The 122364-nt window shown below is 34.4% G+C and overlaps 2 protein-coding genes across 2 annotated transcripts; one reads left to right on the forward strand and one right to left on the reverse strand.

The window, feature by feature from the left end:
* Positions 1–18985: 18985 nt before the first annotated feature.
* On the reverse strand, positions 18986–112548 carry LOC106718282. Its single transcript, XM_014512333.2, has 3 exons — positions 112419–112548; positions 87627–88109; positions 18986–19036 (listed from the first exon to the last, which is right to left on the reverse strand). Exons 2-3 carry the CDS (start codon positions 88038–88040, stop codon positions 18986–18988), a joined length of 465 nt encoding a protein of 154 aa, XP_014367819.1. The 5' UTR covers positions 88041–88109; positions 112419–112548.
* On the forward strand, positions 27778–33293 carry LOC123721747. Its single transcript, XM_045681409.1, has 2 exons — positions 27778–28218; positions 32824–33293. The coding sequence occupies exons 1-2, from the start codon at positions 27852–27854 to the stop codon at positions 33096–33098; spliced, it is 642 nt and encodes a 213-aa protein (XP_045537365.1). The 5' UTR covers positions 27778–27851; the 3' UTR covers positions 33099–33293.
* Positions 112549–122364: the final 9816 nt, after the last annotated feature.

Genomic DNA, 122364 nt, shown 5'->3' on the forward strand with positions numbered 1-122364 from the left:
AAACAAAATAATATTAGGTTACGAATAATTAGTAATTCATCATCATCAGCTCATTATACGTCCCCACCAAGGGGCTCGGAGCCAACCCCAAGTTAGGGGTGACTAGGCCATAGTCAACCACGCTGGCCCAGTGCGGGTTGGTTGACTTCACACATATCATTGAATTTATTCTCAGATATGTGCAGGTTGCATCACGATGTTTTCCTTCACCGTAAGAACGTCGGACAAATGTACATATGTAAATCGAAAATCGAAAAACACATTGGTACATGGCCGGATTCGAACCCAGGACCTGCAGATTGTAAGTCAAGTGCTTAACCCCTGAGCCACCGACGCTCTTTTAATTAGTAATTATTTCTTTTATATTATCTTTAAATATTTGAAGAATATATTTTACCGAATAGAAGTAGTACTTAGATAAATCTAATTATAGGGCAAATTATGAAATTATGTAACTAAAATATCAGCTGATTATAAGGATTTGAAATATTATATTACTCGTAGGTTACTAAACGAAAAAATAACAAAGCTTATCTTTTATTTCTTTTTACATTAATATTCTTTTTTTTTTTCTTTCAACAACTTTGTTGGCGCAAACGACGCGTGATCCCCTCTTACTCAACTCATTCTGTACAATTCCATAATTTGGGTTTCTACGAAAAATGGTTTCTTGATCGAAAGAAAAATAATAAACAGTTATTCTTCTCTTTTTACTCGTATTTAGTTGTGGAGTACCAGTAAAATATTTGGTTGTTAAAACTTAAATAGTAAAAAAATACTTACAATCATTATTTTTCTTTTATTTAATAAAAAATATATTATTTTGTTTTACATTTTATTATTTGCGGACACTTTTCTTATAAAGGAAAGGATGGGAAAGTGATGGAGATATGGCGGAGGAGGGGACGCATAGTAAGAGAAAATATTCTCTTTCTGTGCATCCCCTCCTCCGTCCTACCGTATTATAGGTAGGCAACGCGTCTGCAATTGCCGATGTCGTTTGCTTGTGTGCCACCTTATGATATAAAAATAAATAAATACTTAAATGAAAGATAAATCGTAAAATAATTGTTACTTTTCTTTTGCATCTCCCCAGTTATGTATGTAAGTACAAAGCGAGATTTGCATCGTTTTAACATCAAAAGAGTTCACACACTGCGCTCAGACACCCCTCGATACAATGTGTTCAAAGTTTTCTTTAGGCGCCGTTTAGTTGGGGAACCTTTTTATAGGAATAAGAGATTATTATTGTTATGTTAATATGTTATTTGTGTAATGTTAATAAGTTATTTCGTGCTTATTCAGATTTTTAAAAAGTCACTTTCAAGATTAGATGTTAAAGAAATATTTCTTAGCGTTGGTTTCTGAGATGAAGATCTCTTTATAAAATATATTGACATCCCTGACAATATCTTTATCAAAATAGAGATACTCGTAACGATATGTTTTAAACGGGGGATTTGATTTCAGTAACCCACGGTAAGGCTTTCCATATTATAAAAATCGAGTTGATATTAAAATCCCTTAAATGTTTTTAAAGTATATTCAGACTTAACAGTTGTTAAATTCTACTAATCCTTTAAAACTCTACAGTCTAATGTATTGCAATTAAAAGACAAATTGGCGCGAAGCAATTTGCTTGGAGTTGATACTTCCCGAAACTTCCGCGGCCGCTAATTGTTTAATTGCGAACAACGAGGCAACTGCTCGAGATGTCTCAATTATACGAATTAAATTTAATTATCTAATGTGTTTTACGTGGATCGTATTACAAGAGTAATTTGCCATTTTGATAATCCCTTCGCTTGAGTTAAATGCTTATTGACAGAAATTGTTCAATTTGTTGCAAAAGTTAATAAATATTCTGATATGTTTGTTTTTTTTCTCCAATTTGTTTGTCTTTACAAAATCAAATATCATCTAAAGGCTTGCAAAAGTTTAATTTCTTTTAAGGGGAAGAAAATTATTAGGAAAAGGTGAATTTGAGAAAAGTTTTTTCATTTTGCATTTGCGACCTCCGAGCACTTCGAATGGCGTCTCGCAACTTTTCTTTCGTGTTTCGATTTTATTAAAAAGTTCGCCAGTGTGTTGTCGAGAAGAAACAGTACATTCAATAAAAAAACCTACCGCTGTATTGAAATTATTATACAAACAGGAAATCAAAAAAATCAAGAAAAAAAAAAGAAAACGTAGAACAATGAATTATTTAACTGGGAATTTCAAAATTTCTTACATTTTAGTGCCCATATGATAACATGTCTAAATTTTGTTGTTTGACTTTAAATATTACATTTATTGTTGTAAATACATAATGCTAAATTGCAAATGGCGAAGACAATTCATTTCAAATATTTCTTTGGGCACCCTCGCGACCAACCAGACCCCACGTAATCTCGCTCTCTTAACTTGTAACCGACCCGCAAGCCGCCATTACTCATTTCTTTTGTTCTAATGTACGGCGCAGACAAATTAGAAATGAAAATTGACGATGAAAAAATTTAAATAACTTTACTTAACGTTATATTTATTATTAAATACAAAAACTCAATTTTTATTTAATGACTCGTATAAACGCAACACAATAGTGGTCGCAAATTGTTTATACACCCTTTTACACTTCTGCAGCTTCCCATCATAGAACCAACTGCTTAAAGATGTTCTTAAATGTGTCAGACAACATTGGGGGCGTACTATCAACACAACCGCAGGCTGTTTGCTTCGTACACTATTTGCAATATTTCAAGAGAGGAATATATATTTTTTTGTTCAACAAATATTAATGCTGTTAGCACATTCACTACTTTATAAATTATAAATTGTACATCTCTCATGTCTAATAGCATTGGTAATGGTCACCAACTTATTATGTAAACACATACATCAAGAGCCTCATTCATCAACGAAAAGTGTAACATGTTTTAAAAGGTCTTATGAGAGATGTAACTTTTTCATCCGATTGATAAAGTTATTGGAAATCTGGTAATAATTGTAATACGTGCGCTAACAAATAATTTAATTCTAGTAATTCCGCTTTCGTTTTGCTCCACTTATATTAATTTAATAAGCTTTTTGCCCATCGACAATGCGATAACAAATCCGCTCGTTGTAATTACATTAGGCGGGCGCGAGGCTAACGAAGTTTGTTACAATAAATAAAGAATTCCGGCTTTGCGTAATTCGAGAAATACTCTTTTTGTATTATATTAACTTGACTTACAGTATTTGCCTTTGACATGAGGAATTCAAACGGAAAATTCTTCATACTTCTTGTAATTTCTAAAAGGAACTGTCGCCCAAGACTATGTTTTTATGTTATGTTCTACATCGGTGCCAAATTTTATCAACATCTGTTGAGTCGTTCCGGAGATACTCGTACTTTCAAACAAACATCCATTTATCCATCCATCTAAACATTCGCATTTATAATATTAGTAACATATAATTAACCTTTGACTAATTACTGTCGCGGTATTTACGCGGTAGTTCAATGAACCAATTACTAATTGTTTTCATGGACGCAAATCTGTCATCATACAGCAGTTTACTTTGTCAAATGTTACCGAAAAAGGTTAATGTAGTTATAATAGACTTGGCATTTGTATTAAGGGTATTATATTGTATTACCTAAACGAAAATGGTAGTTACGAAACTATCATTTAACCGAAGACCCAATGTCATATGAAATGGAATATTAATGTATTGTTTTAGATCTAATTTCTTAATAAAACCGAAATTAAACCGAATTGTTAACACATGATTAGAACTTTAAAAAAAAATATTTAAAAAGATGTCCAGAATTCGATAAGTTAAAAATATGTTTCATATCAGACAATATCTTATTAATATTATAAATACGATTGATTAGATGAAAGGATGGATGTATGGATGGATGTTTGAAGGTATCTCCGGATCAACTCAACGGATGTTGATGAAATTTGGCACAGATGTAGAACATAATCTGGAAGAATACATAGGCTACTATTACTTTTTTTTATAATTCTGCGCGGACGAAGTCACGAGCGACAGCTAGTTATGCCATAATTTTAATTATCAATGTCTATTTCATGTGGCAATAAATCAGATTAGAATTAAACATAAGTGTATATACAAGTGACAGGCAATTAGCTCTAAACACGCGTCATGATTTGCGCGTAACATTAGCTAAATGTAACTGTCATCTAGTTAGCGTGTTAGAGAATTATGTTATGAGCGTCGGTAGCTCAGGAGTTAAGCACTTCACTTGTAATCTGCAGGTACTGAATTCGAATTCCGCTATATACGCTTTTTGATTTACATATGTACATTTATTCGGTGAATGAAATCATCGTGAGGAAAGCAACACATATCTGCGAAGAAATTCGAAGATATCCGTGACTATGGAGTAGTCAAACCTAGGGTTATGCTCCGAGCCTCTCAGTGGGGACGTATAGTGAGCTGATGATGATGAATTAGGTTTGATTTAAATACAATCTTACGAGTATAAGTAAACCGTTGATAAAATAAACTAATTTCGAAACAAAAATAAAACAACGTTTTCTTACATAAAACATATTTAAGATCAACAACTTCTCGGTTTACGTACGAAAAACAAATGTTGTATGTAAACGAACGGTTTCTATTACGTCATTAAATTTTACAAGATTTTACATGAGTTAGAGCAAACGTTTGATCGTATTATGAAAGCGAGAATATTTAAACTTTACTTCAAAATATTAATATTTTCAATCGTATTCATTCAACATCTATGATATTGTTTAATGTGCGAATTAATTAATGTTAGTAAAAGGTTGTTAAACTTAGGTCTGATGACCTGATAAACACCGTGAAGCCGTACCACTGAGAGCTTAGGGAATTGGATTGGCGGAAACTGACAGAAAACTTTACATAACAAAGGACATCCATTAGTTTAATGTCGGTTATTTTACATTATGTTGATTCATTTTCATCTACTTCTGTATTATAATTTATAGAATAGGAACGAATTTACAATAGACATAGTACTTGTCGACTAAGAGATACGTAAAGCGTTTATGCCGCGCCGTAATAATTTTACGTTGGCGACTATAATTTAAAAAGTTTCCTGTGCGGCGCTCGTTTCACGACCCATAAAGCCGGATGCGTTCCGTTCGCCATTTGTGCTGCATACAAAGTGCATTCTTCTCGCGATACGTGGTGCGACGTTTACATGTCGCCGGCAAATTTTGTAAACCTCCCATTTGTAAAATGTCCCAGCAGATAGTAACAACTCTACAATTAGAATATCGAAAGAATTTATCAGCAAATTAACGACAATATTTCAACAATTTGCAAAAGTGACACCGTTTGGGTGTCATTTTCTTTGCAGCCAATAAGAAAGCACAGACTGGCGCAGGTACTAAAACTGTACTCTATTGAAATGTCACCTTTTTGTAAATGTTTGTACAATTTCCTAGACGAATTACAGATGGTCGGAGAACATGATTTGCCGGTGACACAGATACATCACACAGAAGGTCTTTCATTATGCACGCAAATTTGATTACAATACAATACATTAGAGCTGATGACACCGCGACTTGTTTATGACTACTTCATAGCGAAGTCTGCGTACCGCCGCTACTTAAAAAGACTGAAACAGGTCTAAAAAGAAGAATAATTTACAGAGATTTCAATCATAATTTGAAACCTTTTAATAGTACAATAGATTATATTTAATATTACAAAAACTTTGTGGAAAATTAATCTAAAACACAACCGACTCTAGCGTAACCCACAAGTACAAGGTAAATAAATTAACACAACATTTGTGGTTATTCCTGTCGTATAATTACGAAATGTTATCTAATTGTAGAGCAAAGTATGTTAATAATTTATAAGATAAATGTATGTTTGTGGAGTGAGTAGAGTACAGTCGTGTTCGAGTGAATTATTGAAGACGCCAGTGTGACGCGGACAGCGAGCGCTGGCTGCGTACTTCTGTATACAGCCCACTTACAACAGGAACCAGTACACGCGATCATAAGTGTACTGGTTCATACTTTGTACTAGTCACTGTCGCCGGTGACTTCTTTCGCTTGGAATTAAAAAAAAACATCCTATGCTGAGTATCTATGCGTAATATATATCTGTCCGAAATTTTATCCGTACATATATTGGACATTTATGCGCTGATAAACATCATACAGGCGATAAGTGAGAGTCTAAGAGATTGCGATGTTTTTCTATTTTATAGAGGTTTCTTTCTAACCAGAATTTCTCGCTTATGGAGGTAGTACAAAGTAGATTGAGACCAATTAATGTTTAACTAAGACTTGTATAAGTAATACCTAAGTGTAACTAAACCTGAGCCAGCACAGGCTAACTGAATTGAAAACAGTTAGAATCCATTCAGACCGGCACTATCTTGCAGTTCAAACTAGCATATGCGTTGATTAACTAAACTTTGATAATCTGCATTTAGTTCTATTCAAAGTGTAAATACATTTTCCTTCTCATTTCTTTAGTTACTGCAATTTAGTTTACTCTACGTAAATTTCATTGCTTTATATTTACCGCATATTGTAGTAATATTTAATTTATATTGACTTGAATTTGCGATTAAAATGTAAGTATATTGAGCTTTAACTTGGCATATAAGATAAAGATTGTCTGTGATAAGAGTTGTAACAAAACTTTGTCGGTTTATTATTAGTACGTCAAAAATTTATTAAAGGGCGGGTATATTCCATACAACCTAAGTTAAGCTATTCTTTAAAACTAATACTATATGCTTTAGTTCTCAGAAACGATAAATCGCTTAAACTCTTGACCTAAATTTATATTTATATATCTTTAATTTCGAAAATAGCGCACATCATAAACTATGTAGACAGGTAGAGGTCGCTGCCGACAGCTGTCCTCTCCCACGTTTCTGTATTTAAGTTACTTATAATTAAACGACTATCGTATACCGAAGTTTGAATGTTTCGCTGGAACAATTTCGACGTAGCGCTTAGGCGCTGTTTACACGACCATCAATGCTCTGATACAATTAGCAGCTTGATTTCGTATCAAGTAGTGGGTTCCCACAGAGTTCATAAAATGAGAATGCAGTGCGTTTTTGTATGGGTGTTCCAACAATGGTTACCTAAGTTCATTATGTTGTATATTATACAAGTCATATTTATCTCTCGTTGATCTGAAGTTAACGGTCTATAAATTCTGAGATCCTAGTAACAACCTCGCCGTATATTTGGTCATTAAATGTTTATAACAGACTGAAAACCAGCTCCGCTTGGCTTAGACCATGAAGTTCAAGCTGATTCCGCAGCCAATTTTTGTCTATTTATGTTTAACTTTAGTGCATAATAAAATATAATTTCATTTTTGTACTTGCATTTAGTAACTCCGCAATCATCCATACGTGCAACGTGTCGTACTACAGACGACCAATTGTTAAGACCTTGATGTTATTTGGTTCTTTATACATTAGAAGTGCTTTGGCTAAGCTAAAAATTGTCGATCTTGCTGCCACATGGACATAGAGAAGGCGTAATAAAATCGAACCCCTATCATAATATTTTATAGCGGCCGAACATATTCTCGTTACGTTCGGACACGGGTAGAATTAATGACGTCACGAACCATATTTATTGAATGCATTTATTATAACTGAAGATATACATAATATAATATGTTTAACGAAAGAAAAAATACAAAGGAATAGAAAACATTGAACTTACGTATCGTAATTGTTGTAAAAAAATAATAAGATATGACGCAAATTAAAATAATTTTATTACATACTTCTTTTTTAAATTTATACGAACTTTATCTTCATACGTATTACTTTGAACCTACTTAGCACTTTATACTTTGTAAAAATTATTCATGGTATCTATTCTGTGAAAAAAAACAGTTGTTAAAGTTTAAAACTGTAGACTCTACAGAAGTACAACATGGCAAGTTTGAAAGAAACATTATAATATAATCCGAGTTGCCGCGTAGTTGCGCTCTATCTCGCTGTTACAGCCTGGCGATACAAACTTTGTTTCCTTTCGATTCTTCGCCGCTTTGAAATGATAATGAAAGATTTGTGCGCTTTCTTTCATGATAAAAATAATATTAAAATAGACGGATGAACTTATGAAAATATTTGTAATTTTGTTCCTATAATAATATTTTTTATAACTAGAAGTCGAGTAGATAAGGGTTTTGGTGCTTTTGTTTCTGTAAATTGACAATAGTTTTAAAATAAACAATGATGCAGTTTCAAATCATTGTAATAATGAGGTGTGAGTGATTAAGTGCTGACAAGTAATGAAATTAGAAGATAATAATTACTACATGGGACTGAGATGGATCGCACCGCGCAACAAATTAAGTGATTAGCGACTAAGCGGAGGCTGAGGAATAATTCTCTAACATCGCTTGTAATTCTAATTGTAATTGTATAATTTTGATACAAATTACTCTAAAAGCTTACCTCGTTTTGATATAATTTCTGTTTAATATTCCATTAAAATTCCTTTAAGAAAATGTTTAATGTATGTGTTAACATTAAACAGAATTTACTCAGTAGTTTATATAATACTTGTAGATTATAATATTTTTTTACACTGGTAAGAAATACAAACGTATTAATATTTAAAGAAGGGGTAGCCGGTATCGTAGCACAAAGAAAATGATTAAATTAAATTTGATTAAATTGTAAATAAAAGATGATAGCTCGCGGCTATTTCGATAGAACCCCTTCGTGTTGTCCGGCGCGAGGCTTTTAAGGCCGTCGATTCACGGGGCGCCTGGGTACATGATGGGTACACGGCGGGTACATGATGGGTACACGGCGGGTACATGACGGGTACACAGGGATTGTATCTTTATGTCCATAATGCCATGCAAATTTCATCTTGAACCAACCCTATTGACATTAAACTGTATACGATAGGAAAGGGTGCCCTTTTGAAATTATTGTCTTTGACCAATTTGTAGTAAAACACTATTAAATATTTATTTATTATTATTTTTTTTATTATTATTACGTGTTAATCGAGTACTTTAATTATGTAAAATGTAATTGGAATTTACTTGTATAAATATCAAAAAATTACCGTAGTTTTATAACTTTAATATACAACAAATAATTATACGAAGCTCTTAGAGCTATCTGAATTTTAACCACGTATCAAAAATGTTTGTTATACCAAGCGCACCTTAGTTTGTCGAATCTATTGCATAGCGCAGCTGTCAAAATAAGGCGGTAGAAGAAAGTAAAAGTCCCCTTCATCCCTAGCAATGTCAACAAACAAACCGCACGCCGCCGCCGCCGCCGCGACGTCTTCAAGAAAATGAAGTCTAATGCATTTATTTACATCATTGCACTTGAATTTGTAGCGAAGTCTCGATGGATACAATTTATGACAAGCGAATCATAAAGCTAGAAAATTGAGAGGGGAGTAGACATAGTACTTGGTAGGTATCTTAAACCTATACAGTACGCTTGGCGGGTTCTGATAATATCAATATAGATGATAAGATCAAACAAATAAGAAAATGTTACTAAAAGATAAAGTTGATAGGAGAAATCAGTCAAAATAAGTCATAGGTTTATATAAGTTTTGATATTATTGTATGACTTTAATGGTAAATTGTGGAGCGAAATAAAGAGAGCTAACGAGCGTGGATTACGCTACGCTGTACCAGAAATTTTAATAAAGGGGGGCAAACGGACCAACGACGCTTATGAACATCCCCAACACTAGAAAAACTACAGATGAGCCATGTAAATTCGATAACGATTACAGTACATATTACACCGTATCGTTGTACAATCAAAAACAAAAGTGCGTGACTATACACGCCACGTTGTCGGCGATTGTACACTGCTGTGTACATGTTGTACACTGCGCGCCGCTCAATCAAATAATTAGTAAATATTTAAACGAGGATAATTAACTCGAGGGACGCAGGCATTGCCGTGGAAAGATTTTTTCTGTTGAAAAAATAATTAAGTTAATGTTAAGTCGATTATGTATTTTGAAATAGGGAATTTTTTCTTATTTTTTTGAAGCAAAATATAATCATTATATAAAACGTTTTATATACATTCTAGTGTTGTGTATGTGTAGTTAGCCTGCGCTCATTTTCTTTTTCTCGCTATTTTCTCCGTGACATTGCGAAGCTTTGTCTAGATATTAGACCTCAACAAGTGTCTTAAACATTTTAAAAGCATTTTCAGCTCGGGACATGTTTCTTCATAATTGCATTAGTCTTTTCATTAAAAGAACATAAGAGGAAAACTACCACAGCTTTTTTTTCTTTCTTTATTGTGCTTGTTTGGACAAAGTTTAAGTAAAAAAGTATGAAAGTGTTAAATGAAACAGATTGGTTTTGTAAATTGTAAAAGAAAGATCTAAAATTCTTATATATTTTGTTGTTTATATAAAACGTCAACAAACTTCGGGCTAGGAAATTCAGTGTTACAGACAAAGAAACATAAAAGAAAATTACGTTCCCCACTTGTTCTGGCGAGCCTGCAGGGTATGTTGGGGTGTGCATTGTTAATAGATTGCCAACGTGTTGCAACATTTATAAATGTCAATTTTTAAAACATTGACATTTACAAACCGAAGAACTGTACTGTTTTCGCTTAATAATTTATTAACTAGATGTCACCCGCGACTCAGTCCGCGCAGATTAAAAAATCATAAATAATAGCCTATGTGTTCTTCCAGACTACGATCTACATCTAAGCCAAATTTCATCGAGATTCGTTGAGCCGTTATGGAGATACCTTCAAACAAACATCTATCCGTCCATACATCTAAATATCATCATCTATCTATATCTATATATATAAAAGAAAGTTGTGTTAGTTACACCATTTATAACTCAAGAACGGCTGAATCGATTTGACTGAAATTTGGTGGGCAAGTAGCTTAGAACCAGGAAAAGGACATAGGATAACTTTTACCCCGTTTTCTATTTTTTTTTATTCCGCGCGGACGGAGTCGCGGGTAAAAGCTAGTTTATAATATTAGTAAGATTAACAGCGTAGCAGTAAAGCTAGTTATTTAAAAAAATATATTCCCCTTTCTTATAAACATGCTTAGTTCATTTTTTAAATGAAAATGTTTCCACGGTGTATGTTAACAATAACGAGGCAGGATAAACATAAAGCGGTATAAATTAACTGAATACTCCGGTAGCTGTAACCTCTGACAATGTATACATTAGCAGCCAGCGACTCCGCGCTACAAGTCAGACAACATTATACGGACCAAAGTACGTAAATAGGCTTATCCGAGCACAATAGTGCATTGTGCCCCCACGTCCTCGCCCCGCCGCCCCGCCGCCCCGCCGCCCCGCAGCAGCCCGCACGCCAGCCTACGCTCAGATATTAATGAAAATGTTCGTTTCCTCCCCACATTTAAATATTTTATATCGCCACTTGCAAGATGTTCGTGAGCTGGGAAACATGACATCTGTTATTGCCACTGAAAAGCGTAACAAACATTTTTTATCTTTTTTACAGGTGAATTTTCAAAATTGTGAAAATTACATTACTTTTGTATGTCACCCATACTTTATATACATTTTTTTATATAAAAATACATACCGATAGGAAAATTCTTGACTGTTGGCGGGATTTATTCAGATGAGAAGTTTTCTTATACCTCATGAGTCGCTGCCATCACAAGCGCGATGGATACGAGATTACAGTCGCACAGCGCCCGCGGCAAACAAGGGATAAGGCGAGTAATAAAGTTACAACATATTTGTAGTAGAGGCAAGGCAGAGATAAGAGCCGCTGCCTCGGCTGTAAGCCATCCGTCCTTTGACAGAGGATTTGTGGCACGCTCTTGACTTTTAGTGCCGCGAGCGAATGCAGCGCCAAATATGAACTACGTACAAACGATAAAGAACAATATAGAAATGTAACACTTATTTTATTATAACCAAAATATAATATTAATACTCAATGGTATTTAACTGAATAATAGCATTTTTTATCGAGCAGTTTCTTTAAGTTAAATTTAGTTGAAAGTGTGTCATATGTTCTTTATATTAAAATACTGAAATGACTTATATACACGTCGCATATATGTTTAGGGAGAACGTCATACAAACAAAATGTAAGATTGTGGAAGTTTAAACGGCATGTTAGCAAGAGCGATGTAATTATGTTGTAAGTCATGTGTTCGCCGCGAGGCCCGGCTGGGAGACTGCACCGGCTACGGGCATAAGAGATGAGTGTAACTTACCTTAATTTATTCAACTTATCTTGGCTTTGTTACAACTCTAGTCTGGCCTATTTACGGCCTCTTTAAGCCAACTTATTTCACGGTGAGAGGGAACGTAAAGAAATTTTAATATTTTTTACATGGTCGTGGTGGTTTTCTTCTTTTAACGGCGTTTAAATTTTTTAATTGAATTTAGTGCTTATAAGCTTAGTCAACAATAAAGGTTTTTTTTTTTTTTCTTTCTTTTCAGCTTTGTAACGCCCACTGCTGGGGTTACTTCAATGAAACTTTTAAATAATTTAATATCCTAATAATTTAATATTTAATAGTAGCCGTTAAACTGTGTTCCATAGTATAAGGACCTTTATTGAAATATGATTTAATAATAAAAACGAAATTTATTAGTATATAAATAATATCTATATTTGATTTAAATTAAATTAAAGACAAGTGTGTGCTTATTCGACATTTAATTTAATATTTGCTAAAATTATAAATGCGAAACTAACTCTATCTGTGGGTCTAACGCGCTTTTGCGGCATAGTTACTGAACCGATTTAAATTAAATTTGGCTCTTTTTTCGCATTATAAATGCATTGTAAAGGATTGAAAGGGGGCATGAATATTTAAAAATGCTACTAAAATACAGTATTTCACGCTTACAAAGTCACGGGCACAGCTAATATTTAATATAGAAACGACGACAAAATTTACAAATGTCCGCACAACAAATCCTGATGAACAGTCGCCGGTCGAGGCGAGGCGAGGCGAGGCGAGGCGACTCAAGACAAAGATTATTGCGCCATTAGTCAGTGGGCCGCTGCCGGCAGACGGCTGGGACCGGATAAAACCGGATCCGCGCCTCGTGGCTTCAGCAATGCCTCTGCATAATTCGCAGTTTAAACGTTTGTTTAAGTCAGGGCAAATTGTTTAAAAATGTTAAAAATGTTTACCGCGCCGGCTGCAGATCCTGGTTTATTTCTTTTGTGTAATAGTAGTTTGTATTTAAAATTACGCATATGAAAGAGTTACAATAACTTTCACGGACATTTATAAAATTCTGGATGTCGTTTACGAAGGGAATACTAATGATGATGAATATTCAGATCTAAGTGAAACTTTAAACTTTTCTTGGTGTGATTCTAAGAATGGGCTCTTAGAAATGTACTAATTTTATGTAAATTTTATATAATTTTGTGGGACATAGTTCTATTTTAGGTTTTTATTGTATTGTAAATAAATAAATAAACAAATAAATACTAAATACTATTATTAGAAAATAAAATGATCGATTATTTACATCATATATTTACCATTGAAATAGGAAGAGAAAAAAAATATATGTAATTAAAATTACCAAAATCATCTCTATGGATATTTGCAATATTTCATGTTTTCAGTTTAGTCAACAACTGAGGCGATAAGTTTACCTCAAACATGGGTATAATCAAACAGCCATCTGGCATTCTTAAGGCGGGGCGAGGCCCGGGGCAATAAAACGCAGGCGTTTAAATTTGCATGAACTTAACATGGCGGCAGATAGTGCGACGATATCGCGGCTGCTCAGAATACTTGAATAAAACAGTCGCTCAATGCCCTAAGATACGGACAGCTTGTACTGAGTAAGTAAGAATTAAATGAAGCAATTACAATAGTTAATTGGTCGCTAAGGGATTGCCTAAATATAGATTTTTTAAACTAAATCCACACTTGTTCATAGCTTAATCTCCCTAATTTAAATTGCACAAGCAAGTCTAAAGAATAAATCAACTAAACTAGAGGTAAAGGATAGATAGATCATTTGCGAATTACATAAGGAATAAAACATTTTATTTAATTGTATGACTGTAAAATTTTACACATTATATGTGTATTGTTTGCAGTGCTTTAGTTAGACTTTTAACTGGCAATTTCCCTCAACAAACATTTAAAACCGCACGGCTTTTCATTTTATTTTAGAACTCATTGCGGGATAATTAAAATTTTATATTTTATTATTAGATTTATGACATTTCATTTTTGGCCGCCGTCGGTTAATTTAATCGGTTGATAGGATTTCAAACTATTCATAATTAATGATATATTAACGTTGATATTTTAGTATTCGAATTTACCCTTCGTCGATTGATCCTTGTCATTTGATCGTGATTTGTTTTGAATTGGTTTGTTTTGTATAATCCAAACATAACATAATTCACGAATTCATAACTTTAAAGCATTTGAAACAAATTTAAATAAATTATGTCAATATTCTTATAAGTTGATTTCGTGTATGATATTATTTTAAACCTTTTAAATGTTTTCTTTCCTACATTGATCTATGTGTTATTCGTTATTAGTTATTGATCTGAAATACGTCAATATTATGAATGTTTATATATTTTTTTCATCAACAAAAAATATCTATAACAATTTAATTGCTAGCACAACTTAACATAATAGTGGTAGACTCCAGCAACAACAACATCTGTTGCACGGATGTGCCGCATGGCACGGTGCAATACCACGACCACACAGAAAACAAGTGTAAAGTGGAAGCAATTCCACTTTTCGTCTGAATGTGCGTGTCGGAGGTCTAATTTTAGTCCTCTTTTCCTTTCCACTATTTTCTTATAAGGGTAGGAAGGGGAACTGGATTTGACAGAAGAGTGGACGTATAGGAAGGAAAAATATTCCCTTTCTATGCGTCCAGCGATTAAAGGTCGGCAATTGCGGATGTCTATGGGCAGCGTTCGCTTCGCTATTTCGGCGAATTCAGGTGGCCGCTTATCTAAAAACCTTTACAAATTGATGTAAAACAAGAAAATTTACGATCATAGACAAGAGGGCTTTTCCCTAATATCACGTCTTCGAAAATAAATTACCCCAAATTGGAAAAACAAGATAGGCATGAAAATAATTCGCATTGTCAGGGGAATCAAGTTATTGAGGGAAACCAATTTATAATATAAATTACCATTTTTTTTATTTACGCGCCTCGCGAGAACGCTTATTTTCTTGGCAAAGTATTATTGAGGTTGAGTCGAAATATTTTCTCTTCAGAGATCTTTATAATTTCATTAAGGCTTTACTCTCGTTGTTCATTTGTATTTCAATCTCGTTTGTGTTTAATTTTTGTTTTCTTAAATTTTCTTGTAACATTCTTTTCAATAAGACCCTAATTGATTTGCAACAAACAGCTGGTCAAAATTGAGTTTCATAAAGTTCTGAATTTAGTGTTCGCTTTTTATTTATATTTATGAAACGTACCAATTTTTACCTTTGGTTTCATACCGAGTTTATGTTTAATCTGGCTGCACTAAATTTAAGGCGGAAACTTCCCGGGCAGTCGCAAAATCATGTAAAATATGAACGGAATTTAATAATAATGAGGAAGTTGTTAAAATAAATGCACTTTCTTCCCCTCGCAACAGACAGACATTAAACAGATTTTGCCGTACATAAAATCAGTAATTTGAATTCCTTAAGACTCTCACGAGGGGAGTTTTGTCGTCTATTGCTCATATAAGCCGGCGTTAGAAGGGACGCTGAGACGGATTTTATGTTTTTCGCAACGATTTATAGTTTAGCATATACAACATTTTATAAGGCAAGTAGATTTAAGAGCGACAAAGCATATTGTTATCTAGGAATTTATGATTCTATTATATTCTACTATTAGACTACTATTACCACACAGTGGGTCTAGTACGAACATTTACGACAAACGGTATATTATCGTCATCGGTCATCGGGCGTAAAGTACTCCAAAAATATGATACTAAATTTGATATGCATAATTGACAATGACGGTACGAATACGCTTGTCGCAAATATTATGAATTAAAATTTCATTACAGCAAAAATGTCCTTAATGTTTAAATTATATATGTTATATTTCTTTCCATTTAACTAAAGGAAATATATCTGCAGTATAATCGGGTAGAAGTAGAAACAGTGCTACGTTCATCTAATATTCGCGGACCCCTTGGCATTCGTGCAGCGTGTAGAGTGACCATGAGTTTTTAATTATTGATTAGTCTCGGAATCACTGGGATAAATTTATTGTAAAAAATTAGGATGTAATACAATATCTGGGATATTAAAATTATAACTAGTACCGACTGATATTACTCATGAACTGGATACTTTTTTTTAATATAAATAATATATTTGTGTATCAAATCTCATTCGTAATTACGTCAACGTAATCTGGTTAACTATACTGAACCAGAATACGAGATTTTCGTGGGTACAAAAATCGAATAAAAAACAATATGAATCCCACCAAATGAGAATACGTGGTAAAGCTAAGTCTGCAATAACATCCGCTGCGACTTTTTAATTTGTTCACGTTATTTATTGGTGTGAGGTAGCCGGGGACTCCCCGACGACTCCCCGCCGTCCTGGAATTAGACTCCGCATTGAATATATCTCATTACTGAATACATTTTACTGCATTTACCATGGATATGCAAAGCGTCCGCACAACCGAGGTATTTGTTTCTAGTGGACTGTAAAACATTTTTACCACATCCCTTTTTCTTTTTATGTTTGTTATCTATAAAGTAGAAAAGCTTTAACTTTTAGCCAAAAAAATCTTATTTGATTTTAACAATTAATAATTAAATAAATAAATGTTTTTCGTGCGCGTTCTAGTTTAAAATTAATGAAAATTTTTAAAACAAAATGATTCTTATTTTTTCGAGTTATAAGTGTAAGAATTAACATTGTAAAATGTTGCATAGAAAACTTTGTAATTTTAAACACTTTAAATTGGTTTGGGCTATCTCAATGTTATGAATCATTGTTTGTTGTTATTCTATCTATATATTCTAATGTTATTCTATTTTTTTTTTCTTTTTTTATTATTACTATTATTTTATAAAGGTACTAGCTGAAAACCAGCGCAGGGGCAGTTTAGTCTGTCCATGCATCGCTGAGCTGGCTCCCTTTTGTCACACTTTGTGCCTTGTATGTGTGTTTTTTTTTTTTCATTTTTTTGTATAAATGTTTTTTTTTATTTCTTTCTTTCTTTCATTCATATTGACGGTGGATATAATCCATATCGTTCGCACAAATAAATGAAAAATTACCTTGAACAATTTGATGAAAATTAAGTTTATAAAAGCAATTTGTTCTGTCAACTGTAGCTTGTATTGCAGACGTGGCAATTTATCAGCTGTACTTTCTCAGGCTATGAGAACCGATTAGATGTACTGAAAGGCGTTTCCGCTATTTCTTGAACAACCCTTTAGTTACTAGTCAGTGAGAATAGATACGAAAATATTTTAAATTTATATTTTATTAAAATATTCGGTGACTTATGTAGTTTACGATTAATTTGACTCAGACGTACACTATTAGCATTTTGTAAAAACTACTTCATTCGAACTCAGTCAAGACTAAGCTATTCAGCTAAACGTTCAGTGATACACATTTAGATGAATTGCAGATAAAAACTAGATTTACCAGCGCTAGAACAGAATGAGTAATTATTATTTTACAGTCTTTTTGGTTGCAACTGTTTAGCAGTAAGAAAAATGGCAGTCAAAAGGCATTTTAGTTATAGCTTATAATCGTATAATCTAAGCATATTGGTGGTACCAATGATAACTCACACCGGCTTAATGTCTACACAATTCCTTTAATGGAGGTTAATATATCACACAGAAAGCCTGAAGACATTTTGGCGGGAAAAGTTGAAGAACTGTTTAAGTTGAGACAGTAGCAAGGGATAAGCGACAGCGGTTATGATGTTCAATTTTAACATATTATAATTTTTAGGTAGTAGTATGTTTAAAAATGTTTAACACTATTTTTTAGAACAATGACATGAAAAAAATATATATGAATTAAAACTTACGTATGACTTTGAGATGTGGACAAACATTACATAATAATTTTTTTTTACTTTTATAACTTGTACCACACACAATAACATAGCCAGGACTCCTATCTACCCCACAATCTTAACTGTTCCACACGGTACACTTAATGTTGTTCGAACTCAGGTCGCGCCATTAAAGATTTGTACAAACTTTTATCGCATAAAAATAGTTTTACTGGAATAATTAATTAAACGAGGAATTAATGTGGTTGTAATGGCGTGTTGAGCGTCAACTTGAACGCACGTGTCGTGTTTCCTTAATTGTTTTTTTCTTTTATTTATGTTGACTCTACATTACAAGTGACGTGTGATCTTAACACCCTTATTATTTTTCTTTTGTACACCACTTTTCGATCACATCCTCTATAGGATGAACCTAAATTGAGTATTAATGTTTAAGGTATTAATGTCACTAAAACTTTTGAGGCTTTGATAGATAATAAACCAACTAAACAATTAGAAATTACTATAAACGACAGTGTGTACAAGTTAATTGTCACTTTCACATTTACCTCTTCAAAAACACCAACTTAACAGTTAGAGGGTAATTAACTGGGTTAAACGAGTCATGTCAACTTTTGCCATAGTTAAGTAGCGCAAGCTATTCTAGACAAGATTTTATCTTTGAAAAAGCGAAAGCGTAACGTTTTAAAAAATTTTTGCAATGCATAGTACGTAAATTGCTCACTTTTATGGGAACTATTACAATACGATAAAATATGATACGAGGTTAAATTTAGAAACTCAATTTAAAGTTTATTAAAAACAGAAAACATCAACAAACATTTGTATTGTTGTGCTCTCTAGGTTATGAGAAACTACATGATGTAAGGGAATGTGTTCTAAAAAAAAAACTAGGTTCATTAATAATTATTTTTAAAAATTACTCGTATGATATATTATATGTAATCTGAGACTAACCTGCGGCTGGCGACAATTTCGTGACGACTCCCCACCGGGACTTCCACTGAAACAAAACAAATACAAATGTTAAAAAACAGCTCCATCACTGATAATAATCTAATACTATAACAACATAAATTTTATATGTCTCTGAAAATAACTCAATGTCCACATATAAAAGGCATAAAATGCAATTAATTTTGTGAAGCAATCAACGAGCTTCATTTCAGTTTTATCGAATTGAGTTTCAATATTTTTGCTCACAATTGTTTAACTCAGCGGTCCAAGTCTGTGTCGACTTTGTTATGTGTTGTTGCGACTTTATTTTAGGAATTACAATTTATAAAATAGAATCTTAATTTAAAATATTAGAAACAAAATATTGTTTGTGTTTTAATACGTATTATTATTTTTTTAAATTAGTTGTTATATCAGCCCAATAAGTAAAACTCGCTACCTCTTATGGCGTGGACCGCGTGCGAGAACATTCGGACACGGCTCGCGGGCCTGCAAATATCTGCGCGTTCCGGGTGTAAATTGCAACATTTTACCGCCCGAAAACACGACTGGCGGCCATTCGCGGCTATTGCAATATATAATTTAATATTATATACACACGTGTGTATAATATGTAATACTGTTTTTTTTAATTACACATAGCTGATCCCCGGCTTTCTTAATAAGATCGCAATATCATTGTTCACACCAATATGATGAAGCATAAAAAAATAAAAAAAGATCATCAGAGATTATTCAAGTACAAGTAGGGTCAATATTAACTTTTTTGTGTGACCATACATTATTATAATAATACCCTTATTTTTGCTTAGAGGTATTTTGACATCAAAGACTAATACAAAGGGCTTTGCTTCAGATTTTATGTGAAATGCGTCACAATGTGTGCCTTCGCAACAAATGGCTCGCACGATATAAATATCTTAGTTTACACTCGGATGGAAGGGGTTGGAAATGTGAAATTTATGTCATTGAAATTTAAACTTTATATCTTATAAATAACTCACAATTTCCCTCCACCTAATTGAACGTTAGATTATCATTTCAATGAAGTTTCATAAAAACTTTACATGTTTTTTTCGAAATAATGTCATATTGTATGCATATTACTTCGCTCTGTGTTCGGTTTAATGTGATGTAAATAACTTGCAGAAAATGTTAAAAGATAGCAAGATATTAAAAAATTAGTCACAAAATCTATGATTCATTTATTTATGAAATAGTTAAGAACAAGGAATCCGCGTTGTTAGAAATCGTTTCACGTGTAAGTGTAAAAATTCTAATATAAATATTAAGTAACCATGAGCAAATATAAAAATGAAGGCTAATCTATTAAAGACCAAGTACGCATTTATTAATACATAATACTGAAAGCCGGCATCATTAACATCAACTTTAAAAAGTCCCGTCAAGTAAAGCCAAAGATTCATAAAATGAGGAAAAATATTCTAAATGACAATAACGGCGTGTCGTTGACATCTTTATAGATACTGTTCACCCTCAAACCGGCGGCGCGACTTGAATTCACAATGAGCAGCAACAATAGCCTGACCCGTAGCCTTTGCCGCTCCCCGAAAATCTCTTTTGAACACCGGCTTATTATAAAACGCAATGTTTGTTTACGTCCCCTCTATTTTCCGCTACTAGTAACTTAATTCCTTTTGTATGGAATCACCTAGCGTTGATCAGACAATTATCTAAATACTTTACAAAAGTACTTTACTTTTTCTACCGTTTCACTTTTGCCCAGTTAACTTAACTTACATTGGTAATAAAGAGTTTAAAATAATTGATGTTTCAAAAGAAAAAAATGGTTATTGTGAGAAAACTATAAAAGATAGATATATATTTTTTTTTTATAAGAGAAGGGGGCACACGAGCAGCGGGAACACCAAGGTGTTCATCGACGCCCATGGACAACTGCAATACCAGAGGAATCGCAGATGCGTTGCCGGCCTTTGAGATGGTGATACGCTCGCTTCTTGAAGGACCCTAAGTCGTACTGGTTTGGAAATACCGCCGAGGACAGACCATTCCACAACGCGGCCGTGCGCGGCAAGAAATTGATAACTTTCTTCTTTTTGAAGTCGGCTAAAAATTAAGTTGAATCTTCATTATATTTATGTTTTGACTGGTATAGAGTAACTTTAAAAGTCAGATTTAAGTTTTAGTTTTTAATAAGAAAATACTTCTACAAGTGTATTCGTTTGATAGTATCAATGTAGACTTGAATCAGATATAGTTATGGTTCATCGAATACGAAGGCGCGTCGTTGTCCGGGCGGACTGGCTCCTGCCCGCGCAATAACACGCTCCACTGCAGCAAAAAATCTTCACATGCGCTGAAATGCTATTTCTAAGCTGTTTCTTATTTGTTTTAATCATTGTACTTGGAATATTTGGAAACAGGTCGCGATTATTTATTAAATATATTCTTGTGATTTATATTCGTCATTTTTATTACTGTCTCCTTGGTATTTGTCTATTAAAATATTATTAATCTCGATTATATTGTACAGAATATATGGAATCATGATTCAATATAATACTAACTATATGAGTTAAGTAATTTTTGTAAAACTCTCTCCTCCGTCTGTACCTGTTCTTATATAAATTGAGAGATATTAAGAAAGAGAACGTTTACTCTCTAATGTTAACAATAATTTCCTCCGTCCTTGTACAGTGGAAACATCTTAACAATACAGTGGAGGGCTTCTGTCCCGAGCAGCTCAGTGGAAACGCTCTTCGACAAGACAACAGATAGACAAACAACTTACTCCTATATTGTTGATGTTGCGCCGCTACACGACTTATTGTTTTGAACTATTTATTTAGGACTTGCGCACTTCAGTAAATCCCGTTTGTTTTGCTAAGAAATCTTCTTGTAACTTTAATCGTCTATCGATTCAAATATACATTCGCTTATTTAAGACTTATTGAGATAATTGTTGTAATGCATTTCAAACAAAATTGTGTTAAGAATATAGAAGATTATGAGTATAACTTAACAACAACTTAGTAATAACTTGAGTATATTTTTGTGTAATTACAGAAGACTGAACAAGGAAATTGACGGCGAAATAAGTCTTCAAGATTTGCAACTTTACCATTGGTTTGTTTTCAATCTTACGGCAGATGTACAAACTCTGATCTAGAAAGAATTTATATAGTCTAAAGTCTAGACGTTAATGTATATAGTTTTTATACACAGTCAAAAAATGGCACTTCTATTCGAATAGTACTTGCAATGCTTATAGTCAACCTAAGTGTTCCAGGTTGAGGTATCCTGTGGTCGTGGCAAGCGAGAATTCTCTATAGGATGAATGTATTCAAACTTAAAGTCGTTACCTAAAAGCCAGCAGTACGACAACGGCTCGCCGCTTCGCAGTACAATGTTACAAATGCGGTCCGCACATTCACAATTGTCACAATTAAGTCGCACTCCCCCCACTCTGCGAGGAATGCCGGGATAAGTGCGGGCTAATCCTATCCGATCCCTCCCGGTCGGAATTGTTCGCCTCTTAGGGCCCCTACAGACGAGGCGACCTTTGTACTTAAGGATCTCACACACTTAGACGTTAGGGAACAATGAGTTGCGGAACCTCTCATGATTTAGTGGCTTGTTACTACTTTTCTTTTTTTAATTTTGATGCAGTTTTTTATGTCTACATATGTTGAGTTATGCAAAAGTCTAACATTCCATATATCTCCAAGTCTTAAGAAATTCTAAAAGAGTAATACTCATGCTATTTACTCATGGCAATATATAGCAATAACTAACCTCTGATAGCCGGCAACATATTTTAAGAAGAAGAAGGCAATGAAAAGAATATTTTTATTGCTTTACTCGTTCGTGTTGGGATGTCGATCCGTCTGTAATATCCCTTAGTCCAACGTCGTGTTAATATTTTATTAAAAAACCTTCTTACCGTCGGATTGTAGAGGCCGCATCTTGTGAGTCTGGGCGCTGGGGCCGCGGTAATCCAAAGGAGTGGTTTAATTGAATGTATGGGTTGCCTTTAAGGCGATTATAGAAAGCTGTTTTATTTGTGCATTGTCGGGATTCCCGGAGCTCGGCCGCTAAGCGCCGGTATTAGGGAGTGCGTGATTATGTACTTTGAACAAAGTAGGTTGGGTTCTGAAGGTGTTTGGTCCGCGAGGAAACTTGCTTGACTGTAGATTATTGGATTGATAGTTTTAGGTACTTACTTGATTTATGTATGAGAGTTGAACATAACATTGAGAAATTAAGTGAAGCTTCACATATCTAGCTACGGATTGAGACAAATTAGTACAATGCTCATTGGCCTAAGTTAGGCATGCTGTGTCGTAAAGTACCCCCTAATCACCCATTAAACACGTGTGATCTCTCAGAACTATACAAACTTGACAAATCATTTTATTATAATTCATTTTAACGTTTGTTTTTTTTATTTAACCTTGTAAAAGTTACTTTAAAAAAATCGTCTAAAACTGACTACTATTACTGTACTTGGTCCTGTACTATAACTGTGACTGTAACAACAACTGGGACTCAACAAATCAGCAGCCGCATCCCACATTAAAACATAAATAACACAGCGGAACGATCTCGAACATCTTCCAGTTTCATAAATCCCGCGCCGAGTGACGACCGGCCGGCGTTCAGATAACAACTTATCGTTCCGCCCGAAGACTCCAACGAAATAAAACTTGTCACCTGGCGCGAGCTCGAATTTACTACATAGGGGAGGGGATGTGGGTAGATAACGAACTCACAAACGTTCCAACATGTGACTATCGTGATATTTATGATGATGTGTGCGTTGAATGTACGCTAGTTGATTTATGTACTGAGATGATGAATGCTTCTGTATCTTGATTGTTTTCTTCCTTGCTGTTAGTTGTATTGTTTTCTCAGATATACCCCGAAAGTTAAATCGCTTTCTTGGTTGGCTAATATCGAGTTTTCATTAATGAATTGAACTATATGTAACATAATATTTAGATATAGCACTGATTTTAACACGTTATCATATATCATAACTATGACGTTGATTTCCGTTATTTCAGTAAATAATTCCGTTTGTGGCAAATCAAGTGACCAGATAAACCATAAACTTTTCCACTCTGCAAAATCAAATCTCACATTGAAGTACCCTCCAACTACTCTCACCCCTACCGCAGTGTGGAGCAATTTAGTGGCTCCGAGCGCCGCCTTGCGAGCTGCGACTCGCCCTACAATTTATTGAACCCGTCTATCTTTGGCCCTAAAAAAGGACGTTAAGATGCTGTCAAATCTCAAGATGGAATTAAAAGAGCTGACACTTTCTATAAATTTGTAGGAATATATTTTTTTGAATGTATGATTACTGTTTATAATTGTAACTTGATATTTCTTTTAATAACGGAACCGACGGAAAGTGATCATTATCTTCCTGCCCTCCTCCTTACAGAAAGTCGACGAGTACTACATCCACATCTCTTCATCCAGCCTTTATATCTGAATTCACTCCCTTCTTATGCATATCCAGATCTTTCACACAATCTATCCATACTTTCTTCGGTTTTCCTCTACCTTTGTAGCCAACAACTTTGAATGTCAGCATTTTATTGTTAAATAAAATCCTTATTACAATTTCCGTTGCAAAATATACAGCTCTATGAAGATTATTTCTAAGTCCGAAAATAAGACAATCGTCTCTCCGACATCCGGCGGACTTACTTAAGACTTTACTTTTATTTGCTACCAACTAAAACAAAGAAAAGATCGCGATAAAAAGGTTTGAAAGGAACCCATTATGAGTACATACATTATCTGTTTGCAAAACATATCAATTGATTTAGATCTTAATGCTTTTCTAAATCAGCAAAACATAAAAATATCTCTTGGATAATATTTTATTATGGGGTAATATTAATTGGCATTTTGCAATATGCACTATTCTCGAAAGTTGTTACAATTTCGGACCCTTTATTTGTCAGACTTTGCCAAAATAAATTTTGAGTAAAATTAGTCCGCCTGAAGCACATGGTGGGTATTGGTCGAATACGTCGGGGCCGAACCTAGGCGCATTAGTCTTCCCTGACACACCAGCTCCGCCCCACACCATACGACGACTCCGAATTTCTGCATTGCAAGTTGATTTAATCTCGCGAACAACTTACATGGATTGTTAATTAAAATGAAAATATATCGTATAAATATTTAACTTCACGATTTCATTTAAATCAAAACAAAAGCAAAGCTTTGACAAAACATTTAAATCCATGTCGAAGCGCCCATTGTGTCTAACACCCAATTTGCTCTCGTCAAATCTATTGCCCACATCTCTCGATTATTATTTCTTATTCGCACAAAGATGGCCCACAATTTCCCGCGCACTCCGCGTCCGCGTCTATGCCACGTCACAAACAAGATGTTCCGTTATTCATTCCAATGTCGGTGGTAATTTTCCGAAGCGTTCGCTTGTTGTTCCGTTATTATGGTATTCTTTTGTTGGACACGTTTTTGTATTTTAGGAGATGAATATATCACTTTTTATTGTTAAGAGTTTAGACGATCGTGTGAATTTACTTAAGAAGTTTGTAAGAATTACTTTATTTTACTTTATGTTTATGATTCAGAAATATATATTTTATACACTGAACATCACGTGATCAATCGTTATCTTCTGCATATTCAAACATGTTGTATTCACCTTGTATGGGCAAAAGAAAGAGTGTTGTGTGTATGGTTGAATGGTTATTTTATCTGAACATTAACTGAATTTATAAACAATGTAAAAGAGTATAAAAGATAATCCTAATCACATGAAAGGCTTGTAAATAAAAATATGACCATAATTTACACGTAACAAAACCTAGCAACATTAAAGCGACGTACGAAACAATGGAGCGGCGGCACTTGATTTTACGTAACACGTTTTGCACCTCAAAGCCGTAACTCATTCGGCCGATGAACAAAGTCCAATACAATCAAAGCACAAAAACAAACATTAGGGCGAGTGCAGAATGCGGGTCGAGGCGGTAATCCACCGCACCGAGCCCGCCGCGTCGCCTCTCGCCGACCGGCGACCGGCAAACGGTGATAACGTTTTTATTTACCGATTTAATGGCGGTAAATGGAGCGCTTGATTCCATTGAGACGGATAATAAGCATTTGTAAGGTGAAGCCATCGGGTAAATGTGTTTTATTTAACCGTATTAATCAATTACATTCACTAAAAAAATAAAAATTGTACTAGAAATTGTACTAATTTAGTCTGAGTAAAAAATAGCTTTCAAGTAATTTCAGCTACCAGACAATATGTTATACGTTACCAGCTGGTAAAGTTTAAACATGATGTATGAAAAGCAGAATAAAATCAAGTCCGTGCGCATCGGGCTCAATTCTATTCCGATGTACTCCGGTCCCACTGCTAGCGTACTGTAGTGTAGCGCACTTCGGCTGGCGCTCTGCCAGTGCCTAGATAATGCATGTATTGTTAATTAACGATATCGGCTTAGGCGCCAATAACTCGTAAATTAAACGCATCTTTATAATATAACTAGCTGTCGTCCGCGACTCCGTTCGTGCGGGAAACATCCATCCATCCATCATTATGAGTAGTAAGATTTATATCTTAGTGCTAACGTCACAAAAAAATTGTCAGCAAAATTTAGAAGACCTTTTGTGATGTACTGTGATTAATTAAAAACCTTAGTTAAATAACAAGTAAATGTTATAATCATGCTAGATGCATATGCCATTTTTAATTACAGTTCAATAAGGCAGCGGCGCAGCAATAAATCTTCCTTTGCCGTTACTCCCGCGGTCGCGAGGGTGTGAATTGCTGCAAAAACCTATAGTAGGTGTCTACGCCATATTTAAAAAGTGGCAACATTGCCACAGAGCAGCGACAGTGCACTGTCATCGCTGCTCTCGCGCCGACGGCCGACCGGCCGGCGGTCGTCGGCGCCATCTTTTACTTCACTTCAATTTCAACATTCAACCTTACAACAAGCACGCGATCAAGTAAGATCTTTCAATGATTCTTCACGAACCTGCATCGACATAGTTTCGAGCCGGATTCGAATAATTTCTATTGGAACTCAACAATCAAAAGGGGCCAAGAAGAAAAATTTCGAAGCGGTGCGGTCGAAAAAAGAAGATTGATCGACATGGACGCGTGCTGAATATCAAATCTTCAATTCATCAAGCCAATATATACCTAGAGAGGTTTGCGGAGATGAGTGAGTTCGTTCCAATTATTTTCCAACTATTTACGTAAATCTCACTATTGCAATTTTCAATCTATTTGTTCAATCATACCAACTATCTAAAGGTGTGTTATTCAATTTCTTTGTTATTAATCATTTCAAAAATCATTATTCCAAATTCAAAAAAAAACTATAATTTATTTCGTTTCAACAAATTAAAAATTGTCGCGTCATCCCACTTACCTTCACTAACTTAAAAAAAAAAAAAATCAACAATTGTACATTTCTAAAGGGTCTAGAACGGTGTATTGCCTCTATTTGTACTAATGCAGCATAATTTTAACCATTTGCTAACTTAAATTTCGAACATTACAGAAATCCATGTGGGGTCATTGTTCCCGCTTAAGCCGGTTGGTAGCCGAGTGAACCCTCATGAGCCTTCGGTTGTTCTGCCATCTGCTTGCTTGAATATAACCTAACGTTCTGCCTGCTTTTTTCAAGTTTTTTTACAAAATTTAAGTATTTTTTTTTTATTTTTTTACTTACCCTCAATTTAACTCTTTTTATTTGCATATGTAACTTTGTTTAATTTTCTTTACAACAGCAGGGATTTATAATTTATTTCATTTTCATTAACATTTAATTAACTTTGCATCATTAATTTACTTTCAATTAACAATCAAAATGGACATCCAAACTTTGAAAAAATCTAGAGCAAGCTTCAAATCGAAATTAACAGTGTTTAAAAAATTTCTAGATACATTATTACCTAGCAAAACTATAAATAGTGTACAGGCCCATGAATTAACCATAAGAAATGGGAAAATGCAAGAAATGTACAATGATTTTGACTCGGTACAGAATGATATAGAAGGATTAACCGACATTCCAGATGACGAGTATGCAGAACGAGCTGCCTTCGAGAACAGCTACTTCAGCGCCATGGCTGTTGCGCAGGATTTGCTCAGCAGGCATGCCGCTGTTAATGCTGCTACTGCTGCGGGCAATGACAGTGCATCGGTGTCGGGCTCAGGTGTTATTGGATATTCAGGTGGGCCGAGCATCAAATTACCAACAATACATTTACCCACCTTTTCTGGTCGCTATCAAGATTGGTTAGAATATCATGACACCTACAAATCATTAATACACGACAATCACACAATTCCAAAAATACATAAATTTCACTATTTAAGAAATTCATTAAAGGATACAGCGGCTTTAATTATCAAATCTATAGAATTTTCAACGGAGAACTATGATGTTGCCTGGGACTTACTTTGTGACAGATTCAATAACAATCGAATTTTAATTAACAACCATATTCAAGCTCTATTTAACATACAGCCTGTCACGCAAGAGTCTTCCAAGGCTCTGCGGAACTTAATAGATTGGGTAAATAAAAACCTACGGGCTCTAAATACATTAAAACTTCCAACAGAACATTGGGATGTGTTAATTATTCACATGATGTCAAGCAAACTTGATTTAGTTTCAATACGCGATTGGGAAACTGAGCGTAATCGGATTCAGCATGTACCATCTTTGCAAGAGTTCATGCAATTTTTAAAAAACCGTGCAGATCTTTTAGAAACCATCGAAGAAGCTCAGGGACAACCTAAGTCACGACGTTATAGTGATGTAACTCACAACCGTCCCAAGACATTTATTGTTAATGAAACATCTAAACAAAAACAATTTAAGTGCCCCGTTTGCAAACATTTTCATTCCATATATCAATGTCCTAAGTTCAAGGCAATGTCCATAGAATCTCGGCTAACAAAAATAAAAGATCTGAATCTTTGCACAAATTGCTTGCGGTCTGGGCACAATGAACAACATTGTAGACTCAGTTCCTGCCGCTTATGCACAAAGCGACACAATACTATGTTGCATCCATCTAAACAATTTAATGAACCTCCGGTTAATCAATCTTCTAAAAGTGACTGTGTTGTTCTACCAAATATACAGGAACCATCTAAACCTGTTACACTATCATCAATACACAATAGCCAGGTTTTATTATCAACAGCAATGATCACCATAGAAGATCATGCTGGGCAATTACACAAAGTACGTGCTCTATTGGACAATGGTAGCACTAGCAGTTTCATAACACAATCTTTGCAAAGGCAATTAGGGATACCCAGTTATTCCACATGTGTATCAGTCCAAGGACTAAATCAACAATCGTCCAACATCTCACAAAGATGTGACGTCACAATTTCATCTCTATATCAAAATCATTATAAAACAGAAGTCAACTGTTTTATCGTTCCCAATATCACTCAGCTGATACCCACGGTTCCCATTAATACCAATTCATTTGAGATTCCTTCCCAAGTTCAACTTGCTGACCCAACATTTGCTGTGCCGTCAGAGGTACACATGTTGCTTGGTGCTGATCTATTCTGGAATGTTCTTTCTTCAAATCAAATATCTCTGGGTAAACACAAACCAATCCTCGTTGAAACAAAACTTGGTTGGCTAGTTTCTGGTTCAATTCAATTACCATACAAAAGAAAATCAAAACAATTTTATTCACATACAGTCCATTGCCATTTCACAAACGATATCGAGCTTGATGAAAAATTAAACTATTTTTTTGAATCTGAAGCCGCTCCAGTCACTCAACAATTGCACGATCTTAAAGCTGAGAGTGAGTGCGAACGGATCTTCACTACCACAACAAAACGCCACCCAGATGGCAAGTTTATTGTTACAATTCCATTTAAAGAGTCCCCGGACTGTCTGGGTGACTCGAGCCAACAAGCTTTGGTTAGATTTAATTCTTTAGAACGCAAATTTAAAAGAAATCCTAGTTTCAAAAGGGAATATATCAATTTCATGAATGAATACATAGAGTTAGGACACATGTCTGAAAATACAAATACACAATTAACTACAAATTCATATTTTTTACCACATCACGGTGTCTTGCGCGAGGGCAGCATCAGCACACGCTTGCGTGCGGTGTTTGATGGATCCGCAGTGACCAGTACAGGTGTCTCACTAAATGATATTCAACACATTGGCCCTGTAGTGCAAGACGACCTATTAAGCATACTAATTAGATTTCGACAGCATAAATACATTGTTACTTCCGATATAGAAAAAATGTACAGACAAATCTATGTAACAGAAAGTCAACGCTCTTTACAACAAATTTATTGGCGTTCAGATCCTTCACAACCTATCAAACAATATACACTCAACACAGTAACATATGTCACAGCCTCAGCACCATTCTTGGCTACCAGATGCTTAAAACAATTAGGTAAAGAGTGTTCCAATCAATTAGTGAGTCAATCTATCTTACACGACTTTTATGTAGATGATTTTATAACTGGAAATGATGACAAAAACACACTAGTTGAAACCTGTAAGGGTGTTATTAGTGAACTTAAAGGTGCTCATTTCCATTTACGAAAGTGGCGTTCAAATAAAACGTCCATTTTAAATGAAATTGTTGATGAAACCAACAATAATGACACATTGAACTTAAATAAAGATGATTGTGCACGGACCTTAGGCGTAGCCTGGGCCAGCAAAACTGACACATTGTTGTTTCCATCAATACCTATAGATGATACCTCAATAACAAAACGCACTATTTTGTCCACAATAGCACACATCTTTGACCCCATGGGTTTAGTAAACCCATGCATGCTACAAGCAAAGCTTATCCTTCAGGCTCTATGGGCTCACAATATACCTTGGGACGGACCAGTACCAACTGATATTGAGTCGCAATGGAAACAATTCATAGAATACTTTCCATACATTTCTCAAATAACAATACCTCGAAAAGTGTTATGTGAAAAGTATATAACAGTCCAAATTCATGCCTTCAGCGATGCTTCAATTAAGGCATTTTCAGGTTGTGTTTATATTCGCACAATATCGAGCAGTGGTCAAGTAACTGTACGCTTACTAGTTGCAAAGAGTAAGGTGGCACCTTTAAAAAATAAACTAACAATGCCAAGGCTCGAACTCTGTGGTGCTTTACTTGTAACACAATTGACAAAAAAGGTAGTAAGTGCGTTGCGATTAAACATCGACTCAATACAGTTCTGGTGTGACTCAACTATAGTGCTGGGCTGGATAAAAACTTACAAAAAACAATTAAAACAATTTGTATACAATAGAGTAACAGAAATTACTAATACATTTGATCCAGCAGCATGGAATTATGTCCCAACCAATCTCAATCCGTCTGATATAGGTTCCAGAGGTTTGAATCCTTTACAACTCAAAAATTCAAATTTGTGGTGGGAAGGTCCGCACTTCTTGCGGCATCAAAACATACGAGTAGATTGGCCAGCCCAACCTCAAAACTTAGATATTTCAAATTTACCAGAAATAAAATCTAACTTTCATATTTCTGCGACTGCAGTCTTACAAGATATTGATGAACATTTCACAACCAAATATTCAAATTTTAACAAAATGCAACATATCGTAGCTTATTTATTAAGATTCAAACACAATTGTCAAAATAAAAATAATAAACATATTGGTCCACTTAGACTTTCAGAATTAAAACTAGCATTATTAGTGTTGTGCAAAAGAGTGCAACTAGATATGTTTAATAAACAATATTTTTTACTCATGAAAGGTGAACTTTCACCAAAAGATAAACTGATTAAATTGAACCCTTTTATTGATAATGACCATCTTATTAGAGTTGGAGGTCGATTGTCAAACTCCAACTACGACTATGACACAAAACATCCAATATTGTTACATGCATCACATCACATAACAAAAACATTAGTACAACATTACCACACATTATTATTACATGCAGGACCACAATTACTTTTATCTACACTACGGCACAAATTTTGGATCGTTGGAGGACGCAACCTCTGCCGAAAAATAACACATCAATGTACAACTTGTCTCAGATTTGCAGGCAAAACTTACCAACCAATCATGAGTACACTTCCTGCGGAGAGGTTGCAGTCTGAATTCGCATTCTTAAACACAGCTACAGACTATGCCGGTCCAATCATGATATTGAACAGAAAGGGTCGTGGTGCACAACTTATCAAATCCTATATAGTTGTGTTTGTATGTTTGGCAGTAAAGGCAATACACCTTGAGCTCGTCACCGATCTCACTTCGCAAGGTTTTATTGACGCGTTAAACAGGTTTATTGCCCGCAGAGGTAAGCCAGCAACTCTTTATTCTGACAATGGAACTCAGTATAAAGGGGCGTGTAATGAATTGTCAAAATTTTTAAAGGATAACTGCAACAATATAGTTTCATATTCAGCTGAAAATGATATAAATTTTAAATTTTGTCCTGCTTATAGTCCCAATTTTAACGGTTTGGCAGAGGGTTCAGTAAAATCGGTAAAGCACCATCTAAAACGAGCCCTATCTATGACTCATTTAGACTACGAACATATGAATTCTCTTTTAGTACAAATAGAGGGGATACTAAATTCTAGACCGCTCACTCCTCTTTCGTCCGATCCTACGGATCTCATTCCCTTAACACCGGCCCATTTTCTAATTGGACGAACAATAACTATGTCGCCTGCACCTCAGGTGGAAAATCACCAATTATCAACTTTAAGCAAATTCAAGAGAATTCAACAATTAAAATGTCATTTTTGGACCAGATATTATAAGGAATATCTTTCAGAACTCCAATCCCGCAGCAAGTGGCGCACGCGAGGAACGCAACCGCAATTAGGAGAAATGGTCGTCGTGAAGGATGATCGCCTTCCACCAAACCGATGGCTGATTGGAAGGATCACTGGCGTCCACCCTGGCAGCGACGGTGTCAACCGCGTCGCTGACGTCCTCACCACAACCGGGACGCTGCGCAGAGCCTACAACCGCCTCTGCCCACTACCTGCTGCGTTGGACCAGGATGCTCCTGACCCAAGGGGGGCAGCCTGTCTACGCCATATTTAAAAAGTGGCAACATTGCCACAGAGCAGCGACAGTGCACTGTCATCGCTGCTCTCGCGCCGACGGCCGACCGGCCGGCGGTCGTCGGCGCCATCTTTTACTTCACTTCAATTTCAACATTCAACCTTACAACAAGCACGCGATCAAGTAAGATCTTTCAATGATTCTTCACGAACCTGCATCGACAGTAGGCGCTGTGACGTGCGGGAAATGAAGGACTCTACGAGATACGCCTTGTTACACACTCAATGCTGCACGATGTGTTGAGTACGTGATATCACTTAAATTTTTTCCAAAGAAAACTTCTTAAGATAATGTAAAATGTTATACAACGACAAGGTCCTTTATAAAACAGCATCACAATATTACAACGACGTAAAAAAGGAACACAGAAAAAGAAATAATAAACAGACAAAAAAATTCTTTACGTTGAAAATTTTACAGGTAAAAATTTCGCATTTGAAATGTAATAAAAGAAATCGCTCTTATTTACCAGTAACATATATAAGGAATAAAATGCGTAACGATTTCAATGGAGCTTTATTAGGAGCTAAATAAATTTAATACAAAGATGATGTTTTTATTTACTCACATACGTACGCTTTTAATCATGAATCTAAAAACATTTCAATCATCTAAAAGCTATCTTTTAGAAGGCTTTAAAACGAGGCTGAATTTACGTTTGTACAGTGAATTCACATTTACTGCCCCTGCCTGCCGTGCGGCGGCGCTACTGAGCCCCTGCGCCGCCCTAAGTACCTCTATTAAAAGCATTTGCTCGTTTACATTGCGGTGTATGTTCTCACGATCGACGTAACTCTATATAGTGGATCGGACATGTACTTTGTTTTTAAAATTTACATTACATTTGTCGATCACATTTTCAAATTGAGTGCGATACTCGATGCTCGGTTGGAATCATTGAGACTTTATAATAAATCAAAAGATATCTGGTTTCAAAAGTACATTTACATTCCGTTATTTATGAAACTCCTCAGATAATGTTAGAAATTTCACAATTTTTACCAAACCTTTGCAACAATCAACCAAACATTTATTGTCTATGGAATAGTTAATTGCTAATAGAATAATATTTGATTTTAGACGTAGATGAAGTCGATCTTTTTAAACAAACCTGTGGGTCAGCCATGAGGGGGAGGAGATGGCAATCGATCGAGGAATCTAATCAAATGCGACACGCTTGAGGCCGTCCCGACTACATTTGTCAGGCAAATGGCGGTTCGTACGAACATATCCATTACCCTGAGATGTAGTAACTCGAGATTTGATTTACTCAGTCCCTATCTATCAATAGCACTAATAGCTTAGCAAATGTTTACTGATGTGGCTTGCGACACGAATTGATACAAGTATTTATTGCTATTAAAGTTTTTTTCCATATTAAAAGGTGTTAATCAAGTAAGCGGTCACCTGAATTCGCCGAAATAGCGAAGCAAACGCTGCCCATAGACAACTGCAATTGCAAATGTATTGCCTATCATTATTCAACGGAGGAGGGGTCGCACAGATAGCGAATATTTCTCCTTCCTATGCCAGTTTCCTCTATCAAATCACCATCCGCTACCCATCCTTTCCTTGTATGAAAAGAGTGGGAGGGGAAAGAGGAGTAAAATTAGGCCTCCGACACCTCACTAGTCGGACGAAACGCGGAATTTCTGCCACTTCACGCCTGTCTTCTGAGTGTTCGTGGTATTGCACCGCGCGAGCCGGCCAATTCGTGCAACAGATGTTGTTGTTGCTTGCGTCTACTAGTGTTAAACTGTAACACTGTTTTTTCAATACTTTATGTGTATGTTAACATATTATCAACTATAATATTATTATCACCACTACAAATGCGGACAAAAAGTTAAAAAGGCTTCACTTCGTGGGACGTCTATAATATTTTTAATGCTCTTAACGATATGAATTACAATTTGTCTAATGAAAATGAACTCTATGATATGTAAAGATAGGATCTGTTGTCTCGTGAGATACGCATTTTTTGTTATTAACACGGCTCAGAACAAGCAGAGTTCAGATCAAAGTGAAGAGGGAAGTTGGGTAACGTAGTTAGAGAGTTTTTGCTCGATTTTGGGCGCACCGCTACGAACTGGACGGACGTAATTTATTTAGCCGGGTGTTTTGTGGTGGAGTTTTATGCTCCAGGGTTTTAATGCACTATTATATCTCGTTTTTCTGCGAAAATGCAAATGAACTTCGAAACTCGTAAACAAATACTCGCGAGGATAATTTTCTTTTTTTTTTTGGCAAATAGATTTTTTAGAAAATTTTTGACGTCGCGTCGGTGTTAATGTTTTATGTGTCTGTCAAAAAGTTTGTTCTGTTTATTTTTTTGAAATTGACTGTATTTTTTTAAAAAGCGTTTTTCATTCTGGGTTAAAGCTAAGGTAAAAATTGTCGTAACATAACGTCAACAACAATCATTACGTTTTGAAGAGTTAGAATTTTAGATCTCGAAAGTGATAAGTTGCTAAAGAAATTAGTTCGCTCGTTTTCTGCTTTTCTCTTTTGATTCATAAAAAGTTAATACAAGTTTTAACATATAATACATTCATTCAGTAAATAATACTGAGCTCAAATGGAAATCGACATCTTACTTGCACAATAGAGAATTCCTTAAATTTACGTAACCTTTAAATGTTGCAGTCACTGTGTGCGGTCAAGTCATTAGCATTTTATACATTGGGCATGTGCTTGTGAGGCCAAAAGAGTGCTTCTTTATCGATATTAGGTGAGTCTATCCGAGTTTGACAGTTGAAGTCAAATTGACATGTACTAAAGTAGATATAAACTATAGAAAAGTTATTTCATAGGTGCTTAACACCTGTATTTGTACAACTTGTAAAATCATAAGCTATGTTAATTTTATAAATTTCCTCAGTAAGACTTAAGATGTTTTATATTTCAAGGTAAAGAGGATAATTTCGCTCAAGTAAATATACATTTTTTAAATTAATTTTGAGCTTGTCGATAGGTGCCACGGACATCTCTAACTGGGCCCCATGCAGGCTTTAATTGCGCGGCCACATTTCGGGGCCCGGCCACATAAATTACACCTTTTATTCGTTCCCGATTGCGAGCGTTATTGCCGTCATTAACCTCCCCCCTCCCCCTTACCCCCTACTCGAACCCCGTTACCTATTGAAACATTTACGTTTCACTTTATTAAAACACTAACTTACAAACCCCCTTATGTTGTCATCGACCTGCCATTTAACGCGACATATTAATACTTTCTAATGTTCCATTTACATACAAAATATAGATGTCCAGCTGGAGGAGATCTTATTTGTGTATTTCTTAGTTTGCGTTTTAAGTTACATTTTACTAAAATATCCAATCATCGGAAGGTGACAAAAACGTTCACTGATTACCCGTTATTCTTAGTTGTAGTTTATTATTTAAAAACTCTTTAATTCAATATGTATAAATTCGAATATATCCTGTGTGGTCTTAATAACGCGGTACCTAACTGTAGGAACGAATGGATTCAAATTCATTTACATAGGTAGTAGTTTCCTTTGTGTACGGTAGACGGTCACGCCTTCCACCTTGTTACACTTCCCAACAATAGTTCCCAAAGTGTTATTTCAGCTTTCTATACAGTTGCCATCTATAGAGAAACTTTATCGTCGATTTGCATACTAGCAATGGTCCCTGTCTTCCCACGAGTCATGATATACTCGTATGTAGCAAAGTTAACATTAAGGATATTCAAAGGTGAATTTGTAATGTAACTAAAATGTCTAATAACTAGAATACATCAACTTTTGAATTTTTAAAAACATGAACAAACATTTAGTAATCAATCATAAAAGCATTGTACCCAATAATAAAATTGTATACGTTACCAATCCTATAACGCGAGTATAATCTGTTCACCGTAATTGAATACAGCGTGTTTTCCAATGAGACCTTATATTTATTGTTAAATTAGTATCACGGCAGTGAAATAAGGTAAATAGGCAAGATAAACATATTCTAGACCGTCCCACCTACGCCAACGAATTCTTTTTTTAAATTATTTCACAAGGTGACAAACGAGCAAGCGGCTACATTAATTCGCCGAAATGGCGAAGCGACCGCTGCCCTAGACATTCGCAATTGCAGATGCGTTGCCTACCCCCAATCAACGAAGGAGGAGACGCAAAAAAAAAGAGAATATTTAACCTTCCTATGCATCTCCGCCATCAAATCCATCCCCCCTTCCCATCCTTTCCTTATAAGAAAAGGGCGGGAAGGGAAATAGGACTAAAATTAGGCCTCCGGCACCACACTCATCAGACGAAACGCGGAAAAACCTTTCCTTTTAACCTTTTATTCGTGTAAGTTAACTGTGGTATTCAATAAATGAATAGCTACATTAGCGTTTTTAAGAACTCGTATCAGCGTAATTAAATTTGTTGCATATTACGTATACGTAAATAGCTTAATATGTGGAGTTGTAGCAAGCTCGAACAAGACACGGCTCGTTAGTTTCCAAACGCTCGGTGTGCCTATAGCTTGAGTTTCCCTCCGCCTTCGCGCGTGCTATTTCGCTCAGGACGTAACCATCTTTGTATTTATGTTTGTCTGGTACAGTCTTTGTAATATGGAAGTCAGAGGTTATAAGGACTAAACAGTAAGGCAAAATTTTGATGTAAATAATTTCATGACGATCTTTTAAAGGTAAAAAGATTTCTCTTTTATTTATTAATAATCGAAGTTACCATTTGTAAAAAAAAACAACGAACTTTTTATTGGTGGATTGTAAGAAACTTGTGATAGAGTACTTTACTTTAGGTTACTTACGTAATTAATAGTCGAAGTGTCTATTAAACTTATGTCTCATCATGACCTTATGACCATACACGTATATCATACAAACTGTACAGTAATGGTGTTTTCGTGATGTACGTTTCGAGCTATTATTGAATCATGCGGCCTGTCTCCGGCGGCAAGCGTCACTAACCCTTTGACACCGCCCGGAGCAGAGACAAATTCTTGTATAACCCATAAACTCGCAAATAAAATTTGTTAGTCGGCAGATAAATAAATCAGATAAGAACGGATGCAGAAATCTCTGTTAAGTAATGAAGAATAAAATTCTAATTTATATTTAATAGTTTCAGATCCCGGAACCACAATATTTGTTGGATGCACGAATGGGCCGGCTTGCCCGATGAAATAGCACGGCCACACAGAGGACAGGCGTCAAGAGGAAGCAATTCCTCGTTTCGTCTGACGAGTGTGCTTGCCGGAGGCCTAACTTTAGTCCACGTTCCTTTCCTACTCTTTTCTTATAAGGAAATCATAGGAAGGGTAAGTGTACTTGGCGCAGTAAATGAAGTATTCTCTTTCAGTGCGTCTTCTCCTCCGTTGATTAAAGATAGGCAACACATATGCAATTGCAGATTTTTATGGACAGAAGTCGCTTCGCTATTTCGGCGAATTCAGGTGACCGCTTGCTCGTTTGTCACCTTATAATATAAAAAATCTAAGCACTCATTTGTTAGCCCGAACGTAGATGTCTAGACTATAAATGGTGGAATAACAAATATTTATGCGTACTGTTTCATTCAAAATTTAGTTTTCATTAGACAAGTAAACATTCATTTCACATCTGGATACGTTCGAGTTGAAATCAGTCGGCAAACAATCCGGCAGAGGGCGCGTTGCGTGCAGTTATTTCAGCAAAATAATATGTTGGTGCAATTTGTGTGTCTATAATTTTCATGTATGTGTCGTAGATTTATTGTAAACCTAGCATAATACCTATAGCACTTAGGAAAAATGAATTGTAGCTCTGTCTGGGCTAATATTACACTTATTTACATTTCAGTATTATTTTTGATGTCATTACTTCTTAAAAGTGGTTACAAATTTATGAATACCGCAAATTTCTAACTGCGATAAAGTTTATAAAATCGACTTAATTCATACTGCAATGAAATAAAAGTAATTTAGAAGAACATTTAGAATTATGTTACACAATAAATATGACGATATCTTGTATAATATTTGAGAGGTTGAATGGGGCAGAGGCAATCAGGCCGCGGCGGTTGCCAATTTGCGGCGACAGCCGATGTGCCGTGCGCGCCATTGTCCGCTGCCAGAACACTGCTGATTATTATCGGCACAACGCAGCGTTCATCGCAATAAACTCATGCCATTGTCGTCCTCTGACACTCTAATTAATTTCTAACTAAGAACTTTTCATACTGTTGCACCGTGTCTGGAAGTGGGCTTGTGATTGCTGATTGCATCGCCGTTTTAAGTCGAAAATAGTCAATAAACCATTCATTTTTATTTTTTACTCCTTTAAACGGATGCCCGTCAGCTAGTTGAAATCAAAATGTATACTGTCTGTGTATAATCCTTTACGTCATAATAAGTGGTTGAAGTGTTTGACGCGATTATATCCTGGGACAATGCATGTCACAAAGTCTAGCTCCTCAACTTCATGCATCGCTACGCATCGTAAGTACACCACAGCAGTAAGCTAATATCAACACTAAGCCTCATAAACTGAAGTTCAAATTAGATTAATAAATTCCCCATCTATTTTACTGGGACATCATTCCGCAAATTATGACTGTATTAAAGAGCTTACACAATGACGGACTGTATCAACATTCAGAATAGAATTCAAATTGCAATGCAACTCGTTCAATTATAGGTTGATTTATAGATGAATACGCGGTAAATGGCAAAGACAATAAGGGGAGAAGTGTGAGACATGATTGTACGAAATGTATGAGCGCGGCGCACGCGGCTGGCAATTATACGGGAAGCTGAATTGATTTATGCTCCGATATTATGTTTCCACCAGATGCGACTCCTGGATAATTTAACAGAATGACCTACAGCAAACAATTTGCAAATACCAAAGTATGTTAGACATTGAAGTATAACAGCTGTCAAAAGCTGATTCTTCATCAATGTTTATTAATCACCATCAACGAAATGAAAAGACTTAAAATTTTCATCACTTTATAATACAAATAAAAATATTAAAAGAAATATCTCGTTTTTTGCAATGGTTAATGATCTCTTAGATCGTCGAAAACATCTGTAACTGAAATACTAAACACAACAATATCACGTCTCAGATGTGAGAGGGGGGGTTAGGTGACGTGTACAGGGGAGGGAGCTCCTTGGCAACAATACGCCAATCAAAGCGCCAATTTGTGAACATATTGCTTACGTATGCGTTCCCACTGTTATTGGACTCGCACAATTTGGTCAACACAAATCTTACAGCGTATATATATGTGTATATACAAACTACCACTGTGACTATAGTCGCTTATTTTATTTTAATATACTGTATATTATCATCTGTCATTTATCCTAAAAAAGTCTTTCTCAGGTTTTTTTTTCGAAAAAATATAAACAGTGTCCATGTTTAAATTTTCCAGTCTCTATTCTTTTGGTTTCATTGTTTTCACGCATCGCTAGATAATTTTCAAATAAATTTACGAAATAGTTTTAGTATACATAAGAATTTAAATGAACATAAGAAGTCAAAGATGTATTTTCCAATGCAAAAACTCTATATGCTGGTAGTTCAAGCAATTACAACTTCAAACTACTGTTATATTAACAACAATTCAATTGGACAGACTATTACGACTTCAGTGAATACATCTTTTATTTTGTAACTAACAATAGATCAGAAAGTTTTACGCACAAAAAGAATTTAATTCAATTGAATGTTTTTTTTTCTTTGTATATTAAAGTCACCCCATTCAACATCCCCTACGCTAATTCGATTCGTGAGCTCGCAGCGCTGCCGTCGCTCTGCGGCGGAATCGCGCGTTAATTGATGATGTGACGTCACAAAAGCAGAGTAATCTAATCACACGATTATCGAGTTATTTTTGTGCGGTTGGTGGTTACAGGGACCTTTTATTAAAAGAGTACTGAGAAGGGTTGTGATTGCGTTTGTCAAGGGGTACAAATATAAATGTATGGCTGGTATTAGATTATGTCGTCATCTAATATTATTCTGAAATTTGTACTTCATATATTGCATGTTAAGATATTTCCTTTTTACTTAATTTTTTCTTCAACCTGAATCTTTTATTTTACTCTTTTTCTAAAACGTATCTAATATACAATTTAAATTAAAAAAAAGAATGGTGTACAATTAACATATTAAATGGATCTAGTAAATAACACAACCAAATAAGGCTTTACGGACGAGGTAGATGCAAAGTTTAATTCATGACGATCACAAAAAAGGGTTTAGACGAAAAAATGGGTGGCTGGAGGGATGTTCTTCTTCGTTTTTCTACCGGGTTTTTTTGCTACATCTCGGCCGCTCATCCGGTTATCCGGCCCTTTTTATTTAGCCCGTGACGGTTGAAACGTAACACCGGCCGTAACCGCCTCGACCGGCTCGTCCGGGAGAAAGCTGTAACTTTATGAGGAACTTATTTAAAATGATTAATTGATTCGGGTTGAAAGTTGGACCATTTAGATTTAAAGCGCGTCTGACCTTTTAGTATCAAAGTTCACCATGAATTTTAATGTAATAAATTGTACAAGTAGCAAATAAAGAATCTCACAATGCGTAAGATGTAGAACATCAGTTTATCTGAACAAATTTTGCTTAAAAGCTTTGCACAATTCCTAACTTATTACGCTGAAAATTAAAACAAAAAAAGTTTCAAAACAATATCTCATAGGAAATAAACTACTTTCATAAGTTCAAAGTTACCTCATTTTTATTTAAAATTACCTTATGCTCGACGAATAAAGTTAACGAATAAAAAATAAAACATTGAATAGAGCTTTATGGACTTTAAACATTTTATATTCAGCGGTGGCTTCAAAAACTTAATGATAATTTATAGTGCACTCTGTTTTCATTGCCCGTGTTGCGGCACAGGCGTTGTTTATCGTTTGCATCACACGTCTTTACGACCCTATCTGCACTCTGATTTGCAGCTCAATTGGTACTTTTATCCCATTACGGGCGACGACTAATTTAGGTAGTACATCTAAGTTCTAGCCGGTATTATCATCAATTTCAGATTTATCTTTTTTTTTTGGGGCCTTTGTTTTGTACCTGTTTATAAAAACTCAAGAATAAATGCTGAAGCTTTGTGAAATTTTGCAGACATTTTTTGTCAGATCACATTTTTTATCAGTGACTAGCTTTTACCCGCGACTCCGTCCGCGCGGAATAAAAAATAGAAAACGGGGCAAAATTTATCCTATGTCCTTTTCCTGGTTCTAAGCTACCTGCCCACCAATTTTCAGTCAAATCGATTCAGCCGTTCTTGAGTTATAAATAGTGTAACTAACACGACTTTCTTTTATATATATATAGAGACTAGCTTTTACCCGCGACTCCGTCCGCGCGGAATAAAAAATAGAAAACGGGGTAAAATTTATCCTATGTCCTTTTCCTGGTTCTAAGCTACCTGCCCACCAATTTTCAGTCAAATCGATTCAGCCGTTCTTGAGTTATAAATAGTGTAACTAACACGACTTTCTTTTATATATATATAGACTAGCTTTTACCCGCGACTCCGTCCGCGCGGAATAAAAAATAGAAAACGGGGTAAAATTTATCCTATGTCCTTTTCCTGGTTCTAAGCTACCTGCCCACCAATTTTCAGTCAAATCGATTCAGCCGTTCTTGAGTTATAAATAGTGTAACTAACACGACTTTCTTTTATATATATATAGACTAGCTTTTACCCGCGACTCCGTCCGCGCGGAATAAAAATAGAAAACGGGGTAAAAATTATCCTATATCCGTTTCCTGGTTCTAAGCTACCTGCTCACCAATTTTCAGTCAAATCGATTCAGCGGTTCTTGAGTTATAAATAGTGTAACTAACACGACTTTCTTTTATATATATAGATAAGTTGTTGGCTTTTTATTTTGAATATCTTCAAATTGAAAGTAAATTTCACAGCCTTAGTTAAATGCAGTAAAAGTTTATCTGTACAAGTTAACGCTAACGACTCAGCGTTTGTTTCGTAAATTAGTCAAGTGGGCAGTGAACACAGAGTGATGCAAACTGAGTTAAAACTTCGTAACTGAGAGATGTTTTCAATGCCGGATGCTTCCTTCACGTCACTAAACATCTAAAATTTAGCCGATAAGTGAGACATAGCCAAATAAAATGCTTTAAAAATAAACAGAAGAATTACTATTCTTCAAAGTTTATTTATAAATAAATCAAAATGCCTTAAGTGCTTTATAATATTTCAGTGACTTTAACCGCAGTTTATTCCAGCAGCAGCAATTAGTTCATATACATATGTTTTTTTTCTTTTTTTATGTTTTGTGTGAATTTGTATGGCTGCGTTCCGTTGTATACAGAATGTCGTAGGAGCGCAGTACCTCCTCTATTATGAAACCGCAACCTCCGAGTGGAATTCAACTGCAAATCCATTCCGGAGATGTGCTATTGTTTTAATCCCGTACCTAACTTCACTTCGCTTTGTTTATCAATGAGATAAAAGTAAGATGGTTTTAATAAAAACATTTCACATGTAAGAGGGATTGTTAATTGAAAAATATGTCATTTCTTTTAATGGATTGCTTTTCTTCAAGAAAAAAGAGTAACAAAGGATAGAGCAATTTTTACTCACGAACTGACTGAATGACTATCCTTTTGTACCGAATTTTAAGTGAAAGCAATGTATAAAAATGAGTGAAGCAATTGTTAAAACCTAATAATTTGCAAAAATTAAAAATATTGTAAAAAAGAAACGAAGCATACAGTATGATTACATTAGAACGTGTTCCAAACTAAAATTGCGGTGCTTCTGCCAAAAACGTTGATTTATATACGTTTTGGCTCGGAAATAAAAAGTGTAGTAAATCATAGCGGAGACCGTCCGCAGCAAAACCGCGGAGTCCCGCAGCGAATCCGCAACGTGTACGCCAACGATACGTTCCATGGGTAATTAGTTTTTTCTACCTCACCGCATATGTTTTATAATTTAACGCAATATTTTACAATTACACTATATTGTGTTAGAGTACTTGTAGGTATTTTGAAAAATTGTGCTTGAACAGAGCTTTTGTTATAGTTTTTATGTATCATAAATTTACCTATATATTTTTTTGTACATTTTTTATCTTATTTTCAAGAGTTTAGAACAAAATTTAAAATATCACAATTGCAATGTAGTAGAAAATAGCCCACTATACGTTTTATTAACGGACAAGCTTAATAAAGTCTAAATATTTTTAATCTAAATATTTTTAATAAAAATAACTACAAGCAATTGTTGCCAAAAATCTATTGCATCGGATTCATAAATGCAACGGCTTGTCTCCGATAAACACAAGCAAGTAAATCGGATTGCGTTCCCCAATTCTTGCCTCCTACAGGCCAGTGCCGTGTGTCCAACTGCGGAGGGTAGCAATAAACGACGCAGGATTAGGCAGGTTTAATCCCACGGCCCGCTCGGTGACTTACCTAGCCGGGGGAATGGTAGAAATACGAATGCATTTTAGGAAATTCTAATCCAAAATTAAACTGGTGAGCGATGCAATCTAAAAATAAATAAATAAATAAAAATGTTTTGTAAATAACCTTACTGATTTTAAATTTGTGGATAGAAAAGTGGATACGTCCAAAAAAAAACTTAGAGGTGTCAAGAGACACCCGGATGGAACGAAGTTCCTTTCTATTAATCAGTAAAGGAACCAATGTTTATTCTATGAATAAAAAACTTAAGTTTTCACAAGAAGTACATTTTATTTCTATGAATTTTCGTTATATATTGTCACGTCGTTGCCATGGTGAAGTAGCGCTCATTCGTCGTTAACATACTTACTATAGCAAAAAGTGTCGTGACAACTTTTCGTAAGAATTTTTTCCGTCTAGCCCCCTTTCACAACGCGCGATAAGGAACTTCGTTCCAAAATTTTAACTTAATAATTTTGTTGCTGCATGTAATTATGATAGTAAAATTACAGAGTACATATAAAATAACTTATTTGTTACCTTAGGTAATAAAGTTGTAAATGTTTTTTCTTTCTTTCTAAAGTAAAATTACTTGTATTTGGGAAAAAAATATTGTGAAAATAAAACCGCGATCGGGAGCACCTTTTTAATTGAATGCGACAAGAAAGCTCATAACAAATCCCACCTGTCGGCAAATATCAGAGCGAGCATAAATAAAATTTATTCTCAGTAGAACTGAGCTGTGCAATTAATATTCTGTCTCAATCAATTTCTCTTTCTATTCATCTCAGCTATTTATTACGTAAGAAATTATGAAACTAAATTAATTAAATTTATTGCTTTGGTTACTTTCTTATGTTTCTATTTTCAGTTTTTTACATGGACGAATTTTAATTGGAGCTCAAAAAATACACTCAGTACAAAATTGATATTTTAATACGCCGCATTTAATATTGAAAGGCGACATATGACTATGCATACTTAAGCGTTTCCTTTGCTGATAAACCTTTACATCCCGGTAAGAATATATAAAACAAGAAAAACTACAAATAGTATATGACAAATTATTTGAAACGTGTCGAAGTAAACGTATGCTCACGGTGGACGTCATTTGCAGGCGTGACCGCAACCGCAAGAGCCACGACACTACCGCAACTGCTCTCTACATTATTAGCTTAAATGTAACGCTTTTAACTGGACATTCTAACGCTGATCTACCTGCACAATGCTAATTTCACATGAGGTCAGAACACATACACACAGAGACTGTAAAATATTACTGTTTCGCCTAAATGTTCTGCTCTCGTGTGAAGCTAGCACGACGTCACCAACACAAACAACAACATGTGTTGAAATAAGTAATAAACAATGTATATTTTCTTGTCCTTTCAATATTCATGTTAGTGGATTTTTTTTTTCTGATAAGAGACATTACTATGTACGAAATAAAAGAACATCAACTTATTTTTTTTATAAACAATGACTATAAAAGATTAGGCATCTATCAAGTTTTACAGGTACAGTTTACTTGGAGGGATTATCTCGTAAGTCCTTGAGCCGGTCTGTACTTTATACATACAATTTAAAGTAACTAAGTAGTTCATTGATCTTGTTTTTTATGACTACGGGAAAACGTAGAAGTATTTTTAATAGCTACCTAAAAATTATATAGATTAGTATGTGAACGTAGTTGCGTAGCAATGTAGCATCCTAGCAGCGTAGCACACCCCTATTGGCTTATAAGTTCAAGGAACGTTTTTTTTGAGCTTCGATGAATAAATAAGTACTTTTTTAAAATCCATGGACAGCGAGTATCCTAGAGTTTAGATTTCCTTATAAAAACTTAAGAGGCAAAACTTGTTTCATAAAATAACTTTACGCTACTACAAGTTTCTATTAAAAAATCGCTCGCTACGTACATTTTAATCGGTTTTAAATGGCTCCGACAGGACTTTCGCATAAGGCTTCTGCGATTGTGAACCTTGTTTCCAAGCAATAAAATGTAATATCGTACGCTCCGTTCTATAATTTGAACCTGAATTTTCAATTTAACGCCTACGGTGACAGATAATGGCTTCGTAGTTATTCAAATGAGGAATTCGGTAGGATTTAGTGGAATTCTAAGTACGTTATAAAATTATTCGGTAAGGAAATGTCATTTCTTTCAAACTGAGTTATTTTCACCAATGTTGTGTGATACAATTTTCCTATTCATTTTCAGTGAATTGCGATTCTTTCAATATATAAATTGTTTAGAATAAAATTAATACTAATTTAAATAGAGTAAAACTAAACTACTGTAAACAATTGCGTTGTAGAAAAATACAAAAATTATTTTAACATTCAATGATCTTTTAATTCAAAACAGCATTTGCTAAATAAAATCTTAAAACTTGATGTATTTGGCTACGTATTATAATACTAAGTGCGAAAAACATGATTTTACGTCTTTGCTATAAGAAATAATCTTTAATATTAATTAATTCAATGCCAAGTCCAGGTGTTAAATACACAGACGGGGTCTTAACTTTGATCACAACTCCAAATCCCAAGACAGTAATTTCTTTTATTTTTCACAAAGAACTTTGTTTTCAGGTAAAAGAAATCAATCAATGAGTGCTTGAAAACGTCGCGTTAGTAATATATCGAGATAAAACGTTTTTCTTTCCGGAATTTGCCGCCTGCGGGCATTGGGAGCTCAATAAACGGCAGTGGGATTAGACAGTGGTAATCCGACGCCATTACTGTGGCTCGCAGGGCTCGTTTAGGGTTCCTTGAGACATTGAAAATGAATCACATAAATAACGTGAATCGAACTTTACAGATTTACTTGAAAATAATACTTAGGTACTCTTTTAAGCTCGACCATGTATTCTGTTATTTCAGCTTATTTCATAAACCACTGTTAAGTTAATTATCATGGATATTCATAATTCTTTGTATTTAGCATTTTGTTTATATTAGCATTAAAAGTAAACTTAATTTATTCCAATAATCCAGGCTTATTCCTATATCTTTTTTTAGAATTGCTAGTTAAAGTTTTCCAACTTATCCAGTCCTCTCTTAAAAACAATCAATTCCAAACGAATTCCAATTGAATTTCCGTATCTGAAGAAGAGATATTTTTACTTCAACACTTTACTTTTAAAGTAACAGTGATATCTATTTTAAGAGTAGTTTTAAAAGAGGAAACGTGGCCAATGCCTCACACGTCGCTGTAAAGTGGGAGCGCAGCCGCGGTAGTAAATTAGTTTGCCAGAGAAAAACAATCGGTGGCGAGGTAATTCCTGCTGACTGAGAAAAAGTAGCGCAAAGAAATAACGGCTAAGTCGAACTTTTTATTGCTAAAGTTTCGCAGTTTTATTCCCTGTCAGAAATCTAGAGACAAGACGTAGATAGCCTTTCCTTTAATCTGTTTGCATTCATAATAAGGTGAAGGAAAATTATATTATAATTTTTCTTAAATTATCTGACAGTATGTTATAAAGAGTTTTTATATGTATTGAATAGTTGTCGATCAAATTATATTTTAACTTTTTCGGCACACTCGAATCGGAATCAACTCAATCTAGGTAACCATTCGAACTGACCGCACTGGAAGTATGCCAGGTAACATGGTAACCAATATTGAACTGATGTTATATGAACTCGACCGCTTTCTAATCCAGTTAAATAACCAACGAAGTCTCGAAGCAAATTTTCTTGAAGAGATTTAAGCTGATCACTCTAGCCCGGTACGCCTTAAAACCTGCAGATATAGTAATTTTTAAGACGAATATGTTCAGAATTTAAATAAATATTTTATGACGCATAACTTATTACATTTAATTAAATAAATTAATACTAGTACTGCTACTGATCTTTATCATGTGAACAAAACTAAATTTGTCATAAAATTAAACGCCGATTTCAATAAATTGTTTTTTAAAAAAAACATATATTTTGGACTTTATAAACGTTTATTTAATTCTTCTCATATTAAAAACGAAGGATAATTTAAATACAAAACAAAGTAGCTACTTTGATAGTTGCCTTACGTTTTGTCGGGAAAGTATTTTCTTTTAGACGGATAATCCTGTCTAGGCTGGGCCGCTCTCCATTGTCACAACAAATGGGATTATTCAAGAACGCCTTTGTTTCTAGGTGAAGCTACTTTTGTTTTTGCTTGAGAGCTATCGCAGAAATTTACAACTGTGTGGTTTAGTGGCAAAGGAACAAATACAATGACGTCAATAAAATGCTTTGTGTGCGATCCGCAGAATAAACTGCGCAATAGACCGAGAATTAAGTAAAAAAACGTTAAAAATCAACAGAATGATTTGTGAGGTTCTGATGACGTTCATTCTCAAGTTTACATACTATAAAATAACTATAAAACGTTTAAAATATACAATAAATTATGATAATACCGTTCTTTGCACATATTAAACTCTTCACTTATGTAAATCTATATTATATATATATAAAAGAAAGTCGCGGCTGAATCGATTTGACTGAAAATTGGTGGGTAGGTAGCTTAGAACCAGGAAAAGGACATAGGATAATTTTTACCCCGTTTTCTATTTTTTATTCCGTGCGAACGGAGTCGCGGGTAAAAGCTAGTTATTACTATATGTAACTTAAAGCATCATAGAGATACATAATTTTTAAGTTACATTTCCAGTAATAAATTAACATATGTATAAAAAAAATCGCATTTGCATTTTAAATAACTGTATGCATTTAGAAAAAAGTGATTTGATTGATTTGAGTGAATAAATCAAGCTTTTGAAATAGTACAAGAAGAAGCTAAGAAAACGTGGAAACGACGGATCGAAAGCTTTCCGTCGAAGCTTTGAATATTGTATAAAGTTTTTCGTATAGAAAAGTCTTTTTACATTTTAAAAATTGATTGCCATTATCATAATTCTTCATGTATTTGTAACTTCAATTTCAATCTTATAAATCTTATATGTGTCGCTTACATACAATAAAATACTTTCTTGCAAATTTATTAATATGATTTTTACCTTTTTATTTTATTTATATTTATTGAGTTTATATCGAGCCGAATGGGAAATTATCTTATGTTGAACTTCGAACAAAATGTTTTGTTTAGAGATTTTTGCGTATAATTATATAATTCACTGCATTTTTTTATTAAAGGATAAAACCTCAATTCGAATAATAAACGAGTTTTTTTTTGTTATATCTATAATTTGAAATCGGTATATACAATTGTAAGCTTCATTATAAACGTACTTCATCCCTCAATAAAAAAAAAAACTTTCCGTATCACATTATTCTTTGTTAGCGACAAGACAAATTACACGTCGCTGTCGTAATCACCTCCTAATTTTCGTTTTTAGGCGCGACAAGATTTATAGCCCGCACTAGATTGTATCACTGCTCACTGTATTTTACAAGAATAAAAGATTTTGCAGTGTCCGATGTAAGCAAAAATGCTTACAGATGATAAAAAAATATATTTTCTTAAGTCCTCTTATTCTTAATATAACACTGGTTATGAAAACATCTTTTTAATTTTTATTATGTAACCGTTTATCTGGCATCGGCATCTCGTAAGCATTATTTGTATGAAAATTTATTATTATTTTTGGTAACCGTTCCAACTAAGCTGGGGCTCCACTTGTACTAGCATGTTGACGACGTGTGACGGAAATCGAACTTACGACAATATGATTTGTAGTCCGTGCCATTAACCATTAACCTAAGTATACTAGAGTATACTAAAATCCAAAGTATACTAAATCTATTTCAATTTATTCTTGTTAAATTTGAAAAATCGAAAATCATTAAATCATGCTCAGAAATGTATGTAATATTGTTGAAAAAATATTGTTTGGGGTACACTAGTTTTCTGGCAGTGAATTAGCTTGTTGTAAGACAATAGTACGCGAGGCCATCTCTCCTCCGCGACTGAGACAAGTCAACGGAACAAATACACAACAAAAATAAAACAACTTTTTATTGAAAAACTTTTCCAGTTTCTCTTTTTGTCTCTGATTTTTTAAAGTTATAAAGATTTACATTTAAAAAGACGGAAAATCAAGAATTTGTTGTATTACACATTGTCTACGCAATATTTTTACATTTAATAACATAAATAGAAAAATTACTAGCCATCGCCTACGACTTCGTCCGCTTGGAATTAATACAAACTATTAAAAACTTCCATATCTGTTTAACAGTTCTGGAATTACGTGAAAACAAACAAAACATTGTAAGAAAATTAATTTGTCAATAAAAGCTTCAGTAAAAACTGATATTAAGGCAATAGAACAGTTTTCAAGTAAAAATTTAACGTAAAGGCATCATTAATATAAGTCGGGGTGCTGTTGTATGGAACGTAGCGCCCTCTCTCGGATTTTATTAATAGTTACGTTTGAATGGATTTAATATTGTAGTCATTTCAGGATCTGCGTTCAGCTGACTCACAATATCCGTTCAGCTTCCTAGACGGATACGTCTGAAACGATAAGATTAAAGAATGGATTGAATGGATAAAAATAACTTTGGTTTCGATACAATATTTTATTTGTTACTGTGAAATTCTAAAGTATGGAAATTTCATCAAGCGATTGAAAAAAAATATGTTGTGAGATAATTTTGTCTATTATTCAGTGAAAATTAAAATAAATTTATATTATCTGTTATTGTTTACAATTAAAAAAAATAATTAATATATATTTCAAAACCTCTTTGGCCTTTAAATTACATTTGTAATGAGACGATATTTTATAAATATACAATTATACAAAATACAGTATAAAAAATACATTAAAATAATTTTTATTTAAGACTTTTATTGTACAAGTAAAATTATTATAGAAGCTACAAAGTATTTAAATCATTCGCAATTTCTAAGCTAAGCTACTAACGAGTGATTACCAGTTATGTGCCACTTATATTTAAGACGGTTAACCTTTAGCAGCGCCATCTGTCATCCTTCAGATGAAAGTCTAATTTTGCTTTTTAGTTAAGTTTACTGAAGTATTGAGTATTCGTTCTATTTCATCTTAATGCAAATTACTTTATATTTCGTAATTTATAATATAAGTAGGGGTGAATTTATCATACAAATGAGAAAGAAAATTTTCACTATATATATTTTTGATTTTGTAAAAGAAATCTTCAATCCCTGAAAGTTTTTCACGTAACAGTAAAAAGCACAAACTAAACACTCCAACGTGGTTGCATTTATTTTAAATCGCAGTAAACAGTATCGATATTTCCCCAAGTGGTTACTTTGCTTTGCTCTGTACAGGAATGAAACAAAATCAGTTCACAATAGCTGAATGGAGGCAAACTGCGTCCGTGAATAGCGCGTCTACATAAAGAGATGATTTACGTCAGTAGGAAGGAGCACGGAATGCGAATTCTCATATTTTATTAATAGTTTCACTTCCAACTGAATATTGTAGTGATTTTAAAAATCTGCATTCTGTTACAACTGCATCTATTTCTTGCTGAGTAATAGTTTCGTCTATTTATACACATCAAATAAAATGATTTTTCATTTTGTTTAAAATAAACTACATTTTCTTTATTGTGTAATAGTAAACATAGACGTTATAAGAGTTGATTTTTGATGCTGCAATAAGAATTTAAAAAAAATATTTGTAAATATGTAATACCAAGACTAAATTAATCATGAAATCAATAGATAGGGTAAATGCCAACATGTCATAAATAGGTGGATACATTTTGTGTACATAATTAGATGAATCTCGCCGTCTGTCTAGAGGGGAAATTGGCAAAGTTCCCCCATAGTAGGGTAACGAATGTAGAGTATTGTCAATTGTCAGAGCTGATTAAATTTAAACACAGGCAGGGTGGGGAGGGGGGGTAGTAATGAATTTGTTTTATCTTTATCATAATGTACACGATATTTAGTAAGTAAAATGTACAATTTATTTAATTTTTTTTTTATTTCAACATTAATAATGAAGAATATTTTTATCCACTTACTAAATAAATAACATTGCCTTCAACCATATCAGAAATCTTAACTGTTTAGTTAGTGTTATTACTTGCACGAGGCAAATAATAGAGCTGTGAAATTTTTACAACGTAAGCTCAATTACAGAATGTGCTGTAAAAATTTAACATAACCAAAAAAGCTCAGTCCGAAATCTTTTCACGAACAAGCATGTCCAATTAACAAAGCTAAGCTTTTTATTTTTTAATGGCTTAGAATGGCAAAGCGGCGCCGGGTCAGTCCCGCACAAGTTTTAGCCCTTTGAGAACACGTTAAAGGGCACCGCTGTATACTGTGGTACAAGTCACGAGAGAATTTAACTTAATTATTTGACACAATTCACTGTTTCAAAAAATATGTATTGTGTAATTTCTTATTTAAATAATACGAATAATTTGAACATTAAAGATAGCTTACTAAGATTACATAAATGGAACAGAACATGTGAAACATGAATCTAGGCATATTAAGTAAATTTCTTACAGGAAACTGTTGTTTAAAACTCAAAGTTAATCTGATTAAACAACTTCTTTTAGCATTTTCTCCTTGATAATTGTGAGTATTGTCTAAGCAAAATAATAACACTATAATATTAAAATATTATATTCAACATTGCTAACGTCTGTGACTTGTACCACGCGTAATAGCTTTACAGTACTTTATATTTTCCTTTGCCATTGAAGCTTACGTCTTGAACATATTCTTAAATACGCTCTCACAAAACCGACGTCTATGTTTATGTCTGATCTCATTCCATAATGCCTACGTTCATTTTAGGGTTGAAAAATTATTCAACTTGCTTCTATTCAATTTTTTATTCAATTTTTGGACATGCAGAAACATGCAATAATAGCAAATTAAATCTTACTAATATTATGAATGCGAATGTTTAGATGTTTGTGTGAAGGTATCTCCGGAACCGCTCATCGGATCTTGATGAAATTTGAAATAGATGTAGAATACAGTCTGTTTTTTTAATTCCATGTGGACGGAATCGCGCGCGATAGCTAGTTGATAAATAAAACAAACTCATTCATAAGTAAACTTTCAGCTTTTCACATAGTTTTGCATACGTCTGTGTTATGTATATCAAAATACTGAAGATGTGTTTCATTTGCATCTGAGAGAGCATTGTTATTCGAGCGGAGTGAAGTCGGCGTAAGAAAGTGCTGTTAGACAAAGCAAATAGCGAACGGAGAAGGCGTTAACGCACTCGCTTGCTCGTCACGCGCTCGCTCTATTTTCATTATACTAACAAACTTCTACGAGTCATCATCATCATCAACCTGCCCTTATCCCTATGGAGGGTCGGCACAGTATGTACTACTCCTCCATACATCTCTATCAGCCAAACGAAACAAACTTCTACGAGTAATATTAAGTAATCTTAATTTTTCGCTCGTTTGCTTATCAATTGTTTTTTTAGTGTCCACACTATAAATGCAGTTATCAGAAATAGCAGTTACTTAGTATTACTTTAACTAGTAAACTAGAAAAAAAAAGTTTTTTTACGTATATCTTTTTAAACTTCCTTTTCTTCGCTTTAACTTGTTTATAACCCTAGAATGTCGATTTCTAAACAAAAATTATTTAACATTTTACTCTCCATTGTGCGTTGACCTTTACTCCATATAAGAAGTATCATCGTAATGACGGGACAAGCGAGGTATGCAGACAGATTGAGCTGAGCGCACTATTTCATTTTCGTCCATCTTCTGAAGTAAACAAACTCATACGACTTAATGGAACAAGGTTTAGTATCTCTAGGTACTTTAGTATGCTTCGAACTTGAGTTCAAATTTAGAATTCATCATTTAATTAATGAGTATAAAGGCCATGTACAAATGAGTAGGTACAAGCTATCTATTAAGCTGTTACTTGAAAAAATAAAAATGACGTCATCGTCACATTAGCGGTGTGCACCCGGCGTGAGGCAAGCCGGTGCATGCTTGAGACCCCGGCTCAGGCGTATGCTTGGACAATGCCCCTCGGCTTGCACACTCAAGTTAACACCAGGCTGAGCTAATGAAATGTTTTGTAAATTGTTATTGTTATGAATTAATTTTAACTCTAAGTAAGTATGTAATCTATTTCTTTTGATTTAAGAAGCTAGGTTTAGTAACATTTCATACTTCTCATAAAAACAGATTATTCTACTGAGTTCTGGTAATATTAACACAATATAGATGATCAATTTCAATTAAGCTTTGAAAAGGAGTTGGTTTCCAAATAAGATAAATGTTGAGTTGTAAAGTAAGGCGGTGTCGGCATACGTTCTGATATCGTGATTTGTTTATTGTTCGCAAGGCTCTGTGGAGTTGTCGACTTATTTATTCAGACATCGTAAAGTTACTAATTAAAATTAATATCTTCACTCAAAAGGATTTGGTGAAATTGAATAAACAAAATCTGAAAGATTACCCCAAAAACATGTTGCGTGCAAATTTAAATTAATTACTCATTGTTTCTGATTAAAAACAGCGCTAACATATTCTTTATCGGCACGTATTCTAACGTAAGGTTTTAAATAATTATAAATATAACAGTTATTATTTTCGCATATATCTTAAAAAATTAAATCTGAAAATTCAACTTTATTACATTTTCAAATAACCAACATAGCATGTATAGATTACATAAGTTACTAAGGAATAGAAATTGATGAATAGAACAAGTTTTAGTTGTAAGTACAAGCGTCTTTGTTTCCGATACATAATTAATTACACCGGGTAAGCCTTCTTTGTTCCTGTCAATAGCCGAGTTGCGCAGGAAATTCATAACTACTGTACTAATCAGTACCACAAGCGAAGTGATATAGTATACGGTAAAATACGAAGGTTTAAAATCAAATCAGCATCACTAATACGTTGTACCTACGAGTATACCTAACTTACAACACCTTAAGAATACAGGAAAGATAGAAATATTTGTAGGATATTAATATCTTTTGATAACTAATGAACAAAATTTACAGTGATCCACGGTAAAATTCAAAATTCATTTATTTGCTATAACATAGGGTACAGTTATTAAGGTGTTACAGAATCGTTGAGTCATCATCATCAGCTCACTATACGTCCCCACCGAGGGGCTCGGAGCCTACCCCAAGTTAGGGGTGACTAGGCCATAGTCAACCACGCTGGCCAAGTGCGGGTTGGTTGACTTCACACATATCATTGAATTTCTTCTCAGATATGTGGAGGTTGCATCACGATGTTTTCCTTCACCGTAAGAACGTCGGATAAATGTACATATGTAAATCGAAAATCGAAAAACACATTGGTACATGGCGATTGCAGATTGCAAATCAAGTGCTTAACCCCTGAGCCACCGACGCTCATCGATCGCAATCGTTGAGTGCGACCTATTTATTAATTTAAACATTAAACATTAACATGCAAAAATTTATAATTATAATTTTTTTTATTTTTAGGTACAGAAAAAATAGTGAATACATAAAGACGTAAATAAGTATTAGTCCAAGTTTATTTTAAGACGGAAGATATGTGTTGTAATAAGATAGCAATATCCTCGTCCCCTGCGGCCGTTGTCCGCTGCCTTTTGCATTGAGATCGATCACCGGCAATAGCGGACAAGCAGCCGAATGACTGCCACATCCTAATTGATATACATTAGCAGGGCATCGATTACCATTCGCTTCGATGTCTCTCACAAATACACACACGTACGTAAAAACTTCAAACAACCCAAGTAGAAAAACTCAGTGAATTATTCTCAGAAAACTTGTTAACTTTTAAAAGAAAATGTCTAATACACATTAGTCTGTATACTAGCTTTTACGTAAATACTTAAGAGGATTCGTCTAACATATATTTTTATAAACTACACAAGTTTTATGACCTTGAAATAAAACGCGACGTTTACTTTACTTCAACAATTTTATTGTCGACTATTTGTACATTTTAGTTAAAGCCGACTAGAAACCGTAGGAAACTATAAAAGTAAAATAGTAGGGAAGTAGACATTTACGACACAAAGCCGAAGGAATTTCACACCGCCTAGAGAATACTCCACATAGATCCCGTAAGCCAATACGATTGGCAATTGTCTGAAAATCAGTTTCAGGGATACGAGGCTTTACCGCGCCTCGCGAAGCGCTTGCAAGTTAACGACCTCCGCGCTTCGTCTACGGGGGGGTGATTAGTACTAATATTGCTTTAGCGTGTTCCCGCGTACATAATATTTCATTATATTACACAATTTGAATGGTAGCTCTAAAAAATCATAGGCTCAAGTACTATTAAACATATAGGATACGTGCACATAAACCCGATGATACAGTCAAAAAGAATAAATAGTAATATAAAATTATAACTGACATGATATTACGCATCAATTACCACAATCATATATGAAGTCTACAAACAATTGCTACATAGTGAAATCAATTAATTAGATGTAAGATTAATGAGTAAGCAATGGGAGATAAATAGAGATACGTTTCGCGGCTGACACAGACGTCCGTCGTCTCTTACTAATGACGTCACAGCGCACCTACATTAAGAAAATGGTTGCGATCTGCGACTAACATAATACTAAATGATACAATTAAATGTTCTCTCGCTTAAGTAAACCACGAAAGTCTCCAACTAGAATCACGAGCATCACCTTCGAAGCAATTATTAAAGATATTAGAGTCCTGAATATAACTTTTGCAATTTTATTAATCATTGTATGTGTTGCTTTCGAATTTTATTATTGTGTGACACATTAATGTCTCTAGATCGACATAATATTTATGTTACATTGAAAGCCAATTGTACTCTATTGTGCATAAGTTCTTTAATTCTGTAAGGTCCAAGTTATTTGGTGATGATGGTTTCTCCAGAGATTATAGTTTATTAAGATTACAGAGCACGGTACATTAATTCGGTCGTAAACGTGAACCGGGCACGCGATATTGGGCCCGATGTCGGCCGCTCCGATCGCACATAAATAATTTTTATGAAAGCACGTGGACGCGGCTTCAGGAGTTAATTTTAGTAACAAAAGCTATTAGCTGGTTATTACCGCGCCATAACTCGCTCGATCAAGATCTACGTAACTCGATCGAGATCGTAATCAGTACGCACTACGATAATGTAACTTCCAATGGACTATATTAAGTGCTTCATAATTTCTTTATAACTTTATGTTTTCATTAATAACATAATAGCATTTATTATATTTAGGAGTAGAAGCAAAATTATTAATAAACAACAACAATTTTTCTCAACTGGTTGTCTATGAAGTTGAAGCCGAAAGCTCTCTTCATGTCATTATATTTATTTAATCCATTGCTATTAAAGTTGAATTTTGTTTTATGAATTAAAAGAGCTCTTAAATCACTCAATATAGAGATTTTTTTCTTTGAGTACTAAATGTATTTAAGCGGAGAAAACTATAAACGCTTTGGAGTCGATCAACTATCTGGCTGTAGAGAGTGCCTCCGTTGAAGTTAACCCGTTTCAAGCTGACAGCGGACTGATTGCGCCAGGTGCGCCCGGGACCTCGTGACGTCACCGCCCGCTGTCGACGACACACAAATAAATGAATCTCCCTTCTTTTTCGACAGTTCTAGCGTTTATCTAATACAAAAGTACACGACAAACTGAAATGTCGAGGGAATTGTTTTGTAAACTACAGCCTTTGTTAGTTTGAAATGGATACAAAACTAATTGGAACGGACAAGAATGATTGATTGTAGAATCTCTCAGTTGACCATACACCAGAATCCTTAGGGATATTTCAAGTTTGTTTTTGGAACTTAGTTCCTTATCGCGCGTTGTGAAAGGGGGCTAGACGGAAAAAATTCTTACGAAAAGTTGTCACGACACTTTTTGCTATAGACAAATGAGCGCTACTTCAGCATGGCAACGACGTGACAATATATAACGAAAATTCATAGAAATAAAATGTACTTCTTGTGAAGACTTAAGTTTTTATTCATAGAATAAACATTGGTTCCTTCAATAATTAATTGAAAGGAACTTCGTTCCATCCGGGTGTCCCTTGACACCTCTCAAGTTTTTTTCTCGTACATCGTTATGTTGATTACTTTGAAATAATAGTAACCGTTTAAACTACGGTTTAAAAAGTATGTAATTTTACTATGATTTTTAATGTAATTTTTCGAATCGATCCCACTTCATACATATGCATTTCAAAGCAAAGCCTTTCCAGAGCAAAGCCTCGCAAATTGAAGTCACGAAAAAACACGCACTTACGCCTGCCAATGGAGTAGATAAACCGGCCCATTTGCCTACCGAATATCCAACTGTTTATTGTGAAAATACTGCGCTTCGTCGGCCTTCAGCTCCATTCGCTTTGTCGTCGAGTGCTCAGTCAATATTTGGTCGGCCTCCGTCAAGGCGTCTTCCGTGGATACACTTGACGATTAGAATTTGCTATGCGCTTTTGGAAGGTTTGAACTTCAACTGGGAACTAGACTGGGAATTGTTTCAAGAGATGTTTTATGAAATAGTGTATTAATCCTAATAGATAATATTGATATAAAAATAAATACAGGGATCGCGTTTGTTTTGTCGTTGGTGTAAAAGTGTTCTGTAATAAAGTTCTATTCCAGATAGCACCTTGTCTACAAAAGCTTTATTTTAACATTTGGAAAATGATGGTTAATCAGAATAACAGCAGTTAGATCTGCCACGTCATTTACAATCTTGTTATTTAATTTACGAGCACGAGAAAATAAAGTCATTTAAACAAAATCATATGATTAAAATAGCAGCCTTTTGAAGGAACATTGTAAGATTCTATAGGTATATTATCTTTCGACGTGAACGGCCACAATTTTTGGGGAAGGCGCGTATTGTATTATAACAAGCTGAAGAGATCAGTCGCCTGTGAACAGATATCGTCTTAGAACTTTCCAAGAACACTGTCACTTATCATACTTGCGAGGTTTAATTTTATTGAAGAGTACCATTTATAACAGTTCAATAGGGTTCTACTTTATCCGTGTAATAAATATAATAATAGGTTAAGCGGGTAATTATTTCTAGTCAAAAATGTAGAATATTATGTATAGATGTTAAAAATAACTTCATACTTTATCAGGCAATTCTCTAAGTATCTATTTAAAAGAAGCATAAGACTTACTATATAAATCTGCTGATTAAATTTGACTGGATAATTAGTTTAATGAAGCGAGTTGTCTGCAAGCTTCCGCACGTCCATAAATTGTGTTGATCCCTTTAGTAGGAGCTCCTCGAAGTGCGTCCATTTGCCTTCAAGATCAACCCTCGCGCAGCCGCTCCATGAATATTAAACAATATAATAACAATGTTGATTATTGTCTCGAACATTTAAAACGAGGGAAATTGCACCCGTGCCCGTCATACTGATAGGGAGAAGGTGTTTCACTACAAACTTCAATGAGATTTTTCCTTGCGAACAACGCTGTGAATTTTAATTGACACGCTACATTATAATGTAAGAACTTGAGATATTTTAAATTGCATTTTTAAAAATGTGTAGCCTTTATTCCATAAAATAAATTTTAAAAGAAAACTTACTGAAACAGGTCTAGGAAAACAACAATTTCTTAAATAATCCAAACGTGTGACTTCTTGACTCAACCAATCAATTTAAATCAGTTATCTTCCAAGAAAATAGTCCTATTACAATAAAATTCAAACTAAAACCAGAAGAGTAACAATCAACTAGTTAAATGTTACATTATTCAAAAAAAAGAAATCAGTTGAAACAACAAACAACAGAAAGCCAAACGCCAAGACAACAGACAAACACTCTGCGGCTGCAAAACACTTGACCGAAGGGTTCGAGACCGCAATTACTGCCGACGCTGACCCAAATTAATACCAAATCAAATTTGTATAGTATGTAAACTTGAGCGGTCGTTATACGCCTCCTAGACAAAAGCCGCAGCAGAGGACGAATTGATAACTAGTCGTAAAATTGAAATGGAGACGAAATTTGCAAGCGTAAAGTAAATTTTAAATTAAATTAAGAATCAGTTTTCTGTACAGAATTAGAGAAATTAGGAGAGAACCGCAAAAGAGTGAGAGCAAAAATATGAATGACTACAAATTGTTTTGAATATTCAAAACAAATTAAATATTCTCTGAAAATCTAGATTATTTGGCAAAGAGTCTACAAAATAACCCAAAAATAATTGACAAGAGCATTGCTAAGAATTCTTGTAATACAGAGTTTCGGATGAAACTCATATCGTTTCGTAGTGAAATAAGACATCGTACCTTGTCCTGCCAAAAAGTGCAGCCGTCAGCCCTAAGCATTAGCGCTAACGAAGCGAAGGGTCCCGCCGCGGCCCTGCCTCTCTAAAGGGGATCTGCTCTCAGTCCAGCGAACTGCAATAAGAGGATTCCACACCCTTCTATTAAGAAGGCCCAAGTTATAAACAACAACGATATTTTATTAACATTTTAAATTCAGTGAAACTCGCTTCCTATTTATACTTGTAAAAGTTATATTTTATATTAAAGGAATTTTTAGAGCACGGTTATTATTATGGAATGGTCGACTTTTCTAAAATCTGATGTTAAACAAGGGTATTTCATCAACTCAACTATTACTAAATCAGTTGGATAAGCATTATTAACATTATTACATTAACGCTCCCTCTTTTTGAACCTGGTTGGTTATAATCGCTACAGCTTGTGACTTGTGCTGCAAAATAAAAGCGGAAATTGCATTAAATTATAAGTCGAGGAGCAATCACGTTTTGTTTCCCGCCGCTCGCCGGTTTAACGGTTTGAATAAATCCCAGCCCTTAATTAGTAAATCTAAAAGCTTATTTCTATAAATGTCAAGTATCTGATTGCTATATCCCGACTGCTCATCAGTTGTTATAAAATATAATAAAAGAAGGACTCTTTTACTACTTCGAAAAAAAATTGTAAAGAAATTAGCAACTTTAATAGTATTTACTTGAAATAACTTTAAACTACATGTCAAGTTCATAAGAATTTTTTTATTTTTTATTTCATTGTATAAAGTTGCTCAGTACAATTATAAGCTCGATTTTTTTCTTGAATCGTTAAAAAATACAAATTGCCATCAAATAATTCGCTGACCAAACTCGTTGATGGAATCACTGAATTTACGTTAATGCTGTGGATAAAATCCAATTTTGAAATTTAATAAAAACTTTCGAACCTTCGGAGCTTTCATCCCGCGTACTTCATCAACATAAAATCTATTTAAATTGTTTACCCGCGACGTCGGAGCATGTTGACACGAAAGTTAACCTTTAAAAATGTCACGATCCTGATTACATTTAAAGAATTATATTGAGTCTACTAAAACAACATGGGCTTTCTTAATGTTTTTATTTCTTATCAACGATAAAAATAATAAATTAGTATGTTATCAGGAACTTCTCATAGCTTTTTTACTATATTTTCTTTAAAAATTTATTTAATATCTCTTCATAATTAGTCAAGAACAATAGGTCTAATCAAATCAGAGTGTTGTGTGTTTGTGTATGTGGAGTAATGACATAGTTATATGAAACCGCATAAACCGCACACGTCGTCTGGCTTGCAATTTAATTTCTGTCTTAGCACCTGGATGTATGCTGAGCAATTAAGGTACGGCAAATACTAGCGGCAGATTTCAGAAAGAAGCCATTACCTTGTTCAAAATATTTTATATAAAATTTTGAATGCAATACAAAGTCTGGCAATATTTTAACTCAAAAAAGAGCCCGGAAACTTCTTAGTTTCTGTTCACTAGAGCAACAAAATATTTTACATAAACATTTCTTCATGACGAACATAAGCAATATTAACTTCACAAAACAATTGAACGAGTATTCTCTTTGTGATATCAAAAGGTACAACTCGATTGGTGATGTAGCAAAGTACCAGTGAACTTAGAAATAACCTTAATCTAGGATCTGGCTGAGTTCCAGGCCCAATTCCTGACTGGAAAAGGCTCTGCCAGTCCTCCCTAACAATAAGATAACAAATGTGTTTCTATCTTATGTTCTTGTGAAGTAATAAAATCACTATAGCAATTCCTTTGAAAAATCTTCTTTGAATTTTGCTATATTTATATTTGAAATATGTTCGTAAATAAATTTAACGATTTATTATCTTTTTAAAAAGATTTCTTTTTGTTGTTGGTGTTGTTTGTTTCTTAAAGCATTATGTTTTATACGCGATACTGGATATAATGAACGTAAACAATATAACGAATCGAGATATCTCGACGTTATTTATGTAATTTAGAGAAAATTCTGCTGACAAAATAGCACTTTATAAATGATAATAATGTACAAAATATTCGAGTTAAAATCGTTTTATAGATTAAAATGATTCAACAATTAAACAAATCAAGTCAGCAGCATTTTAACGTCAATTACGTATTGTAGCGGTATTTAAACAATTTCCTTTACAGTTTATAGCCATTGGCAAGGCGCTTAGAGCGCGCCCGCGCTATTACCTCGCCTTAACTCTGACTTGCGGCTGCTTTATGTAATAACGATACTTATACATTCGCTCGCATTTTAAATATAACACCATTTTATAGCCAATTAATAAACCTACATCCAGTTAACAACGTATAGTATAAATCTAATAACTATAAGATGAATTAATATGTACATTTATAAAGCTAACACGATCAGAAATACAGACGTTTACTGAACGACCCTAATTTAGTAGATACCTTGTTAATTTTCTTCGTTACATAGCCGTGTAAAAGTTATTTCTTCACAAACTTAATTTGTGAGGAAACGTGGAATGTATCGAAGTTTTTCATTTAACTTTAGGCTGAATATCTAACCTTATGTAAGAAATTCTACACGTGACTAACCAACAAGTTAACTTGTATTGACTTAATTAAGTTAAGCGATAACACTTGATTGCTTTAACTATATTTGTCATGTTGCGTGCATCTTACTTAGGATTAATTTTAATAATGTATAGATATGTTTTGTTTACATACATAAATATTATAATATTGCTTTTATACATATTAGCTTTAATTAAAAAAAAACATAATATGTTGCACACAACATCCAGCACTGGATGAAGTTTCGCCCAACACAAGTTAGTCTATAAATTTGAAACCTCACACCGCGGACAAAAGTTTCCACAGTTATGGCATCAATATGAAGATATAGTGAACATAGTAAGTCGTTAAATATATTAATATCTTAGTACGTAGTCTTTAGTTTGTATGTTCCTTTGTAACTTCCTTATGATGGTTTATGTTTTTTTATTAGAGCTTAATAAAAATTAAACAATAAACACTAGCGAAACTATCATGAAATGTATGCACAGTGAAAAAAAAATAACTTTACAATAGTAAAATAAATTCACTGATTAACTGCGATTCACGCGACAGAGTTATTCTTACCACTTTGACACAGTGTTTTTACAACGTAGGGCTACGCAATCCAGTGCTTCTTACTGCCGTGCTACTATACCCAATTCTTCGAGATAAATTGCTACGCAGCGCTACGCTATGCGAGTTGCTACACAGAGCTACGATGTCGAGACGTAGTACGAGGACGGTGGCATCGCGCGGCGGCCGGTAATCAGCTCTGGCGCCAACAATACCCCTAGACGCCGGATTAAAAACTTTCATTGCACAATAGATAGCTTCCAAGCGGTTTTTCTTCCTTTTTTATTATTTTCTTTTATGGCAATCTAAAATAAATATGAAGGTATAGAAGTATAGTGTAATAAATTAGAAATATTATAAAAAGGAAATCTTAACATTCTAGTAAGTTGGTTGCGAATAAACAAAAAAATAACTGGACAGATTTCAAATTTCTTTCACCGTCAGAATTCTACAATATCCCTTAGTAACTCAATAAATGTCCACCCGTCCGAAGCCAGAACTAATCATTAAAATATTATTTATATCATAATAAGATCTTTATTTAAAACCAAAATATTTACAACACTCATTATATCTACAATTATCGCTTGTGAATTAAAACGGACTGAACAAAGGCAGTCGTATTATTTCAGTTTCAGAATTGTATATACATAACAACTTGTCAGAAACGGATTTATGACTACTGAAAGTTGCAAAATTCTACAAATATTAACGCTTACGTTGGATTTTTTGACAGTGTAATGGTTATGGATTATTATTTAACGTATGAAAAATGATTCATTAAAATAGTGACATGAAAATTATGTAGCTTTAATATAAAATAACGGAGTCATAGTTATTATTACGAATATAATTTTCGTTTATTATTTGGAACATTTGTTAAATCGTAAACTTGCATCAAAAACTTAAATGTGGTCCGTGGTTCGACACGTATTTGAATTATGTTTTATTATTTAACAAGCTTTTGACCGCGACTTCGACTGCTAGGAATTAAAACAATTAGTAGTATAGTTCTCCCAAATTATGTTCTACAACAATGGCAAATTTTACTGAGATTCTTTAAGCCATTTTGGAGATAGTTTCTAACAAACATCCACCCTTTCATCCATCCAATAATAATTCAGATTTATTATTCAATCAATAGACTATTTCGTATCTTCCCTTTTGAATGTGTATTTTTATAAAAAAAGAAAAGTAATCAGACGTCGACGGTTTTAATTTTCCCTGCACTGTACAAGTATGCGGATGTTTTGCCCCTCCCCCTCCTCGTTCTCCCTGCCTTACCCTGGCCCAGGAGAGTCGCGGTAAGTAAAACGGAACGGACCCTAACACTGGCATTATAATAAAGAGCATCCACAGTTTTAATTAAAAAAATATGTAGTGTATAAGCTCATTGATATTCTAGACTATAATTAGAGCACATTTAATTTATTCACTGTCAGTTATTGTAGAGAGTGTCGAGTGAAGAATTATGTATCCCATCTCTTTGACAGACAAGCAGTTTACGTTCTGCCAAAGAGGTAGCATACTGGCCATCAAGACCTTTGCCTTTCGTATTAAAAGGAAAAGTAAAAATATAGACGAGATGGTAGAGAACAATAGCGCGCGGGAAGTTAACAACGGAATGTAGTTATTATTAGAGTTTTATGGAATTGTATTGTAAATATGTATATAGTTTTAGTATAAGTATTTAATAACGAAATAAAAACATTTTTGGCTGCCGAGCTGGTGTTATCAATATATACAGAAAGTCACAGTTTGTTCGTAGTTTATAAAACTTTTACTTAACCAATACATTTGACGTTGCTGTAGTAGTAGTTCTCTACAGAATACAAAGACGGAATATAAAAAAAAGAATTAAATTTATTTGTATATCTCTCCCGACAACAAAACACAGAGAGGGGAAGTAAAAGTTTTTGTTTAATAACATTAAAAGTCCAGTTTATAAAGTCTCAGATTCTGAAGCGGACCCTATCTCTATTGTTTATCAGTGAGATATTTTTAATTAAGAAAATCAGAGGAGCATTGTTAGTAGGGGGGGCCCTTTCGTCAATGATTTCTTTGACTGCCTTTGTTTTAGCTATTGGTAAACTTTGTCTTTATTTGCGGATGGTGCATTAAGAGATGAGCTCGGTCACAAAGGGTATTGTGAACTTCGAAGTGCCTCTAGACATTTATTTCACAATTTAGATGCGTAATTGGCTGAATTAAAAAATGTTTTGACAGATTTCATTAATTTTTTAATCTTAAGCTACATAACAAGATTACTGTTTCCAGCTTTTTTTATGATAAATGATACAGTATGCCATTGAAACTGGATTTCTTAATTCAAACTTAATATTAAAAAGTAAAAGAAGTTAAGCTCTTTGATATGAGTTATAAAATCGTCGATTTAGTTGAAAGGACTAATACAAAAGAAATCATTACAGACGCTCCGACACCCAGCGGATGTTGCAGCAAGAATCCTAAATTGGAAAATTCCCGAACTGGCCGGCGCCCCATCGATTGTGCCGCGACAATGGCAGCTGAGAGCGCACTAATCTTTTCATTAAAAAGCGATTATTCGCTGCACGAGCCGTTGCACTAATAGGAATAAAGATCAGCAAAGTTTTCATTCGCACCGACACTATACCTTATCCCCACCTATTAAGATCCAATATTAAATGATAGGTAAGAAGCTGTAAATTTGCGAAAAATAGCCCCCCGCAATATGCCACGTCGCCAACTCTGACGCTCCGTGATGACATTTCAATTTGAATTCTTGTTGCGAAATCGAGAACTTTTGGACAAAATTGTTTTCTTTTTTCTGTTGAAGAATAAATCGCTCAAAAATCAAAGTAAGGAACCGTCCCGTAATTCCCCCTCCCCGCGCCTGTCACAAGCCTCATCCAAACTTCAGTTCAGTGGCGTGATGTTATTTTAACTTAAAGAAAACCTTCATTTTCAAGGATTTTCGCAACTCTTACATTTTCGTCCAATTTTAAGGACCGCGATGACCTCATTACAGGAAGAATTCTTAGGATTTTTATCTTTTAAATTTATGAATCATATCAGCCTCCGACGAATACCGCAATTTAATCTTCGACTTTGGTAATAATATTTCTTACTTTACTGTTGGCAGTGATAAATACATAGAACTTTAAGTTAAAGTTCAGCTATGTAGCCATGCATGGTAACGTAATTGGCAAATTAAAATACTCTGGTTTAATACATAATAAAGTATTGCCTATATAACTGAAGTGAACACGAATTTTGATATTGAGTATTGAACAAATGAGTGCTCTTCAATTATTTACAGCGGCCGGCCAACTGCGGCCACATACTAACTGCGTGATCCTTTATTTATGAACATTTTACATACGCACTCAATCACATCTGCTGCCAATACACCAACACCATTCGATTCATAATAAATTTGAATGAAATAAAAAACTTGAGTCTTTAATCTTCGTTGTTGATCTACTCATTATTAAACCAAATATCGATTGAAGTTAATCGGACATTATTAAAACTATTGTAATAAAAAATAAATAAATAAAAAAATGTTTTATTGTAGAAACGTAACATAAAAAAAGTTATATTTTTCTTTGCCGTTACGTAGCTCAAAAAGTATCTAATCACAAATTAAAAGTGTCAGGCAATGCTACACCCTGTGCACATACTCGTCTCCCCTTCTGTTGGATACAATCAGGAGTGGCGTGAAGTTGTATCGCTTCGGTTTGTACCCTCCCGCCCCCGTTACCCGCTGCAGTCGTGAAGCGCCGAGCACACTCGACGGATAGAATGTGCTTAATGCAAGACTAACGTATACACGAACAATTAGTTTTCTCTTCTGCAGACTTATACGTAATTTGTTGCGGTTATGATTTAAATTTATTGCACATACAACTTTATTTCTTGGTACTAAGGAACATATTACAATGGAGCGATTAATCAATTTTAAACAATGCTGCAACAATTTAAAATGTCACTCAACTATGACAGTTTAGTATTTGCATTAAACGTATACGTACAAAAATTAAGCTCGCATGGATTAAATAAAAGCGCGAAAATGAAAATTGTATTTTTCGCAATCGAATCATTTCTCTCTCGAAATCGATTTTCACACAAAAGGTGTTATACAACGCGCGAAATGAAATTGGTTCTTAAACGGATAAAAAAAAATTCGCTAACGTCGAAATCAAAATAACTAAATTCTCGATCGTTAACGCTCTTAAAACAACAACCCAATCCGAGTCAACGCCGAGCAAAAAATATTCATTCAATAATCGACAAACAGAAACGAACCACTGGTTTCATAACGAGTGTCGTTTAACTTTGATTGTCTGAACGCCGCTCGAATTACCGATGTTTCACCTGCAGGGGGGATGCAACGGGGGTGTAACTAATGGGGGTTGGAACCCTTAAATTGGTTCAATATGTTACCTGACACAAGACCGAACCGATGATTTAGAATTAGTTGTTTAATTCCTTCAACAAGGTATTAACTAATGATGTCGACTTTAGCTAACGTTTAGTAGACTAGGGGAGAATGGTAGTGATGTACAACGATTATACATTGTTTTTGTATGTAGGGTTAGACATCTCAGCATTTATTTATTTTTAACAATGGTTAAAAATAATTTTAATTAAAAGATTTAAAAAAAACTTTTCGTCTAACGAGTTCAAACTCGGTGGGTTTATTGCGAAATTCCTATAGTCATCTTCCAGGTCCATCATCGATTAACAAATGTATGCAAAGTTACAGCTCAATCAGTAACCGGGAAGTGGTTTAAAATTAAATTTGAAAAACTATGACAAACATCGGAACAGGTGGAACAAAAATACTTGTCAAAATATCTTTCCTTTTATCACTTTAATAAACCATATCTTATAAGCGGTAGAAATTATGAGGTCAAGTAACAATTTGGCAACCTATAGTAATTAACAGCACTAAATCAAATCAGACTAATTCGAACGTGGTTAAACATAGCTGTATTTACGTTACATTGACCAAAATAAGCGAAGTAATGAGGCCGCTAAAATCGAGTGGCGTCACTCCAGAGATACATCCGTGTAGGGTACTGTGTGAGACAAACGAGCGTTTCAACTTTACAAACATTTAAATTTTTGATAGATATTTCAAACAATTAACACATAACTCTGTATGGGATAAAGACAATTTATGTGATAAAAAAAATTGCTCGCAATACCAAAGTATGCAGTAATAATGGATTCGATAATCATTGATTTCTAATTATTCTAAGGTTTATTTAGGTCTCTTAATTTGCAGTCTTATCGAATAGACGAATTAGTTTCATACCAAATATGGAAAACAAACTATAGAAGTTTTTTCATATTATTAATCGTGACGGCTTTTAAACGCGGCGTCTTTTAGTCGCTTCGTTTTAAAACCGGTATGTATTTTTGCGTGTGTACAAGTGCGCCTCCCTGTGTGTTACCACTCGCAATTAAGTCGGCTGAGTGGTTGGGATTAGTGATGCAACGGAAGTGTCTTACCGGAACCAGAAACGGAAACAGATGTCAAAAATAAATTTTAGCAGAAACGGAAACGGAAACGGATGCGGAAACAGAAGTGTAAAAAATAAAAAAAACATTTATAAAATTTTTTTTTTGTAAAATCAGTTTGTATTCGTTTATAATTTTTTAAGGCATTGGATATCGGTGTCCTTTAGCCTTCAATGTATGTATTTTTACTGTTCTGCAATAAGTTAAAATACGTGTTTTTTTATTTATTTTCAGGAAACAAAATTACACTATTTAAAAATTAATGTTCGCCAACCACTCGTGTTGACAAACAACAAATACATTTTTTTATTAATACATTCACTGCTGACCACTGTTAAATACCTCCTGAAACCCATTTTGCTCTCCCTTCATTGCCGCCTTCAGAGCTACGTTAGGGATGCGATCCATACCCGGCGCCTTCTTATTCTTTATTGCGTTGTATGCGCCTACGAATTCCTCGTTCGTGATTGCAGGGACTTCGGCAGCGTTTGCGGGTATTTCGTAGTCCAGCTCTTCTTGTTGTGGGAATAATGTAGTGACAATGCTATGACACATGTGTGTATGTGTGGGTGTGTATGAAATGTTACAAGATCTTGAACCGAGAAGATAAAAGCTGGTTTTGATTAGTATCCTTACATGTTTTACTCAATATTCTGGAATTTGATGAAAAACTTGACTTTGTCAAAATCTTGTAACATATTAGTACATAGAAATGCATGCAATAGTGGAACAAATATCTACATATTAGTGAACTAAACCATTGTCATCCCTAGCGCTCAAAATGATGATCCCTAGTGCTCAAATGCAAAAAATGTGTTTTTTTTTAAATAATTATAATAACATTATTAATTTATCTATATGTTCAAACATTCCCAGATACTAAATAAAAATTCACCATAAAAAGTTTTGGCTCCCAGCTGTTACCTTTTTTATTTTGTAAACAGTGAATGTGCTAAGTATCAAATACACCAAATCTAGATTAGAAAAAGATATAATTATTAGGCGTCGGTGGCTCGTGGCACTTGACTTGCAATCTGCAGGTCCTGGGTTCGAATACCGCCATGTACCAATGTGTTTTTCGATTTAGATATGTACATTTATCCGACGTTCTTACGATGAAGGAAAACATAGTGATGCTGCCTGCACATATCTGAGAAAAAATTCAATGATAATATGTGAAGTCAACCCGCTCTGGGCCTGTGTGGTTGACTATGGCCTAATCACCCCTAATTTGGGGTAGGCTTCGAGCCCCTCAGTGGGGATGTATAGTGAGCTGATGATAATAATGATGATGATATATTGCATGGTTATCACTTATTCAAAAGCACATTTAATAACTCGTAAGTATGAAATAGTCACATTTTGCCAGTTGCCAAATTTTATATGGACAACAACTAGACAGTCAACTCCAGCAAGAGAAGCTGATCGTTTCAAACAGCAGCAGAAAATATTACGCGCTTAAATTCACGAAAAAGTACGTAAACAAACAAATGCGACAAGTGCCGAAAGGCCGCGCGCGGACTGCGCGTCTCGCGCCGCGCATTTTGATCTCTCAGGTGTCGTAAAGTTCCGTTTTATCTCCGTTATAAAAGTTGCGGAAACAGAAACAGAAACGGATGTTGAAAAGGGTGCGGAACTTCCGCACTTGCGGAAACGGAAACAGACATCCGTTGCATCACTAGTTGGGATTGTCGCCGCGTTGAAACTCGAAAGTGTTTTTTTTTTCTTCTTTTGTTTGAAAAAGACTTCCTTTCCGCATTACCTAGTCTGCAAGGGATGTACTGTACGACTTCTAAAGTTCTTACAATTATGTTCGTGTGTAAAATATAACATTTTGTACTTTAAAGCCGTATTACTGTTTCTATATTTAAGAGTTCGTCACACGATAACAATTATAGTAGAAGCATATTGCTCCTTTACTTATATGCAAAAGTTTATTTACAAAAAATAACCTACATATTAAGAAATTAAATCTTTCACCTTTCATATTTTACTATCGTCCTGTATAAACTTTAATTCTTTAATGCTGCACTGCATTAATTTTTACCTAGATATATTTTGTTTATACTAGATAACATGTTCGTCACATTTAGTAAGCAACAATAACTCAGCAGCAGCAAGCGGTCGCCGGCCGCAGGACGCGCGCTGCCATGGGCGCGTCTAAACTTTAAATGGGAATAGTTTGACTTTAGACTTGCCACTCGATTAACCAAATAATCGATTAAATGTCCGATTCGCTGACGTTAACTATTATCCTATGCAAAACGCCGCAATCAATATATTTGTAAAATTATTTGTAATGCAAAGATTTTATATATATCTAATCTCTTTCCTTATTTTACTTTTGTTCTTACTAATATTATAATTGCGCAAGTTTGGATGGATGGATGTTTGTTAATACTTTACAGATCTCGATGTATTTTGTCCCAGATGTAGAACACAGTCTGGAAGAATACATAGGTTACCTATTATCCCGGAAATGTGTACGATTCTCTTTTGATACGTTTGATTCATATATTAACTCGATAACTGCAATTGTTCTACATATCTTTTTAAAATTTGGCACAGATAAAGAACACAGTCTCAAATTACTCATTTTCCTGTTTTTTTTTTTTTAATTCTATGCGAACGAAGTCACAGGCAAAAGCTATAAAATAAATAAAACACTAAAGTCTTTTGTACAGTCACCGTAACAAGTTTTCATTCAAAGCGTTCTATTCATTGACAAGTCTCTAATCTCGTCGATAGAAAGAAGCTGCTCTCCTCTGACAGCCTTTAATTATGTCATCGTCAGTGGCACTTGTTCAAGTAACGACTTTATAATGAACTTTACATCCAGTCTAACTTTGAACAAAGAGTTTAATACATTGAAATTATTAAGAAACTTTCTAAAGTTATGTCAACAGAATGTTAATGCAAGTTTTTTAGTTCTTCCTTTAAACGTGTTAATTGCACATACACTGTATTTAAAAATAATCACTATTTTTATGATGTCACTTTATATCTATGGTGTATATTATGGTTTTTTTAATAGTGTTAATATTATATTACCTCATAATAGTGAGAAATAAAACTATTTTATAATTTAGAAACAGTATAATTTTAAAAATTTTTTGTTTACAAATATTATTTAACTAAACATTCGTAGAATTTATTTCATTCGAATTCCAAAATGTATCATAAAAATATTTGGATTCAATTCGCATCCTACAAAAAAATTGTTACAACTCAATTCGGTATAGTGATATCATAGAGGTGATTGTTGTTCTTGAATGCATCGAATGTGAATCACTATTTTATAATACCGCGCGCGCGCACCCAGCGTACGGACGTACTAAATTTTATAGAAAATACATTAATCGTTTATTCGTTTAAGAGGTGTTCGACGAGAATGGTTCAGTGCAAAAAGTGCAAATTATTCCTTTCCTTAACGAAAGATGACGTGATTAAGTGCAAGGGTTTGTGTGACTCTGTTTACCATAAAAAATGTGTCTCAAAGGAGTTCCAAAAAACCCAGCTGTGCGAAGCATGTCTCCATCAAGTATCTAGTGTGCAAGCACCTAAAATAAATATAGATACGGGAAAAGCCACTGTCGAATCGTTGTTGGCTGAGGTGAACAGCAAACTCGAAATTATTTATGAAACAAAAAAGAAAATTGATGAACTAACTGAAGCTGTCGACTTCTACGCTGAACAGTATCAAATGATGCTGAACTTTAAGGAAACTGCTGAAAGGAAGATGAATTCACTGGAAAATACAAATAAGTATTTACAAAAGTGTAATGAGTCGCTGCAGGAACGAATTTTTACTTTGGAACAAAAAGAAGTTGAAAAAAATATTGAAATAGCATGCCTAGACGAGTCGGAGAACGAAAATACGAAAAAAATAGTTGAAAAGATTGCACAGAAATTAAATCTAAACATGAACCAAATAGAAGAAGCAAAGAGGGTAGGACGAGAAAAGAAAGATGAAGGTCGGCCGAGGCCGATCGTCGTGACCTTACGCTCCAAATCAGCAAGAGATGAATGGATTGCTTGTAGAAAAACTCTCATTATAAACAAAGATATTATCGGAAACAATAATACCAAGAGGGTATATATAAACGAAAATCTTCCTAAAAATACGCGACAATTATTATGGAATGCGAAAAAAATGCTAAAAGATGTATACAAACATATATGGCCACAAAATCTTAAAATTTTGGCAAAAAAAGACGACAACTCTAAAATCTGCTGGATCCGCTCAGACGCCGATATCAATAGTATGTGTTTCAATAACACACACGGCGGCACCACAAAATAAATAAATTATAACTTGTTGTTTGAACTCTCAAAACGATAATATGGAAGATATTTTGTCACATATTGAGGATACATATAATTATAAAAAATTTATAGATATCAATGAATGGAGTAAAAACCTAAAAACATCATCAACATACTTTAAAATAATACATTTGAATATTCGTTCCTTAAGAAAAAAGTTTGATGAGCTACTTGTATTGTTGCAGAGCACTGATTTCAGCATAGACATTTTAATTTTAAGTGAAATTAACATTAAACAAGCAGAATTATCGCTGTATCACATTGACGGTTACGATATGAGCGCATTTACGAGAGAAAACCGCCGCGGAGGAGGCCTGTTAGTGTATTCGAAGAATGAGTTGCGCTTGCAAACAGTAAACACGAAAAGTGTCGCATCGGAAGTATTACATAGTTATCTATACAGCTCAGGATACACCCTTCATATAATCTCCGTATACAAGCCACCTAATACGAACAATCTACGTTTTATACAAGAATTACTTTCATTGCTTAAGAAGATCCCTGAAAGAGAGGACGTTATCATTATAGGTGATATGAACATTAATTTATTCGTAGCAAACGCAACGAGCGAGAAATATAAAAACGTATTGTATAGCTGCGGAATGCGAAGCGTCATCAATGAATGTACGCGGGAGGAAGTGCGGGGCGGCCGGCTCGCGACGTCATGCATAGATCATGTATGGGTGCGAGTGCGCTGTCGTCGTCTTGCGTCTCACATGTTCACCTGCAAACTGTCGGATCACTATGTGGTGGGGGTGAGTATTGCTAAGCAACCGAACGGCTCGGACGATGTAAGTTTACCAATCAGCAATAATAAATCTTTCTCATTGAATAATAAAATAATTAAGCGCGAATTGGAACTGGTCGACTGGGACTCTTTCTTAACATTGGAATGTCCTTTGTTAATATACGAACAGTTAAGTAATGTTTTTAAAGTTATTTATGATAAAGCAAAAATTTTGAAGAATTCTATTCCAAAAAAACGGGTAATGCAGCCGTGGATAAATAAAAAGATCAAAATTATGATAGATAGGAGGGATGAATTATTCAGAAGGTGGAAATCTAATCCCAAAAAAAGTACTTATAGATTAGAGTATACAAAACATAGAAATCAGACTAATAAACTAATAAATAAAGCTAAAAATAAATATAGGAAACAGGAATTAAAAGACTGTAATGGGGATATAAGGAAGGTATGGGAGGTTATTAATTGCTGGTTGGGAAATAAACAAACGAGTCTTGACGATGTTGTTACTAAATATTTGGGCAAGACAAATAGCTTAAATGACATTTGTACAAAATTTTCAGAAACTTTTACGAAAGAAATTGTAAACATAAAACACCAATGTAATGTTAAGTTACTCAATCGTGAGTCCTATGTAATACCAAGTGATACGACTTTTTATTTTAGAAATGTTACCGCAAACGAAATTAAAACGATTATCGCGCGCCTTAGCAGTAAAAAGTCGCCTGGCTTGGATGGAATAAGACCTCAAGACCTATTACTTATTAAAGATAAATTAAGTCCAATATTGGCAAAATTTGTAAATTTAAGTATCAGAACAGGCTTATATCCAGACATTCTAAAAAAGGCTATTATCCGCCCAATTTATAAACAAGGAGATCATTGTGACTATTCCAACTACAGACCGATTGCAATATTGCCAGCTATAAATAAGATTGTTGAGAAGGCGATAGTGCTAAGATTAAGTAATTTTCTTGAAAAAAATAGCATAATTACAGACAAACAACACGGATTTCGAAAATCGCGTAGCACGTCCTCGGTCCTCGCGCGTTTTACAGACGACATTAATGAAAGCCTAGATAGTAGAATGTATGTAGTCCTTTTATTTATAGATTTTAAGAAAGCTTTCGACACTCTGGATCATGAGCAGCTGCTCACTGCTATGGACGAGTGCGGAATTCGAGGGCCAGTTAGTCAATGGTTCAAACAGTATCTGAGCAATAGAACATTATGTACAAAGATAAAAGATACTATCGGGGAGGAGGAAATTATAAGCTCTGGAGTTCCTACTGGATCGGTGTTTGCCCCCATAGGCTACATTATGCACGTAAACAGCATGGTGAATGTAATTAAACACTGCAAGACCTATATGTACGCTGATGATACGTGCATGATGTACGCAGACCGGGATATTACAGTTATTGAGAGTAAAATGCAATCGGACTTGGTTAATGTCATTAAATGGTCTCACGATAACGGAATTATAATAAATATACAAAAGACAAAATGTATGTTGCTCCAATCACCATATTTAAATAAGCCGAGGGCGTCCATAAACATTATAGGTCATTCGTACGAGTGTTTGCACAAAACAGAAAGCATAATATGTAATTATAACTGCAAACCAATTGAATTGCAAGGAGGGCCGACTCTGAAATCAAATTAAAAGAAAAAATTAAGATCGACAACTTATGCAGTCTAATAAGAAATAAAGAGAAAAGAGAAACGTTTTTAGAATATTGTAAGGAGTCGGCCCTCACGGCCATAAAAAGGAATAGGGTGTAGGTGAAATAATTTATTGATTTTAACTATTTATTGATATTTATTGTTTTTATTGCTTTTTAACTTTTTATCCTTTTAAATTTATTTTTAATTATATTTGAAATTTGAAAATTATTATTGTAATTTTAAACTAGTTTTAATTGTAATTGTTTTTATTGTCCAATTGTACATAGTTTTAATATTTTATTTAATGTATTATTTTTTTAACCTAGACATAGCAATAATATTGTGATATTAGATTTAAGATTTTATGAAAGTGTATAACCGCACCCCAGGTCCCTGACCCAAAAATATGTTAGGGGGAACGAGAGGTCGGCATGGCGCCGCCCATAAAAAAAAAAAAAAAAAAAAAAAAAAAAAACCAATTGAATTTGTTGATAAATATAAATATTTAGGGTTAACTATTGATACTACATTTAATTGGAAGTTGCATACAGAATTAGTGTGTAATAAATTAAGATGTATTTTATATAAATTCGTATATCTTAAAAATGTAGTTGATAAATGCACTTTACGTATGCTGTACCATGCTCTTGCCGACTCAGTAATTAGCTACGGTCTATCTGCTTATGGACGCACATTCCGAACCTACATAGATAGAATAGAACATCTACAACTAAGATTTATTAAACTATTAGTTGATAAAGAAAGTAAAAAGAAATGTAAACAGAGAGGTGATTACAAGTTATTGTTTAAGCTCAGTGGTATTCTACCAGTTATAGAAAAAATCAAATATTTGTTGGCAACTGAGCAATGTAGTAAAAATTACTTTCTCGATAAAAAGTATGTGTATGGTAGTCTAAGAAAGTCAGCCCGTAATGTGTTTGATGAACCATGTGCGCAAAACTATTATGGAGAACGGACGCGTAGATATCTGGTGCCGCGATTATTTAATGCATATGAACTTCAAGAAGATAGCCTGAAAAAAGGCAGCGATAAGAAAAAATTCAAAGCGCTGTTACTAGATACCTACGCTACCGAGTAGGTAATTGTTTCATTTGTAGCTTAATTTATATTTATATTTTAAATTTTAGCGTCTCATTTGTAGTAATAAGTATTAGTGTATTGTAAGGATTTTGGGTGCAGTTTTTCGCCAATAAACTGCTCTTGCAGTTTGGCGAAATTATTTTTTTGTTATCAAATTTTATGTACTGCTTAAATAAATAAAAAAATAAAAAATAAGATACTAGCTTTTACCCGCGACTCCATCCGCGCGGAATAAAAAAAATGCACACAAGATAAAAAAGTTCCTATGTCCGTTTCCTAGTTCTAAGCTACCTCCCCATCAATTTTCAGTCAAATCGATTCAGCCGTTCTTGAGTTATAAATAGTGTAACTAACACGACTTTCTTTTATATATATAGATATAGATTACATAATATATGCGGTATATAAGGATTAGAGTAATATACATTTCGATTTATATGATTCCATTGAACTAAACATATATCAATAATATTCACAAAGGCACATAATAACAATGGATTCGTTGTTATCTAATTTTGTTTATAATTTAAAATTCATTTAAATTTACAAAAAGCCGCTATTTCGAGGCTCACAGAAAAGTAATTTACCAAAGTAATATCGGACCCTATGCTTTCTAAATTGTCATTAGGAGTCGAAGAAGGGGACGGATTATTCCTATTCGGGGTTGGATAGTGGAAATAATCGCCGCTTGATTGAAATTACTAGTTTTTAATAAGAGTCTTTGAATGGATCTGACGAGGCTATTACCACTTAGAGGCCTTTGTTGTAGCCACAATGTCACCCTCTATATTTTGGTCACAACTGTTACGTGACAGTCATTTTAATGTCAAACAAATGAAGCAATAATTCCCTATGTCTATAAAAAGATATGTCTGTAAAAAGATCAAAAAATGACATCTACTTAGTAACCAATTTAATTCAAATCCTTATGACATCGTAGTACTAACTTGAGGTCGATTCTATAAGAAGTCAGAGCTTGATTATGTTGCCGTGTGTTCGGAATGGCCGGCAATTTGAATACATTAGGCGGCGCTGCTTCGGAAATTTGGCGAAAATTACACTCTCCCCCCCACTCGCCTGTAACACTCCGTGGGCTCAATATTCATGAGAAAATATTAAATTATCGTTTAAACATGTTTTCTAAGCACGCGAACGCACAAATTATACACTCATCATCAGCTCACTATACGTCCCCACCGAGGGGCTCGGAGCCTACCCCAAGTTAGGGGTGACTAGGCCATAGTCAACCACGCTGGCCAAGTGCGGGTTGGTTGACTTCACACATATCATTGAATTTCTTCTCAGATATGTGCAGGTTGCATCACGATGTTTTCCTTCACCGTAAGAACGTCGGATAAATGTACATATGTAAATCGAAAATCGAAAAACACATTGGTACATGGCGGGATTCGAACCCAGGACCTGCAGATTGCAAGTCAAGTGCTTAACCCCTGAGCCACCGACGCTCAAATTATACACACGCCGAAATTATACACTCGTTTCGTTTTAACTGTCGGATTATATTTTCATTGTGTTTGTTTGAACGTTTGATGACGAACAATTGAATAGTCATTCACAACTTGGTGCAATCGTTAGTAAATTATTAGGTATCCTACATACGAAGCGGCTGAGGCGATTCGCTTATCACAAATTAGCTTTAACTTGTAAACTGTCATAAAAATTAAGCATACGGTTTTACATAATTTACGCCAGAACTGGTTAGATTGGTTTTGGTTTTTTTTTATATTTTTGCAAGGCTTACTTTTATGTTTTAACCCAGTTGGGCTTGATAGTTATACACTAACTGTAAAAAAACTGTGTTGTGAGACGGTTAATATAAAAATTCATAAACGACTCACTACGCTATTAAGATTTTAATCTACCAATACAATCTACAAATCCTATTCCAACACAAAATCTACGTAATTAAAAAAATAGAAGGATTAATTCGTGCATAGAAATGTCTCCGCATACGAAGGAAACAGCAAATGAATTACGAATGCACAATCGATGGCATCAGATAAAAAGACGATAAAAATTCCTCTTTTCTCTCCCGCAGCGTTGAAATCAAAGAGCATTGTGATTCCGTTCGTAATTCCACACCCCGTAGTGTAGCATTTACATTTATATGAAGAAATCGCTCCGCGCCCATCTAATGGAATCTATCTTGTAAATCACATAAATCTTTCACTCAATGAAATTCTAAGCAAGATTCATATAACAACGTTGGAAAACAAATTCTAAAATAATAACTTAGTCAACGCATTGACAGCCGCCGCTGATCTGCTAGTGATCTTACCTGAGCCTTGAGTAATAGCTACCAGTAGAGGGACAAACCACCAGCTGAGACAGTTAATGTGAGCGTCAATTTCTTTTCTAATTCCCTTAATTGCTGCTAAATAGTTCGGGGAATTTTTCCTTATTTCTTTTGTGGTGAAAATAGCGTAATTCGTTGTGAAAACATCGTAGACAAATGACCTTGACTGTGTGAAACTATCTCAGACCCATAAGTTCAAAGAATAAACTGGATAGTTTCGATAGCTGTCTTTTTTTTAATTAAAATTAAAACCGTTAATGGTATACTTTAACGTTTTATTAGTTGATTGCCGTTTAAAAAAAGTTGTACAGAATTTAAGTTCAAAAATATAGCCAAAATAACTTTAATATTCACATATTCTCCTAACGCAGGTTATAGTATGTTATATGTAGTATGTCAAACATCGATCAAACTTATTTAACAAGCGTTCAAAAATCACATCAATCTGTGCCCAAACAAACAATCGCCGGGATTTATTGTAAAGGTAATTACACACGGGCGGCACAGAGCAGTGCGCCGCGGTGCGGTACGGTGCGGTGTGGTGCGGTGCGGTGTGGCACAGTGCCGTGAGTTATGCCTTCGCTACACGCCGGATATCGGATATTATTTTACGTGGCGAGGCCGTCACCTCCCCGAACACGTGACGTAGGTTATATTAATGACCTGATGGATTACTTTATCTAATAAAGAAAGTTAATTTAGAGCGAAAACGAACTAAGAATTAAGTAATGTTATTTATAAAAATAATAATTGTAAATATTTACATTTAATATGTCCGTTAAAATAACGATTTACAATCTCTTTTAAATAATACGTGACATGTTTTTTGAAGAAACCTTTGATCAAACATTTGCTTTAGTTAAACGGGTCATGACTATGTATGTACATGTATACAAATTTACAAGTATATGATACTTCAAAGCAATCACAAAAACAGAAAACCCTGGTAGCCAAAATGTACACAATTTACACTCTAGAGAGTGGAGAGTAATGACATACAAAAGGAGTACAGAGCGTGTTAAGAAGGATCTCACAGACAACAGCAAATTTCAATTTGTGCAAACCGCAGAGAGAGCGCGGGATTACCACCCTGTGCAGCCGCTACGGGAGCTACGAATATCTACGAGGCTACGATTGTAGTACTTAACTTCAAACGTTGTATCACTAGAATTTTTTTCAAGGCTTTACAAGGTGTACAAGGGTTTTGTTAGAATCTTTAGTCATTTATTTTATTACATTAGTACATTAAAGTACTCCATTCCCGTTCCTTTTTCAAAAACTTGTACAAAATACCTTCTCCTATTAGACCAGAGTTAGAAGATTCGGTTTGACGCTAACTGTATAAACTTGATATGTTAATTCCTTTCCTGAATAAATAATTCATTTGTTAAGTTGTATCATTCACCGACATTGTTATATTATTTAACTGCCATTTTAAACTTTATCAATACGCCATAGAGTACAATTTGTAATGAACCTAGTTATTCCTCTTCTATAAATGACGAAGCTTACGATTCTCTGTTAAAAGCGTTTTGGTTTTGAAACGTAATGTTACGATAAGTGTATATCGATGTCGTAATAAATAATGAAATCTCGATGTATAAGTAATCGTAAACTTTAAACAAAAATAGAGATTCAAAGAAAACTAACAAGGTACCAAATTCTTTGATTTCCTTTATTTTATAGATCAAAACCTAAAATAGGTTAACAAAATTTCTGTGTCAGAGTGTGTCATCAGAGTGTCTGTATGTAATATCGAAAAAAATATATTATATTTGTACACATTATGTTTTCGCGTAGCTGATTATGAAAAACCTACTTTTTTATTTTTCTCCGTCTGTCTGTATATCTGTCTTCATAGCTGCTTCTGTTCCGGGTAATCTCCGGTATGATTGCAACGATTTTGACGGTACTTGGAGGGGAAGGTGATGTATGCGGGGGTATTATAGGCTAGTGTTTTGTTTTATAGAATCTGTGTTGACGAAACGTCGCCGCTCGTTTGCGAATTAAATGAATCAAAATCAATTTATCATTGGGATCCTTGAATAGAAATAAAAAATATATTTTTTTATCAAAAAACATTGACAAAGCTATTCGCGAGCTGTCAACAAGTAGTCAATATCCATTGTAAAATAAAAGAATGAAACACAAATGACACGATCCTGGCAACTGTATAGCGGAGCTCTTTGAGCTCTACCGTGCCCAATGATACACTAAAAAGTGAAATGCCAGACCAATTTTCACTTTGCACTTCAATTTAGCATTAGGGCTATCAAAAAATATAGTTCAATTTTTATTATTTAATTTTTTTAATCTATAAACTTTACAAGACTTTTTGTACTAATATTAAACTTTTTAATTTAGTTATATAATGTATAATACTCTTTCCCTTTTTCGAACTTTATTTTGTAGCCCTCACACGTAAAGCCTCACCTTCAGTGAAATGACTAATCTTGAGTATCGAGCTTAACAATAAGTATAGAATTACGCATGTACTTATAACTTACGTCTATTTAAATTTTAAGAGAATTTAATCGTATTAGATCTCCGGCTTTTCAAAAAAATAATGAAGTATTTAAAATACAATACATATTATCGTTCAACCCTAATCCAAGATGGCGGCCGTAGATATATTGAGTGGAGTTGAGAGACGACGTTGACAGAGCGCGGGGCTACGCGCGCTACATTCTCTCTGATTTAAAACAATCACCAAAGAATTGCCTTGAATCCTAATTAAATTTAAAAAAAAAATTGAAATAGTTAGCATCTGATTTATTTACACATTTTTTACAAAAAGTTAACAATGACAAAATGGAGTTAACGATTAAAATTAATTTTTATAACTAAAAAAAAAGTTACCACTTCACTTTTTATTTGATCATAGGTCATTACATTGTGTAAATTGCATACATTCTGACCTAACTAATGCGGCAGTTTATAATGGTCGACGCAATTAGCTATTGATTGATATGACAATTTATATTATGAACAAGGTTTACAGTTACGCGTGTTCAATAAAATTGACGTCATTATTTCTGAAGTTAAATTACTATAGCAGTTGTGTGAAGTTTTTTGAATAATTATTATAAATATTACTAGTCAGAAAATTAAACAACAGGTACTTATTCGTAATAAAAAGAAACTTCTCACTAGATCACGATACTCAATTTCTATTCACAAACATTTGTTCCAAAAGTCTTATAAACTTATATATTTATGATCTGTTACCTGAAAACTCGAGCGTTTAATCGTCTAATAATAAAGGTGAACGAAAAAAATAGAATTCGTTTACCGGCGCGGTCGTTATTTTGCGGCGGGCGATGGGACATTCCGGCGATGCCGTGGAGTAAGACGTTCCCAAAGAAGACATAAAAATTCGTTGCTTAGACCAAATATTTAGACATCAAGGCATAAGAATTGGCGATTCTAAACGAATTTTTCAAATTAAATAAGCTAATGCGTACCACCAACTCATCAGCACATAACATCAAGTTGAATCGTGGTAGTTTAATTATTATACAACTTAGGAGAGTGTAGGTGACTCAGGTGTTAAGCGCTTGACTTGCAATCTGCAGGTACCGGTTCAATCCTCACCATGTATCACTATGTTTTCGATTTTCAAATTGCATATGTCCATTTATTCGATTTTTTCCGGTGAAACCAAACATCATAATGTAACCTGAATATATCTACGAAAAAATCTTAGAGATACGGTATGAAGTCAACCAACCCGTATTGAATCAGACACGTTGACTAAGGCCTAGTCATCCCTAACTTATGGTAGGCTCCGAGACAATCGGTGCGGACGTAACGTTATGTGTATAACTTATGTCTATCAGATAAATGGCATTCTAAAGAAAAGTGATATAATTAATTTAAAAAATAGTATCTGTTGATATTTCATTTCCAGTAAAAATCAAACGCTACATCTTACAAAATACACCGCTTTTCGGTAAACAGTTGATCCGCTCCTTATTGCTTTACAATTATCTAAAGAATTCACTTGTACGATATCGTGTTAACAACGTCTGTAAATATTTTCATATAACGACAAAAAAGTAAATTCACACTTTAGCAAGTTGTTCACAATGAGCGATGCATCAAGGCTCTGATAGAAAAATAACTTTTTAATTAAAACTCTGAGGACACACGAACGCTGGCATGTTCCCGAGTGGGACGTGTGAAACTGCTTTTATTATAATCACACCATAGACAAAGCATAAACTATTCGAATCGATAACCATAGCTAACTATTCGAATATTCTATAGAATTTTAGAGCGTTGATTTATTTTTCACATCGCAAATCGATTGTACGCTGTATTAATAGCGTGAAATTGACGATTTTTGACGTGATTTTTTAATTTCTGGCTCAGGTTGTAATTTTGTTAAGTGATCTTTGTTGTCACAGATAATACAAATCAAAATTAATAACCTACAACGCAAGTTATTTATAATTTCTTCACATTAATTGATTGCGACAACTGCACACTCGCCCACACGACACTCGAGTCTGGTCGTCCGCCTACGAGACTGTCTAGTACAGTTAACAAGCACGCTACGCCGTAGTAGATAGAAAATGTATTATTTTATGATGTAATCTTTTCTGAACATTGTTAAAAAACTGTGTCGTCAGCTGTGTGATTTCATGTAATGTAAGTTTTATAAGTCAATACTAACTAATTTACTATTTAAGTTAAAATAAATATCTACTATCTTCGGTAACATGATATTTCCGAGCATATTACAGAGTTTAGCCATATAGAAATTATATAAAATCTTTTCCTAGAAATTTGATAACATTATGTAAAACTTTATGAATGGTACTTTTGTAAGGGACCTCATTAGAAGAGAAAATTCTGCCTAAACGACGCTAAACTTGATTAATTCAGAGGACCTTTGAAATTCCGCCACTTGAAATTTCTTCCTTTTTAGCTTTACGCTCCGGAAAATTATTGGATAATATTTTTACGGTTGATTTGAGTCATTCTATAGCTGTGGCTACGATATGTAAAATTAGATTTAATCTACCAGTTGACTATATCTCCATTCTTATACATTTTTTTGAAACACTAGTTGTCGCCCGCAACTCCGTCAACGCAGGATTTAAAACAAAACTTAATTAGTAACCTACGTATTCTACCAAACTATGTTCTACATATATGCCAAATTTTAGTGATATTAGTTTAATTGTCTGGAGATACCTATTAGCAAACATCCATACAACCATCCATCCATACATCTAAACATTCACATTTATAATACTAGTAGAATTAGTAAAATTAATTTTCATGTAAAAATTAATTTTTTTAACTAGCTGACGCCCGCGACTCCTCTGACGCGAAATAAAATAAAACTTAATTTGTAGCCTATGTGGTTTTCCAGACTATGTTCCATATCCATGCCAAATGTCTGAAGATACCTTCTAACAAACATCCATCCAAACCTTCGCATTTATATTATTAATAAGATATTCATAAACAAAAGGTTGTTACAAATATCCATGTATAAAGTTTAAATGATTCAAAGTATTATAAGAAAGTTTATTTTAATTTTAATAGAAAACATGAAAATAATTTCTATTAGACTAATAGTCTTTCGTAGGACAGCAATACTTTGCAAGTGGCATCGGCAAATTCCCTGGTATCGGAACTTCGCCTTCGTTAATGATAGCCTCTCAGTGCCGCCTCGCTTTGAGGAGTTTTAATTTAATTGACTTATAACTACTGGTAAGCTTTATTTTTTTAATAAATGACAAATAAAATTAATAGATGTTATTTCTTCATACGCGTAGATTTAGGTAGGTTTACTTTAATAAAACAGTGTTTTTTTAAGTTTCACTTCATCATTGAATTTTATATTTTTAATTCAAAGAAGTATTTTTTTGATTGTTTGTGATTCCGAATAATAATGATAATTCTTTGTATAACATAAAATGAGTAACTTTTTACCGAAATTCGTGTTGTAATCAAGCATTTCAATGCATTATCCGAGGCTTTCGTCGCAGCGGGCGGGCGTTCGTGTATTTGTCAGTGCCCGGCTTTATTGGCCTCCGTATGATTTACGCGGGAAAACGAACACGTCCTCGGCCGTAATGGCGGGAATTGTCCCCGTATTTGTCCCGGGACTTAGTAAATGTGTAGTGATATTTCAATGGACGCTTCTGGTCCATCTCGACTACCGACGATGTAAAAAGTTAAACTTGTGCGGAGTTGTCGAAATGATGCAATATTTTTTGGCGGACAACAATGGACATTTATCATATGTCATCGTGGCAGTTGTGAAAGTGTTGCAAACATATTTCTGATAATATTTTTTGGCTTAGCTGTTACTATTCTTATTCATTGTTCTTATACTTTTCACAATTAAACAAAAAGATCTATGAGTTGGTTTACATATTGTGTTAGTTAAAGTATATCTGAGCAATAATGCCGTGTCTATTCCCAGAAAAAATTTTTCGTAATTTACATGCAATATATTAAAAAGCAGTCCAGCAATTTCAACTATTCGTAGTGACCAGAACAATCAATTTGTTAGAATGTGTCAGCGCTCGCCTTTATTGGCAATATTGATAAGTTTGAGATAATGTTTTTGTCCTTAATTGATAGTCAAAATTACTAGAAAAATTAGGTAAGTTCCTAGAAATTTAAATGTAAAATGAAACCAACTAGGTAAACAAAAAAGATGTAATTATTATTAACAAAGATTTAAACATTAACTAGATCGTACCAAATTATTTTTGTAATATTTTTTCTAACGTCATCATAAACAAATCTAATATTAAAGGGAAAAAAATTGTAGTTTTGTATGTAACGTATTAACTCAAAAACAACTGGACCGATTTCAAAAAGTCTTTTGCCATTACAAGGTTACATTATCACTGAGTAAATTAGGTAATATTTATTATATCTAAAGTTTAATAAACACGAGTAAACAGCACATTTGTGAACCCCTAAAAATTTTCCTTTTTTTGACTTAGGTATTACGTTACGTTAAGGTTATAAGAAAATGAGCTATGAGAAAATTGTAGATCTTTATAAGTGCCAAATAAAAGTCCTCGATAGTATATCTCTATCTTTTACAGTTTTCTCACAATAACCACTTATTGTTTAAGAAAAGCAATCAAAAGACGCGCGTTATTTACGGCGATATTTTATGTTCTAATAAAACAAATAAACGTGAATATTAGATGAGTTAATATTGCATGTTTTAAAATACAAATTTAACAAAAGAATAGGTTTACTACTTAATAAACGAGACATCAACGGGAAGGGTACTGATATGATAGAAAAGAGATCAGACGATCGACGACGATTATTTGCAACCTAATTCTTGCGGCGATCAATGAGCCAAGCAAAACTCCTTCGCCTATTACTTTGATGCTCGAACAAGAAGGGGAATTAATACAAGGAGAACATATCGATTTTATAATGAACTTGATTCATCAAATATTACATAGTAAATATTAAATTAAGGTAATAACTACTGATGTATGTATAAGTTAAATTTGTACTCCCGCAAAATAAAAAAAATCCGCAATAGTGATTTATTTTAATTAGTCTGTTTATCGATATAAAGAGGTAGGATGTGCTAGGACATCCCTAAGGAGTGCAGGTGGAAAGCCCTTAGCCCAGTTGCGGCGCACTCCGGCCCTCATCACGCCCTCGAGCCCTCTCCTCGGCTCCCTGTACTCAAAGTTTGAGGCAGTTCATTTTATTTTAGTCATTCTTCAGGTTTGCTTTGTCCGACCAGTCAAAGACGACACCTAGTCGTAACTCCTTTAGTTTTTTCTTTACCTGATGTTCCAAAGAAATGCAAAAACTATACCGTTTACACCGTCACCTTACAAGTTTTTAGACTTCATTCCTACGTTAGTAAACGACCAATTGATATTTTCGACTGTTATTTGAAATGTCTACTGTGTTGTGAATTTCGTTTGAACCGTGTGAAGCGAAGATGTAAGCGATGTTTGTTTTTAGGGAATAATGACTGTATAATGATTTTTAGTTCAATTATTTTCAGAAGGTACGTGAAGATACGTGAGGGAAGTACACGAAAAAGTCATTGAATAAAGAAATGGACTCACCCTCTTGTTGTCTCGGAACTTGAGCCAGCCGCTGATGACGCTGTTGTCCACCTCGCAGCACTCCTCGTCATCCATGTCGCGACGCGTTGGTAGCGGTGACCCCCCTGGGCTGGCCACCTCCCGCCGCCGCATCACCGGCGTGCATTGCTGCGACAGCCTCCCCTCGTTTACCGCATCACTCCTTCTACCTAACACCGGGGTGGAATGCCCGGAGACACCTCCGAGAATTCCTCTTCTGTTGAGGAACGGGCTGTCCCAGATGGGTTTCTTCGCCTTGCACTCGGAGTGCAGACAGAGCGCGTCGAAGTTGGCGAGCTCGACGGAGACCCGCGTCTGCAGGCCGCTGGGGTGAGTCGTGAGGATGGTCTGCTTGGCGACGCTGCAGTGCCGATGCAACTCCTCGCGCCGCTCCATCGTGTCTTCCGACCATCAGCGCCTCAAAACAATAAGCCCCAGCCCCATTTGCGACTCTCTACGCCACACCTGAAAAAGAAGGTAATTTTGAGTTATGAATTAAAGAGGTTGTTGGCCAGTTAAGTCTATTATTGCAATTTTAAGGTAAAGAAAACGATGTTAGCGACTTCAAGTAGTAATTTTTAACCTTATCTTGACGTAGCATACTACATTTTAGTGTTGGGATGAGCACCTCGTTTCGTTACAAGTGAATAATTTATTTATCCGCAGCAGCCATGACGCCGAGGAACGGTGTATGTATTTTACGTGCAATATTACTTAAATTCCCATCTAAAAACTCTTTTAACTTATAACTCGTAGACAAGCGAGTGAAACTTACATCCCTAGCCAATTCGTAAGAACTACAAAAACTTACTTAACCGCTACTTAAGTCGCATTAAATGTACACCGAGTTACACAACAATAGCAGGCTCGTATACCTGCCACAATAAAAGCTAGGCTCGGTTCCACGGAGTCTTGTTCCAGACTTGCGGCAACTAAGCGAAGATTTTTTTGCAACGTAGGTTGTTTTTCGTCCAGCATCCTTGTCCGCGCCCCTTTTATTCACTACCGACTGAATTATGCTAGACGTATAACATCATTAAGCAAAATAGACCTTTTGGAGCAGAAATTGAGACGCATAAATACTTCAGAATTGGTTTAGATCGGATTCCTTGTTCCCCTTTCATCAGAAGGGTAGCCGTTAATTGAGTATTTTATATTTGAAATAGCGTTCATTATGTCTTCAATAGTAGAATTCAGATCTCTAAATCGATAGATGTCCTTGCACCAAAGTGAATTTTAAAGATGTGACGAAAAGGCTTTAGCCTTCATTATTTTCTAATTTAACCAAACAGAACAAAACTACAAGATTCACAGACGTTTTGGTAACGGCATGAATTAACTGAAATGAAGTATTCAAAGCTGTCTCAAACAACTATAAAGTAGTAGATGGATAGTAAAATACATAATCTGAATAAATAATTGATCATAAAATAAAATTTCTTACTGTATAAGTTTATAGATCTAATCAAAATCGGGATCCGAAAATTGCGCCTACTAATGAAGTAAGTGTAATCTTAATATAAACTTAAAGTACGTTCTTTGATCATTTTAAACGAGTTTCAGCGCTTTCAATTAATCAACTGTGAAAGTCTTTAACTTTCGTAACATTCCCCATGCTTTAAACAGAATTAAAAAATATCTCCTATAATATAAAACAGTATGTTTAATAAAAAAAAAAACTATACATGTTGGTTTATAGTTATAGTTTAGAGGACCGCCTTTACACTGGTATTATTTACTTCTACGTTTGAGTTAAACAAGGATCATTTTCAACTTCGTGAACATTATATTTTCTTCTTGCAAGTTTTCTCAATTCTCTTCGCCGTAAGGTCATCAAGGAATCCATCATGGCGCGTCGTCCCGTGGGTGTCGTAAGGAATGGCTTCACAAAAATGAGCGAAGAAACTCACAGAGCTGCCGTGTACAAATTCTACTTCGTTGCTTAACGATTTATAAAATCTTAGTCCTTAACTTAGTTTATAAAGTTATAAATTTTGGGAAAAGGGAAAGGAGTTCAAATGCAATGAATACATAAACAATACATAAATTAGTAAAGGTACAACTTTGAAGACTGAGTTTTTGGAATAAAAGGAAATTGAAAATTCATCTCCTATATTATAACTAATACTAAATGCATAATTTGATAGGCGGCGTTAATAAGGCAGTTTAGGCCGTCAGCAGCTCAGGCTATAGCCGGCCATGAATTATGCAGCGCTTCATGCGACCGCTATAAACGTCTATTATGTAATTTGTCTGTTTGTCCGAGCGGCGGCGACGTGCGGCCGGACACATGAGCCCGCACTGTTCGGACATGGATAATGTTTGACTGGACTTATATTTTACAAGCATTTATGTTTCATCTAAATCACGCATCATACGGTTGCTAAATGTCCTGAAACATGTCACTGAAATCTGAAATAAATCATCATGAATAGTCAACGCGAAATCAATATGAAATAATGATCAATTTTAGTTGCACCTTTTTGACAAATTTGTAAAAATTCAGCATACAATAACCTTTTACTGAGCTCGTTTAATTTGCCTGCAGCGCGCAATGTTTACACACAATCAGAGACGTATAAAGCCCTGATGAAATCCGAATTAATTCCCGATAGCAATACAATGGGATCCACTTTTCGACTGCAGTGTATCCGCCGGCGCCCGCCCGCTACAACGAAAACGTCGCGCGTGTCATAAAACCAACACAGCATAGTCCATTGCAATTCTATAAAGAGCTTACTTGACGATGAACAGTTACAAAACCGCATCGTAAACGTAAATTTTGTAATGATCACCTTTATGGTTGTGCTCTCTGATACTGTCCATGTTTATTGCAAATAGTACTTTGGCCAGTGATGCTACAAATATCAAAAGTAAAAATCAAAAGCAATATGTAATACACTTCGGTGCTCGGGTTCACTCTCAAAATAAACCATACATCTTGTGCCATTAAACATAATATTGAGATGCGTAAAATTCCTACAATTTCCTTGATTCGAAGTTTTTTTCTTTGTTGGATAAATATTTTCAATGTTTCACAACAGATTATTTTTTTAAATGGCAGCTACTACTTCTACATACAAGTTAATATAAAGTGAGTATAATTCACTGTATCAGTATTCATAGTTAACAGCCGTTGTCCCAAGCCCGGGTGGTGTGGCTCAGCCTTAAGTCGTCTGTCCATGAATTATGTAGTAAGGGATAGCTCTGACATGTGATATCCATATGTCTATTATGACCATATGTTCCCACAGAGTAATAACTTCTGCTTCACTCTATTATCAATTCAATATTTACTCTTTAAGCCACAAAAATATCTAGATTTCTTAATACTTACGTCAAACTTTTAACTTGGCCTCTAGACCTACCAGGTATCTAGACCAGATTGGTTTGTATCACGGCCGGTTTGTAACCAAAGACACCACGAATTTATATTATTAACAAAAGTTAAGAAACTTAACATAATAACGGACAAATAGTGAATTCTCTTTGGATGCTCGTTAAAGACTGAAAGGACAACATTACTTAAGCAAATTACGGCAATTTCTAGATACATTGACTTAAAGACAACAAAGGTAATGAGTGACATTATTTTTGACAGTAATTGCTATAGTTACCTACAATTTGTGGTCAGAACTCCGAACTATTAACAATATTAAATAACTAAATATAAAAATAACCTCAGTCCCACTCACCCTGAAGAAGAGCCTCTGAAGAGCTTGCAGCTAGCCGACTAGTTTCGAACGTACACGATTAAGTACGTGAGTACAGCCGTTTTTATCGAGTTATAATAATAACTTACAAATATTTCACCAGTTTAAAAAACAATATTTCTTATCTTACTAATATTATAAATGCGAATGTTTAGATGGATGGATGGATGTTTGTTAGAAGGTATCTCCGGAACGACTCAACGGATTTTGATGAAATTTGGCACAGATGTAGAACATAGTTTTGAATGCTACTAATTAAGTTTTCTTTCTCATTCCCCGCGTACGGAGTTGCGGGTGAAAGCTAGTATTTTATAAATTCAGAATTCGTTTAGCAAGTTCTGTTCTGAGATGACAGCTAGAGTAGATTAATATTTAAAAGATAATTGTATTGTTTGATTTCAAAAATGTAGAGTTTATTAAGTTTTATGATCTTTTATCGACGTTAGTATATCTTCATCCGAGGGCACGTTGGAATGTGTGAACCAATAAAGTGATTAGCGCGAACGTTCGGTGGTCCTTGTGAACACGGCCTTACTACGAAATCCTTGTGTTGGCATTTATTGATATTTCTGTAGGTCAATACCCAATGAAACGACGAAGTTTATTAGTCCAGTTATTATTTCCGTTTAACATTATAACATACTATAATATATAACTGTATTATTTTTATGTTGGCAATGTTTGCTCGCGTATGTATGATATATATTTATGTATTTATGGGTCTAGAGCCTAAACGATTGAACTAATTTTGACGAATGAGGTGTCATTTGTTTCAGTCGGGTTTCTTTTTTTTAATTTACAAATAAACATTTATAGGTTTTACATGTTTACGTGTTAATATTCCAGATTTTGTATAATAAAGTCATTGGTCAAATTAACATAAGTTACTTATGCTTAATCACCTTAACATGTCCATTGGTAATCATATCTGAATTAATATCCGGTCAGATTACAACTCCGCAGCCAGTGCAGTTCGCAAGCTCGCGAATGTTGTAAACAACTCTGTTATCTTTTGCCATTTAATTATCATACCAATTATTAACAACTTCTGATATTTAACTTGTGTAACAATATATGTATTAGGATGTATATTAAACTAACTATTGCCCGCGATTTTATCCGCGCGGAATTGAGGAAAAAACTTACTAAGTAGCATTTCGTTATTCCAGACTGTTATCAATTTCTGTGCCATACATCCAGATCCGTTATGCGGATTAAGAGTTACGTGTTGGCCTAGCACGAATGTCATCTTCGTCATCGTACAAGATAAGTCATCTTCAATTATGTCAAAATTAGTATGAGATTTTTTGTGTACTTTACGCATAATAGCACAAATTTTAATATAAATTTTATCAATGAAGGTATTGATCGATCGATTGTCACAAATATTGAAGCCAGAATCAAACATCCACCCATCCATCTAAACTTTCGAATTTATATTATTCAGTTAGGAACTTACTATAAAGTAAAAGACGAATCCGTGCAAATTCTAGCCTAAATATAAGACCTAGTAAAATATGTCTAAAGAACAATATAAAATGATCTCTGTATCTACCAAAATATGTTGGCGACAAAACTAACATGGTATTTGATATAAGTATTAAAATAATACAGGTAATATTTTCCGTCCGTAATCAACGAACCGCTTATCATTTAGCGCAATACGTCGTATGAAGTGAACCGTACACTTCTTATTGAATTAAGACAACTGCGGCAAGGCACGGGGGCGCGGTGGCACGGGGGCGCGGGGGACGAGCTGCCGAACCCTTTCTAGCCAAGCGAATGAATTGGATTCGATTCCCTCAATCGACTGAGCAAAATTAATCGATCGTTAACCAATATTATGCTTGCTTGAATCAATATATATAATTAACCTCTAAATGGTCAGAATTTCGTAAGTGGTATATAACATTTTACCACAATAAATTTCGGTATTCCTGTCCTCGTTATGTTCGGTTCGTAGTTTTGGCATTGATTTCTTTCCAGTACAAACTGACCGCCGCATACTGACTTCATTTTAAATTTGAACATTTATTAACAGCAAATGACTAGTTACATGCGCTGTTTGGGTTTCATTACCCACATACAAATGACAAACATATAAAAAACGATAATTAAAGTAGCGTATAAAATTTCATTAAGAATATTAAAAAAATACGATAGAATCTTAATTAATTCCGTGTGGGATTACACCGCCCCTATCCCCGGCTCGCGCCCGCCCGTTGCACGCTGCACCCTGCACACTGCACCAACATCCAATTTGTTTCGCGCGTCGTTTATTTACTGCAGCGCGTCGCCTCGCATCGCTTTCTGCAAAATACACATAATATCGGCCAATGCATTCGCTGCAAATGTGTCCGACCAACAACAACGACAAATCAAATTCCAATCAATCGAAAATCTCGCGATTTGATTGGTCGTGTACACAAATCCTAAATTGTTATTGTTTGCGTGAACGCGCGTGATGAATATACTACGTGGATTTAACTAGATTTATAGTTTAATTCTTATTTCTTCTCATTTTTCATAAATCGTATTAGTCAGTTTGATTATTGACTGAAATTAATGCGAACCTCACTAATTAATGGAGCATCACTTTGAAATAAATAACGGTAATTATTACGAATAAATGGAACGAAAATATTTATTTCTATTTAAGGGCTTGTGCATTGCAAGAATTCTGAATTATTGCGAAGGAAAAGAGTCTCTCTGGTTTAATACAGTTAAAGGCTTACGCTTTCATTTAAGTTGATTTATTTTGTGATCGCTAAATCAGTGGTCGGATGCTTAAGCAAGCATCGAGTGACCACCATTGCCCCCCTCTCCTCCCCCTGTCCCTTAGCGAGGCAACAGCGAGGCGCCGCTAGTGACTCGAGCGTGCGAGCAATTATCTTAAATCGATACGTGAACACCCGCCGGCCGCTCATTACACGGTTAAATGTACAACGCGTACTTGTGTATTAATAGAAGAATACTTTTTTTTATGTATTGTATTGATGGTTGAAAAGTTTTAACTAGCCAGTAGCAAAGGAATTTATCTCGTGTGGCCAATTTCTTCCCTTAAGGAATTTACTATGTTGTTACTATTAACTACAAAGTAAAAGAAATCTATTTTTAATCTATTTTCTATTCGTAAATTGCTTTTAGATGTAGTCTTTTTCTATGAATCATTAATTACGGTAAAAGCTCATAAAAGTTTCGCATCCAGCGGCCTTGTTTCCTCATCGTCCATTCCGCTGTAACAATTTATGAAGTTAGCGCTCGCCCCATTCCGTCTCTGTCGCAATTCAGCAGTTAACTAAAAACCAACAAACGGACGGAGCGCCCAGCGCTCAGTCGAACGTCAAATTGTTCCTCGTCATCTGTATAAAAGAGATGTAGAAAATCATTTTATAAAAATTACGGAAGTCTATCTAGCTGAAGAAATATTCAGTTTGCCTGCGTGTCTAAAACGTTAAGACTGTCACACATATCTTAAAATATAGGAAAATTGAAAACAACTTCAGACAGCTAGAAATCGTGTAAATTTTTTCCTTAATGTCCAGTTTAATTGCTGTCCGAAGTTCGTTAGCGGTGGCAGCTGCACCGCACGCCTCGGCTCAAAGATTTTAAAACAATTTACCTTCGCGCTCAATTAACTTGTATTTGTTCGCAGACTCTCTGCGACATCAGTGTTAATTCTTTCACTAATTACAAGAAGTTCAAAACAACGTTTATTTTAACAATAACTAACTTTTACCCGCGACTCCGTCCGCGCGGAATAAAAAACAGAAAACGAGGTAAAAATTATCCTATGTCCGTTTCCTGGTTCTAAGCTACCTTCCCACCAATTTTCAGTCAAATCGATTCAGCCGTTCTTGAGTTATAAATAGTGTAACTAACACGACTTTCTTTTATATGTATATAGATTAGATTAGTGTACACTAGGTACACGCCATTTCGTCTAGTTATTATCGTAACTGTATCTTTATAATACTGTATGAGTGAATCGTGAGTAATAAGAAAAACTACTGTCCCTTTTTACTCAAATATGTCACTCTATTTCAGCCACGGAACAAAATAAGATATTATTTGGTATTATCTTTCCAATTATTATCGCTGCCAAGACTGCCACCTTGTTTAACAATACTGATTTTCTTATCCATTGTCAACCATTAACATTTCCTTGAGATAATTTAAACTTATGTCGGTGGAATGATTAAAACATTTTGAAGATATCAGTAAACTTTATTATTCAAAGAATTTCGGAAATGTGAACAGCGTATACTTCAATCAACACATGATCAAGGTTTCCGCAGATTTCAAAGGGATGTGATTCACATCATTCACAGTCGCTGTACAAACGAATGCTATTCATCCGAGTGCTCGAAGCGAACTCAAAGATTTCGAATGGAAGTTTGTTCGACGCTCGATTTCGTCTCGGATTTCACACTAAAACTTTCTCTAGGTCAAGTTGCTTCGATAACGTTCATAGCATCGATTAAATCTTCAGTTTTTTTAATAAAATCTCTAGAATCCTTTATTAAGTTTGTCCTTTCAAAAACAATAGTTACCATGGATTTTTAAGACCAAATCTCTGTGTAAAACATATCGTCATCCCTATCATTATATTAAAAAAAACAAACATTTTAAGAAAAAAAAATAGCCGACTTCAAAACAAAAAAAAACTATCTCAAACAAAATGCGCTCAAAAGTAACTTAAAAAAAAAACAATTTCAAACAAAATTCACTCAAAAGTAACATAAAAAAACAATTTCAAACAAAATGCATTCAAAAGTACCATAAAAAACAATCTCAAACAAAATACACTAAAAAGAAACAAAATAATGTCATGAAAACTTCTTTCTTTCTTTCTTCTCTCTTTCAAAAACCCTCTAAACTCTAAAGAAAGTTCTCTTCTTTCTTGTAACATGTCTATATTGTATAATTATTGTTATTTCGCAGTCGGTGTCGGCCGAAGTAAATAGGTGACATTTTATATTTGAGATGTATTAGACATACTTACGTTTATGTCCCTACTTAGGCCGAAACCGACTCCAAAATAACAATAATTATACAATATAGACATGTTACAAGAAAGAAGAGAACTTTCTTTAGAGTTTAGAGGGTTTTTGAAAGAGAGAAGAAAGAAAGAAAGAAGTTTTCATGACATTATTTTGTTTCTTTTTAGTGTATTTTGTTTGAGATTGTTTTTTATGGTACTTTTGAATGCATTTTGTTTGAAATTGTTTTTTTATGTTACTTTTGAGTGAATTTTGTTTGAAATTGTTTTTTTTTAAGTTACTTTTGAGCGCATTTTGTTTGAGATAGTTTTTTTTTGTTTTGAAGTCGGCTATTTTTTTTTCTTAAAATGTTTGTTTTATTTCTCAATTTTTAGTGAATTTGAAGTTTAATTACAAATTTCCTTAATACGTATAAGGACATAAATAAGACAAATAAAGAAAAGGACTTTCCTATTTAATATGTGTGTACTTCAATTCAAAAACTAATTTAGAATACACCAGATAACCACTTATCCTTTAAACAATGAAATAATTATCAAAATCGGTATACAAATTGAAAATTAACGAACTAATACATCGTAGCGTGCCTTTAATTTTGTCCAGCCGCGCGCCGCAGTAGCATTTTTCGAATGCGCGTAGTTTTTAATAATTTAATATCTTCCAAACTATTGATCAGAATTACATAGTTTAAAGGCTAATGTAATCTGTATTTAATACTCTAGCCATCAAACATATTTATTTGGATAAGGATTCATATCGAATATAATATAATAGCGCCGTAAGCTTACGACGCTGTTTTTCGTGTGCAATTTAATCGAAGTTTGTTCATAATAACATGGTTTTTGTGAGACATCCATAGATGATAGATATATGCCACCTGAGACTTTTATTTAGCAAATTTAAGGATCTATAATTACTCGATACATCATTTTAATGTAGGTCATATAGTTTGACCTACGTAAGCCCAGAAAGCAAATTTGTGCTATTCATTGTAACGCGATGTAGCATTTTTCGTTTCCGCGTAATTTTATTCTTACGATATCTCCTAAACTATTAGACAGAATGATATAGTTTCAATTGCAAATATAATCTACATTAAATTCTCTTGATAATGAACATATTTATTTACATAAGGGTTAATACTGAACTTGAATAATAGCGTCGGAAATAGGGCATGAATTTAATTAATGTTTCTAAAGAAAAAAATGGTTATTGTGAGAAAACTATAAAAGATAGATATATGCTATCGCGGACTTTTATTTAGCACATTTAAAGAGCTACAATTCGCCATACATCATTTTTATGTAGGTCCTATAGTTTAGCCTACGTAAGCGCTGAAAGCAAAAATGTCCCTAATTTCCGCAACAAATTTTGAAGCTATATTCAAAATCTACTAGTCTTCTAGTTATTTAAAAAAAAAAACAAAAAAATGGGACCCACCTGCAAGCACTTCCTTTCGATTAAAATATTTTTTATCAAAATCGGACCACCAGGGGCCGAGTTTCGCGGTAACACACATAAAAAAAAAAAAAAAAAAAAATACAGTCGAATTGATAACCTCCTTCTTTTTGAAGTCGGCTAAAAACAGAGATAACAATATGTTTTAAAAGGAAATTTTAGTGTCAGAAACTTACGGTTAGTCATTTATGTTCTGTTTCCGAGAGTTCATTTGTCCTCATTTAAGAGCGATATAGTTAAAGGCAGTTTTAAATTGACTTTCTTACTCAACTGCACTGAAAGTTGGAACTCGATGCGGGAACTTGATACTGGATTCCGGATTAAATGCACATTGTGCCAATCCTCGGGGATTTCCGCATTCGCCTCTTTATACACTTACATGACTTTAAACAGTTTTCAGCATTCAGTATACTTGCGGGGAATAAAAGTTAAATCTCATTTATATTTGTTTCGATACTTACTTGTAGATATTTATACGGCCATGTTTTGTGGTTCGTATTTATTTTAATTCTACATTCACAAGTTACAATATCTTTTTTAACTTTATTCAGTCGTAAACTGTTAGGTAAATAAACAAGTTTTTTAAATTTTTCAGCACCAATTGCTAATAGTTAAAAGAATCTTTGAAATAAGGTGACTTCTGATATTGGTCGCATAATACTTATTTTAAACCTTATCAAAAATTTATAACATATTTTAACATGTGAATTTTGTGGCCTCTAACTAAAACGATTACATGTAAAATAATTGAAAATGTTTTGTATTGAACAAGAAACTTTGAACAGCCAAATACGTACTTAGCAAAGTTAAATTATACCGCACAGTGAAGGCTCTGCTAAAACACTTAATATTAGTTGGGCGCTAAGTCTCTGTTTACCCTTGTATATACAAATTAAGTTTTAGCTAAAGTTTGTGTGAAATATGTTTCGTATAAAATTTAACACAAAATTCCTTACACCAATATAATTATAACTCTCCAAAATATTTGCAATAACTGTATATATCATTGTAGGCTAAACTACTATTTGAAGAATTGCTAGTAATATTTTTTTATAATTCCTAAAGCCACTATTTATTAATTTAAACTAAATATTCATTTAGTGTGAAACAAAATGTAAGCCAAAATTATTCACATTACTTGATTTAGTAGTAGTATAATTATTTAGTAGTATAGGGTCTAAAGATACTAAATCAACTAATGTGAAACTATCAAAAGACAGTATGTAAAATGGGTTTTTTCTAAGCACTCTATCAATATTTCCAACATTTTTTACTGAAGAAGTCGTTAAAATTAAATTCCAATAAATAAATACCAGCCATATCTTCAACAAAGGAATGTTTGAATGTTTCAAATATTAAATTCGCGCGCCACCTGACTGAGGCGTGCCTTTAAATATTTGACAGCTTCGTGGAAAAAACCTAAAGCTTTTGATGAGATCATTTTTATTTCCAACTGCGATTCTTCCATAAATAAAACAGTTTTATTTTTGTTTCATCGTAATCCATTTGTTTTTGACACGACTTTTTATATAATTCTAAAAATAGTTATACGATTGATAATAAAATAAAATAAAATCATCAGAATTATTAAATAGTAATTTAAAATGAACTTTGTTAATATGTGTTGTGTAAGCAGGCAGCCTGTCTACAAGTCGGTATATTGCGGCTGAAATGTCGCCACTTATGTTCATATCTCAGTTTACTTCTAGTTATATATTAACTCATTCGTTCATAATAATCTTCCAACTGTAGAGTACAAATTATATAATATATTATGTATTATATATCTATTTCATTTATGTATATACATGTGATATAAAACTTATCCAAATCTGATGACAAGCTCCACTAATATTATATAGTTTGTTTTTCTTCTTCACTTCTCTTCTTATCTAAACCACTGTGAACTTATTTATGACTACTAACTGTTCTAAAATCATTTGTAGTTTGCCCATTATCATATCAAAAGGTAATTTAATCGACAGAGAACGTAAAAGGATATATCCTCTTCCTATGCCTCTCCGTTAAATCCACTTCCACTTCCCATCCCTTCCTTATAAGAAAAGGTGGGAAAGGAACATGGACTAAAATGAGGCCATAACAAAACATCAAATAAATGACCTATCCTAAAGCTTCCCGTTTGTTATTTCACTCCAAAACAAGTAGAACGCTAGTCGTGTCGTATTTTAAGCAACAGTGGTTGTTAATTGTAATTATCACCGCTATAGTCATTACATCAGCTACAAAGCTGTGTAAATCCACTTAGATTGTATCTCGCGGCGCCCCTACGTGCGGCTCAATAACATCTGATCTTATAAATTCAGACGTCGCCGCCTCTGATCCCGCACAACATTGATATTCATAACATCTTCTTGCTTCTACAAATATTTTCACGGCCTTACCTCATATGTGTTCTTATTTTTTCTAGAAATTTTTTATATACACCATGTTCCGAAATCGCTTAACCTTTATACAATTACAAATGATGAGTATACGATCTTCAGCATCATATCCCAACAAACATCTACTGTTTTAAGTGAAATGAAAACGGGCAAAATGTATGGATTTGGAATAAATACGTTGAGATCAATAGAAAAAAAAACAAACGTAATAACTTTTTTTTGGTACAAGTTTGAATCCAATCTATGTAAATTATATGAACATATGACGTAGCAGTTTTAGAAAAGATTTGTGTCATTAGATGGGACATTTCCATTTATATTGCATGGCGCTGTCCTCGTGAGTGACGTCACCGGAGCCGCAATGTTTTCCAGCCGGACGGGCAGCGTTATTAGTGCGGCTGGCGTCCAGCCGCGGAGATGATGTATCTATTAGCTCCCAGTTAATTGAATGTACATCTCACGTTCAATACGATCTCACAGAAACTGCTGAGTCATCGCGCGTAGAACCACAACCTAATCATGACACAATTAAGCTATAAAACAAGGCCCTTAGATTTCTCATGTTTAATTTACAGTGCGGGAAAATGTAGTCTATTTGACAAGTTTATGTACAGGCCAAAAATAAATTATTGTACTAGTAATAACTATCGCCCGCGGCTCTATTAGCGCGGAATTAAAAAAATAACAATCACAAGCCTATGTGTTTTTCTACAATACGTTCTAACCTTTGCCGAATTTCTGGAGAAACCTAATAGCAACCATCCATTCAAACATTGTCAATTATAATATTAATAAGATTTCTTCAAATAAATGTGGTGATGCAGTTTTAAAGAAACATTTTAAAGACAGTTAATTTTGTCGCTACATTAGACACCAATTGGTACTATAGCAAAGCAAGAGAAGTGCAATAACAAAGGATTCTGTTTGTCATCGCATTAAAAAGCCATTTGATGAGTCGTCAAATAAACTATCATGGTAACTATTCGAAGAAGTAAACTACAAATTTAAATAAAATACATTTTAAAACAAAGTTAATAAGTTGCGTTAGAAAAATATCCTGTGGTAGTTTTAATATAACCATTGACGATTAGTTTTAATATAAAGCACTTTTCAGTACCGAAAGTCTAATAAAAGAATTTTTAATTTAAATGTTTGTTTATAAAACTTTATATGAAAATTTAAATCATATATATCAGGTCAGTTAACTAACGCTTCAATAACTAGGAAAGTAGAAATTAAAACTAGCAAGAGATAAACATCTTCAGAACAAGTTAAGTCTTTTAAACAGTTTCAAGGAGATGTAGTCATCTGTTAACCTCAGGTAAACAACTACACTAATAAGAACTTGAAAATTAACTTCCTGAGTAACTTCAGTTAAAGTTAGTCTGGTGTTTAGTAATTGGATTGTAACCACAACTTTACACTACTTACTGGTTTCACGGTTAACTTAACGTAAGAAACATAAATATAAATGTTACTAACTAGCCAAAGCTAACTTTGGTAAAATCAACACAAAATACATCCATTTTGTATTGTTTATTGACGTTATTCTTGACGTTTTTATAGGTCAAAATATAAAAAAAAACTGATTTACCACAATTTTATAACTTCATAGAATAATTTCAAACAATGCACACTAAACATTTTGAGATAGTGACGAAGTTTTCAACAAGCGAAAGATATGACAACGGGAGGTCCAACTTTGTGAATTAAAATTAAATTTAGTTCCCAATTTAGCGTAAAAACTTTGCGTTCACCGCAGCATAGCGCAGCGCAACGCAGCGGGTCGCGAGTAGAGAATGTTCCGGCGTTTAATATATGCGAAGTCGGAAACTGGTTGATACTTGTGTTATCATTTCAAAGAGCGAGTTAAATGTAAAGTATCAAGTGTGTATTTAATTATTCTCGTTATTAAAGGTAATGTCAGAAGACCTAATATTCATTTTATCAGCGACCAATTAATTCGTTATTATTCCGAATGTCCATGGTTTAGCATGAAAAATCAGACATAGGATTATTTTATATACTTTACATAACTTTGTGAAATGGCATTAAGAAAAAAGAAAAATTGAAATTTAGAAAATCTACATTTGGTTTCATGATCCGGCACGAAGGACCAAAAGTAATATGATAAACATATTTAAAGTAAATATAACTTTTTGTAGAAACGTATAGAGAAACATGAATAGAAAAGACAACTAAAATTACAATGATTTTAAGAATGTGTTCTTTTTTCAAACTTCCCATTTAAAATTCTTTTTTCTTAATGCATTTCACCAAAAATATGTATAATCCTTGAATAGTCACTATTTAAATCACTGTCAAAATATCACAAACTTTTTATTTGGTCTAGTCATTGTTAAATTATATTTTCAGATTAAAATATTAAAAGCGCGTAGTTTTCCCATTTTGTATTCCCGTCATAAGCCGCGGGTTTACGGTCTAGAGAGCTGATTTTTACATCTTTTACACAACGGGCATGTACGACAAATGATGAAAGAATCTGTCAGAATGATGAGCACAAAGTCATGGCGTGTAATGCTCGTAGCGACTCGTAGCTCGTAGCGGCCGCGCAGGGACGCTTTGTAATGCAGCTACGCCAGTCCTACGCCGCGCTACGCCCCACATTCAAATCATAACATGAAAAAAATGTGATTGGTATTGCAAACAAAGTAAAAAGAAACAAAAATACTGTATTTTATGGCTTTTAAGTTTATTTTTAATGGAAAAAAATTGTAGTGTTTCTCTGCTGTTGTAATGTTTTAATTCTTCATCTTGTACGATGTTCCATTTAACTTAATTCATGCATTTAATATGGTTAATGATAATTAAACGTTCATGTTTAAAAAATAACACTTATTTCAATTTATTTATAGAAACTATATCATATTCTTTATGTATTATCCAGTCGACTGGCAAGGACAAAGCCGCGCCGGCCTAAACTAATACGCGATCATTGCGGCCTCATTTATTTCCTGTTCATGTTCACTTTAACAATACAATTTGATTATTGCGGTCTAAGGTATGAAGACCTTATCAAAAAATGACGAGAAAAATAAAGACTGCAATATACATAACATTTCCAAGAATTTAAAATGTCTACTGGAATTGTAACATGCATTAATTCCGCAAAGTAGGAAATTACAAAATCTAGAACAGAGTTCTTAAAACGTTCAAGAACTAGGATTATACTTAGTGGAAGCTACCACAAAGTACCGTAAGTAGTGGAGTACAGTGTAGTCAGTAAGGCAGCCGAGACGCCTGTGATTAGGGTCAACTACGACAAAAGCTTAGGACCTAGATTTTTAAGTGAATGTTCCTGAGTATTTCATACCGCGACATGTTTAAATAGTATAACCTTACTTAACCTATTGATACGAATGTAATGGTTTTAGCGAGTATATATCTATGTCCGTTACTATATGATTACTTATTCAGACAGCTTATCCTATTTTGTGCGACGACAGTGAGGTGCGATTTGATAGGAATTCTACTTCAGAGTGTCATAGCGGACCTCTTTACTTTTTAAATGAATTGATGTATGTTTGTATCGATTCAACTTTAACATTGCACCAGTTAAACTAAACTAAATCGGTCTAAAGCCAAAGTTCTATAAAGTACACTAGTTAACATAGTATGCGATGAATCTCGCTTGGTATAAGACACGCGGGCGCGTTCGCATAACTCTGGCGAACAATTATTTGATTGTTACAAAGAGGATTCCTTTCTGCGTTGGCTGGTGGTTAGTTACGTCGTACACTGTTATGCTAGCGGAGTAGAAGCGAACTGGACGATCCCTCTGATGGGTGAAGTTTCACTTTGTTCGGCGATATGTTTTTGTTGGAGTTTGAGATAACAGTTCAGGTCAGTTCAACTGTGTATAACAGATGATTGTTTGAGTCAATAGAAAGTCAATTTATCAGTTCAATGCAGTTTATCTAGACTAGGTCAATCTGGATTTTTGCTGGTTGTAAAATATATTAATTGATTTTTCTATCGTTTTATTTGAAACTCGTCCTATAAAAAATCAGTCAGAGGACATAAATATTTTTAAAAATGGTCGACAACAATTAGTTTGAGGTAACAATGCGAGCAGGCTAGTACGGTTTACGCATCGGGTTTAGTTAACTGGTGGAACAGCGGCCTGACGACGTACTCTATCGGAGAAATGTTTGCTTTGCTATTTATATCCGAGTTTTATTTTACTGTTCCAATTTACTATTGTTTTTTTAAAATATGTGCAGAATATTTTTGTGGATGATAAAAAAGTAAATCTTCCATTGCTTTTATACATACTTTTAGAATTACACCTTTCATGAAATTTATAATAAGTAATGCAAGCAAGATAATACTTGTCGTAAACTATAAAAAAAACGTCTTCAACCGACGTCCCTTAGACCCGTATAAAATAATTCAGACGAGCACTGACCCGGAACAAATGGGCCGACAGAATTACATATTAGTTTAGTAAGGCCGCCGGCCGACTCGACTATCTGAAGCTAGGTAAATGCTCTTGAAGACCGTTTTGATAAAACGCTAGCTACCGTGAAATTGAAAAATAAAGCATTCATAAGAATAGAGATAATAGATTTTACGTATTGTAATTTTGTCTTCGCAACCTGATAGATGACCTATACGCTGAATACCACAAGATTTTAAAGTGGGCCACGACCTCTTACGGACTAAATGAAAAACACTTTATTCTTAACTGACCAAAGACGTATAAGATTTGAAATACTGCTAAAGTTAAACTTATTCTTCCCAGTTATTATGTGGAAAATATTCTGTACTTAATGATGCAAATTTTATTTTTTTTCTGAGTAAAAAATCTCTGTATAAAACATATCTTCATCCCTATCAATATCTTTGACAATACAGAGATAACGATGTTTTTTAAACGGAGATTTTATTCTCAGAAACCTACAGTAAACATCAAAAACACACAGTATACTTAACCGATCATAACTTCTAAACGATGAAACGTTCAAAGTCGAAGTTTTATTATTCATATTATCAAAAGAGCAACAAAACCGAAGCAAAGTGAAACTGCACTCTGTCCGGTGCGCTGCACGACAGCGGGGCTCCGGTATTTCAGCTGTTGACTAAAACTAACCAACGGTCCATACACTGAAAGGAGCACAAACTGAGATAAAATAAAAATAAACTCATTCAATATGTGAAAGCCGAGAAAACAGGAAAAATTGTACGTCTAAAATATTGACTGTGGAAGCGAGAGAGGTGTGTCAGGACCGAACCAAATGAAAGTTCGTGGTTTCTGCCTACCCCTCTAGTCTACCGTCAAGGGTGTTGTTTTTGTTTTTAAAAATCATTTAAATACAAAATTGTTGCTTCGTAGGAACTAGCGAAAACTTGACAGAATTAGCGAGTTATCTAAATCACTGGAATGAAAGTACCATTGTATTTATATTTCACAGTAGAGCGAACGCAAGATCAAGCAATATAGTGCTACAAGTGATTGTGTCACGCTATTTGACACCGAGACAACTGAGCTGCCATCTATAGAATTACTTTGGTAAGTGATTGAACATATAAAGAGGTGAAACTTAATTCCAAAAAGTCACCTTTTTACACTTTTATAATGGGAATAGTTTAGATTATATGCTCAAAATAAACATAAAATATTTTAACCTAGCGTATACTTAAGAAATTATAATATTCTCTATTCCCATGTAATATGTTACTGTCTATCTATGCCTTTACCTTAAGTGGAAATAGATTAATGTTTATAGTAAGAGGGCCGCGACTGATATCGATTAGCGATGCATCACGCATGTTACCATGTTCTAAGAATCGATTACCTGCACGCATTCTCTTACAATATCGATTTATTACTATTCTTTGGTTTCTAAGACCAAAGTCACTGTATAAAAAATATTATTGTCTCTAATTTGTCAAAGATAATGACAGATGTTGATATGTTTTATAAAGGGAGTTTGGTCTCAAAAACCATAGATAACTCATGTAGTATATTATTATTAATATTAGTTTTATGTAATCCAATACTAAGATCTGAGAAAGTACAAAAAAGCAGTAGAGTCTATAGTCGCAGCTACCTCAATAGGACCAAAGGATTTCATTTTACTTTAACCTCTATTTATTCGATCTATGTCACAACAAATTCTGAACGGTTTCCCTTTGGCCCACATATTTGTACATAAATTGGTATAAAAGAAGCTCTACAAAGGACGTATTCCGCGAAGAAAAACGCCATTTCAACGAAATGTAAGGAGTTATCCTAATCGATATAATTTAATATGTGCGGGCGAGATATTTGCCTCCGCACAAGTTACGGCGCTCCGTACGAGACTATAAAAATTATAATATTATTTTCTTTCATATGAATTATTGTGAGACGTTTATTTGAATTATACTATGTAGCTTATCTTACTAAAGCATGGATTAAATTGTAGTATAATAAAGATATATTTTACTGACGTAAAGTAGCTTCAAATTGTACAAATTCTCGCAGTAAAAGGTTTTATAGTCCTGAATAGCTTTTGTGACTTAGTGATATTCTTATTTAAAGCAGATATGTTATTAGATAAATGCTTATTAAATTATTTGTAACACTGTTTTTCCATTCTTGTTTATAAAATGCAATTTACGAAAGAGTAAACCGTAACCGCTTTTTAAAAGGACCGTTTGTTTGTTTATTTACAGTCGTGCGGGGAGCTTCGTTTTTGAGCAAAAAGCAACACATGCGAATGAAAAATGTCCACACGTTAATTTTGCAAGAGAATCAGTGCCGTATGTAGGGAAAGTGGTTTTTTTCTCCCCACCGGTCGCCGCGGGCCTGTCGACCCGCTGCCGACCCGCTACCGCGCTGACCGCTATTTTTCATTTTAAACGGCCAATTTATGTGGCTGAAGCTTAATTAGGTGTTTCTTTCACAGCCTTTGTTGTAATGTCGGCAAAAGTCGCGGTGGAGATGCGGGTATTATAAATCTATTTTCGGGTCTCGTGGAGCTATTTTACGCTACTACTAAAGATTTGTTGGCTGAAATAAAAAAAAATGTACTTTACAATGGCCAGTCTCATCACCGATTTTTTTTAAATTTTGAATTAGGTTTATATCACAAATTATACCTTTAAACTTCCATTTCTCGTTCGGTCATAACTCGTAGCTCTATTAGTTATGGTACTGGAAGGTCTTTTAAAAGCGAATCGTATGAGAGCAACGCTTACAGAAATTGTTTTCCTGGCATGATGGTCACATTTTTTTGTAATAAAGTGTTTCTATATTGTGAGATTATTTGTTTCTGATACAATTGAAAGAACAATAAGTAAAAATAAAGTTAAACGTTTTAATAAAACAACGTAGAAAGGCCTATAAAGTTACTAGCGTTAACATACAGCAACAGTAGACTCCGGAGGTTACACAAAATGACGAGAATTTAACAGCTGCCAACTTCCTGGGTTTTGATAAATTCCACCGATGGTTTGTGCCCATCGTATAATACTGGGTGTTAATCCACTTTTACAGCACTAAGTGTACTACTGTCCCCATTCCCGTCGTACAAGCAGCAAAGTGTGCGAGCAGCGCGCTAGCGCCGGTGAGATCCCGGGGGAAATCGACAACGTGAATCCTGTAGCTGGAGGTTATAAATATAAAGGCCAGATGTAGATACGTGTAGCTCGATTTGTTTCAGTTAGCTTCGTTTGAAGCAAATGCAATATCATCCATTCTCTGATCTAAATCGTTTTGTTTCTATTTAAATATCGTTCCGCTTTTACTTTATTTAGAATCTTTGTATTTTTTAAGTTATCTTTATTTGTTGTTGCAATAAAATAAAACATTTTACTCTTTGAAATGTTAAAAAAATTATTGAAGGTCAAAAAAAGAAACTCTTTCGTCCATTTTAGTTTTGTAAAGCGAAAAATTTACTTAATTAAAAGTTATAAATTACCTTTACTTGAATATTAAGTGTCTTTAAATGAAATGATTTTGTTTCACTCTGTTACTTTACAATAAAACCAACTATTGCTTGTTAGCGCGTCATAATTAAGTAGTATATTTAAGTCATCGTGCGAAAAACTCTAAAAGAGTTTTATCACATTATAAGCGGCGCAGGGAGCAGGATGCGAGGGTGGGGACAGTGTGCGGGGTAAACTTTCAATTAACGATGTAGTGACCATCTCGTGGGGCGCTCATTTGGAAGCGGATGTAATAACTTGGGCCAGCCGAGCGGAAGTCGGTCGCGAGCAATACGTGCCGCCAGCGCCCCCATGCATCACCGATACATTTACTGCATGCATCGAAGTTTGAAAATAAAAACTTTGAATTCATACAACAAAAGCATTTTTTATAAGATAAATTCACTTTATTTAGAATATATTTTAGATATTACAAAAGGTTCGTTAGTAGTAACAGAAGTTTCAACTAAAAATATAACCATATATCAATTGAAACGTTTCGATATCCACACGAGCGATGAATGCTCGCGCTGACCAAACGAAAAACTAACAAACGATTGCTGGACAAATAAAAAAACATCAATAGACAAAACCAGTTTCGCAATAAAAACGAAGAAATGAAAAATTTATGCGAATGTTACGTTAGCAAGAGATTCTGTCGCACGCAAACAAACTTAAGGCTAGTTTATATGTAAACTTAATCAATTATTTTAATTAGTTGACTACAGCGGCCACTTAGTGTAGATTATAGTAGGTATTACAGTAGTAAACGACAGCAACAACAACATCTGTTGCACGAATGGGCCGGTTAGACCGGTGCAATACCACGACCACACAGAAGACAAGTGGAAGCATTCCGAGTACAGTCCGATGAGTGAGCAAGCCGGAGGCCTAATTATAGTCCTCTTTCCCACCCTTTTCTTATGATGGAAGAATGAGAAGGTGAAGTGCATTTGTCGGAGAAGGGTTTGCCTTCCCTCCTGCGTCGATTAAATGTTGGCAACGCATCTAAAATTGCGGATGTCTATTGGCAGCGGTCGCTTTATTGAATTCAGATGGCCGCTAGCTCTTTTGCCACAATATTATAACATTAAAAAAAGATCTCACACAACATCAACTCTCTGAATAATACACCTGTACACTTTCTCCAAGAATGAGTATAATACAAGAAGTGCATTAACAAACAATAACTGCATCAGTTGATACGATGTTGCTAAGTTAGCATGTCGGTGGCCGGCGAGTGATTGCACAAAGGCTTCCGGCCAACTTAATACACATAGCGACCGCGGAACCTCCAGCGCCCTTCTGCGGCCGCTGACCACAACACCCTGCATGTTATTAAGTTTCTTCACTATTAGTTACTCTGTGCACACACTTATGGTTGGTATACTAGATTAAGAGCTTGAGTGTACCTTTTTTTAATTTATTCATGAATTTCTCCAATCACACAATCTAAAAAGATCATATTGAGTAGTGAACAATTCATATTCCACAACACTAGGGCAATTAATTCAGTTCTAGCTTCGGAAAGAGAACATCATCATCATCATCTAGCTCTTCTTATCCAACTCTACGTGAGGGCGGCGCATTAGGTTTTTGTCCTCCTGATCAATCATATCAGCCGCAATCCATCTCTTCCTAAGTAGTATAGAAGTAGCACATTGTAGTTAAATTAATTGATTATCATTGAATATAGTAAAGTATTACTTTTGAATTGCAAGTATGTTGACATAAGTTTAGCACATAATTGGTGATCAGACATAGAGTTGCGCGGTGTGGGGCTTCAGTGTCGCGTTACGTCGCCGGCTCCCGCTCCGGCACAGGATCGATCCTCGCGATCGTGTTACTCATAATTATATTACATGCCCACAACGTCTATAATCTTTACACACATCAATAGCTGTCAACGAAAACAATGTCTTAATGAAGAAAGGCATTTATAATTTTGTAACTACATTTAAGTAAATGTTTAAGGGTACCATTTCAAATATTAAGAATAATTTCTGAGACTTCAAACTTCATGATCATTTTATACAGATTAAGAGAACTATACATTAAATTTTATTGTTCAAAATTATTAGACGTTATACCATTATTCCCAAAGGTAAGTTTATTTCATGGACATGACTTGCGAGAGATCGTTTTTCGTGATTCGAACCTGTATAATTCCGGCATGCTATCGACGACGGCATTGTCTGTACGCTACGGTACGCGTAGTGTAATAAACATGATAAATAAAAACTTGACGAAGTCAATAATACAGCATTTGTATTCATACACAAATTTGTAGCGACGTGCGTGAGCGGTCTGGCTCGGTACAATCGATCCTGCGGTTGAGGAGGCGCGGGCACATTCGTAAACACGTACCGCATTCAATTTGTATTGCAACGCGTGCCTTCAGACTTAATGTAAAATAAACCGGATTATATAGATAAAGAAATGAAATTTTAACAACAAAATGTGTACTAGGTTTGTCACTCCCTTCTCTCTCTTCTCTTCTCTTTTTAAGTATATTCTCAAGTCTCTGCAACTCAATATATTATTTGATCCGTAATTGTTTAAAACATTTTGTCGTAGCTGATTTCGTCAAAATACAATATTTTCCTCCGGAAAAAATGCCACGTAAAAATATATTATCTGCAAAAAACGTAATAGATTCTAAAGGATTTACATTGTTGTAATTTCACGAGTGACATGTTGGAGATGTGTAATAAGGGAAGGGAAAGATGTTGTATCGAGAGATTTATGTCTCGTCATCTTTGCTACGTCACATGATGAAATATAGACAAGTAAACTATAAGCTATTTGTACGTAAATTCCATGGAATATTTTCCATTTTAACAATTCATTAATCTCAACATACTAACTACATACACGTATACTCTAGATCTCACCACTAATTTATTAAGACAACGTGAAATGTATCAGAAGTTCGTCTACTGTATATCCTAATCCATTACATTCAAAGGTAACGAGACGCCCATACAAAGGGGGCATCCGTGACCCGAAAGTAATTACCTTGGCAGCGCAAATTAATCCCAACACGATAGCTTAATGTCCGCGGATAGATTACACGCGTCCTGCAATACAGCCCTGATACATGATACACTGCTTTATTGCCCTGCTCTACTGAACACAAATGGGTCACTAAGACTACATACATTTGGCATATAAACATGAGAAGGTCTATCTTAATTTAATTATTTAAACATATTATCTATCATCAGCTAACTATACGTCCCCTGAGGGGCTCGGAGCCTATCCTAAGTTAGGGGTGAATATGCCATAGTCAACCACGCTGGCCCAGTGTAGGTTGCCCTCACACATATCTTTGAATTTCTTCTCAGATATATGCAGGTTGCATCACGATGTTTTCCGTCACAATAAGGACATGGGATAAATGTACATTTGTTTGTAAATCTAAAATGGCCGGATTCGAACCCAAGACCTAAAGATTGCATGTCAAATGCTTAACCTCTGAGCCACCAACGGTCTCGCATATGCTTCTTCTCTCAATTTTAACCGACCTGAGAAGACAACCAAATAACAAAAACTTATAGGTCTTAAAAAAGTGAACATTTATACCCCTACCTAACATCCCTCAACATACCTTTTCTGTTCACTGCTTTCCCCTTTTCTAATTAAACGCCGTAACGTACCTGAGCATCCATCGATGTTTCGGCAATTCATTGCGGCCGTCACTTAACGTCCGGCTCACTTGATCGATTGTCTTCTCAAATAAAAACGTTAATTAGCGTGACTCGTAGAAAATAGCCAACTTAATTACATATGGTTGGTTATTTACAAGCATTATAATATGTACGAATGTTATAAATAACAAATACTGCAAACTAATACCTGACTATTATTATTATTTAAAAAAAAATGTCTTTGTAAACGATGTGCGGTATCTGTGCGTCTACAAATTATTTACTGAAAATCTTATGTAAATAAAGAAAAAACTCATCTTTGAATAAATTCTTAAACCAACTGATACATGTAATCTACACACGCTTGACTTATTTCTGGAATCGAACTGAACATACTAAACTAAATGTCTTGTGATGCAACTAGAAGTAATGCAACGATAATAATAATACAGCGTACAGCTAAAAGTGTTATGCAGTTAATATACTACCTGAACTTTAAAGGAATAAATTACATAGGAACCTTAAAATTGTTATTTATCTTTTCACAAAGAATACAAACATTTTTTACACATAACGAAACAAAGAAGTCTTAATTTATATAAATATAACTCACCACAAATAAGTAAATAACACTTCACTATCAAGTTCTGAGTCGTTTACGTTCCTTTTAATCACAAAATATTTACGTTTTGTTTTGTTTACTTTCAAAAACTTTTATAATTATCCATAAAACATCATTAAACACACACCACACCAATACAAACGATTCTGTCATAAAACTATGCAGTTACAGGATACCACTGAACGAATGCACTCGGCCGCGCAACTTGCGAAAACTTGCGTTACACCCACGCCATGCAAATTTAGTTTACGAAAGACGATAGACAGGCGAAACTCGGACACCCATCCACGCATCCAGCCGCCGCGGCGTCGCGACGTCAACTGAATATCCTGAGGCAGCGTCGGATACAGCCCTTACAATTTTCCGCGCCAGATAGGGATGACGATAGGGGTGAATTGGGAAACTCGGTGGTGCGACAGAGAGGGGAGCAGGAAGTTGTAGTTACGTCTCGCACGTGGCGCGATGCGGTCAATTGCAGTGCCGTCTACGGTCATTGCCATACGGTGATCAAATATGCGTAATGTTTGCCCACTCTGGAACAAATGATGTAAAGATAACAAGCCTGTCCAAACTGCCCCTAATGCTTTTAGGGAAGTAAGCAAAGATGCAATATTTTTATATTGTAAAATATTTTTTAGGAATAAAACTTTCATTTACTTTAACGAAAAGAACATATCGTCACCTGATTAAACTGTTGTTCTATTGTTATGTTTTAACTCTATCTTTGATTCGCGTTCCACAATGTCTGCAAAATTTTAATTCCAAAAATGCAGCAACTGCACTGCATAGTGGTTTACTTAAGTGTGTAGAAAGAAATAAATTGAAAGCGTTAAGTTTATTTAATTTAATGTAATTATTTAATAAAAACTGTAGAGTATTGTATACTTCGACAAGATATGTGGAGAATTTAAAAAACTGCATGTGTTGTTTCTGTCAATAAGCTCGTAGTGCGAACTATTGATGTAGTTATCATACCTTCTAACAGACAACAATCCATCCATCCATCTAAACATTCCCATTTAAACGGGTAATATTAAGATTCTAAAATTTATAAAATGTTTGACAAAATCGCGAGAAAAAATAAAATACATTAAAATCTGTACTTTTAACGCTGGTAAATTGTTACATATTTTTTTAATTAACAACTTAACAGGTCACGCCACATATTTTTGACCATAATTTGTCACAGTACAAAAAACTAAACTTGAGAAAAAAAAGTGAGCTTTTTACCAGATAATTGTAAATGTTTGTAAATAACAAGCTATGCCTCACTAAGCAAAATTAAAAGTAAACTCAGCAAAGAGAAAGTGTATTGAAACACGATCCTTCCACTAATTACAAAAACCGGGACAAGAAAAATATTTAAAAGAACATTTCATTGCCCTATTTCTTACTTTATCTTAGATCATTAAATATGTGCTATTATTAAAAAAATTACAATTTTCTTTGTTTACACAACAGTAATAATTAATATCTGTGCTACGTTGTATTTTCTCACAATAAAAAATAAAATAAAATCTTATTAAGCAATAGCACATTGTATAAATACTATACTAAAATGTATACATATACTGAAACATAAGCTAAGAGTCTTTTAGCAGTCAATTTTCTCTGAAAGAAATGCGCTACGAAGCGGCGTAGCAGCGTAGCAATACGCTACGAGAAGAGTCCGCTTTATAAGATTACTATTTCTATGCCTTATTGAAGGAAACATCGCTTAAATCTCTTATACAGAAAATTTTATTGTTAATGTTGATTCTTTATCGGTTACCTTTTAGATTGACCATTTTGTATAATTATACATTTAATTTCAATAAAAGTAATGGACAGCAACAAAAGTTAACATAAGTAAACTACCAATTTTGATAAATTTTGATGTTTTTATAATCTGTCATGATTAAAATTTTACTCTGAAATTAAATGTTATAAGGAAATCGTAGAAGTTATTTTGTAAATGATGCTTAATTCGCGTAAATTTTATTTCAGCGAAAACATTTCGCTTGTCTCGGCCAACAGGCGCGCGATATGAATACGTAATTCTTTCATTTTGTTTTTCTTATATTATATTTTCCTTATGTAATTAATAATCTACAAGAATACCGAGCGGTACCAGACTGATTATCATATATTTTACAATACTCAAAAAAATATTTTCGTGCAGTAGGGTACCGAATTATGCCGGGTCTTGGTTCAGATGGTCGGGCCGAATCTTACATTGCCGGCCCTAGTTGCAGCTGCACTAGCCGGAAAAGAGGAGTGGATGGCGCTAATCTCCTTTTGTGAAAGCGTGATAGGGCAAAAGGAGACCGCAGAGCGGGAGAGAGAGAGGGCTGGTCGGAGGCGAACTGCTCGGGGCGTCTCTTCGAACCGCTCTGAGTCATCTGCCACGGCTACAACAGGTCGTTAGTCCCTTAAATCGTTGTAACGATCTAAGGGACCCTGGCATCCATTGGCGATTAGGGTGGGGGTCCTGATCGTCGACAAAGATGGTCCCGGGAAAACGGTGACAAAGCGTGGTCCTATGTTACCGTAACACCTAGAGTAACGGGCAGATTCCTGTCCCGGTTAGTAAAGTGCTGAGGATTCCGGTGCGTTCTTCGGAGATCCCGGAACCTTCTCTGATTGCACTCGAGGCTGGCCACCGAGGGGGTTTTAGTGGGTCAAATCCCACATAACCCTGTCTTCCCCCCAGAAGGCAGGGTATCTTTCGAAGATTTCCCCCCGGATACCAAAAAAAAAAAAAAGGGTACCGAATTATAAAATAAATAAAATATCTGTTATCATAATATATGTTTGTACGATTCATTTAGTCACAGTTATAAAAGCCACTAAGGTTTTTATTTTGAAACATTAAAAAACCCGTTACTACCTTCACATCGGCAAATAAAACCAATCAATTTTATTTCAGGCGCTACATAGTTGAGTTCTTCTTTAATAAGACCGTAAAAGAATTTTCCTGGCCGCTTAACAACCTTGTAAAACATTTACGATCCAATTTTTTTCTCGGCAAGTGTAACCAACTTGATTATAAAACAGGAAGGTAAGTGGAACTCAACACTTAGCCTGCAATAACTTAACTAGAATTCAACTGAAATTACTATGGTTAGCTTATAACTTATGACTTCAAAGTTATTATGTAATCCAAACCTTAAAATTAATATATATATATATATATATATATATATATATATATATATATATATATATATATATATATATATATATATATATATGTATTTCAAGAATCAGTAGTAAAAGAAAAATTTTAAAATCATCAGATTGCGCTTTTCCCTATTGAGGATACAGTCTCTAATCTTTTTTTACATCTCTATCACCCTTCACACAATCCACCCTTACTTTCATCAGTCTTTTCTCATATCTACCTTACCTCACCTTGTATCTCATACCTACTTTCTTATTTATGCGATCATTATTTCTTCGCATAATATATCCGTACCACGTTAAGATTGCTTCTGAATATCTCTATCACTGGCTCTATTTTCAAACCATCAACAAAAAAATATTAAACCAAAATAATACATTTACGCGAAACTCTATCCGCATCAGCGCATATAATTTCAACTTTCTCAACAAGTTTTCTTAACGGAAAATAATTCAATCGGTTACTTAGACATTTTGACAGCGTCCGTCCAAACTTACCCAACGCAACTTTATCAAGTTTGCCCGCGTTTTCTACATCACTCGCTCCCGAACTAAACATTTAACGCTTGTCAGATTTAATGTACAACAAACTAAATAAGCACAAAAAAGGCTAACTTATAAACAGATATTAGTATTTTTCGAGTAACTTTGTTTTATCTTTGTTCAAACTGCTCTTTTGACTTACAAATACAGTTCAAAATATTACTTCAAGTTCAATCGTAATGTAAGAGAGAGAAAAATTATGTATTCCAGTTTCGTTACCTTTGGCCGTGACACAGGACATGAACACAAGTCGTGCCGACATTGCGCTGGAGTCTAAAAATAACACATTAAATCTCAAATTTTACTGTTTGCTGTATTGAAATAATAGAAAAATAAAATTTGTAAATGGCTACACTATAATGCAATAAATTTTTATTTAGTACTATTTCATTAACACGTATAGTACGTAAAAAACTTACGTATAAAAAATGCAGGCAGGCATTTAAGAAATAATCAATACCAACAGCTTTTAACTAACCATTTTTTTTCTTAATGCTATTTAATACCTTTAGTATTAACAGAGTATATGTGATTTATCAAGATAATATTGATATACAATGAATTCAAATCCATTTTATTAATTGGAGACTCGTATAACCATTCATAGGTTTTGTTTCTTTTAGATCCCCTTTCGGATGATAATTTGCATAAACATGCAATATAAACATAATATTTAGTCCACGTTTCCTTCCCACACTTTTTTATAAGGAAAGAATGGGAAGGAGAAGTGGATTTGATGGAGGAGGGGGAAAATACCAAGAGGATATATCCTCTATCTGTGTGTCCATTAAAAGTAGGCAACCCATTTGCAATTGTAGATGTCTATAGGCAGCAGTCGCATCGCTTTTTAAGCGTATTCAGGTGCCGTCTTGCTCATATGCCCCTTTTAATAAAAAAAAAAATGTTACGTTACGAATAAACTCAAAAACTACTTAACCGATTTTATAAATCCATTTTCCATTAGAAAACTTCATTATCACTAAATGACATAGGCTATTTTATAACTATTTCTTTTTAATTCCGCGCGGACGAAATCACGGGCAAACCGTTGGTTTTTAATATCAGCAACATTGATGTTGTTCTATTGGAAAATATATTAATTAAGATGATCCTTTTAATTAAATGAAACATGGATTCATTAATAAATACGTTATGAATACCAAGGATACTAATGAATAGCGAACTAGTCCAGTCGTGATTTAATAAATAATGTTTTTAATTTTACTATTTTCGCTTCTAACATACTGCAACTTTATTAAACAGGATCCCGTGTTTACGCTCATTTCACTGTATCTAATCACAACAATCCCTAAAGATTACAAAACTATTCTATTCTTGTATTTAGATATTATTATAATAAAGTCTAATAATCTGAGAAAAGTTGTTACTAGTAAAAGATGACTGGAAAAGTTATAGTAGAAGTTCAGAAGAGTTTAGGAAGGTTCTAATTGTCCGGTTAGGTCGTTTGCGTATTGTTTTTAAAGTAGACCATTATAAATTGAACAACCCAAACATTATTTCTAAATATTTTATGTTGATATTCTTTACCTTAAAACTATAACATATCGAAAATCTTAAACATAATAATTTTCCGACAAAAGAAAATATTGTAAAACATCGATACAAAGGTGATACGGTTAAAGAACATAGCACGCATGTTGCCACAGCTGTGAGCTTGTACGTTAGGGTCTGCGCTTTGATCGGCGAGGCGAGCACGCGACCACTCCACTGACCCTATTAGACCCTACTATTATCCCTGGATATGCTTCGAGAGCATCTTCGGGCGGTATCCCGCTTTACACGCGACATTGACGCGCCTAATAACATAACGTTTAGCTGTACTTTAAATATCAAACACTTTGATACATTATTTTTGTATTTTCGACCATGAAACTAGTTGGACGTAAAATAACTTACACATCGATCCCAATCACAGCTTTACGCACTGACATATAATGGCTCAAAGTAAATTTTATTTTTATTTTTATACCAAATACAGTATCTATATGTCAAATCAAAGTCAAAAGTTTTATTATTATTAAAGTATGGAACAAAAATACTAATTAAAACATTTCACCAACGAAACCTTTCACGGATCAGTTTCAGTATTGATTGCACGTTGAACTTGGCGTGCGAAACTTACTGAAGCACCTACCACCGCCGCGTACCCTTAAACCTAAACAACCCCAGTACCTTCCATCCCCTGTCCGCACGTCTCTCCCCTGCCCCTCCCGCGCCATGTCGCGGTCAGCGCCAAATGAAGGTATCGCGTGATCAGACGTCATTCTTCAAGCACACTCGCCGTAAGTAACATACAGGTAGTATGCAAACACACTATATTTTGTTCAAACTATAAACAACATGAGCAAATACTATAATTATTTGGACAGTGTAAAAAGAACTATCAACAATCACGGAATTCGTAATATCAATAGAAACCACAATAGAGCGATCACAATTACAGTATACTCAAAATATATGTAAACTTTTAACAGTTAAAATCATAATAGTTGTAAAACCTTATAGTTCAATGTTTACCATAAAAATTACAATTCCAAAACGAATGTATATGGACGTGCGATTACGTAAAAAAAATTGCTATAGGTGTGTTGGTGTTGACGTGTGATTGTTAAAAATGAATTATTTTGAAGCAGCCTGTAGTTACATTCGTTATGAGGCCGCACTGTGTGCACTACGCCTAACTTAGGCAAAGCAAAGTACATACAAAAGTTAGCTTTTCAATGAGGTTTCTTACATTTTTAAAAACTTCAAAGAACTTTGTAAAAACAGTTTAGAAATATTTACTGATATTACGTTTGCGTTACTAAATAAATGTTGAATAAGAAACAATAGTGAAATTAAAAAACAATCCGAAAATTAGAATTTATTTACGAATAAACCTTTCTTAGTAGAAAATCCGATAAAAGGTCGATAAGTAAAATGAGTAAAATTTGTCAATTAATATTTTTTTAGTAATACATTCTTATAAAATGAATATCCACAGCTCTTGGTCTATTTAGTAATCCAAATGTAACCTGTTGTTAAAATTTTCATAGTTTCAACTGTGGTTGGTATAACAAACAAAATTAATACACGCGCCGTGAAGCACTTAATCTATATTTAATTACATGTGAAACTCGACCTCTGATATTTTTTATGGATTAGCTGTGTTGTAATACACATAAAAACCCTTTCTAAATAAGTAAACAAATAGAAATGTTTTTCTGAAACAAATTCTCTGTAATGATTCTCTGACAATCAAACAAAGAAAACAGAGCATCAGCTTTCAAGTACATAATACGAAAAAAAAAACTTTAATTTGTCCGTCAGTAAATCTATTCATTATTTTTAAATTGAACACAATAATTTTCTAGCACTATTTAACCAGAGATAAAAGTTCTAAATCAAACGCTATTGGTTGTTGGCAAATCTCCAAACCCCTTCCTGATCAGATTGCAGTCCTCAGGATAAGGCAGACGATGCGATCGGAAAATAGGTCGAATCGAGTGCAGTTTTACCTTACATAGGTGTGGTGCATGCTTCTACGATTAAATTATCATCGCATTGAAGAATTTCAACTTTTAAGTGTAACAATTCTTACTTACTAGCCAATGTAATGCTGCGATTGTTTAGTTGGAATTTCAAAAAGATGGATCGATGGATGTTTGTTAGAAGGTATCTCCGGAACGGCTCAACTGATTTTGGTAATATTTGGCACAGATGTAGGACATAATCGTAGATAGATCATAGATGTAGAGTCGCGGGCGACAGCTAGTAAATAATATTTTATGCAAGTTACAATGTTACGTTGTTGAATTTTAACGTAATAAGTGGTATATATATTAAACTAGCTTTTACCCGAGACTCCGTCCGCGCGGAACAAAAAATACAAAATGGGGTAAAAATTATCCTATGTCCGTTTCCTGGTTCTAAGCTACTTGCCCACCAATTTTCAATCAAATCGATTCAGCCGTTATTGAGTTATAAATAGTGTAACTAACACGACTTTCTTTTATATATATAGATTGGCCCTACAAAAATACGTTTACTATGGTTGTCAAAATACCTAAATATAAATCTTAATTACCAAAAAATCGCTAAAACAATTTTATAACATTTGGTTACAAGTCAAATTATAATTTATCTATCAAAAAATCGTTGCTATTCGATTAATCTAATTTCATCGAATATCGGCATTCGCTTCATTTAAAAGTTAGTTGTTCGCATGCACAACGAGCATTCAGAAATCAAAGTGCGATTCCAGCACCACACTAAATCGATTACTGCGGCCGATTATCCGTTGTTTGTTGTTGTTGTAATGGTGTATGAATACGATACAAACGATCGTGTACGGAATTTTTGATCCGGACAATGAAAACGAGCGCTGTGGGAATTAACATTGGTGTTGTAAATCTCGTGTCGTGCACACTGCAGCCGTGGACTCCATTACCTATATATATATATTTCTATACTATATTATTATATTAACACATTTACGATGCTTGACTAAACTTGACACTACTTACTTACAATCCTGTGAATCCTGCGAATGTTTAGATGGATGGATGGATGTTTGTTACAAGATATCTCCAGAACGGCTCAACGGAACTTGATGAAATTTGGGATAGATGTAGAACTTGGTCTGGAAGAACATATAGGCTACTTATTACGTTTTTTTTTAAATTCCGAGCGAACGAAGTCGCGGGCGACAGCTCGTTCTTTATATTTTTAGCTACCTACTTGACATGACTTTATAGATAAGATTTTGAGGTCAAAATTGCTATTCGTTTCTTTACAGGAGTCATGCGTCAATGTAACTATTTATTTATAATAACAACGCGCCTGCATTCTTAGTATTCATTCGAGATTGATGAAGGGGTGTGGGGATCAGTGGCGTGTCATTCTATGACATAGTGGTACTTGTATGCTAATGTGAGCGACACACCCGCCGTGAGAGGGGTGGACGTAATTGCCGAAGTAATATTTTTGTTGCCAATTATGTTATGCCAGTAAAATTCTATAATACAATTAAAAACAACTATTAATTTAACAAAAATTTTAGATGCTGCCAACACGTACGCCTAATATAATTTTCACGTTACTTATTTTAGCTTCAATCTTTCCGTTCCATTTCATTTTATTTACATCCAGCTGTTTTTCGTCATAAATAATTGGATAAAGTCACAACAAACAATAAAAATAAGTAGTCAAAATGTAAACTATAACAATAGATAAATCAAAACTCTTTCCTGGGGCTCCCCCCTGACCGCAGACAAGTCACGTCAGCTGTCACTCGTCAGTCGGCATTCGTCACGCAGCGCGCGCGGACGTCAAGTATATTGCGATGGGGCTCTGAGCGCGTTTCATTTAGCGCGGCGCAGTATTGAAATGACGCGGGACGACACGTGGGAGCGATATTGAAATCTGAAACTGGTATTTGTAGTTTCACGTCGAGGGGATATGAGTTGGTCCTACAAATACGGATATTCTAAATTTAACTGAAAGAAGGGAGATAATCAAATTGTTTTATTTATATGCACAAATTTACTATTATATATTACAACTACGAAGTTTTTTAATTATTAAGTAAATTAGGTTGGAAGATAACTTTTACGCCTTTATTAATTAAAATAATTATAAAGTTTTAAGCACATTGTATTTGGTAATACAAGAGCCAACAAACAGCAAAGCCATTGAGATGACAACGCGATTAATTCCTAAATATATTGTGTATTTTTCAATTGCCCTTCAGAACGCCGCGCCCGATCGTTCAACAGTTAAATAAATTACAATAGCATTTAATGGAGCACAATGACCGTTCGTTGTCTAGTCTAGCACATAAAATCCAATTGTCGAAGTAAAATTAACCACAAATAGGTTTACAATCAGACTACAGACTTAATTGTCAATATTCAATTAGAGGGACTGGTTGTTTGTTTGTGGGCGGAACTTGTTCTGTCAGGCGATATACCTTACGGTTTCAGAGTAAAATGAATGAACAAGCCAGGAAGACTTAACTAGAATTCCAATAAATTATCTTATGATATGCTAAGGAAGGCATGAAGACAGGAATATAAAAATAAAAACAATAAATAAACTATTCGTTTCACGCAAATTTAGGGAAACTGTCAATACGCATGATTCATTAAGAAGATTAAAGAAGACCAAATAAGAAGTGTTATATCTACAATAAAATCCTGTGATTTACTAAAGACAGTTGCAGGCAGAGACT

This window comes from Papilio machaon, chromosome 15 (genome assembly GCF_912999745.1).
Source record: "Papilio machaon chromosome 15, ilPapMach1.1, whole genome shotgun sequence".
NCBI classification, from domain to species: Eukaryota; Metazoa; Arthropoda; class Insecta; order Lepidoptera; family Papilionidae; genus Papilio; species Papilio machaon.

Coding starts and splice junctions, on each gene's coding strand:
- LOC106718282 (XM_014512333.2), bottom strand. CDS start 88,040: ATGGAGCGGCGCGAGGAGTTGCATCGGCACTGCAGCGTCGCCAAGCAG. Junction 19,037..87,626: donor AGTTCCGAGACAACAAGAGG/GTGAGTCCATTT, acceptor GTTTTGTTTCAG/TGGAAGTCCCGGTGGGGAGT.
- LOC123721747 (XM_045681409.1), top strand. CDS start 27,852: ATGGACATCCAAACTTTGAAAAAATCTAGAGCAAGCTTCAAATCGAAA. Junction 28,219..32,823: donor AGGTGTTATTGGATATTCAG/GTGGGCCGAGCA, acceptor AATATCTTTCAG/AACTCCAATCCCGCAGCAAG.